The sequence below is a fragment of the Anomaloglossus baeobatrachus genome, chromosome 9 (assembly GCF_048569485.1).
Source record: "Anomaloglossus baeobatrachus isolate aAnoBae1 chromosome 9, aAnoBae1.hap1, whole genome shotgun sequence".
Lineage (NCBI taxonomy): Eukaryota > Metazoa > Chordata > Amphibia > Anura > Aromobatidae > Anomaloglossus > Anomaloglossus baeobatrachus.
The window spans coordinates 144577863-144699758 of NC_134361.1; the positions used below are offsets into that span (position 1 = coordinate 144577863).

A 121896-nucleotide genomic window follows, 5' to 3' on the forward strand; every position below is an offset into this window, starting at 1 on the left:
TGAATGCAGATGTGGGATATTACTCCTGTGAGTTCAAAGCAACAATATACAAACAAAAATTCCATCATAGGTAGAAGAGCGCCCAACTCATCCACTGTTCTGCTATTCCTCTTATGCTGAGAACGCTTTCATTCTTCCTAGGGAAGTGCCCTAAACCTGTGAAGAATCGTGATGTGGTCACCTTACGCTCCTGGCTGGTATTGCCCGATTGTTACATGATCATCAATTTCTCTGTCAAGCATAGCGTAAGTCTGACACCAGTGCTGTCTGCAGGACCTTTATTAGAGAGATGGGACTCTATGATTTGCCAGAGCTGTGGGAAACTGCTGACTTATTTTGCTGTTTATTCAAGACTTATTCTAAAGTTTCTAGCTATTTAAAAACCCGAAAGTGATAAATTTTAATGACTGATGTTTTATACACTCGCCGGAGTAACACGCCAAACCAGTGTTAAAACTGGAAACTTTTTTTACATTGATTTTCTGGCGTACATGCACTTATAAAATCACTGCTACATTGAATAACGCTGGTAAATTCTAAAGCCATACATGTACAGTGCCTAAAAGTAGTATTCAACCCCCTGCAGATTTAGCAGGTTTGATAAGATGCAAATAAGTTAGAGCCTGCAAACTTCAAACAAGAGCAGGATTTATTAACAGATGCATAAATCTTACAAACCAACAAGTTATGTTGCTCAGTTAAATTTTAATAAATTTTCAACATAAAAGTGTGGGTCAATTATTATTCAACCCCTAGGTTTAATATTTTGTGGAATAACCCTTGTTTGCAATTACAGCTAATAATCGTCTTTTATAAGACCTGATCAGGCCGGCACAGGTCTCTGGAGTTATCTTGGCCCACTCCTCCATGCAGATCTTGTCCAAGTTATCTACGTTCTTTGGGTGTCGCATGTGGACTTTAATCTTGAGCTCCTTCCATAAGTTTTCAATTGGGTTAAGGTCAGGAGACTGACTAGGCCACTGGAACACCTTGATTTTTTTTCCCTCTTGAACCAGGCCTTGGTTTTCTTGGCTGTGTGCTTTGGGTCGTTGTCTTGTTGGAAGATGAAATGACGACCCATCTTAAGATCCTTGATGGAGAAGCGGAGGTTCTTGGCCAAAATCTCCAGGTAGGCCGTGCTATCCATCTTCCCATGGATGCGGACCAGATGGCCAGGCCCCTTGGCTGAGAAACAGCCACACAGCATGATGCTGCCACCACCATGCTTGACTGTAGGGATGGTATTCTTGGGGTCGTATGCAGTGCCATCCAGTCTCCAAACGTCACGTGTGTGGTTGGCACCAAAGATCTCGATCTTGGTCTCAGACCAGAGAACCTTGAACCAGTCTGTCTCAGAGTCCTCCAAGTGATCATGAGCAAACTGTAGACGAGCCTTGACATGACGCTTTGAAAGTAAAGGTACCTTACGGGCTCGTCTGGAACGGAGACCATTGCGGTGGAGTACGTTACTTATGGTATTGACTGAAACCAATGTCCCCACTGCCATGAGATCTTCCCGGAGCTCCTTCCTTGTTGTCCTTGGGTTAGCCTTGACTCTTCGGACAAGCCTGGCCTCGGCACGGGTAGAAACGTTCAAAGGCTGTCCAGGCCGTGTAAGGCTAACAGTAGTTCCATAAGCCTTCCACTTCCGGATGATGCTCCCAACAGTGGAGACAGGTAGGCCCAATTCCTTGGAAAGGGTTTTGTACCCCTTGCCAGCCTTGTGACCCTCCACGATCTTGTCTCTGATGGCCTTGGAATGCTCCTTTGTCTTTCCCATGTTGACAAAGTGTGAGTGCTGTTCACAAGTTTGGGGAGGGTCTTAATTAGTCAGAAAAGGCTGGAAAAAGAGATAATTAATCCAAACATGTGAAGCTCATTGTTCTTTGTGCCTGAAATACTTCTTAATACTTTAGGGGAACCAAACAGAATTCTGGTGGTTTGAGGGGTTGAATAATAAATGACCCTCTGAATAAACTTTTCACCATTTTAAAAAAAAAAAAAAAAAGAAATAACATTCTTTTTTGCTGCAGTGCATTTCAGACTTCCAGGCTGATCTACAGTCCAAATGTCACAATGCCAAGTTAATTCCGAATGTGTAAACCTGCTAAATCTGCAGGGGGTTGAATACTACTTGTAGGCACTGTATGTAGACTTTACCACTAGCGATTATTCACACAACTCTTTTTTTTTTTTCTGAATTCTGTTCACTTAAGAAACTTCTCAAAATCTGAATGTAAACTGGCCGTGTTGTAGTCAATGGCCCCTTCAAAGGATCAATTTCAAAGTAAACATTTAAAGCTGAGGAAGGAGAGCGCAAATAGGGTCTTACCAAATATTAAAATGAAAGTATACTACTGTACACTCACCTAGTGTGGTTGTGAAGGTCACAACCACCTCAGAAAGCACATAGATAATGGCGGCTGCCACAGCTCCATGTGGAGATATCTTCAATGCTGGAGAGTAGAAGGGGTTAATGCCGCACTGTCGCCGAAAGGATGGTAAATGTTGATTTAATTGTTTAATTCCATAGGTCAACGCATTTCAAGGTATAAGACCTATTCTTCAGGATCACAAAAATAAAGAAAAATCAACATTTTGTGGTCCTGAAGAGGTCTTGTACCTTGAAACGCGTTGACCTATGGAATAATACAATTATTTACCATCCTTTTGGCGACAGTGCGGCATTAACCCCTTCTACTCTCCAGCATTGAAAGTAAACATTTAGACAGTCATCAGTTTCTGATTTACAAAAAAATAAATAAATGGAAAAAAATAAAATCACAACATGAACACTTGGTTTCTTAACTCAGGATCCAAATTGTCAACTGATGTCTGTGAAGAACAAAACAATTGGGTCTGTTAAGTGGATCGCCCTAAATCGTTCGGTTTTGATCCTTTTTACTTGATTATTTTTTTTTAGAATAAAATCCTTCCTTTAGGTATTTCCAGGGAAGGAAACAATAGAAAAGAACATTTAAATAAAAACAGATCTTACTAAATGGCACCTTTTAAGATTGCGATATAAATTGTGCATTAGGTCTTAATCCCTGAATGTCTGTTGCAGATGTTTCCACCCCGACGAGACCTGATCCGGGCTGTGTCCTTTCTTGCGGGATACCTTATTAAAGTCGATGGTCCTACAAGCTGTACCCTCACATACCTAGCACAGGTAGATCCCAGAGGTAAGGTTCAAACCCAAATCGCATCTAATTAAGATTTCCATTCATTGATTGCAAGCAGAGATATTGAAAAGCATGCAAGATTGACACATGGATTATTAGAAAATAGGATATATCTTTAATAAAAAAAAATTCAGATACTAAATAATTGTAGACCACGGCACACATCTAATCTACATGCTTCATTTCCATACATTTATTTCTAAAGTCCCCATCCATTAATTGTTCATAGCGTAACCAATCTATGAACAGAAGAGGTTACAATGTGCCGATCGGTGTCTGATCCCTGGACCTGCGCTGATCAACAGAATGATCATTTCTATTGCCGTTACAAAATGACGTGGCAGGTCTGATGCACGACTGCAGCACCATTCAATCTCTTATAGGGGTCTAATCGCACAGGAGATCACTGAAGACCATAAATCACAAGGCTCCCAAGTTCCCTGTTTAATATAGGTTAGAGTTTGTGCACTGCTGCTCCATTCTAAGCCTGTGGACCTGACGGAGATGGCTGTGCACTATACTTGTCTATTTCCTAGCCCAATAGAGCAGCAGTGCACATACTCACCCGCTACTTTAGGCCTCTTTCACACGTATGTGCCTCCGGTACGTGTTTGGCAGTTTTCTCACGTACCGGAGACACGTACACACATAGACCTATGTATTCCTATGGTTTTGGACACACGTAAGTATTTTCGCACGGAACGTGTGTCCGTTCCGTGTTTCTCACGGCAACATGTCCGTTTCCTCTCCGGCATCACGGGTGTCATACGGAACGCAAACGTGTCACACGTAATGCAAACGGACTACACGGATGTGTTCCATGTGACACGCACCGGAGAAAAGACATGTGTCTGTGAGAAAAAAAAATAAACCTTTACTCACCTTCCCCTGCCCTGCTGTCTCTGTCGCTGCTGTCACTTGCTGCCGACCGCCGCTCATTATGCTCATTGAATATTCACTTCACTGCGGCCGGAAGCAGCAGCGGGGAGTCGGCAGGATCAGAGACCGAAGATCAGCACCACGGACAGCGACGCCAGGGACAGGTGAGCAGAAAGTTCCCGTTCTCCGTGTGTTTTCACGGATAACACACGGAGAACACATGGCACACAGAGGGCAATACGCACCTTTGACACGTCCGTAAAAAAGTGCGTGATTTTCACGAACGTGTAAAAGAGGCCTTAATAATACGGGGGACATGACCCCATAGTTCTAGCGACTGGGGAGGGTCCATTCTATCTGGTAATTTGTCAGAACCTCAATACACCTTATAAGTTGAGTAGTCATTACATATGTACACTAGGTCAGCTTGTTTTCTATATTTTGCCTTTTAGGTTCCTTACCAAAGTGGGTTGTAAATAAATCCTCCCAGTATCTGGCACCGAAGGTGAGAAAACTTGGGTCTGGTGATTTGTATATTACTAGGCTGCTATGAGGTGTAATACAGTCACATTGTAGCAGCTCTACCATGGCTGTAATATCAGACCCTCCTTAGATTAAAGCGTTATCATCTCCAAGATCCTATCCTAATATGTAGTAGGTGTAGCAATAATAATATTAGCAAATACCTCCAATTAGAAATGTGGTATAGTTCTCCTGATATGGCTATATCTCTTACTTCATGTGCAGGACACTGCAGCTTAGGTATCCATAGTTACATTCACTCGTATAGTAAGTTAGTTGCTTGTGGTCACAACCATGGATACCTAAGCTGCAATGCCCTGCACATGAGGTCATGAGGTAAGAGACATGGTTGTATAAGGTGCACTATACTACATTTCAAATTGGAGGCATTTGCTGTTGTTGTTCTAATAATTTTTTTTTAATCATTTACTACTGCTGTACACCTACAGCACTATATATTGGCATAGGTTCTTGGAGATGGGAATATCCCTTTAATAGAGCAAGACCAATTCTGTATTACAGCTGTTTAAAAGCAAAGCAGCCTTCTTCATGCAGGGTTTTTTTTTGTTTTTTTTTTTAAAAACACTTAACCCCCCCAAACAATACCTTTGCAAATGTGTTTTTTGTTTTTTTTTTAATGGACCCCCCCCCCCCCCCCCCAAGACTGAGCAAGACTATGGGAAAAGTGCTAAAAATATACATAGCATGAAAGTATTTGATACACATTCATCTGGCTTTTCTGCTCGGTATTGATGTGGTGGTCTCTTGTCACCTCCATATGTAAATGTAGTTGACATCACTGAAATTTCTGAATGTTTTGTCTAGTTGGCCTGTCCTCCTTTGTCTGCTACATTTGATCCTTGACTACTCTACCCTTCTGTTGACCCTTGTTAATCCAGATTCTGCGGAAATTGCACAAGGCATGCTTACAATATCCAGCCTGGAAGAAGAAGAACAAACCAGAATTTAAGCCATGGCTAAACCCAGAACAGAACACATTACCTCGAATATCCCTTGATGAGCTATCCTTGCAGAGAGCAGAGTCCCTGGAACATGTGGATGAGAGTCAGGTGTGCGAGGATAAAGACGACCGAGGAGACAGTGAGGAGGAAGAAGGGAAGAAGGCTAAACGATGATAAACACACTGACGTGAGTGCAGCAAGTGTCTAAACTGTGACAAGGTGCGACACAGAATGATAAATTGTTTACAGATCTCTTCCTATTCCTGAAATGCAGCACCCAGCACACAACCACTGCTTTATTATCCTAAAGAAAAGCCTTACATCAGACTTTAAGCTACTCCAGAACCATGGAAGTTTTTAATGTCAATTTTGGTTTACTCTCCAATTTCACTAGACGAGGTGGCTGTTTTGGATTGAAGACAAGTGGGAAGAGCCAAAATGTGTACGACTGCCGATCTGGACAACTGGTCTGAATGGATCCAGGACGTGATTTCATCTCCTTGCAATAGACCATCCTGAGGGCAGACTGTTGTGTCTTCCAACTTGTCAAGGAACTCAACCTTGTTATTATTAAAACCTTTCAGGATCTCTGTGGAAAGTCGTCAGCAGCAGCTCTGTGCCTGAACTCCTGATACCGTTTATTATCACCTCAATTTTTATATTTAGTTTTAACAGGTTTCTTCTTGGAAACAGATTAATCTGCTGTCAATGTGTAGGTTTGGTCAGCGAGTTTTTCTGCTACTTATGAACATGGCAGAAGACTAGCTCTAAGAAGATTGCCTCATGGGATATACTTAAAGGGAACCAGCCATGTGAAAAAACGCTAGTACCCTGCAGATATGAGGTTAATCTGCAATAGCATTTTGAACCTGCCCGCACTTAGAGCTTCACTGCCGGGAGGAAATGAACTTTCTTTCGCTTCATTGGGGTACACAGGAAATCATGGGTGTATGCTGCTGCTACTAGGCAATAAAAAAGTTAGCTCCTCAAGTTAGTCAGTTTTACCTTAGTGTCAGTAGGAGGCAGAAACAGGTCTGGCTTCAGACTCAGTTCCACCTAAACTTGTAGTGTATTAATCTTTTTACTTTGTCTTTCAGATATGGCACGTGACTACAGACAAGAAAGTGTAAATTCCCATCTTAGACACAGCGAGAACAGTGTGGTCTGATCCTTATCATACCCTCTCTGTTCTGAGCAGCAGGTCCCTGACCCCCACTAATAGATCGAAAGTATGTCTGGGTGGCCTAGACTGTGCTGCTACCCATCCGCAGCCCTATCTTCCAGTTTAGCGAGACGGTGCTGGGAGGAGGGGGGATTGTGTAGGTAAGACGGATCTATCCCCAGAGACTCCTTTCTGGGACTTTGGAGCTTTTACCCACTCTGAAGCAGGCTTTGGGACTATATCTGGAAAGGTACTATCCTCACTCCCCCCCCACCCCCGTACATGGTATGTGGAGATCTATGCAGGGCAGTGGGAGACCCCTACTGGTTCTGACCTGGGATTTTGTTCCTCCCAGCCCTGTGCTTCGGTTATCCTCTCCACCCTGCTCCTTCCTGTCTGTCAGGATGTTAGAGCAGATGGTCTTTGGAGGTTTGCAATGCAATGGTTCCTATCTGTCTCGTCTAATAATCTAGACCCCGGTTCTGCAGAGTGCTTGTTCATTCACTCCACGCTCCGAGCCGGCCTCCTGCATGTGTGATACTTGCTTGTCTTTCTAATCTTGCCCACCGCACCGGTCAATCACTCGCAGCCCTTCTTCCTCTCGGCCTATCCCCTCACTCCTTGCAGCCAGCCTATTACAGCTGAGCAAACTGCTCACGTGAGTCTACAGTCTCTGTGACTCATCGCCATTTTCCTGCACTTACAGAGGTGTGGTCTCCACTTTCACTATGCTCCTATTGCCATCCTGAGTCAAGAGCTCCAGATCTCTTCTACAACTTCAGAAACCTGGGTAGGCTCTGCCCTCATGGCACACAAGCCCACCAGCACTCCTTGGCCGGGTCATCTCTCTACCTCCAGCACCCCCTATGCCTAACCCCAGGTAAACCCGTTCATGCACGTCTCCACGTTACAGGAGAAACAAGCAAAGTGTAATCAAAAGCTGTCCTCTAACCAAAGCTTGGCCCTTTGTCCCAGCTGCAGTACCTCCACAATGCATTCCCCTCAGTAACACCCCGATAACCCGGATATGAGCTCGTCCTCTCTCTCCGTGTGGGCTGCTGTTCTGTGGCAGTCTGTGTCTGATCAACCTAAGGTGTTACAATCTCTGGTTTCAGCCTCAGAACATTTGCATAACCAGTCAAACGCCTCCCTTGCGCCGACTGGTCCCTGGGTCAGTCACCCTTTAATTCAGTCCAGCGTGGAAGATCTTATGCTAGATCCAAAAAATGGACGCATTCCAGCTCCTCTTTCGGATCTCTGTCTTCCAGGATGGTCTGAGTCTCGCTTTCCTCGCCACTAAAGCCCCAGGCTGTGCAGTGCTCCAAGTCAGGCTCTGACCTTGACTCCAAACTAGTTTCAAGACATGATGAACAGACATGCTAGCTGCTAACCAAACACTCCATATCAAAGAGGAGTCATAGGCATCAGCAGAACCAACAATTCCTTCAGAAAGTCAGAATTCCTCTCTCTGGTGTATTCTAATCAAAGTTTGATGCGATCTTTTCAAAGGAATGGGATCATCTGGAAATAGAAGGCACTGATTTGATATTCTGTATCGCTTTCCCTCCAATCTTCTCAACAATTGGGTGGACACTGCAGTCTCTTGGCTAGCTACCAACATGATCCTTTCACTCCCGGTCCGTGCATCTCTTATGGATGCCACAGATCAGCACATTGAATTCCTGGACAAGGCCGCCTTTGAGGCTGCTGGCGCTTCTCTCTGCCTGTTTTCTTTACTCCATGTTGGTTCTTAAAAGGGACCCTGTCACCACTTTTTTGGCCTATAACCTGCGGCCACCACCACTAGGCTCTTATATACAGCATTCTAACATGCTGTATATAAAAGCCCGGGCCGGGAGTATACAATAAAAAACACTTTATAATACTTACCTAATGGTCGCATGGTGGGCCTAATGGGCATCTCCGGTGCCGGCGCTTCCCCATTCGGCCATCTTCGTCCTCTTTCTGAAGCCTGTGTGCATGACGCGGCTGCGTTATACACACTCGCCGGTCCTGCGCAGGCGCACTACAATGCTTTGATCTGCCCTGCTCAGGACAGATCAAAGTGCACCTTCTCAGGACCTGAATGGCGGCGCGTGTGTATGACGTCGGACCAGTCATGCACCGCGGCTAGAGTAGGAGATCAAAGATGGCCAAAAGATGCGGCGCCGGGAACCGGATAACTGAGACGCCCATTAGGCCCACCGCGCGACCATTAGGTAAGTATTATAGTGTTTTTTTTATATTATACTCCTGGCCTGGGCTCTTTTATATACACCATTCTAACATGCTGTATATAAGAGCCCAGGCCGGGAGTATAATATAAAAAAAACCCCACTTTATAATACTTACCTAATGGTCGCACGGTGGGCCTAATGGGCGTCTCAGTTATCCGGTTCCCAGCGCCGCATCTTTTGGCCATCTTTAATCTCCTACTCTAGCCGCGGTGCATGACTGGTCCGACATCATACACACTCGCCGCCATTCAGGTCCTGAGAAGGCGCACTTTGATCTGCCCTGAGCAGGGCAGATCAAAGTATTGTAGTGCGCCATCGCAGGACCGGCGAGTGTGTATAACGTAGCTGCGTCATGCACACAGGCTTTAGAAAGAGGACTAAGATGGCCGAATGGGGAAGCGCCCATTAGGCCCACAATGCGACCATTAGATAAGTATAATAAAGTGTTTGTTATACTCCCGGCCCGGGCTCTTATATACAGGATGTTAGAATGCTATATATAAGAGCCCGGTGGTGGTGGCCGCAGCCTTTAGGCCAAAAAAGTGGTGACAGGTTCCCTTTAAGTCAGTCTCTGCCTGGGCAAAGCTCCTTTGGCATGAGATTCTCTCTGGCGCTCCTCCTCATGAACTGGCGTACCTGGCAGACCAGATTTTCTACCCTGGGGAATAACTTCTATCCACATGCCTTGATGCAGCAATATGCTCTGCAATATATTTCAGCAACTTTGTAGTTATATGCAAAGTCTTATGGCTTAAAGCCTGAAACGCTGACGCAGCTAAGAAGTCTCTCGACAGTCTCTCCTTCCATGGTTCACACCTGTTAAGTGTGATTACATAAAATAATTTCTGATGCTACTGCCGGAAAAACTACCTTTCTTCCTCAGCTAAAGCCAAGCGGTCCCTAACGAAGAGACGTACAGTCCACTTTCGTTCTTTTCCTGCTTTCCAGGATTTGTTCTCTGATGCCTCGCTCTCTGCATACTCAGCTTAACCCCTTCACGACCTTGGACGGATCTATCCGTCATGGAGCGTATCACGTTAAGCCCCGCCCCCTGCCGCGGGCAGGCGGCGGTCGGCACACACATCAGCTGTTTTCAACAGTTGACATGTGTGCCTGCATGTTGCGAGTGGAATCGCTTCCACTCGCAATATTTAACCCCTTAAATCTCGCTGCCAAAGTCTGGCAGCAAGATCTATATGCGTGCGGCCATGATTTTTACTTACCACCGCCCCCACCGGAAGTCACGTGCGTGATCATGTGACTTTCGGTGGTTGCCATGGTAGCACAGGGTCATGTGATGACACCTGCAGCTATGAAGTTTCACTTTCGTTTTCACCCGGCCCGGAGCCAAATGAAACAGGAAGTGACTGTATCTGCTGTTTACAGCTGTGTAGCTGTGATCAGCAGATAGATCAGAGCGATTGCATTGCTGATCGCTATAGCCCCCTAGGGGGACTAGTAAAATAAAAAAAAGTAAAAGAAAAGTTTTAAAAAATAAAAAAAAAACAAAACCCAAGTTCAAATCACCCCCCTTACACCCGATTGAAAATTAAAGGGTTAAAAAATAAATAAATATACACATTTGGTATCGCCGCTTTCAGAAATGCCCGATCTATCAAAATATAAAATCAATTAATCTGATTGGTAAACGGCGTAGTGGCAAAAAAATTCCAAACGCCAAAATTATGTTTTTTGGTCGCCGCATGTTTTACGCAAAATGCAATAACAGGCGATCAAAACGTAGCATCTGCGCAAAAATGGTACCATTAAAAATGTCAGCTCGAGACGCAAAAAATAAGCCATCACTGAGCCATAAATCCCGAAAAATGAGAACGCTACGCGTTTTGGAATATATCGCAAAACTTGTGCCACTTTTATTGGACAAACTTGAATTTTTTTTAACCCCTTAGATACAAGTAAACCTATACATGTTTGGTGTCTACAAACTCGCACCGACCTGAGGCATCACATAGATACATCAGTTTTACCATATAGTGAACACAATGAATAAAACATCCCAAAAACTATTGTGCGATCACTTTTTTTTGCAGTTTTTCCACACTTGAATTTTTTTTGCTGTTTTCCAGTACACAGCAAACTGGAAAACATGGTTTCATTTAAATGTACAACTCGTCCCGAAAAAAAACAAGCCCTCATATGGCAAGATTGACAGAAAAGAAGGGAATTTTGTTTACTTACCGTAAATTCCTTTTCTTCTAGCTCCAATTGGGAGACCCAGACAATTGGGGTGTATAAGCTATGCCTCCGGAGGCCGCACAAAGTATTACACTAAGTGTAAAGCCCCTCCCCTTCTGCCTATACACCCCCCGTGCTCCCACGGGCTCCTCAGTTTTGGTGCAAAAGCAAGAAGGAGGAAAAAATTATAAATTGGTTTAAAGTAAATTCAATCCGAAGGAATATCGGAGAACTGAAACCATTCAACATGAACAACATGTGTACACAAAAAAACAGGGGCGGGTGCTGGGTCTCCCAATTGGAGCTAGAAGAAAAGGAATTTACGGTAAGTAAACAAAATTCCCTTCTTCTTTGTCGCTCCATTGGGAGACCCAGACAATTGGGACGTCCAAAAGCAGTCCCTGGGTGGGTAAATAATACCTCATAATAGAGCCGTAACGGCTCCGTCCTACAGGTGGGCAACCGCCGCCTGAAGGACTCGCCTACCTAGGCTGGCATCCGCCGAAGCATAGGTATGCACCTGATAGTGTTTCGTGAAAGTGTGCAGGCTCGACCAGGTAGCCGCCTGACACACCTGCTGAGCCGTAGCCTGGTGCCTCAAAGCCCAGGACGCACCCACGGCTCTGGTAGAATGGGCGTTCAGCCCTGAGGGAACCGGAAGCCCAGCAGAACGGTAAGCTTCGAGAATTGGTTCCTTGATCCACCGAGCCAGGGTTGATTTGGAAGCCTGTGACCCTTTACGCTGGCCAGCGACAAGGACAAAGAGTGCATCCGAGCGGCGCAGGGGCGCTGTACGAGAAATGTAGAGTCTGAGTGCTCTCACCAGATCTAACAAGTGCAAATCCTTTTCACATTGGTGAATTGGATGAGGGCAAAAAGAGGGTAAGGAGATATCCTGATTGAGATGAAAAGGGGATACCACCTTAGGGAGAAATTCCGGAACCGGACGCAGAACCACCTTGTCCTGGTGAAACACCAGGAAAGGGGCTTTGCATGACAATGCTGCTAGCTCAGACACTCTCCGAAGTGAAGTGACTGCTACTAGGAAAACCACTTTCTGCGAAAGGCGTGCGAGAGAAATATCCCTCATTGGCTCGAACGGTGGTTTCTGAAGAACCATCAGCACCCTGTTCAGATCCCAGGGTTCCAACGGACGTTTGTAAGGAGGGACGATGTGACAAACCCCCTGCAGGAACGTGCGTACCTGTGGAAGTCTGGCCAAGCGCTTCTGAAAAAACACAGAGAGCGCAGAGACTTGTCCCTTAAGGGAGCCAAGCGACAAACCCTTTTCCAATCCGGACTGAAGAAAGGACAGAAAAGTGGGCAAGGCAAATGGCCAGGGAGAAAAACCCTGATCAGAGCACCACGACAGGAATATTTTCCACGTCCTGTGGTAGATCTTGGCGGACGTTGGTTTCCTAGCCTGTCTCATAGTGGCAATGACGTCTTGAGATAATCCTGAAGACGCTAAGATCCAGGACTCAATGGCCACACAGTCAGGTTGAGGGCCGCAGAATTCAGATGGAAAAACGGCCCTTGAGACAGCAAGTCTGGTCGGTCTGGTAGTGCCCACGGTTGGCCGACCGTGAGATGCCACAGATCCGGGTACCACGACCTCCTCGGCCAGTCTGGAGCGTCGAGGATGGCGCGGCGGCAGTCGGCCCTGATCTTGCGTAACACTCTGGGCAACAGTGCCAGCGGAGGAAACACATAAGGGAGTTGAAACTGCGACCAATCCTGAACTAAGGCGTCTGCCGCCAGAGCTCTGTGATCGTGAGAACGTGCCATGAATGCCGTGACCTTGTTGTTGTGCCGGGACGCCATTAGGTCGACGTCCGGCATCCCCCAGCGGCAACAGATCTCCTGAAACACGTCCGGGTGAAGAGACCATTCCCCTGCGTCCATGCCCTGGCGACTGAGAAAATCTGCTTCCCAGTTTTCCACGCCCGGAATGTGAACTGCGGAGATGGTGGAGGCCGTGGCTTCCACCCACATCAAAATCCGCCGGACTTCCTGGAAGGCTTGCCGACTGCGTGTTCCTCCTTGGTGGTTGATGTAAGCCACCGCTGTGGAGTTGTCCGACTGAATTCGGATCTGCTTGCCTTCCAGCCACTGCTGGAACGCTTTTAGGGCCAGATACACTGCCCTGATCTCCAGAACATTGATCTGAAGTGATGACTCTTGCCGAGTCCACGTACCCTGAGCCCTGTGGTGGAGAAAAACTGCTCCCCACCCTGACAGACTCGCGTCCGTCGTGACCACCGCCCAGGATGGGGGTAGGAAGGATTTCCCCTTCGATAATGAAGTGGGATGAAGCCACCACCGAAGGGAAGCTTTGGTTGCCTGAGAGAGGGAGACGCTCCTGTCGAGGGACGTCGGCTTCCTGTCCCATTTGCGTAGGATGTCCCATTGAAGAGGACGCAGGTGAAACTGCGCGAAAGGGACTGCCTCCATTGCTGCCACCATCTTCCCCAGGAAGTGCATGAGGCGCCTCAAGGGGTGTGACTGACCCTGAAGGAGAGATTGCACCCCCGTCTGTAGTGAACGCTGCTTGTTCAGCGGAAGCTTCACTATCGCTGAGAGGGTATGAAACTCCATGCCAAGATATGTCAGCGATTGGGCCGGTGTCAGATTTGACTTTGGAAAATTGATGATCCACCCGAAACTCTGGAGAATCTCCAGAGTAGCGGTGAGGCTGTGCTGGCATGCCTCTTGAGAGGGAGCCTTGACCAGCAGATCGTCTAAGTAAGGGATCACCGAGTGACCCTGAGAGTGGAGGACCGCCACTACTGCCGCCATGACCTTGGTGAAAACCCGTGGGGCTGTCGCCAGGCCGAACGGCAGTGCCACGAACTGAAGGTGTTCGTCTCCTATGGCGAAGCGCAGGAAGCGCTGATGCTCTGGAGCAATCGGTACGTGGAGATAAGCATCTTTGATATCGATCGATGCAAGGAAATCTCCTTGGGACATTGAGGCGATGACGGAGCGGAGGGATTCCATCCGGAACCGCCTGGTCTTCACGTGTTTGTTGAGCAGTTGTAGGTCCAGGACAGGACGGAAAGACCCGTCCTTCTTTGGAACCACAAACAGGTTGGAGTATAAACCGTGACCCTGTTGCTGAAGAGGAACAGGGACCACCACTCCTTCTGCCTTCAGAGTGCCCAGCGCCTGCAGAAGAGCATCGGCTCGCTCGGGAGGCGGAGATGTTCTGAAAAATCGAGTCGGAGGACGAGAGCTGAACTCTATCCTGTAACCGTGAGACAGGATGTCTCTCACCCAACGGTCTTTTACCTGTGGCAGCCAAATGTCGGAAAAGCGGGAGAGCCTGCCACCGACCGAGGATGCGGTGTGAGGAGGCCGTAAGTCATGAGGAAGCCGCCTTGGTAGCGGCACCTCCAGCGGTCTTTTTAGGGCGTGACTTAGACCGCCATGGATCAGAGTTCCTCTGATCCTTCTGAGGCCTTTTGTACGAGAATTGGGACCTGCCCGCACCCCGAAAGGACCGAAACCTCGACTGTCCCCTCCTCTGTTGGGGTAATTTTGGTTTGGCCTGGGGTAAGGATGTTTCCTTTCCCTTGGATTGTTTGATGATCTCATCCAGCCTCTCACCAAACAAACGGTCGCCAGAAAATGGCAAACCGGTTAAGGACTTTTTGGAAGCCGAATCTGCCTTCCATTCCCGTAGCCACAAGGCCCTGCGTATTGCCACCGAATTGTCGGCTGCAACCGCCGTACGGCTCGCAGAGTCCAGGACAGCATTAATAGCGTAGGACGCAAATGCCGACGTTTGAGAAGTTATGGACGCCACTTGCGGCGCATATAACTGAATAGGATAACTGAAGTGAGCACTAATATATATATTATGAGTGCAAGCCAAAAATTACATACTATATACGGATAAGGCTGCACATCAAACTTAGATAATAGTATAATGCCTCAAGCATATGGACAAATATTGGAATATACAATGAAAAATGCTACTTGCTAATTTGAACATGTGAATAATGAATTGCATACCTGCCATGAATATTAGGAAAAAGGAGATATTTAGCAATCGCATTGATCAATGTAACTGAGCCCCAAGGCCTCGTCAAGGCATATCTCTATATTGGGGTCCCTAGCTCTGTGACCCTAACTGTGTGTCATCTCATTGCAATTAAAAACTGCTATGGGTGGAGAGGGGTAACTAAGGACTTTCTTATATAGGAGATGGAAAAAACATGGCCGAAAGGGGCGGAGCTGTGTTCACATTCAGAAAAAAACTACATATAACTGAATAGGATAACTGAAGTGAGCACTAATATATAGATTATGAGTGCAAGCCAAAAATTACATACTATATACGGATAAGGCTGCACATCAAACTTAGATAATAGTATAATGCCTCAAGCATATGGACAAATATTGGAATATACAATGAAAAATGCTACTTGCTAATTTGAACATGTGAATAATGAATTGCATACCTGCCATGAATATTAGGAAAAAGGAGATATTTAGCAATCGCATTGATCAATGTAACTGAGCCCCAAGGCCTCGTCAAGGCATATCTCTATATTGGGGTCCCTAGCTCTGTGACCCTAACTGTGTATCTGCGGCGCAGACGTACGTGTGAGTGCGTCAATTTGCGCTTGACCCGCTGAGATAGCTTGGAGTGCCCATACGGCTGCGAATGCTGGAGCAAAAGACGCGCCGATAGCTTCATAGATGGATTTCAACCAGAGCTCCATCTGTCTGTCAGTGGCATCCTTGAGCGAAGCCCCATCTTCAACTGCAACTAAGGATCTAGCCGCCAGTCTGGAGATTGGAGGATCCACCTTGGGACACTGAGTCCAGCCCTTGACCACGTCAGGGGGGGGGAAGGGATAACGTGTATCCTTAAGGCGCTTGGAAAAACGCTTATCTGGACAAACTCGGTGTTTCTGGACTGCCTCTCTGAAATCGGAGTGATCCAGAAACATACTTGTTGTACGCTTGGGGAACCTGAAATGGAATTTCTCCTGCTGAGAGGCTGACTCCTCCGCTGGAGGAGCCGAGGGAGAAATATCCAACATTTGATGTATGGACGCGATAAGATCATTCACTATGGCGTCACCATCAGGAGTATCAAGGTTGAGAGCGGCCTCAGGATCAGAATCCTGATCAGCTACCTCCGCTTCATCATACAGAGAGTCATCCCTCTGAGACCCTGAACAATGTGATGAGGTCGAGGGGATTTCCCAGCGAGCTCGCTTAGGCGGTCTGGGGCTGCGGTCCGTGTTAGAGACCTCACCCTGGGATCTATGAGACACCCCGGGGGAACATTGTTGTTCCAACTGAGGGGAACCAGGGGGCAGTGATTCCACAGTGCCCATGGTCTGAGATACCGGTCTGGACTGCAAAGCTTCTAGAATCTTAGCCATAGTCTCAGAAAGTCTGTCAGTAAAAACTGCAAACTCCGTCCCTGTCACCTGGACAGTGTTAGCTGGTTGTTCCCCCTGGGCCCCCCTTAGCAGAGGCTCCGGCTGAGTAAGTGCCACAGGGGCCGAGCAGTGCACACAATGAGGGTCAGTGGAACCTGCCGGTAGCGAGGTTGTACATGCGGCGCAGGCAGCATAGTAAGCCTGTGTTTTGGCACCCCTGCTTCTTGTGGGCGCCATGCTGTTGTCTCCTTTGAGCAACACAACAGGGTATATAGCCAGAAATCAACTGTGCACCATACAGTGTAAAGTATAGCCTGTAAACATATAATCTATAATTACACTTCTGCACAAGTGGGGCCAGCACCTCAGGTGCTGCTTACCGCCCGCTTAAAGCGGTTGTGTGGCCACCAGAATCCCTGCCTGGGTCCCCCAGAGCTTGTCTCCCCTCTGCAGCGTCCGAGGAGCTGACAGGAATGGCTGCCGGCGTCCTGAGGAGAGGAGGGAGCCGTGGGCGTGACCCAGAAAGTGCGGGAACTGGTGCCCCACTGTGCACAGTGAGGGGGGTGGAGTATGCAAAGCATGCTCCAGCCCTCAGTGCTGCCGTGCTGTACAGCGTCCCGCCCTTCCCCTGACTGGCAGGCCTGGGGGCGGGAAGAAAAAGAGACTAGGCCCAAAAGCCGGGGACTCGAGTTATAAGCGCGGCCGCCGTATAAGCGCGGTCTGCGCGGACGTCCCCGGCGCACTAACAGTCCCAGCCGCGCCGCAGTGATAACAATGGCAGCGGCGGTCAGCGCGGTAGTCCCCATACACTAACACACTCAGCGATGCTGCAGTGTGTAATGGCACAAACGCGGTCAGCGCCGCGGTCCCCGGTGCACTAGCACACCCAGCAATGCTGGAGTGTCGCTGTGCGCAGTCCCCACGGGGACACAGAGTACCTCAAAGTAGCAGGGCCATGTCTCTGAACGATACTCGGCTCCTATCCAGCAGAGTCGTCAGGAGCTGTGGATGGAGCACGGTCTCAGTGCCTGGAGACCGATTAGGATCCCACTTCACCCAGAGCCCTAAGGGGGATGGGGAAGGAAAACAGCATGTGGGCTCCAGCCTCCGTACCCGCAATGGATACCTCAACCTTAACAACACCGCCGACAAGAGTGGGGTGAGAAGGGAGCATGCTGGGGGCCCTGTTAAGGGCCCTCTTTTCTTCCATCCGACATAGTCAGCAGCTGCTGCTGACTAATCTGTGGAGCTATGCGTGCATGTCTGCCTCCTTCGCACAAAGCAAAAAACTGAGGAGCCCGTGGGAGCACGGGGGGTGTATAGGCAGAAGGGGAGGGGCTTTACACTTTTAGTGTAATACTTTGTGCGGCCTCCGGAGGCATAGCCTATACACCCCAATTGTGTGGGTCTCCCAATGGAGCGACAAAGAAATATAAAAAAGTTACGGCTCTTGGAAGAAAAGGAGCAAAAAACAAAAACGCAAAAACGGAAAGTGCCCGGGGGCTGAAGGGGTTAATAAGCATGCTCGGCAAGACTGTTGCTGCAATAGAAGCCGTTCCCTTTGCGCAGCTTCACAGCCACCCCCTACTGCCATCTCCTTTTTCTCACATTGAAACAAGATTATGTCCTCTCTGGACTGCCCCTTCATCCTTTCCCTGTGGGTGACCCTATGACCCTGTAGCAATCAGCTCCGACACGCCTTAGTTCTCCCGTGGTCTCAATTCAATCTACCATACCATTTTCAGTCGTCTCTGCCCATGATCTCCACAGGTAGCCAAGATCACCAAGTCAGAAGGACTACTGGTCATTCTCGTGGCACCAGACTGACCCAGGAGAGCGTGGTTATGCAGTTATCAACCTTCACGTGGACATCCCATGGAAGCTTCTTGACTGTCCAGATCTCCTTGTCCCAGGGTCTCCTCTTCCACCAAAATTCACAGTCTATTTAATGACATCGCTTTTTGAAGCTGCAGTCCTAAGAGACACAGATTTTTCACACCAGGTCATCCAGACAATGATCAATGCGAGAGAGAAAACCCTCCTCTTGTGTTTATTACTGAACTTGGAAAGTTTTTTTTTTTTTTTTTTTTCTTGCTGCTGCGAATCTAGCCAAATCTTCCCCCCCAGTCCTCCTTCTCCCTTTAGTCGTGCCGGTCTTTTTTTGCAGACATTAGTCTCTGGTCTGTCCCTTAGCTCTCTCAGGGGACAGATTTCGGCTCTTTACATCCCGTTTCAAAAGAATCTTGCTTCGTAGGAAAGTCCTGCAGAGAGCGCTTGCCATGACCTCGAGCTGATGCAAGAATCTTCTTTTTTTTAGCCCACCCTTGGGACTACTTTTAGAATTCCCATGGTCTTGTGTGTCCCCCAATGAAGTGAAGAGGATTTTAGGTACTCAACGTAAAATCCATTTCTTGTAGCTTTCATGTGGGTGACAGCACCCGCCCTTGTATAAAGTTTAGTTGTTTTCAACTGTTCTCAGCTTTGTTGCTTCTCCTACCGATTTCTCACTGATTAGCTTTGTGCCAGTCTGTGGGCATAGCATGTTGAGGAGAAGCTAACTTTATTGCCTAGTGTCAGCAGTATACACCCATGGTCTTCTATATCCACCAATGAAGGCTCTGAAAAAGGGATTTTATGGCATGTACCCAAAATACTCTTAATTCCTCCTTGCGACGTCTGGCTTGTAGTGATAGGGGTGGTACCAGCGCAGGTTGTAGTGAGCGTCATCTAACTGCAATCCCCACACTGACTAACAGACTGTTCCAAGATGCAGCTCTAATGGAGAGCCAGCAGTCAATCAGTTACAGCCACTGCTCATTATACACTGAACCTGCGCTGGACCACCCCCTGACTGGAAGCCAAAAGCTGCTGGGAGGAATAAAGTTAATTTCCTCCAGGCACTGGGGTTCTAGTTGCGCGCCCTTGTTAGATTCAGAATACTATTAACCTGCAGATTAACTTCATGTCTGCAGGTTTATTTTTTTTTTTCATATGACAGGTTGCCTTCAAGATTCAGCCATTTGACGTTTCATTTTAGGTGTAAAGCATAAGTGGAAATACATGCTTAGTTATAAACTCCAATTCTCACTTTCTAGAAGTGCCTAAATGTGGATAGTGTTTATATTTGAATTATTGTTAATCATTTTTAGCTTTTTATATTACGATTTAGAGTTGTTAACCAATTGAAAAAGCCTTTTTCAGAGAATTTTATAAGAGGTGTTTCAAATTCATTGTTATAATTGACAATTGGCATAAAAGTGATATCCTACCTCCCAGTGTGTTCATTGTGAAATACATTTTCATAGGATGTCATACAAAGTGGTAAAAGTATTTTATTTGGCAATACATTAATAACATGAGATCAGACATTGTAGGAAGCCATTACTTATATTCCAAGCTAACATTAAATATCTTTTTATAAGAAGTCTCAGTAGATGACGCACTATTAAAGGTGCAGGAGGTGACTGAAAACTATATAGCATTTTATCAGTTACAATGTGTCATTATCAAATAGTGCCTTAAATCGCAGAAGGTAATAAAAATGTGGCATCACTCCAGCACCGGATCAGAAGCCAGGTCTCCGCAATGATGAGCTTCTCTCTGGCAATCGCTCTTGGTGACGGCATTGATGTGGCTAGCAGAAGCCAATGGTAACATGCTAGTGAACGGTTCTTTCTTTCTGTCTCTGATAATCTGGAAGGACAAACACAATAATTAAGTATATTCCCTATTGCTTAAAAAGAGCCAGTATATTTTGCTGTGCAATAATTGCATTCACTGATTTATGGTGATAAACATCCTAATGCTTGTTCTTGACCCTAACGCTCATGCACACTGCCATTTTATCAAGCTGTAATATAGCACCATAGGAATGAACAGGCTCAAATTCAGCCTCTGATTATTTGCTGAGATGATCAACTTTGGATTATAGGACTGTTCCATATGCCATCATATGGGGAATAATGCTTCCTCAGAGCCTATTTAGGCAAACCAATAATCGTCCATTGGAACGTTTTCCAAAATGCTTGTTTGTCAAATTAGATGATTTTTAGGCTATGTCCGCACTTTACGTCGAGGTAGTTGCAGTTCTAAACGCATCCTCTGGCAGAAATTGTCTGTCAAATTTGGTTTTGACCACAAAAACGCTTCTGTTTTTTACCGTGTTTTGGCCGCGTTTTTAGCACGTTTTACATGCTTTTTCATTGCCTAAAGTCAGATGCGTTTTGATTACAAATACACTACTAAATAAAGTTTAAACATTCAAACACTGAAAAAAAAGGAAAAAAATGATAAATATGATTAAAATCAAACACAAAAGCTAATTTAATTAAAATAACTTTTCTAATATTTATGTACAAAATAACGTTAAATTATTGATTTTCTTTAATTTAATTGTCGGACTGAGTGTGTGTGTAAAGGGACATATCATGCCCTTATGTCAAAAAAGCATGCTTTCAGCATCAAAAGAAGGGAATTTTGTTACTTACCGTAAATTCCTTTTCTTCTAGCTCTTATTGGGAGACCCAGACGATTGGGGTATAGCTACTGCCCTCTGGAGGCCACACAAAGCACCACACTAAAAGTGCAAGGCCCCTCCCCCTCTGGCTATACCCCCCCGTGGTATCACGGGTTCTCCAGTTTTAGTGCCAAAGCAAGAAGGAGGAAGCCAATAACTGGTTTAAACAAATTAACTCCGAATAACATCGGAGAACTGAAAAACCGTTCAACATGAACAACATGTGTACCCGCAAACAACAAAAAAACATCCCGAAGGACAACAGGGCGGGTGCTGGGTCTCCCAATAAGAGCTAGAAGAAAAGGAATTTACGGTAAGTAACAAAATTCCCTTCTTCTTCAGCGCTCTATTGGGAGACCCAGACGATTGGGACGTCCAAAAGCTGTCCCTGGGTGGGTAAATAAATACCTCATGTTAGAGCTGCAAAACAGCCCTCCCCTACGGGGGTGTCACTGCCGCCTGCAGGACTCTTCTACCTAAGCTGGCATCCGCCGAAGCATAGGTATGCACCTGATAATGCTTGGTGAAAGTGTGCAGACTGGACCAGGTAGCTGCCTGGCACACCTGTTGAGCCGAAGCCTGGTGACGTAATGCCCAGGACGCACCCACGGCTCTGGTGGAGTGGGCTTTTAGCCCCGAAGGAACCGGAAGCCCCGCAGAACGGTAGGCCTCTAGAATTGGTTCTTTGATCCATCGAGCCAGGGTGGCTTTAGAAGCCTGCAACCCCTTGCGCGGACCAGCGACAAGGACGAAAAGTGCATCGGCACGGCGTATGGGCGCCGTGCGGGAAATGTAGATTCTGAGTGCTCTCACCAGATCTAGCAAACGTAAGGCCTTTTCATACCGGTGAACCGGATGAGGGCAAAAAGAAGGCAAGGAAATATCCTGATTAAGATGAAAAGAGGATACGACCTTAGGGAGAAACTCCGGAATGGGGCGCAGCACAACCTTGTCCTGGTGGAACACCAGGAAGGGAGCCTTAGATGACAGAGCTGCCAGCTCAGACACTCGCCGAAGCGATGTGATTGCAACAAGAAACGCCACTTTCTGCGACAGCCGAGAAAAGGAAACTTCCTTCAGAGGCTCGAAGGGCGGCTTCTGGAGAGCAACTAGTACCCTGTTCAGATCCCATGGATCTAACGGTCGCTTGTACGGGGGCACAATATGACAGACCCCCTGCAGGAACGTGCGCACCTTAGGAAGACGTGCTAGACGCTTCTGAAAAAACACGGATAGTGCCGAAACTTGCCCTTTAAGGGAACTGAGCGACAAGCCCTTTTCTAACCCCGATTGCAGGAAGGAAAGAAACTTGGGCAATGCAAATGGCCAGGGAGACACTCCCTGAGCAGAGCACCAGGACAAGAAAATCTTCCACGTTCTGTGGTAGATCTTAGCCGAATTCGACTTTCTAGCTTGTCTCATTGTGGCAATGACTCCCTGAGATAATCCAGCAGATGCTAGGATCCAGGACTCAATGGCCACACAGTCAGGTTCAGGGCCGCAGAATTCTGATGGAAAAACGGCCCTTGGGACAGTAAGTCTGGTCGGTCTGGCAGTGACCACGGTCGACCGATCGTGAGATGCCACAGATCCGGATACCACGACCTCCTCGGCCAGTCTGGAGCGACGAGTATGACGCGGCTGCACTCGGATCTGATCTTGCGTAGCACTCTGGGCAAGAGCGCCAGAGGCGGAAACACGTATGGGAGCTGAAACTGCGACCAATCTTGAACCAAGGCGTCTGCCGCCAGAGCTCTTTGATCGCGCGACCTCGCCATGAATGCCGGGACCTTGTTGTTGTGCCGGGATGCCATTAGGTCGACGTCCGGCACTCCCCAGCGGCGACAGATTTCCTGAAACACGTCCGGGTGAAGGGACCATTCCCCTGCGTCCATGCCCTGGCGACTGAGGAAGTCTGCTTCCCAGTTTTCTACGCCTGGGATGTGAACCGCGGATATGGTGGATGCTCTGTCCTCCACCCACATTAGAATGCGCCGGACTTCTTGGAAGGCTTGCCGACTGCGCGTCCCTCCTTGGTGGTTGATGTATGCCACCGCTGTGGAGTTGTCCGATTGGATTCGGATCTGCTTTCCTTCCAGCCACTGTTGGAAGGCCAGTAGAGCAAGATACACTGCTCTGATCTCCAGAACATTGATCTGAAGGGTGGACTCCTGCGGAGTCCACGTCCCCTGAGCCCTGTGGTGGAGAAATACTGCTCCCCACCCTGACAGACTCGCATCTGTCGTGACTACTGCCCAGGATGGGGGCAGGAAGGATCTTCCCTGAGACAATGATGTGGGAAGGAGCCACCATTGTAGAGAGTCTTTGGCCGTCTGGGAAAGCGAGACTTTCCTGTCCAGGGACGTTGACTTCCCGTCCCATTGGCGGAGAATGTCCCATTGAAGTGGGCGCAGATGAAACTGCGCAAAGGGAACTGCTTCCATGGCTGCCACCATCTTCCCTAGGAAATGCATGAGGCGCCGCAAGGGATGCAACTGGCCCTGCAGGAGAGATTGCACCCCTGTCTGTAGTGACCGCTGCTTGTCCAGCGGAAGCTTCACTATCGCTGCTAGAGTATGAAACTCCATGCCAAGATACGTTAGTGACTGAGTCGGTGATAGGATCGACTTTGGAAAGTTGATGATCCATCCGAAAGACTGTAGAGTCTCCAGCGTAGCATTCAGACTGAGTTGGCATGCCCCCTGAGAGGGAGCTTTGACCAATAAGTCGTCTAGGTAAGGAATCACCGAGTGACCCTGAGAGTGCAAGACTGCTACCACCGCCGCCATGACCTTGGTGAAGACCCGTGGGGCTGTCGCCAGACCAAATGGAAGAGCTACGAACTGAAAATGGTCGTCTCCTATCACAAAACGTAGAAAACGTTGATGTTCTGTAGCAATTGGCACGTGGAGATAAGCATCCTTGATGTCTATTGAGGCAAGGAAGTCTCCTCTGGACATTGAGGCAATGACAGAGCGGAGGGTTTCCATCCGGAACCTCCTGGCGTGCACATGTTTGTTGAGCCGTTTTAGGTCCAGAACAGGACGGAACGAGCCGTCCTTTTTTGGAACCACAAAGAGATTGGAGTAAAACCCTTGCCCTTGTTCCTGAGGAGGGACTGGGATAACCACTCCTTCCGCTTTTAGGGAATCCACCGCCTGCAGCAGAGCATCTGCTCGGTCTGGCCGTGGGGAGGTTCTGAAGAACCGAGCTGGAGGACGAGAATTGAACTCGATTCTGTACCCGCGAGACAAAATGTCCGTCACCCACCGGTCTTTGACCTGTGACATCCAAATGCCGGAAAAGCGGGAGAGCCTGCCCCCGACCGGCGATGCGGAGGGGGGGGGCTGGAAGTCATGAGGTAGCCGCTTTGGAAGCGGTACCTCCATTTGCTTTCTTGGGGCGTGTGTGAGTCCGCCACGAATCTGAGTTTCTTTGCGTCCTCTGAGTCCCTTTGGACGAGGTAAATGGTGTCTTGCCCGAACCTCGAAAGGACTGAAACCTCTGCTGCCACTTTTTCTGCTGAGGTTTGGGTGTTCTGGGTTGTGGTAAAGAGGAGTCTTTACCCTTGGACTGTTTAATGATGTCAGCCAATGGCTCGCCAAACAGTCTCTCTCTAGACAAAGGCAAACTGGTTAAACATTTTTTGGAACCAGCATCTGCTTTCCAGTCCTTTAACCACAAGGCTCTGCGCAAAACAACCGAATTGGCGGACGCCATTGAGGTGCGACTGGTAGATTCTAGGACCGCATTGATAGCGTAAGACGCAAACGCCGACATCTGCGTGGTAAGGTGCGCCACTTGCGGCACTGCTGGATGCATGATAGCATCCACTTTTGCTAAGCCAGCTGAAATAGCCTGGAGTGCCCATACGGCTGCGAATGCCGGAGCAAACGACGCGCCTATAGCTTCATAGACAGATTTTAACCAAAGGTCCATCTGTCTGTCATTGGCATCTTTAAGTGAAGCGCCATCCTCCACTGCAACTATGGATCTAGCTGCAAGTTTGGAAATCGGGGGGTCTACCTTTGGACACTGTGTCCAGCGCTTGACCACCTCAGGGGGGAAAGGGAAACGCGTATCTTTAGATCGTTTAGAGAAACGCCTTTCTGGGTGAGCGTCGTGCTTCTGGATTGATTCTCTGAAGTCAGAGTGATCTAACAAAGCACTCAATTTACGCTTGGGATAAAGGAAACGAAACTTTTCCTGCTCCGCAGCCGCCTCTTCTGCTGAAGGGGCTGGGGGAGAAATATCCAACAGCCTATTGATGGCTGAGATAAGGTCGTCTACCATGGCATCCCCATCCGGGGTATCCAGGTTGAGAGGGGTTCCAGGAGTGGATTCCTGATCACTCTCATCAGACACATCACAGGGAGACTGATTGCGCTGAGACCCTGAGCAGTGTGAAGACGTCGAGGGTCTTTCCCAGCGAGCTCGCTTAGGGTGGCTGGGGCCATCATCTGAGTCATAATCCTCGGCCTGTGAAGCCGGGGACCCCCCTGTGGGCTGGATACATTCCAAGTAAGGGGGACCTGAGGACAGAGGCCTCGCCGTGCCCAGAGACTGAGCCCCATGCATAGATTGCAAGGTCTCAAGGATTTTTGCCATAGATACAGACATATTATCTGCAAAAACTGCAAAGTCCGTCCCTGTCACCGGGGCAGAACTTACAAGCGTCTCAGCCTGGGTCGCCACCTCTCCTGACTCCAGCTGGCGAAGCAGCACCGGGTCGGAGCATTGCACACAATGGGGGTCATCAGAGCCTGCTGGTAGATTAGCCCCACATGCAGCACACGCAGTATACACAGCCCTTTTTGCCTTGGCCGCCTTGCGTTTTGAGGATGACATGTTGCTGCTTCCACAGAGCGATCTGGGATATGCAGCCAGAAGCGCACCTCACAGTGCAAGAAATACAATATCTATATAACTGTATCCAGTACACTGATACACAGTGAGGCACTAGAGGGACCAGCACAGAAAAATCGCTTACCGCCCGCTTAAAAAGCGGGTGTGTGGTCGCCAGATAGCCCCTAGTCCAGGTCTCCCAGAGCCTTGCGTCCTTCCTCCAGCCAGGCATGCATGTAATGGCTGCCGGCGTCTCGAGAGAGGAAGGGGGGCGGGCCCTGGGCGTTCCTGGCCAAGAGCGGGAAGCCTGCTTCCCTCTGTGCATAGTGTGAGGGCTGGAGCATGTAAATCAGGCTCCAGCCCTCGTCGCTGCTTGCGAACAGCGTCTCTCCCCTACCCTGAATGACAGGGTGGGGGCGGGAACGAAACGGAGCTGCCGGCGTCCTAGGCCCAAAAAGCCGGGGACTAAAGTTATAACCGCCGCCGCCGTAAAAGCGCGGACGGCGGATCCCCGGCGCACCACAAGTCACAGCAGCGCCGCCCGGTCCAGAGGGGGTCGGCGCTGCGTTCCCAAACACAAACAATCCCCCAGTAATCTGTAGGGACACCAACTCCACGTTGCGGTCCCCGGCGCACTATAACACCCAGCCAGCCCGGAGTGTGTCTGTGCCTGCCGGGGACACAGAGTACCTGTAAGATGCAGGGCCCTGTCCCTGATCGTACTCCTGCTCCGAATCCATCAGGTTCTAATGGGTCTGTGGATGGAGCCCGGCATCAGAGCTGAGAGGCCGGCAGGATCCCACTTCCACAGAGCCCTACAAGGGGATGTGGAAGGAAAACAGCATGTCAGGCTCCAGCCCTGTACCAGCAATAGGTACCTCAACCTTACAACACCATCCAGGGGTGAGAAGGGAGCATGCTGGGGACACTATATGTGTCCTCTTTTCTTCCATCCGAAACAGTCAGCAGCTACTGCTGACTAAAATCTGTGGAGCTATGCATGGAATGTCTGACCTCCTTCGCACACAAAGCTAAAACTGGAGAACCCGTGATACCACGGGGGGGTATAGCCAGAGGGGGAGGGGCCTTGCACTTTTAGTGTGGTGCTTTGTGTGGCCTCCAGAGGGCAGTAGCTATACCCCAATCGTCTGGGTCTCCCAATAGAGCGCTGAAGAAAAGCATGTAAAACGCTAGAATTTTGATGTAGACTGTTTTGAAACTTCTCATTGACTCTTCGCAAAACGCTGCCAAAATGCTAAAAACAATTGACATGCTGCTTCTTTAAACGCAAAGATTTTGACAAATTTTCTGCAACTGATACGCTGCGTTTTTAACAGCATTGTGCGCACAAGAAAGCCTCATTTCCCATAGACTTTGCTTGAAAATCAAAATGCATGCATTTTGGCATTAAAACGCTGGAGTTCAAAACGCTGCAGAAACGCATGAAAAAACGCAACGTGGGCACATAGCCTTAAGCAAGCTGAAAAGTCATCCTCCTGGGCTGCACACAGTCCCATGTAAATATATTAGCGTACTGCTGAGAACCTGTTATTCTATCCAACAATCAAATTGACAATAGTCCAGAGTGTGTGATATATACTGTATAATGAAAAATACTTTAAGCTTTAGCGCATCCTGCTTATTTTCTTAACATTTCTCTGCAGTGTTTCAGCTGGAGCATAGAGGGGTGGGAAGACAGGTATGGATGGACTTAGGTTGGACACTGTAGGCTTTCTAGAGGTTGTGTTTTTAGGTAGTAATGCGGTCTGGATTATTGTGCATATTATCACAGACTCCATTGTAAGCAATGTGTATCACAGGGGAGGGTTTCTATAAATTTATCTTACTCACTTATATAGCACCATTAATTCTAGAGCACTTTACACACATCACTTCCCCCATCGGGGCTCACAATCTGAGTTCCCTATCAGTATGTCTTTGAAGTGTCCTCCTGGAACCTGGAGAAAACCCATGCAAACATGGGGAGAAAATACAAACTCCTTGCAGATGTTGTGAGATATGAACCCAGGACCCCAGTGCTGCAAAGCAACAGTACTAAATATTTCTAGACCTAACTATGTTGGTGCTAGGAGACATTTCATGGAAGGCCAAATTTCGTTTAAGGCCATGTGCACATGTTGCCTTTTAAACTGCACTTTGTCTGACAAAATGCATGTGTTTTGCCTTCCCAGCAAAGTCTATGAGAAATCAGATATTCCATTCGCATGTTGCTTTTTTTTAGGCAGCGTTTTGTTTCACAAATATTTGTCAAAATTGTTGCCTAATAAAAAAAAAAAAAGTAGCATTTGGGCACGTTTTGACACCCATTGAAATTAATGAGGTGTGTCAAAACGCAACCAAAATGTTAGCTCTGCGTTTGCACTACATTTTGGATGCATTTTTTGGCAACAAAAACGCAGGTCACCAACTTTTCTCCATGTGTCATACTCACCGATCACTGGCGCCGTGCAGCTGTTATACTGCTCCTGCAGGCTCTCCTGCTTCTGAAAGTGCCGGTCGCTCATTAGGCTCATTTCATATTCACTTCACCTGCTCATTAGGCTCATTTCATATTCACTGCTTCCCCCGCTGCCTATGATTGGTTGCAGTCAGACTCACTCCCACGCTGAGTGAGAGGTGACTGACTGCAGTCAATCATAGCTGCCGGTGGGCGGGTCCATCATATAGTAAAATTAAATAAAAACTACGTGTGATCCCCCTCAATTATGATACCCAGCCAAGATAAAGCCTCACTGCTGGGAGCTGGTATTCTCAGACTGAGGAGACCCATGTTATTTGGAGCTCCCCAGCCTAAAAATTTCAGCCAGCAGCCTCCCAGAATTGTCGCAACCATTAGATGAGACAGTCCCGGGACTTTACCCGGCTCATTCAGATTGCTCTGGTGCAGTGGCAATCTGGGTAATGAGGAGTTAATGGCAGCCCATAGCTGCCACTAAGTCCTAGTTTAGTGATGGCAGGTGTCTGAGACACCACCTCATCACTAATCTGTAAGTGAAAGTAAAACACAACCACCGAAAAATCCTTTATCTAGTATATAAAGCTTTGTGTGTGTGCCCCCGCTAAAGGCATTCACACCATCGCATTTACAATCACGAAATTTTGCACAGACTCCTCATGTGACTCAGGGAACGTCATAGACTATGTTTTGAGGGGAAAATTTAACCCCGCACTTTATAGTTACTCTCCAAAAAGCCTGCCTCCATTAAAGTCAATGGAGCTGGGAGCTACAGGTTATTATTAGCAACTCTGATTGGTTGCTATAGGAACACAGGACATTCATAGTATAAGAAGCGTATGTGTGAGGTAATATGTCGGTGGGGAGATGGGGAAACAGACACGGGGAAAGAGAGACAGCTAGACAGTTACTATCCCAGGCAACACCGGGTACTACAGCTACTTTGAAATAAAAGAAAAGCCATCCTCTTTTCACCACTTTATTAACCTTAACACAACCCTCCAGGTCCGACGTAATCCCCACTAGGTCCCACGACTTTTCCAGCACTGCTACATCTGACACAGCGAGCGCCATAGAACAAGCCTGCCTGCTGTGAGCTACACGGAGCAACTGAAGTGAGTCACGATATCAGCGGTGACGTCACTCAGGTTAGCCTCTGCTACAACTGGAGTCCTTCACCTGTGACCGCAAATCAGGCAGTGACACAGAGACAGAGCCGCGCAATGAAAATTAATTCGGGTGAACCTCTGACGTCACAACTGCGGACCCCGCACTACTGCCTTAGTTCATTCTCATGGCGCGGCTCTGTCCAGTCATGCTCTATGGTGCTCACTGACAAGACAGGGATGTAGCAGAGTTGAATCGCAGTGGGACCTCGTGTGGATTACTTCGGACCTGCAGGGTGTGTTGGGGTTAATAAAGTGTTGAAAGAGGGTGTTTTTTGTATTTTATTCCAAATAAAGGATTTTTCGGTGTTTATTTACTTTCACTTATAGATTAGTGATGGGGCCGGGACCACAAACGACTCCATCACTAATCTAGGACTTAGTGGCTGCTTTGGGCTGCCATTAAGTCCTTATTACACCGATTGCTCTTCCCGTTGCCCTGGTGCGTTGGCAGAGTCCAGCACCAGAATTGGCGCATCTTTTGGATGCGCCACTTCTGGGGCAGCTGTGGGCTGCTATTGTTGGGCTGGAAAGGGCCAAATAACGATGGCCCTTCCCACCCTAATAATAATATTCCTCAGTTGCTGCACCATGGCTGGTTTTAAAAAAAAAAAAGAGGGGGGACCCCACGTCTTTTTTTTTTTTTTTTTTATATTATAAAAAAAATTTAAAAAAAAGTGTGGGATCCCCTCTATTTTTCATAATAAGACAAGGTACAGCTGAGGGTTGCAGCCTGCAGCTGCTCCTGTGCTGGACATAAATAAAAAAAAACAAACAAACCTGTCCAATCTAGCTATCCCTTTCTATCAAGCTATTCTGTTATATCTATTCTATATAATTTTTTTCTAGTTATCTATCAATTATCCTATTATTTTATTCTTTAACCCCTTCACGACCATGGATGGATATATCCGTCATGGAGCGTGTCCCGTTAAGCCCCGCCCCCTGAAGCGGGAAGGCGGCGTTACGGGTGGAATCGCATTCCACCCGTAACATTAAAGTCTTGCAGCAAGATGTATATACGCGCTGTGAAGATTTTCACTTACCGCTGCCCCCACCGGAAGTCACGTGAGTGATCACGTGACTTTCAGTGGTTGCCATCGTAGCACAGGGTCATGTGATGACGCCTGCAGCTATGACGTTTCACTTTCGTTTTCACCCGACCCGAAGCAGAGTGAAACAGGAAGTGACTGTATCTACTGTTTACAGCTGTATAGCTGTGATCAGCAGATAGATAAGAGCGATGATTGCTGATCGCTATAGCCCCCTAGGGGGGACTAGTAAAATAAAACAAAAACCCTTAAGGCTATGTGCGCACTAGAAAAGTGATTTATCTCGAACATTTCTTGAGAAACCTCTGGGAGTTGAAGATTACCGCACCTGCGGTAAAAAAACACCAAATCCGCGGGAAAAACGCATGCGTTTTTGCCGTGGTTTTTCCGCAGGTTGGTGCCTGCGGTTTTTTTATGCTGTAACTACTGCAATAAATAATATAGATAATAGATAGATAAATGATAGACAGATAATGGATAGAGGGAAAGATGGATAGATAATAGATAAATGAGAAAGACCTATATAATGTCCCACCCCTCTGCATATTCTAACCTGGCACCCTTTAGTGACTTTCATGTGGCACTAAAGGGCCTTGTATTTAGCCATAAAATAAATAAAATAATTTAAAAAAAAAAAAAAACACACGTGAGGTCCCCCCATCTTTTGTAGCCAGCTAGGGTAAAGCAGACGGCTGCAGCCTGCAGACCACAGCTGCAGCTTCACCTTGGCTGGTAATCCAAAACAGAGGGCACCCCACGCTGTCATTTTACAATAAATAAATAATTTAAAACAAAAAACGTGGGGTCCCCCCCAAATTGGATCGCCAGCCAAGGTAAAGCAGACAGCTGTGGTCTGATATTCTCAGACTAGGGGGGTCCACTGTTATTGAACACTCCCCAGTCTAAAAATAGCAGGCCGCAGCCGCCCCAGAAGTGGCGCATCCATTAGACGTGCCAATCCTGGCGCTTCGCCCCAACTCATCCCATTGCCCTGGTGCTTTGGCAAACGAGGTAATATATGGGGTTGATGCCAGATGTGTAATGTCACCTGGCATCAAGCCCTGGGGTTCGTGATGTCACGCGTCTATCAGATACCAGACATCACCAACCCAGTCAGTAGGAAATAAAAAATAGACAACAAAAAAGTTTTATTTGAAAAAACACTCCCCACATTCCCTCTTTTACCAATTTATTGAAAAGAACAATCAATTCCACGTCCGGCGTAATCCAATAAGGGGGGGGGGTCCACGGCGATCCATACCATAGTCACTGTCCCATTCAATGAAGAACAGAATGTTCCCCATTGGCTGGGAGAGCAATGCAGTGACCTGAGCTACCATCAATAGCCCAGGTCACTGTAGGGGATGACGGGCGCTGCTGTCAGGAGGATAGATGAGATCAATACCTGCTGTGATGATCTCCTGTAGTCCTGCCATCAGCGCTGTCACTGCCTTCTATGCCCGCTGCGTTGTCAGCAGTATCGCGAGAGCCCGTGACGTCACCGCTAGTGACAGTCTCGGGCCGCTCGCGAGACGGGCATAGACAGCAGTGACGTCAGAAGGCAGGAGATCGTCACATCAGGTAATGATCTGATCTCACCTCCTGACAGCAGCGCCCGTCATCCCCGCGGCTGCACGCACTGCTGTGTGAGTTTCTGCCTGCGCTGCAGCGTGACAATCTGCTGACACTGCGGGCAGACACTGACCCACTGCAGGGCAGGCAGCGGCGGGGCTGCAGCGGGACACAGACTGCACGGGCACCCGCCGGACGTCACACGGAAGTGCTTCTGTGCGGCGTCCAGGGAGTGTGACGTCTGTGTTTACTCTGCTCCACTTCCTCTTCTGTCATGATGACATCACTTCCTGAAAAACCGCAGGCAGCGATGTACATTACCGCATGTAAATCGCGGCTATACCGGGGGTATACCGCACATCATTTGCTACCTGCGGTATACCCCCGGAATTTCGCAATTACATTACAGTGAATGGAGTGAAATTCCGGGGGTATTCCGCAGGTAACTGCGGAAAATAATGGACATGCTCATTTTCTCAAGAAAGTTTCTTGAGAAAAATCCGCAGCGTGCGCACAGCTATTTTTGTTCCCATAGGTTTTGCTGGGAAATGTCTGCAGAAAGATTTCAAACCTTTCTCAAAAAATTTCCGCAGCAAATCCACGGGTAAATCCGCGGGTAAAACGGCCTAGTGCGCACATAGCCTTAAAGTTCAAATCACCTCCCTTTCCCCCCATGGAAAATTAAAGAGTTAAAAAATAAATAAATATACACATATTTGGTATCGCCGTGTTCAGAAATGCCCGATCTATCAAAATATAAAATCAATTACTCTGACTGGTAAACTGCGTAGTGGCAAAAAAAATTCCAAATGCCAAAATTACGTTTTTTGGTAGCCGCAAGTTTTACGCAAAATGCAATAACAGGCGATCAAATCGCAGCATCTGCTCAAAAATGGTACCATTAGAAACGTCAGCTCGAGACACAAAAAATAAGCAGTCACTGAGCCATAGATCCCAAAAAATGAGAACTCTACGGGTTTCGGAAAATGGCGCAAAACGTACGCCACTTTTATTGGACAAGCTTGTGAATTTTTTTTAACCCCTTAGATACAAGTAAACTTATACATGTTTGGTGTCTACAAACTCGCACCGACCTCAGGCATCACAACACATCAGTTTTACCATATAGTGAACATAGTGAATAAAACATCCCAAAAACTATTGTGCCATCACACTTTTTTTGCAGTTTTTCCACACTTGGAATTTTTTTCCAGTACACCACATGGTAAAACTTATGGTTTCATTTAAAAGTACAACTTGTCCCGTAAAAAACAAGCCCTCATATGGCAAGATTGACGGAAAAGAAGGGAATTTTGTTTACTTAACGTAAATTCCTTTTCTTCTAGCTCCTATAGGGAGACCCAGACAATTGGGGTGTATAGCTACTGCCTCCGGAGGCCACACAAAGTATTACACTTTAAAAAGTGTAACCCCTCCCCTCTGCCTATACACCCTCCCGTGCATCACGGGCCCATCAGTTTTGGTGCCAAAGCAGGAAGGAGGGAAAACTTATAAATTGGTCTAAGGTAAATTCAATCCGAAGGATGTTCGGAGAACTGAAACCATGAACCAAAAGAACAATTCAACATGAACAACATGTGTACACAAAAGAACAACAGCCCGAAGGGAACAGGGGCGGGTGCTGGGTCTCCCAATAGGAGCTAGAAGAAAAGGAATTTACGGTAAGTAAACAAAATTCCCTTCTTCTTTGTCGCTCCATTGGGAGACCCAGACAATTGGGACGTCCAAAAGCAGTCCATGGGTGGGTAAAAGAATACCTCGATAAAAAGAGCCGTAAAACGGCCCCCTCTTACAGGTGGGCAACCGCCGCCTGAAGGACTCGCCTACCTAGGCTGGCATCTGCCGAAGCATAGGCATGCACCTGATAGTGTTTCGTGAAGGTGTGCAGACTCGACCAGGTAGCCGCCTGACACACCTGCTGAGCCGTAGCCTGGTGCCGCAATGCCCAGGATGCACCTACGGCTCTGGTAGAATGGGCTTTCAGCCCTGAAGGAATCGGAAGCCCAGAAGAACGATAGGCTTCAAAAATCGGTTCCTTGATCCACCGAGCCAAGGTAGACTTGGAAGCCTGCGACCCCTTACGCTGGCCAGCGACAAGGACAAAGAGCGCATCAGAACGGCGCAGGGGCGCCGTGCGAGACACGTAGAACCGAAGTGCTCTCACCAGATCTAACAAGTGCAAATCCTTTTCACATTGGTGAACTGGATGAGGGCAAAATGAAGGTAAGGAGATATCCTGATTGAGATGAAAAGTGGACACCACCTTAGGGAGAAAGTCCGGGACCGGACGCAGAACCACCTTATCCTGCTGAAATACCAGGTAAGGGCCTTTGCATGACAGCGCTGCAAGCTCTGACACTCTGCGGAGTGAAGTAACCGCCACTAGAAATGCCACCTTCTGCGAAAGACGTGATAGAGAGACATCCCGCAGCGGCTCAAAAGGTGGTTTTTGAAGAGCCCGTAGAACCATGTTGAGATCCCAGGGTTCCAGCGGACGCTTGTAAGGTGGGACTATGTGGCAAACTCCCTGCAGGAACGTGCGGACCTGCGGAAGCCTGGCTAGACGCTTTTGAAAAAACACGGAAAGCGCCGAGACTTGACCCTTGAGAGAGCCGAGGGACAAACCCTTGTCCAATCCCGATTGAAGGAAGGAAAGAAACCTGGGTAAGGCAAACGGCCAGTGGATAAACCCCCTCTCAGAGCACCAGGCTAAGAAGATCCTCCAAGTTCTGTGATAGATCTTGGCTGACGTTGGCTTCCTGGCCTGTCTCATAGTGGCAATGACATCTTGAGACAACCCTGAGGACGCTAAGAGCCAGGACTCAATGGCCACACAGTCAGGTTGAGGGCCGCAGAATTCAGATGGAAAAATGGCCCTTGAGATAGCAAGTCTGGTCGGTCTGGGAGCGCCCACGGTTGCCCCACCGTGAGATGCCACAGATCCGGGTACCACGACCGCCTCGGCCAATCTGGAGCGACGAGGATGGCGTGGCGGCAGTCGGACCTGATCTTGCGCAACACTCTGGGCAGCATTGCCAGAGGAGGGAATACATAAGGCAGTTGAAACTGCGACCAATCCTGAACTAAGGCGTCCGCCGCCAGAGCTCTGTGGTCCTGAGACCGTGCCATGAATGCCGGGACCTTGTTGTTGTGCCGAGACGCCATGAGATCGACGTCCGGCGTTCCCCAGCGGCAACAGATCTCTTGAAACACGTCCGGGTGGAGAGACCATTCCCCCGCGTCCATGCCCTGGCGACTGAGGAAGTCTGCTTCCCAGTTTTCTACGCCCGGAATGTGAACCGCGGAGATGGTGGAGGCTGTGGCCTCCGCCCACAGCAGAATCCGCCGGACTTCTTGGAAGGCTTGACGACTGCGCGTGCCGCCCTGGTGGTTGATGTACGCAACCGCCGTGGCGTTGTCCGACTGTATGCGGATCTGCCTGCCCTCGAGCCACCGATGGAACGCCTTGAGGGCTAGATACACTGCCCTGATCTCCAGAACATTGATCTGAAGGGAGGACTCTGTCGGAGTCCAGGTTCCCTGAGCCTTGTGGTGGAGAAAAACCGCTCCCCATCCTGACAGGCTCGCGTCCGTCGTGACCACAGCCCAGGATGGGGGCAGAAAGGATTTTCCTTTCGACAGAGAAGTGGGGAGAAGCCACCACTGAAGAGAGGTCTTGGCTTCCAGAGACAGAGAGACGTTCCTGTCCAAGGACGTCGGCCTCTTGTCCCATTTGCGGAGAATGTCCCATTGGAGTGGACGCAGATGAAATTGCGCAAATGGAACTGCCTCCATTGCTGCCACCATCTTCCCCAGGAAGTGCATGAGGCGCCTCAAGGGGTGCGACTGTGCCTGAAGAAGGGATTGTACCCCTGTCTGCAGCGACCGCTGTTTGTCCAGCGGCAGCTTGACCATCGCTGAGAGAGTATGAAACTCCATTCCGAGGTACGTCAGTGACTGGGTCGGAGACAATTTTGACTTTGGAAAATTGATGATCCACCCGAACCTCTGGAGAGTCTCCAGAGCAACGGTCAGACTGTGTTGACAAGCCACCCGTGAGGGTGCCTTGACTAGGAGATCGTCTAGGTAAGGGATCACCGAGTGGCCCTGAGAGTGAAGGATCGCTACGACGGATGCCATGACCTTGGTGAAGACCCGTGGGGCTGTCGCCAGGCCGAAAGGCAGTGCCACAAACTGTAGGTGTTCGTCCCCGATGGCGAAACGCAGGAAGCGTTGATGCTCTTGAGCGATCGGCACATGGAGATAGGCATCATTGATGTCGATTGATGCTAGGAAGTCTCCTTGGGACATCGAAGCGATGACAGATCGGAGGGATTCCATGCGAAACCTCCTGGTTGTCACATGTCTGTTGAGCAATTTTAGGTCCAAAACGGGACGGAATGAGCCATCCTTTTTTGGCACCACGAACAGATTGGAGTAAAAACCGCGACCGCGTTCCTGAAGGGGAACGGGGATCACCACTCCTTCTGTTTTCAGAGTGTCCACCGCCTGAAAAAGCGCAACGGTCCGCTCGGGGGGCGGAGATGTTCTGAAAAAACGAGTCGGAGGACGAGAGCTGAACTCTATCCTGTAACCGTGAGACAGAATGTCCCTCACCCATCGGTCTTGGACATGTGGCCACCAGGCGTCGCAAAAGCGGGAGAGCCTGCCACCGACCGAGGATGCGGTTTGAGGCGGCCAAAAGTCATGAGGAGGCCGCCTTGGAGACGGTGCCTCCAGCGGTCTTTGGAGGACGTGACTTAGACCGCCATGCAGAAGAGTTCCTCTGGCTCTTCTGTGGTCTGTTGGACGAGGAGGGTTGGGATCTGGCTGAGGGCCGAAAGGACCGAAACCTCGCTTGAACTTTCCGTTGCTGAGGTCGGTTTGGTTTGGGTTGGGGTAAGGACGAGTCCTTTCCCTTGGATTGCTTAATAATTTCATCCAATCGCCCGCCAAACAGTCGGTCGCCAGAAAAAGGCAAACCGGTCAAGAACTTTTTGGAAGCAGAGTCTGCCTTCCATTTGCGTAGCCACATGGCCCTGCGGACTGCCACAGAATTGGCGGATGCTACCCCTGTACGGCTAGCCGAGTCCAGGACAGCATTCATGGCGTAGGATGCAAATACTGACGCCTGAGAAGTCAAAGATGTTACTTGTGGCGCAGCGGTACGGGTGACTGCATTAATCTCAGACAGACAAGCTGAGATAGCCTGGAGTGCCCACACTGCTGCAAAGGTTGGGGCAAAAGACGCGCCTATGGCTTCATAGATGGATTTTAGTAGGAGCTCTATCTGCCTGTCCGTGGCATCCTTGAGCGATGCACCGTCAGCCACTGCTACTACGGATCTAGCCGCCAGTCTAGAGACTGGAGCATCCACCTTGGGACACTGAGCCCAACCCTTAACCACGTCAGCGGGGAAGGGGTAACGTGTGTCATTAAGGCGTTTAGTAAAGCGCTTGTCCGGGAAAGCCCTGTGCTTCTGGACAGCATCTCTAAAGTTAGAGTGATCGAAGAAAGCACTCCGTGTACGTTTAGGAAACCTAAACTGGTGTTTCTCCTGTTGTGAAGCCGAATCCTCTGTAGGCGGAGTTGGGGGAGACAGGTCTAGCACCTGGTTGATGGACGCTATAAGATCATTTACTATGGCGTCCCCTTCAGGTGTATCCAGATTGAGAGCAACGTCAGGATCAGAGTCCTGAGCTGCGACCTCCGCCTCCTCCTCTAGAGAATCCTCAAGCTGAGACCCTGAGCAGCGTGAGGAAGTCGGGGAAGAATCTAAGCGAGCCCGCTTAGCTGGTCTGGGACTGCGGTCCGTGCCGGAGTCCTGCACGAAATAACTAGAGGCCACACCAGGAACACGCTTAGTCGCAGACCGAGAGGGGCCTGGGGGTGATCCCGCAGTGCCCGGGGCCTGTGTAAGGGCCGGTCTGGACTGCAAAACCTCTAGAAACTTAACAGACCATTTATCCATAGACTGAGTCATGGAATGAGAAAGCGACTCAGAGAGTTTGTCAGCTAAAACAGCAAACTCTGTCCCTGCCATCTGGACAGGGGGGGCCGGTGGTTCTACCTGGGCCGAGGGACCCCCTAGTGCCTCAGGCTCCGGCTGAGCGAGTGCCACAGGGGCCGAGCATTGCTCACAGTGAGGGTAGGTGGAACCTGCAGGTAACATAGCCGCACAAGAGGTACAGGTAGCAAAATAACCCTGTGCCTTGGCCCCCTTGCTCCTTGTGAACGACATGCTGTTGTCTCCCAGGAGCGTGATCACTGAGGGTATATAGCCACAAGTTAACAATACAGCTGAACCGGAAAGTATACAAATATAATGTATCTATATACAGGTCAGCACCCCAGGGGGACCAGCACCGGTAACCGGTGTGGCTTACCAATCGCTCCAGCGGTGTGTGGCCACCAGATTCCCTGCCTCGGGTCTCCCAGAGCTGCAGCCAGAAGTCCTCCACCGGCAGGATGTGTTAAAACATGGCTGTCGGCATTCACAGGGGAGGAGGGAGCCGTGGGCGGACTTACAAAAGTGCGGGAATCTGGTGCCCCATAGGGAATAGTGAGGGGGGAGGAGGACAGCTATGTGTGCTCCAGCCCTCACTGTCGGCGTCAGCCCGACCGTCCCGCCCTTGCCCCTGACTGGCAGGCCCGTGGGCGGGCGTTTAATGTACTAGGCCGCAAAAGCCAGGGACTAAAGTAGAAACCGCGGCCGACAAGCAGGCATGGTCGGCGCGGTAGTCCCGGACAAAAAACAAACACTGCAGGCGCTGCAGCGTCTGAGGCCCAGGTGCTCCATGCACCGTCCCAAAGGGGACACAGAGTACCTGTAGTTGCAGGGCCTTGTCCCTGACGATACTCAGTCTCCTGTCCGGCAGATACCACCAGGGGCTGCGGAGGGAGCCCGGTCCCAGTGTCTGGATGACCGGTTAGGATCCCACTTCACCCAGAGCCCCTAAGGGATGGGGAAGGAAAGCGGCATGTGGCTCCAGCCTCTGTACCCGCAATGGGTACCTCAACCTTAACAACACCGCCGACTCAGTGGGGTGAGAAGGGAGCATGCCGGGGGCCCTGTTAGGGGCCCTCTTTTCTTCCATCCGAAATAGTCAGCAGCTGCTGCTGACTAAAATGTGGAGCATTGTGTGCATGTGTGCCTCCTTCAACACAAAGCTAAAAACTGATGGGCCCGTGATGCACGGGAGGGTGTATAGGCAGAGGGGAGGGGTTACACTTTTTAAAGTGTAATACTTTGTGTGGCCTCCGGAGGCAGTAGCTATACACCCCAATTGTCTGGGTCTCCCAATGGAGCGACAAAGAAATAAAAAAGTTACGGCTCTCGGAAGAAGGGGAGCAAAAAACCAAAAACGGAAAGTGCCCCGGGGCTGAAGGGGTTAAAGAAAACGCACTGACAAAAACGCATTGAAAATACATGCAGTTTCACAGTGGGTTTTTTTCACACGCAGTGTTTACAGTTGTCAAGTCTGCCAGAGGGTGCATTTTTTTCATCAAATCAAGAACGCAGCGTGTGCACATACCTTAACCCCTTCAGCACCAGGGCATTTTGCGTTTTTCAGTGTTTTTTTCCCTCTTTCTTCAGAGAGCCGTAACTTTTTTTTTTTTCCGTCAATCTTGCCATATGAGGGCTTGTTTTTTGCGGGACGAGTTGTACTTTTAAATGGAAGCTTAAGTTATACCATATAGTGTACTGGAAAACGGCAAAAAAATTCCAAGTGCGGAAAAATTGCAAAAAAGTGATCGCACAATAGTTTTTGGGATATTTTATTCACTGTGTTCCCTATATGGTAAAACCGATGTGTCAGTGTGATGCCTCAGGTCGGTGAGAGTTTGTAGACACCAAACATGTATAGGTTTACTTGTATCTAAGGGGTTAAAAAAAAAATCTGAAGTTTGTCCAATAAAAGTGGCGCATGTTTTGCGCCATTTTCTGAAACCTGTAGCGTTCTCATTTTTTGGGATCTATGGCTCAGTGATGACTTATGTTTTGCGTCTTAAGCTGACGTTTCTAAATGGTACCATTTTTTCACAGATGCTACATTTGATCGCAAAACTTGCGGCGACCAAAAAACGTAATTTTGGAGTTTGGAATTTTTTTGCCGCTACGCCATTTACTGATCAGATTGATTTTATATTTTGATCGGGCATTTCTGAACGCGGCGATACCAAATGTGTATAGCTTTATTTTTTTAACCCTTTAATTTTCAATGGGGTGAAAGGGGGGGTGATTTGAAATTTTAGGTTTTTTTTTTTTAATTTTTATTTTACTAGTCCCCCTAGGGGGCTGTATAGATCAGCAATCTGATCGCTCTGTCATATCTCCAGATCACAGCTATAGAGCTAAGATCTGCAGATATGCTGCTTTACTTTCAATGCTGGTTGTATACCGGCATTGAGAGTAAATGACTCGTTAGCTACAGGCGTCATCACATGACTCTCTGCTACCATGGCAACCACCGGAAGTCACGTGATCATGTCACGTGACTGCCGATAGGGGTGGGGTAAGTCAGAATAATGGCGGCGCGCATATACATCTTGCTGCTAGATTTTGGCAGCGAGATGTAAGGGGTTAATAGTCGCGGGTGGAAGCGATTCCACCCGCGACTAGCAGGCACACATGTCAGCTGTTGAAAACAGCTGATATGTGCGCAGATCGCCGCCGCCTGCCCATGGCAGGGATTAACCGCACACGATCCATGACTACCCAGTACATTATGGATCATTCCGTTTGTATATGCTCATGAGTTTATAAAATAGGAAATCAAAGTCTTACGTACATAGAATTCTACTCAAATATTATAGCAGTGCAAATGTCAGTATCTGAAGAAAACTGCACAATTCTACAAAATCCCCCATAAATAAACAGAACAGTTGACTTGACCCAGCGTTCTGAAGCGGGGAAAACGGACACAGGTACATGCGTCACTGCTGATGACAATTAGAATGGTAGCATGTCTCTGTGGGAGTTCTAACATGCTAAGAGGGCAGAATGAGCGCAGGAACTAACGCCCTTGCGACTAATCTCCCCGCTCATTAGGATATCATAGCGGGTCTTTAGAAATACTTTTTCTAAAGATCTCTTTATCTATGCTATTGTACACAGGGATGGTTAAGCAGGGATTAGCAATATACATCCAGAACTGCTCGTGGTTCTGGGTGCATATTGCACCTGACAGGTTCCCTTTAAAGTCGTATTTAGGAATATTAATTGAATAGGCTTGGTTACACAATGCGGCCATAAATCTCACAGGAAAGGACCATCACTCCTTTTTGCAATGTACCAGAAAATTGCACCATTTGTGACAGCTAACGGAGGAAATTTAGAGAAGGACGGGAATTTTCTAGCATCGTCACTGCAGAGTAGGTCTAAAAAGAGAGCAGTCATGTGTTAGGAATATGTGCTACTGCTCAAGCAAAAGAAACAAGAACATTTATCTATCCTGGAAAATAGCACAGCTGCGCTGACAATGCTGCGCGGTCCCCATCCTCAGCCATGATTTAACGGGGTATTCAGACTACAGACACTTGGGGTATATCTTACTATCTAAAAGAGGAGGACCTAAAACATGAAAGAAGGAAACGACACGAAGTGGTGATCGCCCTCACATACATGTTGAGGACCAGAGAGAAAACCATTCCACAGGCCGAAAGATGTATGCAGGGCAATTCCCAGTAGCACTGGTTATTAGGGGGTCCCTGTGACAGCCTGTGCAAAGGTGAAAAGTTGTCATCTTTGTACACTCTTCATTATATTCAGACTGCAATAGTTCACAATTTTAGGATAGGAGGAGCATTATAGAAGATTTAGAGTATAGGTATGTTTACCTCATTCAGATTTATGGAAAAAATATCTAGTTTCTACAACAAATCTGCCTCATTTAAACATTATTTAAGGGAATAGTTTTTGCCATCCACAATTGGGGACACATTCCTTTTTTCACCTAATAATTTTTTTTTTTATTTAAGCATTGTAGATAATTGTTATTTTTGTCCTTACATGCATGCTGATGCTTGGTGGGCAGGTGTGACCCCCATCGATGGGCTCCGGATGTAAGTGAGATGCAGAGCGCAGCAGCACTGCTCACTGTGTAGTGGCCGTAGAGGAGTACTGCAGCTCATGTCCATCACAGTGAGCGCGGGGGGTGTTCAGACTCTGTACTGCTGCTGGTGGTGCTCGCAGCCCCCGCCGCTCTCTGAGGTGCCGGACCCCCACTACTTCCATATTGAGGACTTATCCTAGATATAGCTCACCAATACCTCTCAATTCAGACAACCTCAATGCCATAACCATTTTAACAAACCATTTTCTGGCAATGCATTTCCTTTTAATCAAGTTATGTTAAACCTTTTTTTTCTAGATTTTTTTTCGGGGTGATAATAATTATAATAAAAAAAATGTATTAGTGAGTTTATGAGGGAGTGATTTAGCACAACGAGACAGGACTACGGCATTACTTCTAAATTGTGATTGTGAACTGGGTAAAGGTGAAGCTTGATTTTTGGCACCGCCTGATTCACCTGGTGCAGTGTCTGCCTCCTAGTGGCAGCAGCCTATATCTGCAATCTCTCTCTGAATGACATGACAGTGAAAAAGTCCAATAATCAGTCCATGCATGCAGTGGTCTGTATGGACAGATGAATGAGCACAATCCATTACCTTTGCCAGATACTTACTGTATGGGAAGTATCGCACTTGCATATAGATTTCTCTAGCCGTCTTCAATATCTCCACTGCCTAAAGGAGAAGCACAAGAACAGTGATGGCGGAGTCTTAAGTAGCTCCATACAGCACATATCAGAGAGATTATTATAACAAGCTCCAATTACAGTCAGTCTACAGCCCTCATTATACTAGAAGTGTAATATTGCGAGGAGTACATCAGGGCGTAATTATAACATCAATAACCTGCCTTGTTCTACAGAACCTTGGCTCACCAGTAAGGTGTGTTACTGTCGGAGGTGATGAAAGATGGCGCTTTAGTGGAAGCCATCTATATATACAATTGCCTTATTCTGTCTGTCTGTCTGTCTGTCTTGCTCCAAAATTGTGTCGTGACAGTGTCGTTACAGTGACAACTGTCGGATTGGCTGCTAGGCTCGGCCTGGCCCACCACCGCATGGATTGGCCCTCCGCACGCATCGCCCGCTCCCGCTCGCCTCAGCCTGGCCCCGCCCCCCCGCATGGATTGGCCTCTCGCCACGGCCCTCCGCACGCATCGCCCGCTCCCGCTCGCCTCGGCCTGGCCCCGCCCCCCGCATGGATTGGCCGCTTGCCACGGCCCTCCGCACACATCACCTGCTCCAGCGTACACCGGCTCCCGGTACACATGTGCAGGGAGCCGGCATATGCTGATGCCTCGCCCGCTCGGCCCCACCCCCGGCGTACATAACTTTGCGATGCTGGGATCGTGACTGAGCCGGTGTACGCTGGTAACCATGACACACATCAGGTAACTATAGGAAGCGCTTCCCTTAGTTACCCGATGTGTATCATGGTTACCAGCGTACACCGGCTCCCGGTACACATGTGCAGGGAGCCGGCATACGCTGACGCCTCGCCCGCTCGTCCCCGGCACACGTTGGCACGCTCGGCCCCGCCCCCGGCGGCCCCAGCATGGAGGATGGAGCATGATGGGGGGGTGTGCAGCATGGAGGATGGAGCACGATGGGGGGTGTGCAGCATCGGGGATGGAGCACGATGGGGGGTGCGCAGCATGGCGGATGGAGTACGATGGGAGGTGTGCAGCATGGAGCACGATGGGGGGTGCGCAGCATGAGGGATGGCGCAGGATGGGGGGTGCGCAGCATGGAGCACGATGGGGGGTGCGCAGCATGGAGCACGATGGGGGGTGCGCAGCATGGAGCACGATGGGGGTGTGCAGCATGGAGGATGGAGCACGATGGGGGGTGCGCAGCATGAGGGATGGAGCACGATGGGGGGTGCGCAGCATGGAGTATGGAGCACGATAGGGGGTGCGCAGCATGGGGGATGGAGCACGATGGGGGTGCGCAGCATGGGGGATGGAGCACGATGGGGGGTGCGCAGCATGGGGGATGGAGCACGATGGGGGGTGCGCAGCATTGAAGGATGGAGCACGATGGGGAGTGCGCAGCATGGAGCACGATGGGGGGTGTGCAGCATGGAGGATGGAGCACGATGGGGGGGGTGTGCAGCATGGGGGATGGAGCACGATGGGGGTGCACACCTCCCCCAAAAACACACACACCGCCATACGCGCACCGCACAACACACCACACACACTGGGAACCACAAACACCGCCCTACACAGACACCCACACACAGACAACGCCGCACACACACAACACCCAACACACAAATGTACGCACATACCGCGCAACACACACACCTTGCACAAAACATACCTTCCCCCAAAACACACACGCACCACACACACAAACCGCGCAACACACAGCGCAACACACACACACAGCGCAACATACACAACGCAACACACAAACACCGCTCTCACCCCCCCACACCCAGACAACACCCGGAACACTTACAGCGCCCTACACAAACACTGCCAACTACACACAACATCTATATATATATATATATATATATATATATATATATATATATATATATATATATATATATATATATATATATAACAAAAATCATACATACAACTACACAATACGTAAAATCTAGAATACCTGATGCGTTAGAATCGGGCCACCTTCTAGTTTATCATAACTGCAGATTAGTACAAGGACAGTAAAAAGAGCGCTCCACAGCTGCAACACTCCCCTCCTGTACAACAGCTTTTATGCAGAGCCGAATCTAACCTGTATCTGAGGCAAAATGAGAACTGGAGCAAAACTGATTATTTTGTAATGAAAGTCACAGTGGGCACAGAAAGTATTCAGACCCCTTTACATTTTTCACTTTGTTTCATTGCAGCCATTTGGTAAATTAAATAAAGTTCATTATTTTTTCTCATTAATGTACACTGCACCCCATCTTGACAGAAAAAAAAAAAAAAGAAATGGAGAACTTTTTGCAAATTTATTAAACAAGAAAAACTAAAATATGACATGGTCATAAGTATTCAGACCCTTTGCTCAGTATGGAGTAAAAGCACCCTCCCTTTTGAGCTAGTACAGCCATGAGTCTTCTTGAGAATGATGCAACAAGTTTTTCACACCTGGATTTGGGGATCCTCTGCCATTCTTCCTTGCAGATCCTCTCCGGTTCCGTCAGGTTGGATGGTGAATGTTGGTGGACAGCCATTTTCAGGTCTCTCCAGAGATGCTCATTTGAGTTTAGGTCGGGGCTCTGGCTGGGCCAGTCAAGAATGGTCACAGTTGTTCTGAAGCCATTCCTTTGTTATGTTAGCTGTGTGCTTACAATCATTGTCTTGTTGGAAGGTGAACCTTTGGCCAAGTCTGAGGTCCAGAGCATTCTGGAAGAGGTTTTCTTCCAGAATATCTCTGTACTTGGCCGAATTCATCTTTCCTTCAATTGTAACCAGTCGTCCTGTCCCTGCAGCTGAAAAATACCCCCATAGCATTATTCTGCCACCACCATGTTTCACTGTTGGGATTGTATTGGGCAGGTGATGAGCTGTGCCTGGTTTTCTCCACACATACCGCTTAGAATTATTACCAAAAAGTTCTATCTTCGTCTCATCAGACCAGAGACTCTTATTTCTCATAGTCTGGGAGTCCTTCATGTGTTATTTGCAACCTCTATGCGGGCTTTCATATGTCTTGCACTGAGGAGAGACTTCCATCAGGCCACTCTGCTATAGAGGCCCAACTGGTGGAGGGCTGTAGTCATAGTTGACTTTATGGAACTTTCTCCCATCTCCCTACTGCATCTCTGGAGCTCAGCCACAGTGATCTTGGGGTTCTTCTTTACCTCTCTCACCAAGGCTCTTCTCCCACGATTGCTCAGTTTGGCTGGATGTCCAGGTCTAGGTAGAGTTCTGGTTGTCCCAAACTTCTTCTATTTAAGGATAATGGAGGACACTGTGCTGTTCAAACCTTGAGTACTGCAGAAATTCTTTTGTAACCTTGGGCAGATCTGTGCCTTGCCACAATTCTGTCTCGGAGCTCCTTGGGCAGTTCCTTTGTCCTCATGATTGTCATTTGGTCTGACATGCACTGTGAGGTCTTAAGGTGGTGTCACACACAGCGACAACGACGTCGCTGCTACGTCACCATTTTCTGTGACGTTGCAGCGACGTCCCGTCGCTGTCGCTGTGTGTGACATCCAGCAACGAGCTGGCCCCTGCTGTGAGGTCGCCGCTCGTTGCTGAATGGCCAGCTTCATTTTTTGGTCGTCGCTCTCCCGCTGTGACGCACAGATCGCTGTGTGTGACAGCGAGAGAGCGACGAAATGAAGCGAGCAGGGAGCAGGAGCCGGCATCTGACAGCTGCGGTAAGCTGTAACCAAGGTAAACATCGGGTAACCAAGGTGGTTACCCGATATTTATCTTCGTTACCAGCCTCCGCCGCCCTCACGCTGCCAGCGCCGGCTCCTGCTCTCTGCACATGTAGCTGCAGTACACATCGTGTAATTAACCCGATGTGTACTGTAGCTAGGAGAGCAGGGAGCCAGCGCTCAGTGTGCGCGGCTCCCTGCTCTCTGCACATGTTGCAGAACAGCGACGCGTGTCGTTATGATCGCTGCTTCGGCTGCTGTGTTTGACAGCTAAGCAGCGATCATAACAGCGACTTACAAGGTCGCTGCTACGTCACTGAAAATGGTGACGTAACAGCGACGTCGTTGTCGCTGTCGTTTAGTGTGACCCCAGCTTTATATAGACAGGGGTGTGCCTTTCCAAATTATGTCCTATCAGTTTAATTAAACACAGCTGGACTCCAATGAAGGAGAAGAACCATCTCAAGGAGGATCTCAAGGAAATGGACAGCATGTGGCTAAGGCTGGCTTCACATCAGCGTTTTTTTTTGCCTTCAGACAAAAAAACGCAAACTGCATGTTACTGGATCCGTTTTTTTTTGGAGGACAACGCATGCCACCGCAAGTAACCTGAACGTTTAACTGGATCCGTCTACCGGATCCAGCATGAAAACGGACCGTTCACTTGCGTTTGCATGCTGTTTTTTTTTTTTTCTTAGTTTTGACGGATCCGTTTTTACTATGTCATCTGCCATTCAGCTCTGCTACATGGCCGCTGACAGCAGACACAGACAGAGCCATGTAGCAGAGCTGAATGCCCGCTGACAGCAGACAGAGCCGCGCGATCAGAATGAAGTCGGATGAACTTCACCCGACTTCATTGACATCCCGCGGCTGTGTGTGTCATGGCCTGATTTTCTGTCACCAGTGAAGGTCTCTCACCGGTGACCGCAAATCCCATGAGTGACAGAAGTGATCTCCGCTGTCAGCGGTGCCGTCACTGAGGTTACCCACGGCCACAACTGCAGTCCTCCCGCTAAGATCTGTGGCCGCAGGTAACCTCAGTGACGGCACCGCTGATAGCGCGACTCACTTCAGTCGCTGCGGGGAGCTCACAGAGAGTGGTCGTGGTCTGTGACCGCTCTCTGTCAGCTTCTGATGTAGCAGAGCTGAAAGCGTCGTCGTGGGACCTCGGTGGATTACGTCGGACATGGAAGGGTAATTGGGGACTTTAATAAAGTGGTGAAAGAGGTTGTTGTTTTTCGTCATTTATTACAAATAAAAGGATTTTTTGGTGTAGGTCTTCATTTTCTTTAACCCCTTAAGGACGAAGCCAGTTTTGTCCTTAATGCCCAGGCCATTTTTTGCAATTCTGACCAGTGTCACTTTATGAGGTCATAACTCTGGAACGCTTCAACGGATCCCGGTGATTCTGACATTGTTTTTTCGTGACATATTGTACTTCATGATAGTTATAAATTTAGAACGATATTTTTTGCTTTTATTTGTGAAAAAATCGGAAATTTGATGAAAATTTTGAAAATTTTGCAATTTTCAAACTTTTAATTTTTATGCCCTTAACCCAGAGAGTTATGTCACACAAAACAGTTAATAAATAACATTTCCCACATGTCTACTTTACATTAGCGCAATTTCTGAAACAAAATGTTTTGGGGTTAGGAAGTTAGAAGGGGTCAAAGTTCATCTGCAATTTCCCATTTTTTCAACAAAATTCACAAAACCATTTTTTTAGGGACCACATCACATTTGAAGTGACTTTGAGAGGCCTAAGTGACAGAAAATACCTAAAAGTGACACCATACTCAAAACAGCACCCCTCAAAGTACTCAAAACCACATCCAAGAAGTTTATTAACCCTTCAGGTGCTTCACAGGAACTAAAGCAAAGTGGAATGAAAAAAAGCAAAAAATAAAATTTTACCTAAAATGTTGCTCTACCCCAAATTTATTCACTTTTAGAAGAAATAACACAACAAAATGAACCCCAAAACTTGTTCCCCACTTTCTTATGAGCGCGCCAATACCCCACATGTGGTCAGAAACCTTTGTTTGGACAAATGGGAGGGCTCGGAACAGAAGGAGCAATATTTGAATTTTGGAAAGCAAATTTGGCTGAAATAGATTGCGGGCACCATGTTGCATTTACATGTCCGCTAAGGTACCTAAACAGCAGAAACCCCTCACAAGTGACACCATTTTGGAAACTAGACCCCTTAAGGCTTCTATCTAGGGGTATAGTGAGCATTTTGGATCCACAAGTACTTCACAGATTTTGATAACGTTACGTTGTCACATTGAAAATTTTCATTTTTTTCTCAAAAATGTTGCTTTAGCATCAATTTTTTCACTTTTTCAAGAGGTAATTCCAAAAATTTGACCCCAACGTTTGTTACCCACTTTTTTATGAGCGCGGTGATACCTCACTTGTGGTCTGAAACCTTTGTTTGGAGAAATGGGAGGGCTTGGAACGGAAGGAGCAATATTTGAATTTTGGAAAGGAAATTTGGCTGAAAAAGATTGCAGGCACCATGTCGCATTTGGAGGACCCCTAAGGTACGTAAACAGCAAAAAAACACCACAAGTGACCCCATATTGGAAACTAGGCCCCTCAAGGAATTTATCTTGATGTTTGGTGAGTACCCTGAACCCCCAGGTGCTTTACAGAAGTTTATAACGTTGAGCCATGAAAATAAAAAAATAAAATTTTACCACAAAATTGTTACTTCAACCAGGTAGCTTTTTTTTTCACAAGGGTAACAGGAAATAAATCACCATGAAATTTATTGCGCAATTTCTCCTGAGTTTGTTGATATCTTGTATGTGGTGGAAATCAACTGTTTGGGCACACTACAGGGCTCAGAAGAGAAGGAGTGCAGTTTGACTGCAAAATTGGCTGGAATCAATAGCGGACGCCATGTTGCATTAGGAGAGCCCCTGAGGTGCCTAAGCAGTGGAGGTCCCCCACAAGTGACCCCATTCTGGAAATAAGACCCCTCAAGGCTTTAATCTAGGTGTATATTGAGCATTTTGAATCCACGAATACTTCACAGAATTTGATAAGCTTAGGTTGCCATATTGAAATTTTCATTTTTTTCACAAAAATGTTGATTTAGCGACACATTTTTCACTTTTTCAAGAGGCAACAACAAAACGTGTACCCCACAGGTTGTTATCTAATTTCTTGTGAGCGCAGGGATACCACACATGTGGCCAAAAACCTTTGTTTGGATAAATGGGAGGGCTTGGAATGGAAGGAGCACCATTTGAATTTTGGAAAAGTTGAAGTAAATTGCGCGCACCATGTCACATTAGCAGGGCCCCTTGGGTACCTATACATCAGAAACCCCCCACAAGTGACCTCATTTTGGAAACTGGACCCCTCAAGGATTTTATTCAGGAGTATAGTAAGCATTTTGAATCCACAGGTACTTCACAAAAATGTTGCTGTAGCAACAAATTTCTCACTGTTAAGGGGGCTTTACACGCTGCGACATCGCTAATGCGGAGTCGTTAGGGTCACGGAATTGGTGACGCACATCCGGCCGCATTAGCGATGTTGCTGCGTGTGACACCGATGAGCGATTTTGCATCGTTGCAAAAACGTGCAAAATCGCTCATCGGTGACATGGGGGTCCATTCTCGATTATCGTTACTGCAGCAGTAACGATGTAGTTCGTCGCTCCTGCGGCAGCACACATCGCTATGTGTGACGCCGCAGGAACGAGGAACCTCTCCTTACCTGCCTCCCGGCCGCTATGAGGAAGGAAGAAGGTGGGCGGGATGTTCCGGCCACTCATCTCCGCCCCTCCGCTTCTATTGGGCGGCCGCTCAGTGACGTCACTGTGATGCCACACGGACCGCCCCCTTAGAAAGGAGGCGGTTCGCCGGTCACAGCGACGTCGCCGGGCAGGTAAGTATGTGTGATGCGTCTGCGCGATGTTGTGCGGCACTGGCAGCGATTTGCCCGTGTCGCACAACAGATGGGGGCGGGTACCCACACTAGCGATATCGGGACCGATATCGCAGCGTGTAAAGTAGCCTTTAGGCTATGTGGCCATGATCCAGCGACACGGCGTCTAGTACACAGTGTCAGCCTCCTGCAGAAATGTGAGTGTTGTCCACGGGAGAACGCAGCTGCCCATGCCCACGATTTGGGTTCAGGCTGCTGTGGACTTTAGTTTTATTCTACCTGCAAAGAACACTCATCTCCGCAGCATAAATTGACATGCTGAGGCTCGGGAAGCTGCGCCACAGGTCGGTTTATGCTGCGGAGAAAAGAAACACAGTGGGCACGGGATTTCTAAAAATCCTGCCACTGTGCTTCTACTGCACAACGCAGCGTTATGGACGCAGGGAAAACACTCTGCGCCCAAAACGCTGCAAACCCTGATTGTGGGCACACAGCGTAAAATGCTACAGTGGATGAATGGATAGATGTCAAACATATATAACGTCCCACCCCCCTGCATATTCTAAGCTGGCGCCCTTTAGTGCCTTTCATGTGACACTAAAGGATGCCTAGCCTTGTATTTAGCCCAAAAAAAAAAAAAAAAAATTAAAATAAATGACGTGGGGTCCCCCCTATTTTTGATAGCCAGCTAGGGTAAAGCAGACAGCTGTAGCCTGCAAACCACAGCTGACAGCTTCATCTTGTCTGGTGATCAATTTGGAGGGCTCCCCAAGCTGTTTTTTTTTTTTTAATTATTTATAAATAAATAATTAAAAAAAACAAACAAACGTGGGGTCCCCCCAAATTAGATCACCAGCCAAGGTGAAGCTGACAGCTGGGGTCTGGTATTTTCAGGATGGGAAGAGCCATGGTTATTGGACTCTTCCCAGCCTAAAAATAGCAGGCCGCAGCCGCCCCAGAAGTGGCGCATCCATTAGATGCGCCAATTCTGGCGCTTCGCCCCAGCTCATCCCGCGCCCTGGTGCGTTGGCTAACGGGGTAATGAATGGGGTTGATACCAGGTGTGTAATGTCACCTGGCATCAAGCCCAGCAATTAGTTATGTCACGGCGTCTATCAGATACCCGACATAACTAATTGACAGTAATAAGAAAAAAAATTGACAACAAAAAAAAATTTATTTGAAAAAACACTCCCCAAAACATTCCCTGATTGACCAATTTATTGAAAAGAAAAAAAAAAATCCACTATAATCCATTTGGATGTCCCACGTCGCCTCTGGACCTTCTAGAATATGGGGGACACGTTCAGGGAACGTATCCCCCATTTTCTAGGAGGGCAGACCCTCCATTTGAGGAGAGTGGGTGCAAAAAGCTGCACCCACCCTCCCCGGGTCACAGCTGCACAGTGCTGAGCAGCATCAGCAGCCAGCGTCCTGAACACAGGAAGCTGTCATCTGCTCGGCACATGTGACCGGCGTCTGCAGAGAAGGAGGAGGGGGCCGCGGGGGATCAGCGCTCCGGTATGTATGACACCGGGGGACACCGGGGGACACCAGGGGGGGGTAGGGGGGGACCCGGCAGGGCCTAGGGAGCAGGTTTCTGTCGTATGTGTTATGGCACATACGACAGAAACCATAGGAACACTGTAAATGCGGCCGGCGCGCTGCTGTGCTCTCCGATGCGCGCGGCCATCTTGGATTTTCGGGAGGGGGTTGGGGGTCGGGGGGGGGCACTTTGGGGATACCGAGGGGACCGGAGGGAACCGGGAAAAAGATTTATCTCCCATCTGGCATGTTTGATCATGCCAGATGGGAGATAAATGATTTTTTACCGGCGCGGTCATTTACTATAACTTGATGATCGGTATACGGTGTATACCGGTCATCAGGTGAGCGGGGACCGGAAAAACCGGCCCGAATCATGATCTCCAGGGTCTCAGCTACCCCCGGCAGCTGAGACCCCGGAAATTTTCTGACTCTGGGGGGCGCTAGACCCTTTTTTCCGACCGCCGTTTTAAAACGGCAGAAAGGAATAAGTACCCTTTTTTAGTGCCGTTTTAAAACGTAACGCAGTCGTAATGGGGTTAACTAGTAGGTTAATCACGGAAGGTATCTTGGGGAGACATCAGCCATGATTAACCTAGGACTTAGTGGCAGCTATGGGCTGCTGCCATTAACTCCATATTACCTCGATTGCCACCGCACCAGGGCAATTCGGGATGAGCCGGGTACAGTTCCGGGACGGTCACATCTAATGGATGCGGCAATTCTGGGCGGCTGCTGGCTGATATTGTTAGGCTGGGGGGCTCCCCATGACGTGGATCTCCCTGAGAATACCAGCCTTCATCCGTATGGCTTTACCCTGACTGGTATCAAAATGGGGGGAACCGCACGCCATTTTTGTTTAATTTATTTATTTGACTTCATGATATAGACTGGCCCACCGGCAGCTGTGATTGGTTGTAGTGAGACACTCATCGTGGGGGCGTGTCTGACTGCAACCAATCAGGCGCAGGTGGGTGGGGAAAGCAGGGAATACGAGATTGAATAATGAGCGGCCGGCTTTTTCAAAAGCGGAGAAGCCGCCAGAGCAGTGTGAACGCCGTGCAGCGCCAGTGATCGGGGATCGGTAAGTATGAGAGGGGGGGGGGGGGGGGAGGATAGACCGACATGGATAGAGAGAGAGACAGAGAGCGACTGACCGACAGAGAGAGAATAGAGACTTGAAAATAAAAAAAAAAAAAAAGAAAATAGTTAGCTAAACCAATAGTTAGATAATAAACAGATACAGAGATATATAGATCGAGAGAGAGAAAAATATAGATGGATGCATAGAAATATATATAGATAGGAAGTAAGCAAGATTATGGAAAGAAATATATACCGTATTTTTCGGACCATAAGACGCACTTTTTTCCCCCCAAATGTTGGGGGAAAGTTGGGGGTGCGTCTTATGGTCTGACTATAGGGCTGCGGCCGGGAACGAGGGTGCTGCGGTGGAGCGGGTCATCGGGGGCACGAGCAGGCAGCAGCAGCGCCTGCCGTGACCACGTGGGCTCGCTCATTACATATGCACGCCCATCCTCCCGCCCATCTCTCAGCGCTGAAGCCGGCACTGACAGGTGGGCGGGAGGATGAGCGGGGACGCGCGCATAGTAAAGAGCCGGTCCGCATGATCACCCCTGGCAATTACAGCCTTGAGTGATCATGTGCGGCTGTATTCATTGCCCCCCGCGCGTCATCATCAGCGTGGGGTGCAGTGAATCAGTGTACTCACCCGTCCCCGTGTGTGGAGCCATCCCCCTGCTGCACGCGATGTCTTCCTGTCTGGGCCGGTCAGCTGATCTGTGCTGGTCAGCTGATCGGCACAGACAGGAAGACATCGCGTGCTGCAGGGGAACGGCTCCACACAAACAGGTCATTGCCGCTGAGAGGAAGATGATCGGTGCTGGAGGGAGTGAGGAAAAGGTGAGTATAAACGTTTATTTTTTTTTTTCTCTGTGCTATAGGATACAGGCCATATACCAGGATGGTATATGAGCACGATGGGGGCATATAGCAGGATGGGAGTATATGAGCAGGATGGATGGGGGGTATATGAACAGGATGGGGGTATATGAACAGGATGGGGGTATATGAGCAGGATTGATGGGGGGTATATGAACAGGATGGGGGCATATAGCAGGATGGGAGTATATGAGCAGAATGGATGGGGGGTATATGAACAGGATGGGGGTATATGAACAGGATGGGGGTATATGAACAGGATGGGGGTATATGAGCAGGATGGATTGGAGTATATGAGCAGGATGGATGGGAGTATATGAGCAGGATGGATGGAGGGTATATGAACAGGATGGGGGCTATATGAACAGGATGGGGGTATATGAACAGGATGGGAGTATATGAGCACGATGGGGGCATATAGCAGGATGGGAGTATATGAGCAGGATGGATGGGGGTATATGAACAGGATGGGGCTATATGAACAGGATGGGGGTATATGAACAGGATGGGGGTATATGAACAGGATGGGGGTATATGAACAGGATGGGGGTATATGAACAGGATGGGGGTATATGAACAGGATGGGGGTATATGAACAGGATGGGGGTATATGAACAGGATGGGGGTATATGAGCAGGATGGGGGTATATGAGCAGAATGGGGGTATATGAACAGAATGGGGGTATATGAACAGGATGGGGGTATATGAACAGGATGGGGGTATATGAACAGGATGGGGGTATATGAGCAGGATGGGGGTATATGAGCAGGATGGGGGTATATGAGCAGGATGGATGGGGGAAATATCAATAGGATGGATGGGGGGTATATCAATAGGATGGGGGTATATGAACAGGATGAGGGAATATGAGCAGGATGCTGGTATATGAGCAGGATGGGGGTTTATAGCAGGATCATATACAAGGCAGGAGGATCATTACCAGGATGGAGTACCTTAGTAGAGAATTTGGGGACATTACCCCCATAACAGTGTCAGCAGCAGATCCTCGCCCCATAACAGTGTGTCATGACCACATTTTTTTGCTTAAAATTTTATTTTCCTATTTTCCTCCTCTAAAACCAGGGTGCGTCTTATAGTCCAAAAAATACGGTATAGATCGGTAGATAGATAGGTTGATTTATAATTTTAAAGAAATTTAAAACAAAAATGGAAAGTTTGATAGATTGCTAGAGATAGAGGAATATTGATAGATATAGTGTTACTTATAAATATAGATATATAGAAAATTATATACATACATATTGTCCTATCTGCGTTATTTTCCTGTGATAATGCTGTTCTGAATTGCTTGGACCATTATATTTTAATGAATTTATGAATAAAAAGAAAGAAAATTTTTTTTAACAGCATCCTGGATTGCTCACGTTATTGCTGGATTCTGCCTTGTTGTTGAGATATATATATATATATATATATATATATATATATATATATATATATATATATATATATATATATATATATATATATATATATATATATATATATATATATATATATATATATATATATATATATATATACACACACACACACACACACACACACACACACACACACACACACACACATTAAAGGGAACCTGTCAGCAGAAATTTCCCCTAAAACCTAACAGATTCCCCCTCTGCAGCTCCTGGGCTGCATTCTAGAAAGGTCCCTGTTATTATTGGGCCCCCTTTCTGACCAAAAAAAAGAGTTTATAAAGTTGTACCTTTTTGGCTTCGGATTCTATAAATCAGACACGGGGGCGGGCAGCCTGATGGCCGTTATTCTGCCCCCTGTCCTGTATGCCGCCCCCATCGCTGATTTCCATACTTCTGGACGCCGCCCACTGCTCCAGCCATCCCCGCGCATGCCCAGTGCCAGTCTCACGGGACTGAGCACTGTGACTGCTGGTGACGTGTGCGCAGGCAAGTGATTATGGGCGGGACTGTGACTGTTATCAGCAAATACCCGCCCATAATCTCGTGAGCGCGCAAACCTCTCCAGCGTCACACTGTGCTCAGTGTAGATGCTAGACTGTATGGGCTGCTTCCAGGAATGACGTCCCTTTGTCACGTGATAGGGGCGTGTTCAAAATACTATCACGTGACAAAGGGATGTCATACCTGGAAGCAGCCCATACAGTCTAGCATCTACACTGAGCACAGTGTGACGCTGGAGAGGTTTGCGCGCTCACGAGATTATGGGCGGGTACTTGCTGATAACAGTCACAGTCCCGCCCATAATCACTTGCCTGCGCACACGTCACCAGCAGTCACAGTGCTCAGTCCCGTGAGACTGGCACTGGGCATGCGCGGGGATGGCTGGAGCAGTGGGCGGCGTCCAGAAGTATGGAAATCAGCGATGGGGGCGGCATACAGGACAGGGGGCAGAATAACGGCCATCAGGCTGCCCGCCCCCGTGTCTGATTTATAGAATCCGAAGCCAAAAAGGTACCTCTTTATAAACTCTTTTTTTTGGTCAGAAAGGGGGCCCAATAATAACAGGGACCTTTCTAGAATGCAGCCCAGGAGCTGCAGAGGGGGAATCTGTGAGGTTTTAGGGGAAATTTCTGCTGACAGGTTCCCTTTAACACTTCTATTTTGAAAGTTATATATTTATTAATAAATATATATTATAGATTTTATGTTTAAATAAAGAATTTGAAAGAAAACTATGTGCTTCAGACCATGTTTTCAACAGCAAAAACGATCATTCCAGCCGCAAACAACCGCAAGTGAGAAAACAGGATCCGGCGCCCATTGAAATACATTGCAGCTAGTGCTGCAATGTACAGGATCCGGTGAGCTGCAGTTTTTGGACGGAGGCAAAAAACGCAACATGTTGCATTTTTGAAACATGTAAAAAAAACTGCAACTCACCGGATCCAGACACTGCCGCATGCAAACGCTTGTTGCTGCTAGTCCATTGACATTGCATTGAGCAGACAACGGATCCGGCAACATGCGTTTTGCGTTTTTCTGCTGACCGGCAGAAAAACGCTGATGTGAAGTCAGCCTCAAATATAAGTGTCTGAATACTTACGACCATGTGATTTCAGTTTTTCTTATTTAATAAATTTGCAAAAATGTCTACATTTCTGTTAAGATGGGAAACAGAGTGTACATTAACCCCTTCACCCCCGGCCACTAAAACACCCTAATGACCGGGCCATTTTTTGCAATTCTGACCAGTGTCACTTTGACAGGTTATAACTCTGGAATGCTTCAACGGATCCTGGGGATTCTGAGATTGTTTTTTCGTGACATATTGTACTTCATGTCAGTGGTAAATTTAGGCCGATATTTTTTGCGTTTATTTGTGAAAATTTAGGAAATTTTGCGAAAATTATGAAAATTTCACAATTTTCAAACTTTGAAAATGTATGCCCATAAATCTGAGAGATATGTCACACAAAATAGTTAATAAACTTTCCCACTTGTCTACTTTCCATCAGCGCAATTTTCGAAACAAATTTTTTCTCCGTTAGGAAGTTAGAAGGGGTCAAAGGTCATCAGCAATTTCTCATTTTTCCAACAAAATTTACAAAATAATTTTTTTTAGGGACCACATCACATTTGAAGTGACTTTCAGAGGCCAAGGTGACAGAAAATACCCAAAAGTGACCCCATTCTAAAATCTGCACCCCTCACACTGCTCAAAACCACATCCAAGAAGTTTATTAACCCTTTAGGTGCTTCACAGGAACCAAAGCAATGTGGAAGGAAAAAATGAAAATTTTACTTTAACACAAAAATGTTACTTTAGCCATAAAATTTTCATTTTTACAAGGGAGAAAAGAGAAAGTGCACCCTACAATTTACTGTGCATTTTCTCCCGAGTCCGCTGATACCCCATATGTGGTAAAAATCAATTGTTTGTGCGCATGGCAGAGGTCGAAAGGAAAGGAGCGCCATTTGAATTTTTGAACGCAAAATTAGCTGCACTCATTAGTGGACGCCATGTCGGGTTTGAAGACCCCCTGAGTTGCCTAAACAATGGAGCTACCCCACAAGTGACCCCATTTTGGAAACTAGAGCCCTCAAATAATTTTTCTAGATGTTTGGTGAGCACTTTGAACACCTGGGGGCTTCACAGAACTTTATATCGTTGAGCCGTGAAAAGAAAAATTTTTTTTTTACCACAAAACGGTTGCTTCAATTAGGTAGCTTTTTTTTTCACAAGGGTATCAGGGAAAAATGCACCATAAAATGTATTGTGCATTTTCTCCTGAGTACGCAGATACCTCATATGTGGTGGAAATCAAATGTTTGGACACACGGCAGGGCTCGGAAGGCAAGGAGCACCATTTGAATTTTTGAACGCAAAATTAGCTGCACTCATTAGTGGACGCCATGTCGGGTTTGAAGACCCCCTTAGGTGCCTAAACAATGGAGCTACCCCACAAGTGACCCCATTTTGGAAACTAGAGCCCTCAAATAATTTTTCTAGATGTTTGGTGAGCACTTTGAACACCTGGGGGCTTCACAGAACTTTATATCGTTGAGCCGTGAAAAGAAAAAATGTTTTTTTTTACCACAAAACGGTTGCTTCAACTAGGTAGCTTTTTTTCCCACAAGGGTATCAGGAAAAAATTCACCATGAAATTTATAGTGCATTTTTTCCTGAGTACGGCGATACCTCATATGTGGTGGAAAGTAATTGTTTGGGTGCATGGCGGGGCTCAGAAGAGAAGGAACGCCATTTGACAGCAAAATTGGTTGGAATCATTAGCGGACGCCATGTCACGTTTGGAGACCCCCTATGGTGCCTAAACAGTGGAGCTCCCCCACAAGTGACCCCATTTTGGAAACTAGACCCCTCAAGGAGTTTATCTAGATGTTTAGCGAGCCCCAAGGGGCTCCACAGAAGTTGATAATGTTGATCCAGGAATACAATTTTATTTTTCACCACAAAACTGTCACTCGAACCAGGTAGCTTCTTTTCCCACAAGGGTATCAGATAAAATGCACCATAAAACGTATTGTGCAATTTCTCCTGAGTACGCAGATACCTCATATGTGGTGGAAAGTAATTGTTTGGGCGCATGGCGGGGCTCAGAAGAGAAGGAACGCCATTTGACAGCAAAATTGATTGGAATCATTAGTGGACGCCATGTCACATTTGGAGACCCCCTATGGTGCCTAAACAGTGGATCTCCCCCACAAATTACCCCAATTTTGGAACTAGACCCCCTCAAGGAATTTATCTAGATATTTGGTGAGCCCCTTGTACCCCCAGGGGCTCCACAGAAGTTGATAACGTTGAACCGTGAAAATATTTTTTTTTTTAACCACAAATTTTTTGCATCAATCAGGTAGTTTTTTTTTTTTACAACGGTATCAGGAAAACCTGCGCCATAGAACGTATTGTGCAATTTTTCCTGAGTACGTAGATATCTCATATGTGGTGGAAAGTAATTGTTTGGGCAAATGGCAGGGCTCAGAAGAGAAGGAACGCCATTTCACTTTTCAAACTCACAGACGCGGTGCACTGATCGACTGCTGCAGGACGCACATTCGGATGAGATACAGAAAGCGTCGGGGATACGGAAAAAAAGTCACGCCAAAAATTGAGCAGGGATGCCGATCCGTTATCCGCATCCCTGATCAGCGCTCGGCGGGACGCACGGACGGATGCGATACAAAAAGCGTCGGGGATACGGAAAAAAAAAGTCACGCCAAAAATTGAGCAGGGATGCCGATCCGTTATCTGCATCCCTGATCAGCGCTCGGCGGGACGCACGGATGGATGAGGTGTAAAAATGGACAGGATACAGGAAAAAAAAAAAGTTATACTCACTGACCAGAAGAGCTGCAGAGGAACAGCTTTACAGGAGCAGCAGGCAGGACGTTGGGTAGATCAGCAGAATGCCCAGGAAGGACCCAGCGATGGAGGCAGAGGTGATCGGGCCAGTTAAGACCTCGGACGAGCCGGTGAAGACAGGTAAGAGGACGTCGGGGGAGAGCAGAGGGGTAGGGGGAGAGCAGAGGGGGAAAGGGGAGGAGAGCAGAGGGAGAGGGGGGGAGAGCAGAAGGGGAGCGGGGGAGAGCAGAGGGAGAGACCGGAGAGGGAGCTGCAGAAGCAGAATAGAGATAATGGGGGAGGCAGTCAGATCGCGGGGGGAGCAGAGGAGCAGATCGGGATGTCGGGGGGGGCAGATCGGGGCGTGGGGGGGGCAGATCGCAGGGGGGCACGGGCAGGGGCCATCACGGGAACGCGCACGGGGCACCACGGGAGCGCGCACGGGCTGCAAGGTGAGCACAGTACTCACGTGCAGCAGGAGCGGTGACCTCAGATACGGCGGCGGCAGCAGCGGTGACGTGGTACCACAAGTACCAGCCACTGCACGCTGCAGACATGTTGGGGGAGGGCTCGCAGGCCAGCACAGGCCTGGGGAGGGCGGCCACCGGCAGATCAGACCGCCCCACTGCACACTGATTGGAGTGATTGCGCGTCATAGCACGATCGCTCCAATCAGTGCTGCAGGGGCTGGGGGCGACATTTTAGAGCTCCGGCTATGATTTGTTGAAGCTGCTAGAGCAGATCATAGCCGGATCTCACAGTATCGCAGTAATTCTGGCATTATTTTTGCCGAAATTAGTGCGAACGATGTGGTTGGCGGTTCAGATTTGAACAGCCAATCACATCGATCGTCGATAGGGGGTGGCGATGCCACCCCCCCTGGGGTCAAGCAAAGGTCCCCTGCTGTAAGAAACAGCAGGGGGCATCATTTGAAAGCTGTTGCTATGGCCACGGCAATCAAATGACGTTTAGGCCGTAAAATTACGTCACTGGTCGTTAAGTCACGTTAAAATAGGACGTAATTTTACTGCCCACGGTCGTGAAGGGGTTAAGGAGAAAAAAAATGAACTTTTTTGAATTTACCAAATGGCTGCAATGAAAAAAAAAAAGTGAAAAATGTAAAAGGGGTCTGAATACTTTCCGGACCCACTGAACCTGCTGCACACACATCATATATGTATGTCACTTGCACATAATGTACATGCTGCACACACATCATACACGTACATTACTTACAATGCACCTGGCTTCTCCACACTAACTGTAATAATAACCAGGCCTGATGTGTTTTTGGCCTCGCTCACATATTGAATCAAGCCACATCCCCAACTTGCAGTGGATATAGAGACAAATGTACCAAAACAGTGTTTTCTCTTCATGTTGCAGCACTGCTCATCATTGTGAGGATTATTACTTTCTGGCAGGGAGGGGACCGCCTCCTCCTGGGCCCTTGTAGGCACTATGATACAGTAGTATTATGCTGAGTTCCAGCAGTTCCCCTCTCTCTATTCTGCGCTTCCAGGTCTCTCCCCTTCTCTGCTCCATCCTCATTCCTCTTCTCATACAATCTCCTCCTGCAGAAATAAGGATCCTCTGCTGCCAGTCATCTCATGGTGACGGGACCAGCTGAATTCTCTCCTGCACGGTCACTGTTATGGTCTTGTAATGCCGACACTGGCACAGACTGTACAGGGCGGCTCACCTGCAGTACATTCACATCACAACCAGTAAGACTGGCCAGGTCCTGCTGGTGCTGACACCTCACAAACTACAGACCGTCTGAGGCAAATAGTGCTTTTAAAACTCTATGAAGAAAGGAAGGAAAGCAGCTAGGGACATTGTGCTGGAAAGTCTCCAGACACAATAGTTAGGGCACATGCACACTTACAGTATTTTCAGCAGAAAATGTCAATGAGAGCCCAGGCCCTTATAGTTCTCCACAGAACCTTATGAACTTCCATCTGCTAGGTCAGTAAGGGAAAATCTTAATTTACTGAAGAAAGATTTTACCCATTAATTGAGGATTTTGAGACTGAATAGTATAGGAGGAGAAAGAAGCAGATTTCTCTAAGATCTATGCCAAAGTTTCTTATTTTTACAAGTGCAATTAATTTTGAAAGAAAAAATAAATCAAAACGTTTAGTCTAAGTATGAGGTTAAATGCCGGTACCTTGCTGTGTTCAATATCCTGGAAGTCCACATTGTTGACAGTCAGCACCTGGTCTCCTTCCTGGAGGCCAGCACGATGAGCGTCCGAGTCCGGGATGACCTACAAAACAAGGATCACATCTGTTTCCACTGTGTTTATAGTCTTGGACGTGACAAGTGACGGACTCCTGCCCAGCTCCAGAACAGGAATACCTGGTGTTACGTAAGTGGCTTCTGTTTCCACTGAAACGCTCCTAGAAATGCTGAAGCCATAACAGTGATAATATTAAAACAAGTTATTTCCAAGCAGTTTAAAAAGACGCTGTCAGCACAGGAGGACTTTTCAAACCAAGCACAGGCGTCTGATGCATCATGGCCGATTCAAACGTATAAGTGCACCTTCCTCCCTCATTGTTTTCCTGCCATCTTAACCCCTTAAGGACGAAGCCAGTTTTGTACTTAATGACCAGGCCATTTTTTGCAATTCTGACCAGTGTCACTTTATGAGGTCATAACTCTGGAACGCTTCAACGGATCCCGGTGATTCTGACATTGTTTTTTCGTGACATATTGTACTTCATGATAGTTATAAATTTAGAACGATATTTTTTGCTTTTATTTGTGAAAAAATCGGAAATTTGATGAAAATTTTGAAAATTTTGCAATTTTCAAACTTTTAATTTTTATGCCCTTAACCCAGAGAGTTATGTCACACAAAACAGTTAATAAATAACATTTCCCACATGTCTACTTTACATTAGCGCAATTTCTGAAACAAAATGTTTTGGGGTTAGGAAGTTAGAAGGGGTCAAAGTTCATCAGCAATTTCCCATTTTTTCAACAAAATTCACAAAACCATTTTTTTAGGGACCACATCACATTTGAAGTGACTTTGAGAGGCCTAAGTGACAGAAAATACCTAAAAGTGACACCATTCTCAAAACAGCACGCCTCAAAGTACTCAAAACCACATCCAAGAAGTTTATTAACCCTTCAGGTGCTTCACAGGAACTAAAGCAAAGTGGAATGAAAAAAAGCAAAAAATAAAATTTTACCTAAAATGTTGCTCTACCCCAAATTTGTTCACTTTTAGAAGAAATAACACAACAAAATGAACCCCAAAACTTGTTACCCACTTTCTTATGAACGCGCCGATACCCCACATGTGGTCAGAAACCTTTGTTTGGACAAATGGGAGGGCTCGGAACAGAAGGAGCAATATTTGAATTTTGGAAAGCAAATTTGGCTGAAATAGATTGCGGGCACCATGTTGCATTTACATGTCCGCCAAGGTACCTAAACAGCAGAAACCCCTTACAAGTGACACCATTTTGGAAACTAGACCCCTTAAGGCTTCTATCTAGGGGTATAGTGAGCATTTTGGATCCACAGGTACTTCACAGATTTTGATAACGTTACGTTGTCACATTGAAAATTTTCATTTTTTTCTCAAAAATGTTGCTTTAGCATCAATTTTTTCACTTTTTCAAGAGGTAATTCCAAAAATGTGACCCCAATGTTTGTTACCCACTTTTTTATGAGCGCGGTGATACCTCACTTGTGGTCTGAAACCTTTGTTTGGAGAAATGGGAGGGCTTGGAACGGAAGGAGCAATATTTGAATTTTGGAAAGGAAATTTGGCTGAAAAAGATTGCGGGCACCATGTCGCATTTGGAGGACCCCTAAGGTACGTAAACAGCAAAAAAACACCACAAGTGACCCCATATTGGAAACTAGGCCCCTCAAGGAATTTATCTTGATGTTTGGTGAGTACCCTGAACCCCCAGGTGCTTTACAGAAGTTTATAACGTTGAGCCATGAAAATAAAAAAATAAAATTTTACCACAAAATTGTTACTTCAACCAGGTAGCTTTTTTTTTCACAAGGGTAACAGGAAAAAAATCACCATGAAATTTATTGCGCAATTTCTCCTGAGTTTGTTGATATCTTGTATGTGGTGGAAATCAACTGTTTGGGCACACTACAGGGCTCAGAAGAGAAGGAGTGCAATTTGACTGCAAAATTGGCTGGAATCAATAGCGGACGCCATGTTGCATTAGGAGAACCCCTGAGGTGCCTAAGCAGTGGAGGTCCCCCACAAGTGACCCCATTCTGGAAATAAGACCCCTCAAGGCTTTAATCTAGGTGTATATTGAGCATTTTGAATCCACGAATACTTCACAGAATTTGATAAGCTTAGGTTGCCATATTGAAATTTTCATTTTTTTCACAAAAATGTTGATTTAGCGACACATTTTTCACTTTTTCAAGAGGCAACAACAAAACGTGTACCCCACAGGTTGTTATCTAATTTCTTGTGAGCGCAGGGATACCACACATGTGGCCAAAAACCTTTGTTTGGATAAATGGGAGGGCTTGGAATGGAAGGAGCACCATTTGAATTTTGGAAAAGTTGAAGTAAATTGCGCGCACCATGTCACATTAGCAGGGCCCCTTGGGCACCTATACATCAGAAACCCCCCACAAGTGACCTCATTTTGGAAACTGGACCCCTCAAGGATTTTATTCAGGAGTATAGTAAACATTTTTAATCCACAGGTACTTCACAAAACTGTTGCTGTATCAAAAAATTTCTCACTGTTAAGGGGGCTTTACACGCTGCGACATCGCTAATGCGGAGTCGTTAGGGTCACGGAATTGGTGACGCACATCCGGCCGCATTAGCGATGTTGCTGCGTGTGACACCGATGAGCGATTTTGCATCGTTGCAAAAACGTGCAAAATCGCTCATCGGTGACATGGGGGTCCATTCTCGATTATCGTTACTGCAGCAGTAACGATGTAGTTCGTCGCTCCTGCGGCAGCACACATCGCTATGTGTGACGCCGCAGGAACGAGGAAGCTCCCCTTACCTGCCTTTCATGTGACACTAAAGGATGCCTAGCCTTGTATTTAGCCCCAAAAAAAAAAAAAAAGAATTAAAATAAATGACGTGGGGTCCCCCCTATTTTTGATAGCCAGCTAGGGTAAAGCAGACAGCTGTAGCCTGCAAACCACAGCTGACAGCTTCATCTTGTCTGGTGATCAATTTGGAGGGCTCCCCAAGCTGTTTTTTTTTTTTTAATTATTTATAAATAAATAATTAAAAAAAAAAAACAAACGTGGGGTCCCCCCAAATTAGATCACCAGCCAAGGTGAAGCTGACAGCTGGGGTCTGGTATTCTCAGGATGGGAAGAGCCACGGTTATTGGACTCTTCCCAGCCTAAAAATAGCAGGCCGCAGCCGCCCCAGAAGTGGCGCATCCATTAGATGCGCCAATTCTGGCGCTTCGCCCCAGCTCATCCCGCGCCCTGGTGCGTTGGCTAACGGGGTAATGAATGGGGTTGATACCAGGTGTGTAATGTCACCTGGCATCAAGCCCAGCAATTAGTTATGTCACGGCGTCTATCAGATACCCGACATAACTAATTGACAGTAATAAAAAAAAAATTGACAACAAAAAAAAATTTATTTGAAAAAACACTCCCCAAAACATTCCCTGATTGACCAATTTATTGAAAAGAAAAAAAAAAAATCCACAATAATCCATTTGGATGTCCCACGTCGCCTCTGGACCTTCTAGAATATGGGGGACACGTTCAGGGAACGTATCCCCCATTTTCTAGGAGGGCAGACCCTCCATTTGAGGAGAGTGGGTGCAAAGAATCTGCACCCACCCTCCCTGGGTCACAGCTGCAGAGTGCGAGCAGCCAGCGTCCTGAACACAGGAAGCTGACAGCCGCGCTCTGCTCATGTGACCGGAGTCTGCAGAGAAGGAGCCGGAGGAGGGGGCCGCGGGGGATCAGGGCTCCGACAGGTATGTATGACACCGGGGGACACCGGGGGACACCAGGGGGGGGTAGGGGGGGACCCGGCAGGGCCTGGGGAGCAGGTTTCTGTCGTATGTGTTATGGCACATACGACAGAAACCATAGGAACAGTGGAAATGCGGCCGGCGCGCTGCTGTGATCGCCGGTGCGCGCGGCCATCTTGGATTTTCGGGAGGGGGTTGGGGGTCGGGGGGGGCACTTTGGGGACACCGGGGGACCGGAGGGAACCGGGAAAAAGATTTATCTCCCATCTGGCATGTTTGATCATGCCAGATGGGAGATAAATCATTTTTTACCGGCGCGGTCATTTACTATAACTTGATGATCGGTATACGGTGTATACCGGTCATCAGGTGAGCGGGGACCGGAAAAACCGGCCCGAATCATGATCTCCAGGGTCTCAGCTACCCCCGGCAGCTGAGACCCCGGAAATTTTCTGACTCTGGGGGGCGCTAGACCCTTTTTTCCGACCGCCGTTAAAAAGCGGCGGATCGGAAAAAGTACCCTTATTTACCGCCGTTAAAAGGCGTATCGGCGGTCATAAAGGGGTTAAACCTACTCCCTCCTTGATTGACAGCTCTGGCTTCATAGAGTGAAAACAAGCAGGTGTGATGGTGCACTTGGCCCCGCCATGATCCTGTGCTTTACATACAGTCAAATACTGTGGAGGGAAAAAGCGTTTGCCCCCTCCTGATTCCTTATTCTGTTGTCACACTTAAATGTTTCAGATCACCAAACAAATTTAACCCTTTCACGACCGTCCAATTTTGCGCTTTCCGTTTTTTTTTCGCCATTTTTCTTCCAAGAGACGGAACTTTTTTATTTTTCCGTCAATCTTGCCATGTGAGGGCTCGTTTTTTGCAGAACGAGCTGTAATTTTAAATGAACTCATGGTTTTACCATATATTGTACTGGAAATCGGCAAAAACATTCCAAATGCGGAAAAATTGAAAAAAAACCCCCTGGAATTGCACTAAGGTTTTTGAGATATTTTATTCATTGTGTTCACTATATGGTAAAATTAATGTGTCAGTGTGATGCCTGAGGTCGGTGCAAGTTCGTAGACACCAAACATGAATAGGTTAAAAATCAGAAGTTTGTCCAAAAAAGTGGCGTACGTTTTTGCGCCATTTTCCGTGACCCGTAGTGTTCTCATTTTTCGGGATCTATGGCTCACTGACTGCTTATTTTTGCGTCTTGAGCTGACATTTTTAACGGTACCATTTTTGCACAGATGCTACGTTTTCATCGCCTGTTATTGCATTTTGCACAAAATTTGAGGCAACCAAAAAAAATGTAATTTGGGCATTTAGAATTTTTTTTGACGCTATGCCGATTACTGATTAGATTAACTGATTTTATATTTTGATAGATCGGGCATTTCTGAATGCGGACATACCAATTGTGTGTATATTTTTTAATTTTTTTAACCTTTTAATTTTCAATGGGGCGAAAGGGGGTTGATTTGAACTTTTAGGTTATTCCCTTTGTTTTTAAATTTTTCAAAAAATGTTTTAAACTTTTTTTTTTTTAAATTTTACTATTACCGTTAGGGGGCTATAAGGATCAGCAGTCTGATCGATCATTCATTTCTCTTGATCAGAGCAGCACCGCTCAGACCGGGAGAAATGATTATCTCTTGTAACAGCCATTACTTGGCCGTTTCTTACAGGAGTTATCACTTGACCTTGTGCTACCATGATAACCACCGAATCCACGTGATCACGTCACATGACTTCCGATATCGGCCTGAGTGTACAGATTTACCGCGATTGCCTTTAACATGGCGCTGTCACATCTTGACAGCGCTATTTAAGGGGTCAAAAGGCATGGGCAGAACGTGATTCCACTCGTGCCTGGCAGACACACATGTCAGCTGTACAAATCAGCTGACATGTGCACTGACCGCCGCAGGTTGCTTACAGCAGCGCGCGGGGATTAACACTATGACCTCTAGGACGTGATATTACCGCCCGCAGTCATTGAGGGGTTAAATATTAGACAAAGATAATACAAGTAAACACAAAATGCAGTTTATAAAGTTTTTTCACACCACCGTAATAGACAATGTTGCATCTCATGATCACTTTTATAGACTCAGTATGATGCCACGCAGCACGGCGATCCCAATGCCATGCTTATAATGTACTACCGCCATACCTTTGAAATAAAGATCCCGAGCTGGGACGCCTTTCCACCTCTGATGTTAAAGCCAAGCTGTGGAAACAAAATGGACTCAGTAAAAAATATGTCTTGTGCTTTCTAGGAAAAGAATTGTTAGAGATCACGATCCAGACCCCCCGTATAAGAGAAAAGGACCACCAGCCTCTGACCTTGTATTTTTAAAGGGGTTTTCTCATCTTCTCAATCCCTTAAAGACGGAATAATTTTTTGTGTTTTCATTTTTTCCTTCCCTTGTTCCAAGAGCCATAAATTTAGGTCAGTGATTACAGTAATACCAAACTTGTACAGTTTTTTTTATATTTTGTGAAAATTATTCAGTATCTTGTAAAGAAAATGAATGTGAAGCCATTTTTTGAAGCCAATAACTTTGAGCTGTTTGATGGCTTTTTTTGTGCCCATAGCTAATTTTTTAATTTACATAATTTTTTTTAGTATTGCATGCACACTGGCAATGCCGTCATATATTCTCATGGGGTCAGAGAATGACAGCAGCATTTAAAACCGTTAAACTACAGTAACCAGAGTAAACTCAAGTCACAGCAGTTACAGGCAGATGCCGGTGATGGAACACCGCCGGCATCTGCCTGGTATGAAGCAGGCTAAGCTCCCCGTGACACACTACTCTTTTTTGGGACAAACATCTGAATTTGTTTTTCACCCCTTATGTAAAAGTGTACATGTTTGGTATCTACGAACTTATACCAACATGAGGCATCATACAGACACATCAGTTTTACCATATTCTGAACCTGGTGAATAAAGAAAAAAATCCAAAACATTTGTGCAATTGCACTTTTTTCACTATTTCTCCACATTTGTAATTTTCTCCTAATTTTCCAGTACACTATATGGTAAAAGTAATGGTTTCATTCAAAAGTACTACTTGTCCTGTAAAAAATAAGCCCTCATATGGCAATATTGCCAGAAAAATAAAAAAAAGTTATGGCTCTTGGAACAAGGGGAAAAAAAAATGAAAATCAAAAAAAAATGAAAAATCGCCCAGGGGTAGGGGTTAAGTGGCTCCTGGATTCTGCCAGCTTCACTCTCCCCAAACTTCTCTAGGGGCTTGTTCAAGCACGAATTGGAACCATCTTTGATTGCACTGCTCAGACTGGTCGCGTGTCTCCTGGCCAGAGTGGGACAGCGTCTATGAGGCTGTCATGGTTCGTTCTGGAGACCACACGGTCAGTTTGTGCATTGTGATCTCAGATCGGACAGATTACCATGGACGTCTGAAAGGAGCCCTTGTGCTGCAAAGACAAAACTACGGAGAGTGCACAGTTCGGACAAGCAACATACTATCATTACTGGCCCAAACTGTCAATAAGGGAAGCAAAGCACTCACGAAGAGAAGTTAGAACAAGCGCCTTTAAAATCTATTCATCTACAAGTCAAAGAAAAAAAACCCCAGCAGACAACCATCAAAAGCCGCCATAAATAACACTGTAGTTGTTGGCACTGGGGTCTTGTGTTCAAATCCCACTAAGGACAACATCTGCGAGGAGTTTCTACTCCCTGTATTTGTCGGGTTTCTCCCCATAGTCCAAAAAAAACAAAATTATGATTATATATATATATATATATATATATAAATATATATTGTTTAATCACTGTGTACAAACAAGGACTCAGACACAAACCTGTGCCCCCGGCGGCTTCTTCAGGAGTATGGAGCGAGGGAGAAAACGCGTCAGATTATTGTTGTAATCGGCGTTGTAGATGCGCTGTAACAAATAAACTAATTAACATCACATGGATATTTCAAGTTTTGGTACTAAAAGGTCTAGACACAATGGTTTTGCGATTTTGGCCATGTTGTAGTTTAACCACCATAACTTTTTGGGGCTACAAAAATTATGATTTTTTTTTTATCTACATTTACTGGACGTGTTTCTTCCTAATACAATTTTATAGGTTTGTTTTTTTTCTTTTACTAGAATAACAAATTTCTCTTTAAAGGTGTTAAAACCCATTCTGATTTTCAGTCAGTTTGTCTCACATGAGAGCTTTCTGGGTTTTCTTATCTTTCATTTTCTGTTGTGATCACACAGGTGGGATCTGTCACTAGTGGAGCACCCAGCAGCTGAGCCATAATGGGGGCACAGATTGATTGTGGTTGTCCACTGCATAGCCTCTGCTCATTAAGTGCTGTGCAAGTGACTAAAAAATCCCTGAGGCCGTATGCACACAACATTTATTAAACTCCGGTGACCCCGTTGAGGTTTACCAACAGAAAACTTTTCCAGAATCTTTCCTGACACGTCTTATGTAGTTTTCTTAATCCTGTCCTGTTGGTTTTGGACGCCGGTGATCTTTTGGAGTCTTCTCATGATTTTCTGACGTCTTTACCCAGTCGATTTTTTTCACTTCATACAATACAGTTGAAAACGCTAGTGGTTTTTTTTTTTTAAGCTCCAAACAACATCAGGGCGTGTTTTGAGCTCTCCCATTGACTTGTATTGTAAAATACAAAGTGGAAAATGGAAGACTGTCAGGTCATCTCTATTCACTACTTGGAATTTTTAAAACCTTGAAGTGGTTAAGAGACGTTCAAAAGGCTGAAGATGCGCACGAGGCGGTTTATCAGTATCTTCATTCTTTTGGCTGATTTCTCATTTTCAGGCGGTTTCTGCAGCAGAATCTGCCATATAACGACGTCTTTTGCACATAGCCTTCGTACTCTCCTCATGGTCTCTAGTAGGGCTGGTCGAACTCACAAAAAACCGTGACCGGCTAAATTTAAAAAAACCCCGATCTGCTCTGGAATCTGGTACCCATATAAGTCTAAGGGGACCAGAATACAGAGATTAAAAACGTTGGTGGAAGGGATAGGGGGGTAGGAGCGAGCGTGGCATACTCACCGAGGCTGTGTCATGGCAGCACACTCCTTCCGGGTCACGCTTTCCCTTCCGGAGCCAACAATTGAATATTCACTGCTTTGCCCGCCCACCGGCACATGTAATTGGTTGCAGTTAGACGCGTCCCCAGCTGACTAAAACCAATCACAGGCGCCAGGACAGCCGGTGGGTGGGTGGGGAAAGCAGTTCAAGTGTCAGCGGGTCAGTATGGAGGTATAAAAATAAATAAAACAATCGGCACAAGGTCCCCCATATTCTGATGCCAGCACAGATAAAGCCCGCGGCTGTAGCCACCTGCTGTCGGGCTGTATCTGTGCATCAAAATAAGCCCAGAGAGGGACTTGCATCACATCACCCGGCAGCGGCACACTCTTCTGACAGGACGTGCAGGTACATAGAAACACATGCTGCCGACTCGCTCATGTCAGGAGACTGTGCGGCTATGCCGGGTGATGTGATGCGAGACTCGTGTGATTCTGGCAGGACATCACCCAGCAAGGACCTGCCGCTCTCCAAACATGAGCGTGCAGGTACATAGAAACACATGTGGCTGACCCACTCCTGTTAGGAGAGTGTGTGGCTGTGCCGGGTGATGCGACGCAAGTCCCTCGCAAGTGTGATTGCGGCCTAAGAGAAACCACATGCGGCTTTTTTTTTTAATTATGTAAATAAAAAAAATAATTAAACGATGTGCGGTTTCCCCAATTTTGATACCCAGCCAAGATAAAACTAGCTTGGGGCTGGTATTCTCAGCCCACAGCCGCCCAGTATTGCAGCATCCATTAGATGTGACAATCCCGATGCTTTACCGTCTCTTTCCGTTGCCCTGGTGCGGTGATAATCGGGGTAATAGCAGGGGTTAATAACAGCGCACAGCTGCTACTAAACCCTAGGTTGTGATGGCACAGGCATTTATGAGATACCTGCATCACAACCTGTACATGAAAGTAAATAAGTAGAAACACAGAGAAACAATCCTTTATTTATAATAAAATACAAAAACACTCCCTCCTTCACCACTTTTTTAACCCCAAACACACCCATCCAGGTCGGGCAAAATCCACACGAGATCCCACACCGCTTCCAGTTCTGCTACATCTCACAACAAGCGATTATAGAACAAGACCGCCAGCTGTGAGTGCAGACGATGACTGAGCCGCGATGAGCGATGACTGCAGGAAGACACTGACACAGGCTGGAAGCGCGTCTGACTGCAACCAATCACAGACGACAGGGCGGCCGGTGGGCGGGGAAAGCACGGAAAGCTGTGTGTATGCGATGAGCCTAATGTGCAGAACAGGAAGTAAATGTGCGACCTGGAAGCAGTTTGCCGCCATGACACAGAGTCTCCATAAGTATGAAATGCTCGCTTAATTATTTTTCCTTTAATTTCCCCAGTGCCGAATCCGGATCGTAAACCCGGAATGCCGGACATCTTTGAAACGGTGTGGATCCGGACTATAACAGTCCGGGTCCACTCAGTCCTAGTCTCTAGCCTTATTTAATAACGGAATTAAGCCCGGGACAGAAATATACCATGCTGCAGGACAATGCGCCATGTTTCTCTTGTGGCCATGCTGAGCTCTCTGAATGTGGGGGTCACTTTTCCCTCCCACACACAGTGACGGCTTTTTCTGGACTACCTTGTATACATGTAGAGCTGCCAATCACTGTGTGTGGGTGAGAGAAGCAGAAATCACAGGCTTCTCCCCGGGTCCTGACAGATTTCTAGCTCTCACATCATATAAACCTATATATAAATCCATGGATACAAATCACATCCTTAGATTTTTTGGGTCTAAAAAATTCTACAAAGCCTGTACATGGCATAGACATTCATATCTGTCACCGCTGCTAAGAGGAGCAAAAGTCTGAGACAGCAGTGACACGTACTTTCAGGGGTTTTCCAGCTTCAGAAATTTCCTGTCACCTGGCTACAGTTTGTTTTTAATAATAAACTTTCTCAGCTTTACTCACCCTCCCTGGGTCCAGTGCTCACTCTCCACCACTATTTGTGGTGTCATTGTCTGCAGCACTGACATGTCGCCAGTGCTGCAGCCAATCACTGAGTTTAGCGACAATGACCAAGTTGATGGCAAGAGCAGCTAAGCTCACATCACCGCTGCAGACAATGACAGGAGCAGCGGTGGAGACTCTGCACTGGACCAAGAGAGGGGGAGTATACACTTTTTTTTCCCCTTAAAATGCAGTCAGGAAAAGGGGTTTTCTAAAACTGCTTTACAGGGATTATCCACTTAATTTTTAAAGTGAACCCGACCAGGTGATACATGCTTAGAGATCCAGGGACCGGCAGCAGCGCACACCTACCTCTCTTTTAATGGCTTCATAAGGGCCCTTTGTGGCCATAACGTTGCCATTTTTCTGTCTTAACCCCTTCAGCCCCAGGGCATTTTGCGTTTTTCCGTTTTGTTTTTTTCCTCTCTTTCTTCCGAGAGCCGTAACTTTTTTTGCCATATGAGGGCTTGTTTTTTGCAGGACGAGTTGTACTTTTAAATGAAACCATAAGTTTTACCATATAGTATACTGGAAAACGGCAAAAAAATTCCAAGTGCGGAAAAATTGCAAAAAAAGTGCGATCGCACAATAGTTTTTGGGATATTTTATTCACCGTGTTCACTATATGGTCAACCTGATGTGTCATTGTGATGCCTGAGGTCAGTGCGAGTTTTTAGATACCAAACCTGAATAGGTTTACTTGTATTTAAGGGGTTAAAAAAAATTCACAAGCTTGTCCAAAAAAAGTGGCGCACGTTTCGCGCCATTTTCCAAAACCCATAGCGTTATCATTTTTTGGGATCTGAGGCTTAGTGATGGCTTATTTTTTGCGTCTCGAGCTGATCTTTTTAACGGTACAATTTTTGCGCAGATGCTACGTTTTGATCGCCTGTTATTGCATTTTGCGTAAAATTTGAGGCGACCAAAAAAACGTAATTTTAGCGTTTGGAATTTTTTTGCTGCTACGCTGTTTACTGATCAGATTAATTGATTTTATATTTTGATAGATCGGGCATTTCTGAACGCAGTGATACCAAATATGTGTATATTTTTTTAACCCTTTAATTTTCAATGGGGTGAAAGGGGGTGATTTGAACTTAGGTTTTTTTATATTTTTTAAAACTTTTTTTAACTTTTTTTTTATTTTACTAGTCCCCCTAGGGGCCTATAGAGATCAGCAATCCGATCGCTCTGCCCTATCTGCAGATCACAGCTACAGAGCTGAGAACTGCAGATTTGGTGCTTTACTTTCAATGCCGCCTGTATTCCGGCATTGAGAGGAAGTGAGTCATGTTAGCTACAGGCATCATCACATGACCCTGTGCTACCATGGCAACCACCGAAAGTCACGTGATCATGTCACGTGATTTCCGATGGGGCAGGGTAAGTCACTGTCATGGCGGCGCGCATATACATCTCTCTGCCAGATTTTGGCATCGAGATGTAAGGGGTTAATGGTCGCGGGTGGAAGCGATTCCACCCGCGACTAGCAGGCATACATGTCAGCTGTTGAAAACAGCTGATATGTGCGCGGATCGCCGCCGCCTGCCCACAGCAGGGAGTGGGGATTAATCTCACACGATCCATGACGTACCCAGTACGTCATGGGTCGTTAAGGGGTTAATAAAGTTACAACCCTGTGGGGAATTGCACCGAGTGTGTACGAGAGTCATCTACCCTTAGGGTATGCGCTTATGATCAGGCATCCTCGCGTTCTGGACACAGCGTGTTTTCTCTTGGGGAGATGCTAATGCCCTGTACGTGAGAACGCGCTGTTCATGCCCACAATAAAGGGTTCTGGGAGCAGCGGATTTTTGCTCTTCTCCACAAGAATAAATTGACACGTTCGAATAGGAAAGTCGCACCACAGGTCAGTTTACGGAGCATCTAAAAAGGAGCACAGTGAGTCGATTTCTATAAATCCCATCCACTGTGCTTGTACTGTACAGCGCAGCGCCCAGAACGCTACTAACACCGAAGGTGGGCGCGGGCCCTTACGACGAAGACACTGGTAGTGGGCGCGGGCCCTTACGACGTAGACACTGGTGGTGGCCGCAGGCCCTTACACTAAGGCTACATTCACACGACCATTCCTTTTTTGCGGTCTGCAAAAAACGGTCCTGTTTTTTCACGGATGCATCCATGTGGCATCCGTTCCGTATACGTGCCGTGTGTCATCCGTGTGCCTTTCTTTTTTTGCGGACCACAAAAAAAGGAAGCAGCTAGATAAATATATAGATGGATAGATATAGATAGAGGGATAGAGAGATCGAGGGATGGATGGTTGAATGAATGGAGGGATAGATAGAGGGATATAGATAGATGAGAGACATATATAATGTCCCACCCCCCAGCATTTTGTAATCTTGCACCCATTAGTGGCTTTAATGTGACACTAAAGGATGCTTAGCCTTCTAATTAGCCAAAAAATAATAAAAAAAAAAACAACACGTGGGGTCCCCCCTATCTTTTGTAGCCAGCTCGGGTAAAGCAGAAGGCTGCAGCCTGCAGACCACAGCTGGCAGCTTCACCTTGGCTGGTAATCCAAAACAGAGGGCGCCCCACACTTATTTTAAATTAAATAAAACTTTTAAAACAAAAATCCCCCCCAAATTGGATTACCAGCTAAGGTAAAGCGGACAGCTGTGGTCTGGTGTCCTCAGACTGGGAGGTCCGCAGTTCTTGGCCCCTCCCCAGCCTAAAAATAGCAGGCCGCAGGCACCCCAGAAGTGGTGGATCCATTAGATGCGCCAATCCTGGTGCTTTTCCCCAGCTCATCGAGATGCCCTGGTGCGGTGGCAAACAAGGTAATATATGGGGTTGATACCAGCTGTGTAATTTCACGTGGCATCAAGCCCTGGGGTTACTGATGTCACGGTATCTATCAGATACCCGACATCCCTAACCCAGTCAGTAATAAAAAAAAAAAAATTGATGAGAAATTTTTATTTTAAAACACACTCCCCAGGGTCATTCCATGGTAACTTTCTTTACAAGCCAAAAACTGAATTAATAATGGCTACAGACTGTTCTTTGAAGGCAGGCACGAAAATGAGTGAATGTATATTGTACATTGAACTATTCTCAATAGATTTCAACACAGTTTGATTTTTCAGCAATAGAAATTAAATACAAAATACAATGTTATTACTTGGTAACTTACGTTACTTTGTGAAACGTAAGTTACCAAGTAATAACATTGTATTTTGTATTGAGAATAGTTCAATGTACAATATACATTCACTCATTTTCGTGCCTGCCTTCAAGAACAGTCTGTAGCCATTCTTAACTCAGTTTTTGGCTTGTGAATGTAAGGCAAGTTACCATGGAATGACTCCCCAACACATTCCCTTTTTCACCAATTTATTGGAAAGAAAAATCAAATCCGGGTCCGGCATAATACATAAGGGGGTCCCACGACGATCTATACCATAGTCACTGTCCCAGTCAATGAAGAACAGAATGTTCCCCATTGGCTGGGAGAGCAGTGCAGTGACCTGAGCTAACATCATGAGGTCAGGCAAGGTCACTGCAGGGGGTGATCACCGTGACTTCAGGTTAGCTCAGATCATTACATGCGGTGATCTCTGCACTCCTGACGTCAGCACTCATCACTGAGTTCAATGACCGCCGCATTCACAAGCGAAGTATTGCGAGCGGCCCGTGATGTCACCGCTAGTCACAGTCTCGGGCCACCCGCGAGAGGGGATGTGAGAACGCGACGGGCATAAAAGTCAGTGAAAAGCGCTGACATCAGGAGTGCAGGTAATGAACTTTACTAACCGCCTGACAGCAACGCTCATCATCCCTGCGGCTGCTCGCACTGCAGGGCGGGCACATGCTGACACACTGCAGGGCGGGCACATGCTGACACACTGCAGGGCGGGCACATGCTGACACACTGCAGGGCGGGCACATGCTGACACACTGCAGGGCGGGCACATGCTGACACACTGCAGGGCGGGCACATGCTGACACACTGCAGTGCGAGCAGCTGCGGGGCTGGCAGGGAGCGGGACACAGACTGCAAGGGCACCTGACGGAGGTCACACGGAAGTGCTTCCGTGAGGCTTCCAGGGATTTTGCGGGCACATTGACTTGTATTGAGTCACGGTTCGTTATTATGGAACAGAATAGGACATGTTCCATAATAACGGAGCGGACATACGGCATCCGATGTATTTTTTTGTAGGATTGGATGCATATGGAAGTGCTACCATGTGCCATCCGATCCTACACAAAAGACATTGAAAAGATGGTCCTCTCCGTGGGTCCGCAAAAAAACAGGAACTGACCAGGACAGACGGAACGGTCATGTGAATGAGCATTTAACGTGTGAGATCCCCAATGAATTTGGGAAGCCATTTACAGAATATCACTGATTAGATCTGGAGGATTTCACCCCACTGTGGGCACCTAATCTCCACTGTGGATTTAACCAGATTCAAGTTAGTCTGCAGTTAGACTTTAGCTATTAGATATTCATTAATCTATGGTGCACCAACTGTTTTAAAACCAACTGATCATACATAATTTTTTTTTTGATCAAGGTGCCTGGTCCACAAGTGCTCAAAATGAGTGTCTCAAGGTTCTGTATGAATTTGAAATTCTGAGCTATATAATGCTATATGCGCGTAATCAAACGTACTCAATCGTACATAATTTTGATTTGAAAAGAGGTACCCTGGACCACAAGTACTCAAAATGAACATCTTAATGTCCTGAATAATATTTGCTAAAAAATGATCACGTCTATGTGTAGTTCAGAAATTATTCACGTAAATCAGTGTTACATAATGCTATATACACGCATAATCAAACGTACTCAATCGTCCATACGTTTAATTTGAAAAGAGGTACCCTGGACCACAAGTACTCAAAATGAACATCTCAATGTCCTGAATAATATTTGTAAAAAAAATAATCAACTCTATGTGTAGTTCAGAAGTTATTCACATAAATCGCTTATATATGTTAACGGAAACTTGGAAGAATTTCACCAGTAAGAGCGACGTCACACGCGACGATATATCGGGCGATATGTCGTCGGGGATCACGGATTCCGTGACGCACATCCGGCATCGTTTGAGATATCGTAGCGTGTGACAGCTACGAACGACTGAACAAGCAAAAATACTTATCTTTGCTCGTTGACACGTCGTTCATTTTCATAAAGTCGTTCCGCCTTCTGCGCGCAAAACGTTCGTCATTCCCGAGGCAGCACACATCGCTCCGTGTGACACCCCTGAAACGACGAATACAGCTTACCTTAGTCCCGCCGGCAATGCGGAAGGAAGGAGGTGGGCGGGATGTTACGTCCCGCATATCTCCGCCCTTCCGCTTCTATTGGGCGGCTGCTGTGTGACGTTGCTGTGACGCCGAACGTCCCTCCCCCTTCAGGAAGAGAATGTTCGCCGCCCACAGCAAGGTCGTTCGGGAGGTAAGCACGTGTGACGGGGGTTACCGACTTTGTGCGCCACGGGCAACAAATTGCCCGTGACGCACAAACGACAGGGGCGGGTGCTTTAGATAAAGAGAAAAAAATTGAAACCAGCACTCACCATATTATGCTGTGCAACACTCTGATGTTTTTTATTTCAAAAAACGTGGATACATGCTGCGGCGTTACAGGGAGGGAAAACAGAAGGTCAGCACATAAAGACGACAGCTGTTTCGCCCCTAGCGGTGGGGCTTCTACAGGTCTTTTTTTTTTTTCTTCTCTTTATCTAAAGTCTTATGTGTTGAACTTTAGAAATAAGCACCCCAAAGCTGCAACTCTGTCTTTATCCTTCCTGAGGTTCCCACATAGTCGCAGATATTGAAAGCGTATGTAGCGCTGATTGCGACCGACTGCTGTGAGCAACTTGGCAGGTTATCTTGTTGCAGTAGTGCCCTGTTTCCTTCTAACATTTACGACAGGGGCGGGTTGCGATCGCTCATGCGATCGCACGATATATCGTCCCGTGTAACGCCGCTAAAACTTGCTAGATCCATCATGAAAATGTACTTCATGGCCATAATGTCGTGAAGTTCATATAGTAACACAATTTATTTACAGATTCCGTATAAACTTCAAATTCTGTTACTTAATTGTATACATGTATATTCACATATAGTTCATCAATCTTAATTTCAATACGAATCAATGTACCTTGAACCACAAGTAGTCAAATGAAACATGTTCAAGTCCTGAACATAATCTGAAATTAAAAATCAGAACGATACTGAAGTTGGTTTCTTATTTGTCAGTTTCTTATTCAATTTAGTATTTTCATTTTTTTACATGTTTAACAACAAAAATAACACATGACAATAATAAAATACAATGCACTGAGGTGCCCTAATATAAATACGCTTAAAATCAGCTGCAAAAATTATAACACTGGCAAAAAAATGGGCATCAAAGTGCGCACCGAAGTATGTTAGTGAAAGAGTTAAATGGCTTTGGGCCACTGATCTAACACCATAAATGCATATCTAGTGATTCCCCTAATCAAACTCAAGTGACTCCAGCCTGGCCCAAAGGGGTTCTGGAAATCAGAACTGGCATCATATTGGGCAAAACCCCAGTTTTCACGGATTTGAATAAGTAACTGGTGTTTTTGAGGGGTTAAATGGCTTTGGGCCACTGATCTCACACATTTACATACCTAGTGATGCCACACATGAAATTCAGATCACTCCAGCCTGGCCCAAACAGGTTCTGGGTATCAGAACTGGCATCAAAGTGGGCAAAACCTCAGTTTTCACAGATTTGAATAAGTAACTGGTGTTTTTGAAGGGTTAAATGACTTTGGGCTACTGACCTCACACCACATTTACATACCTAGTGATGCCACACATCAATATCAGATCACTCCAGCCTGGCCAAAGGGGTTCTGGGCATCAGAACTGGCATCATATTCAAATCTGTGAAAATTGGGGTTTTGCCCAATATGATGCCAGTTCTGATGCCCAGAACCCCTTTGGTCAGGCTGGAGTGATCTGATATTGATGTGTGGCATCACTAGCTATGTAAATGTGGTGTGAGGTCAGTAGCCCAAAGCCATTTAACCCTTCAAAAACACCAGTTACTTATTCAAATCTGTGAAAACGGGGATTTTGACCACTTTTATGCCAGTTCTGATGCTCAGAACCTGTTTGGGCCAGGCTGGAGTGATCTGAATTTGATGTGAGGCATCACTAGGTATGTAAATGTGGTGTGAGATCAGTGGCACAAAGCCATTTAACCCCTCAAATACACCAGTTACTATTCAAATCTGTGAAAATTGGGGTTTTGCCCAAAAAGTAACTGGTGTATTTGAGGGGTTAAATGGCTTTGTGCCACTGATCTCACACCACATTTATATACCTAGTGATGCCCCACATCAAGTTCATGTCACTCCAGCCTTGCCCAAATGGGTTCTGGGCAGGACCCGCTCCAGGTTTTTGTGGGCCCTGGGCGAAAGTGTCTCAGTGGGCCCCATCCCCACATAGACATGCACAGATACATATGTGTTCAAGCAGCCGGGCTGCTCGGATCCGGATCCGCGATGGCTCGAGGGGTTTCCGGACCCGGGGTTCGTGCAGCTACTCGAAAAATAAAGAGGGCTATTTCCAGGGGGTTGTGTGTAGAGTTCGTGACGCCACCCGTGGTATGTGGTAATTTGGAGTACCACCACTGCAGCTGGGAGTACCCGGGGGCGATGGAGTGGGCAGCCAGGTGTTAGACCCCTCCACGGGTAGGGGGATTCCCCGGGCCTAGGTGATGGTGTTCGGGGGGTGCCGTGGAGTGCAAAGTGGGTCACTTGCATACTCACTAAGTCCAATCAGCTGACACCGACAACTGGATAAACCAAAGTTCTGGACACTGCTGCCGCTTAGGGGGAGCCAGTTCTGGTCCCGTCCCTGATGGTGTTGCCTGGTGATCCGTGAGCTGGCAGTATTTAACTTCTTTGTTGGTCCCGGTTGTGTAGAACTAATTGGGTCCCGCTGCCCACTCTGGCTGAGTGAGGGAGCTTGCTCTCAGGGTTCACGCTTGGGATTTCCTGGACCGTTTTAGTGGAAAGTCCTATCCCCCTCGTTGCGCTAGTACCCCCGATTCTCGAGCGGGTGGAGAGCGGATCTTGAAGGCTCTGTCCTCGTCGGGTCAATTGTCAGGTTGCCTGAAGCTACTCCCTATGGGGAGATAAGGTATGCAACACCAGTGACTATGTAAGGGGAATACATGGAATAGCAGAAACTGCTGTGTGAATACTGACTTGAAAAATCCAATAGCTACATGTAAGAGTGAAAATGTGAAAAATGGAATCTGCATTACTGCCATGAACATATGAATAAAGAGAAATTTAGCTACTGAATTGATCAATGCAATAGAGCCCCAACACTACGCCAAAGTATTTCTCTACGTTGGGGTCCCTAGCTTGTGTGTGTCCTCTCATGCAGTTAAAAAACTTACTGTGTATGGGAAGCTGAGACCCAGGCTATATATGCGTATGATATGGATTGGCAATAGGTGTGTGGGGAGGGTTCACAAACGAAAAACTACTAACAATAAGGAATAACGTTTGGAACACCATTCTAAGTCTGAACTGGGTGCAAAAACCTAAAAAAACATCACTATGGGGAGATAAGGTATGCAACATCAGTGACTATGTAAGGGGAATACATGAAATAGCAGAAACTGCTGTGTGAATACTGACTTGAAAAATCCAATAGCTACATGTAAGAGTGAAAATGTGAAAAATGGAATCTGCATTACTGCCATGAACATATGAATAAAGAGAAATTTAGCTACTGAATTGATCAATGCAATAGAGCCCCAACACTACGCCAAAGTATTTCTCTACGTTGGGGTCCCTAGCTTGTGTGTGTCCTCTCATGCAGTTAAAAAACTTACCGTGTATGGGAAGCTGAGACCCAGGCTATATATGCGTATGATATGGATTGGCATATCATACGCATATATAGCCTGGGTCTCAGCTTCCCATACACGGTAAGTTTTTTAACTGCATGAGAGGACACACACAAGCTAGGGACCCCAACGTAGAGAAATACTTTGGCGTAGTGTTGGGGCTCTATTGCATTGATCAATTCAGTAGCTAAATTTCTCTTGATTCAAATGTTCATGGCAGTAATGCAGATTCCATTTTTCACATTTTCACTCTTACATGTAGCTATTGGATTTTTCAAGTCAGTATTCACACAGCAGTTTCTGCTATTTCATGTATTCCCCTTACATAGTCACTGGTGTTGCATACCTTATCTCCCCATAGTGATGTTTTTTTAGGTTTTTGCACCCAGTTCAGACTTAGAATGGTGTTCCAAACGTTATTCCTTATTGTTAGTAGTTTTTCGTTTGTGAACCCTCCCCACACACCTATTGCCAATCCATATCATACGCATAAATAGCCTGGGTCTCAGCTTCCCATACACGGTAAGTTTTTTAACTGCATGAGAGGACACACACAAGCTAGGGACCCCAACGTAGAGAAATACTTTGGCGTAGTGTTGGGGCTCTATTGCATTGATCAATTCAGTAGCTAAATTTCTCTTTATTCATATGTTCATGGCAGTAATGCAGATTCCATTTTTCACATTTTCACTCTTACATGTAGCTATTGGATTTTTCAAGTCAGTATTCACACAGCAGTTTCTGCTATTTCATGTATTCCCCTTACATAGTCACTGGTGTTGCATACCTTATCTCCCCATAGTGACGTTTTTTTTAGGTTTTTGCACCCAGTTCAGACTTAGAATGGTGTTCCAAACGTTATTCCTTATTGAAGCTACTCCCTGACCTAGGGTCCACGTACCCAGTTGTGCCCTGGTCCCAGCCCGGTGATGGTGCAAGGCCACCGGCTGTCCTCCTCGACAGTTCCGTGCCCCTTACTACGATCCCCTGCGACCGGGGGTCCAGCTCCTTCTAGGCCCAGACCACCGTCTGCCACCTAGGTCTCAACTCCTGAGCCCTGCTCTTGACCTCCTCTCTCTTTCATTTCCAAACTCTTTCACTCTACTCCTGACACTTCTGACCTCCCCTAACCAACCCCCCAAGTGGGCGACCCTATTCCACTCAGGCCGTCCACTGGTGTGTCTGGTGGGTGTGGGTGCAGAGTGTTCCTAGGATTTTGATTAAATGTTGTAGGCAACACCATTTAGTTAGGGACCCTAAACCAAGGAAGATTTGAATATTTCACGGAAGGGCAGATTGTACAATACCCTGTGATGACCTGATAGTCCAGGGGCGTCACACATACACATACAGGCCTACGTACACATAAATATTTAAAGAGAAATTTACAAAAACACATATAAATAGACAGAAATCTAGACACAGTCACATACACTGACATACACAGATACAGATTATACATACACACACAGACACATTAGAGATATTTCTAATATTGGGAAGCCGGCAACACCCTCATTCACATCTCCCACTTGTCTCCATCCAGCTCCTCCTGGGAATGTGTCTGTGCCACGCTGATTGGTGGCCGTCACTAACAGACATGGCCGCACAAGGAGCACACTGACACTGCTATATATACACACACATCACAAGAGAGGCTGGGGACATACACATTACTAGGGGGCATACATATTACTGAGGAAAGGGGTATACAGCAATGGAGGGGCATACAGCTCCAGAGTAGGGCATACAGCTCTAGAAGGGGGAAGTGGCTCTGGGGTGGGAGGGAGAAACAGCTCTGGGGTGGGGGGGTGACATACAACTCTGGGGGGTATACAGCACTGGGGTGGGGGGGCACATACAACTCTGGGGGTATTAGTAGTATGCAGCCCCCATATTCCTCCACATAGTGTTATGAAGCCCCCATAGTCCTCCATATTGTATTATGTAGCCCCCATGTAGTATTATGCAGCCCCCATATTGCACTATGCAGCCCCCATATTGCACTATGCAGCCCCCATATTGCACTATGCAGCCCCCATATGGTAATATGCAGCTCCCCTATGGAACTATACAGCCTCCATATGGCACTATGCAACCCCCATATGGCACTATGCAACCCCCATATAGCACTATGCAACCCCCATATAACATTAAGCAGCCCCCATTTAGCACAGTGCAGACCCAGATAGCATTAGCCACCTTTATGTAGTATACAGCCCGCATATAGGACAATGCAGACCCAGATAGCATTAGGCATCCTCATGTTGTATACAGCCCGCATATAGCACAATGTAGACCCAGATAGCATTAGGCATCCTCATGTAGTATAAAGCCCCCATATAGCACAGTGCCGACCCAGATAGCATTAGGCATCCTCATGCAGTATAAAGCCCGCATATAGCACAATGCAAAGCCAGATAGCATTAGGCACCCTCATATACACTGTGTGCAGAATTATCAGGCAAGTTAGTATTTTGATCACATGATACTTTTTATACATGTTGTCCTGCTCCAAGCTGTATAGGCTTGAGAGCCAACTACCAATTAAGTAAATCAGGTAATGTGCATCTCTGTAAAGAGGAGAGGTATGGCGTAATGACATCAACACCCTATATAAGGTGTGGTTAATTATTATTAGGCAACTTCCTTTCCTTTGGCAAAATGGGTCAGAAGAGAGATTTGACGGGCTCTGAAAAGTCCAAGATTGTGAGATGTCTTGCAGAGGGATGCAGCAGTCTTGAAATTGCCAAACATTTGAAGCGTGATCAACGAACAATCAGGCGTTTCATGGCAAATAGCCAACAGGGTCTCAAGAAGCATATTGGGCAAAAAAGGTGCAAAGTAAAGGGTGCTTTACACGCGGCGACATCGCTAGCGATCTCGTTAGCGATGTAACACGCCAGATCGCACATGCGGTCTGCAGAGGTCGCACATAGGTTACATTCTGTAGCGAGATCGCACTTGCGATCTCGGCAGATCGCATGTGCGATCTGGCGTGTTACATCGCTAACGAGATCGCTAGCGATGTCAAAACGTGTAAAGTACCTTTAACTGCCCATGAATTGAGGAATATCAAGCGCGAAACTGCCAAGATGCCATTTGCCACCAGTTTGGCCATATTTCAGAGCTGCAACATTACTGGAGTATCAAAAAGCACAAGGTGTGCCATACTCAGGGACAAGCCCAAGGTAAGGAAGGCTGAAAAACAACCACCTTTGAACAAGAAACATAAGATAAAATGTCAAGACTGGGCCAAGAAATATCTTAAGACTGATTTTTCAAAGGTTTTATGTACTGAGAAAATGAGAGTGACTCTTGATGGGCCAGATGGATGGGCCACAGGCTGGATCAGTAAAGGGCAGAGGGCTCCACTCCGACTCAGACGCTAGCAAGGTGGAGGTGTGGTAGTGGTATGGGCTGGTATCATCAAAGATGAACTTGTGGGACCTTTTCGGGTTGAGGATGGAGTGAAGCTCAACTCCCAGAACTACTACTACTAGTTTCTGGAAGACAACTTCTTCAAGCAGTGGTACAGGAAGAAGTCAGTATCGTTCAAGAAAAACATGATTTCATGCAGGACAATGCTCCATCACATGCATCCAACTACTCCACAGCGTGGCTGGCCAGTAAAGGTCTAAAAGATGAAAAAATAATGACATGGCCTCCTTGTTCACCTGATCTGAACCCCATAGAGAACCTGTGGTCCCTCATAAAATGTGAGATCTACAGGGAGGGAAAACAATACACCTCTTGGAACAGTGTCTGGAGGCTGTTGCGGCTGCTGCATGCAATGTTGATCGTAAACAGATCAAGCAACTGACAGAATCTATGGATGGTAGGATGTTGTGTGTCATCATAAAGAAAGGTGGCTATATTGGTCACTAATTTTTTTGAGTTTTGTTTTTGCTTGTCAGAAATGTATATTTCTATATTTTGTGCAGTTATATTGCTTTACCTGGTGAAAATAAACAAGTGAGATGGTAATATATTTGGTTTTTATTAAGTTGCCTAATAATTCTGCACAGTAATAGTTACCTGCACAAACAGATATCCTCCTAAGATAGCCAAATCTAAAAATCCCCACTCCAACTTCCAAAAATATTAAGCTTTGATATTTATGAGTCTTTTTGGGTTGATTGAGAACATAGTTGTTGATCAATAATAAAAAAAAATCCTCTAAAATACAACTTGCCTAATAATTCTGCACACGATGTAGTGTACAGCCCCCATAGTTGTCTGGCCACAGTAATTAACACATACTCACTTTTCCTTGTTCCCCCGCTGCTCAGGTCTCCTCAGCAAGTCCACTGCTGTCGCTCTGACCTCTCAGCAGGCGCCCAGTGTTGACATCACCGCGCTCTGCTGCTGAGCTGTCAAAGAGCTGAAAGACACAGTGGGAGAATAAGAGATAGGGAGCACGCCCCTCTGTAACATTATATCCCTCCAGCCTGTACCATATTGTAATCAGGCTCCAGCAATAGCTATTGTCCTTGATCTGTTGGGAGGTTGCATGGATATTGTTCTCCTCTGCAGGGGGCTTCCCTAATACACAATCTCTAGAGACTGTGTTCTAGAAACTTCTTTCTAACTAGGAGCTACAAGTAGCAAATGTTAAAGGGGTGGGTCTGATCACGTCTGCCGATCAAGGGGGTGGATCTAAGGAGAGGTGGGAGATTCAGCCACATGTTTTTAGTTTAGTTGATGCTTTGCTGGCTGAAGGGCAGGTCCTGGTGCCTGTGTATGGACTATGGGACATTGAAGATTAGCTGCCACGTGGGATTGTGATGTCTTATCCATGCTACCGGATTTAAGGAACTCATCTAAGGACTGTTGCATTTTCCTTGGCGTCGGATTGCTAGCTGGTGCTCCCGGATCGGTTTTCTTTGTGTGGACTCATTGTGGACTCTAAAGAACCATTTGGATATTGGATATTTTATGCTCCCTGCCTCAATAAAACTTGTTGGATTGTTCATCGGCCTGCTGTCTCTGCCTGCTCTGTCGCATACCCAGTCACAAACTGGTGGCAGTAGAGGGATCAGAGCAGAAGGAATGGAGGACAATGGCCCATCAACATCTGGATCCAGAACCTCAGAGTACAAGAACTGGACTTTGTTGAGCCTACAAACAAAGGCCCATGAAGAGGAGTCTGTTACAAAGGACTCTCCAAGGAGTCCAATTAAGGCTTTAGAAGACGCTAGTCTGCAAGATGGCACTGAGAAAGTATTTCAACAGCAAGAGGAGAAAAGACAGGAGCTAGCTGGAGGTAAATACCCCAAAAAGTCAGTGGGTTTTGTGGTATGAGGAGGAGATGGCACTGCTGGGAGATGAGGCCACTAAAGAAGATAAGAGAGGCTATTCGCAGAGCTCAAGAGAGGGCATCATTGCTGGATAGGAGGCTCATTGTGGAAGCAGCTAGAACCTCTAGACAGACTGTACCCACAGCACCCACCATGAGGGAATTCCCCAGAGTATCACGCAAAGACTTTAAGCCATTTAATGAGGCTGCAGATGACATTGAGAGCTTCTTCCAGGACTTTGACCATCAGTGGCGGTTGATGGAAGCCCCGGAAAGGGAGAGAGTCCTACATCTGGTGGGACTCTTAGCGGGTGGAGATGCTGAAGCTTATAGAGTTATAGATCATCGGTGGAACTGCGATTATGGAACCATTAAAGAAACATTATGCCGTGACCCCAGATACATACAGGGCTCAGTTCCATACTTTAGCCTGTGATGGGGAAGGAAATTTCAAAATGTATGCCCACAGACTCAAACAAGCATGCCATCGCTGGCTGGAGGGAGAGGGGGGCCTTAACTTGGGAGATATTCTTCCAGGTCATTCTAAAAGAACTGTGCCAAGTGCCCTACTGAGATCTGGGAAAAGGTGCGTGAGAGGAGACCAGAGACAGTGGAACAAGCTGCTGCTCTAGCTGATGATGTTCTCACCATCAAACCCAGTGGAAAAAACTACTAGTCGGTGAGAAAATACGTAATTACTTACCGGTAATGTGTTTTTTCTGAACCCATGACGGCACCACGAGAGAGGGGATCCGCCCTTCAAGGACAGGAAACCTCCAGAATAAAAAGGGGCGGCACCTCTCCCCGCATCAGTTGATTACCGAGCATGACAGGACCTCAGAAACAAGCAACACCGTTAAAAACATATCCCGCCACCATAACCGCCCAGTGGAGAGGAGTGAAAAGGGAAGCAAACTAGCAACCCCCAAGTGCAGGGAGGGAATGTAAGGGTGCCGTCATGGGTTCAGAAAAAACACATTACCGGTAAGTAATTACGTATTTTTCCAGCACCCATGACGGCACCACGAGAGAATTACAGAGAGGAAGACCTAGGGAGGGACAACAGTTTGCAGAACCCGCCTCCCAAAGGTGATGTCGGTGAACGACAAATCAAGACGATAGTGCTTAAAAAAGGTGGACGGAGAAGACCAGGTTGCCGCCTTACATATCTGCTCGATGGAGACCTCCGATCTCTCCGCCCAGGAAGATGCCATCGCCCGCGTGGAGTGTGCTTTCAAACCAGGAGGTACGTCTTCCCCCCCGGCAGCGTAGGCAACCGAGATGGCATCCCTGATCCACCTCGCCAAAGTGGATTTAGAAGCCTTAAGCCCCTTCCTACAGCCCTGGAAGACTACAAACAGAGACTTATCCTTTCTCCCCTCCGCGGTGACCAACAGATACCTTTGAAGACAACGCCTAACATCCAGGCAGTGCCATCCCATCTCCTCTGGAGTAGAAGGGTTGGCATAAAAAGAGGGGAGCACTATTTCCTGTGATCGATGGAAGTGGGAATGCACTTTCGGCAAATAGGCAGGGTCAGTACGTAAAACTACACGGTCCTCAAAAAACTGGGTATACGGAGGAGAAACGGATAAGGCCTGAAGGTCACCAACCCTACGGGCAGAAGTGAGGGCTACCAGGAGAATCGTCTTAAGGGACAGATGCTTGAGAGAGATAGAATCCAAGGGCTCAAACGGGGGCCGTGTTAAAGCTGAAAGGACCAAGTTAAGGTCCCAGGACGGAAGAGGCATGGTGCCCCTAGGCTTAGCCCTAGCACAAGACCTAACGAACCTAGAGATCCAGGGATCTCCAGCCAGGGCATGGTTAAACAAGGCGCTCAGTGCGGAGATTTGCACCTTAAGGGTACTAACGGATAGACCCAGTTCCCAACCTTTCTGGAGAAATTCCAGGACAACCGGGACGGAGGGTGGTTTAGTAGGATCCGCCCCCGACGAGGACAGGAATTTCGCCCAAATACGCCCATAAATGCGAGTAGTGACAGGTTTTCTGCACTGCATCAAGGTGGAGATCAGACCCTGAGAAAACCCCTTAGTGTCTAACAACGACCTCTCAAGAGCCACGCCGTCAGGTGCAACCTGGTGTGCTGTGGGTGGAAGGCTGGCCCCTGGGATAGGAGATCCGGAAGGTCTGGGAGAACCCATGGATCGGTGACAGACAGACTCGTCAGCCAATAAAACCAAGGTCTCTTTGGCCAAAAGGGAGCTATGAGAATCACGACTGCTTGATCCTCCCGTATCTTCCCGAGTACTGCAGGGAGGAGGATGAGCGGAGGGAAGGCATATGCGAGGCGGAAGTCCCACTTGAGCAACAGTGCGTCCACCGAGTGAGGATGATCCCGTGGATCCAGGGAACAGAACCGGGGAACCTTCCTGTTGGCCCGAGTTGCAAAGAGGTCTATCTCGGGAACCCCCCACATCCCCGTGATCCTGTCGAAAACGGACTGACTTAGAGACCATTCGCCCTGGTGAAACTGCGTGCGACTGAGAAAGTCCGCCAAATCGTTCTCCTTTCCTCGGATGTGTACCGCCGACAGGGAACCCAGATGAGCCTCTGCCTGAGACATGATCCTGCTTGCGACGGACATGAGGTGTCTGGAGCGAGTACCCCCCTGGTGGTTGAGATAAGCTACCGTCGCTTGGTTGTCCGACAGAACTTTTACATGCTGACCCCTCAACCAAGGCATGAAACGACCTAACGCCTTTTCTACTGCCAGCAATTCCCTTGTATTCGAGGAATTTTGAGCTTCGTCTCCAGACCATCGTCCCTGAATGAAATGAGCGTCCAGATGTGCCCCCCAACCGTAGAGACTGGCGTCGGTGGTTACCACCATGGGCTCCGGCGCCCTCCAAGGCACCCCTCTGCCCAAGTGGCCTGGGTCCAGCCACCAATAGAGGGACTGCAAAGTGCGAGGTTCGAGAACGATGAGACCGTCCAGACAGCCCCCGTGAGCCGTCTGATGCTGTAAGATATTCCACTGCAGGACTCTGGTGTGTGCCTGAGCCCATCTGACGGCCGGGATGGTCGCAGTCATGGAGCCCAGGAGGGACATCGCCCCTCGGAGAGTCAGACGCCGGTGCCTCAGGGTCCGGTCTATCTGGGTCCGAAGGGCTTCCACTTTGGAAGGAGGCAACCGACAGAGTTGAGTGTCGGAGTCCCAAGTGAGTCCCAGAAACAGCTGAACCTTTAACGGAATTAATCTGGACTTTTCCATGTTGATCAACCAGCCCAGCTCCCGCATGGAAACTTGTACCTGCCGGAGAAGGGCCGCGCAATGAAGAGCCGAGGCACCCACGATCAAGAAGTCGTCCAGATAAGGAATCAGAAGGACCTCTCTCTGACGCAGATACGCCGACATCTCTGCTATTATCTTCGTAAAAATCCTCGGGGCGATGGCCAGACCGAAGGGGAGGGCGTTGTATTGGAAATGGCAGACCCGACCGTCCATGGGGAGGGCTATCCTGAGGAAGCATTGGAAGAGAGAGTGAATTGGGACATGATAATATGCATCTCGTAAGTCTATGACCGCCATGTGACAGTGGGGATACAGATATTTCACTATGGAGCGTACGGACTCCATCTTGAAGCTGTCTATTCGAAGGAACTGGTTGAGGGCTTTCAGGTTGATGATTGTGCGATAGGAACCATCGGGCTTCCCAACTAGAAAGAGGGTGGAATAGAACCCTTCTCCCTGTTCCCTTGAGGGAACTTCCACCAGAACCCTCTTGGAGAGGAGGTGACGGACCTCTGTTTCCAATGCCAGCTGTTCCGCCGGGGAACGACGCAGAGGGGTAATCACGAACCGGTGAGGAGGCGGCCGAAGGAAGGGGAGCCGGAGGCCGGAGCGCACAAGGGCCAGTATCCATGCACTGGAGGAAATCCTTTCCCAGGCCGGAAGGAACTGGGAGAGCCTCCCTCCGACCTGGGAAAGCGAGTCACTTGGACGACTTATTCTGATCCTTTGAGGGGCCCTTGAACATGAACCCCTTTCCCTGAGTCTTTCTATCGGACCAGGTATTTCGATCCCGCGGTCGGGTGGGGCGGCGAACAGGCTTCCTCCGAAAGGACCGCCGTGAAGGAGGAAATGACGGAAAGGGAAAACCGCCCTTCTTGTCGCTAGCCTTTTCTAGGATGTCATCCAGCACCGGCCCGAACAGAAATTCACCTTGACAAGGGATATTGCAGAGTTTAGACTTAGTCTGCAGATCTCCTGGCCAGCATTTCAGCCAGAGAGCCCTTCTAGCCGCATTGGAGAGGGATGCTGACTTTGCAGCCAACTTAGTGGAGTCCGCCGAGGCATCCGCCAGGAAGGCCGCTGCTCCCCGCAATTTGGAGAGGGAGGACGCAATCTCCTCCTTAGGTGCTCGGGATCTAAACTGGTCTTCCAGTTCGTCAATCCATATAGTCAGGGATCTCGCCGTACAGGTAGCCGCAATGGCGGGTCGCAGTCCTCCGGCAGCAGCTTCCCAGGTATTTTTCAGGAAGTGATCAGCTTTCTTATCTAATGGGTCTTTCAGGGAGCCCATGTCTTCAAATGGCAAGGCAAACTTTTTGGACGCCTTAGCGACAGCCACATCCAATTTTGGCGCCTTATCCCATGTGGAGCAGGAGGCCTCCTCAAACGGGTATTTTCTCTTAAAGGCGCCAGGAATGGAATGCTTCTTATCCGGTCTCCTCCATTCCCGGGCAGTTAAGGCTTGAATTTTATCCACCACCGGGAAGGAGCGTCGCTTCTTCTGTTCCATGCCCCCAAACATTCTATCCTGGATGGACTTTTCAGGTTTCTCATCCGTGAGGCCCATGGTGGTCCTCACCGCCTTAACTAACTTCTTCATATTATCGAGCGGGAAGCACTGGCGACCCCCTGAGTCACTATCAGAGGAGGAGCGGGAAGCAGAACCAGAGGAAACACATTCCCCATCAGATTGATCAGAGTCCTCGAGGACCGGCGAAGGAGCCTGAGAACCCCCAGCACTGTGTGCTCCAGATAGTGAACGGAGGGAGTCCCTGAGCTCTTCCCGTATGAGGGACCTGAGGTCGGAGGTAAATCCTGGCTGTTCCTCCGACAAAGTCTGCTGAATGCAGCCTTTGCACAATCTCTTAGTCCAAGAACCAGCAAGTTCTTTATTGCACAAGGCACATTCCTTATGTCTGGATTTAGACAAACACTTCTTAGGTTTACTGCGCTCCTAGGAAAAAACAGACAATATGACCGCCATTAAAAGCGGAACATCTGAGGTGCACTCACCCACCGATGCCCAGAGGCTATACCGGTTCAGCAGGGGCCTCATCTGACTTCCGTCCTTTAGAAGGCTGTTTCCTGTCAGGAGAGTCAGGTTCCTTTCGTTTGGAGGACCGGTCATCAGTCCCCCCACGCTTGCCCCCTGAGCCAGCGACACTGTCCTCCTTTCCCCCCTTCTGCTGCCGCTTTAGGGAGGCTGTATCATGGTCAGAAGGAGGCTTTGGAGAGGAGGGAGGTGAAGGAGACGCTGCCGACTGTTTGTCCGTCATGGCCACAGAGCACAGGCACTCTAGTGAGGATTGCCGCTTTAATTTTCAAAGACCTGCAGGTGACTCCGCCCCACTTCCGGCGGACGTCCCATCCGGCTCCACAGGCCGCATGTGGAACAAACGCGCGCCTGCGCACAGCCCGGATATCTCCTCCACAACATGGCGGTCCTCGGAAGTGCATCTACACCTGTCCACGAGGACCGCAGATCGCAGCAGCCGCCCCCCGCCCCCCCCATCGTGGCCGGCACCTGCCCGGACACTGCGTCCTCCAGAGGCATCGCGGATACAAACACTGACAGCTCCGCAGCCCACAGGACGCCGGTAAGGAGAGGAGGGGGGGAGGCAGGGAAGGAGCCCGTGCGCAGATCTAACCCCCGTGGGTATGCTGCGACGGGAGAGCCCTGCGGACAGTTTTCCCCAGGAGGATTCACATACCTGTCCCGCAGGCTCCTGGCGCTCCCCTCGGGCGCGCTGCACGCAGTCTGGACCCCCATGGGTCTGATGCGGCCTCTCCGACACCGCGGTCGACCGCAGCAGGACCCGTGCCGCTGCCAGAGCCGGCCGACCGGGCGCCGGACTTGAATCTTCGGCCCCTCAGGACCTTCTGGAATCGATTAGAAATCCGGAGGCTCCCTGTTCAAGGACAGGAAACCAACTGATGCGGGGAGAGGTGCCGCCCCTTTTTATTCTGGAGGTTTCCTGTCCTTGAAGGGCGGATCCCCTCTCTCGTGGTGCCGTCATGGGTGCTGGAAAAAAAGCTATTAGCTCCCCAACACTGATGACCCCTTCTCCTTCGGCCTCCCATGTTCACTGTCCCACTAGACTTCCAACGCATGGCTGACCCCGTGTGAATGTGCCTCCCATTATTCCTTCCTCCTCTTTGGGAGTACGACATGGAGAAAGAATAGAACGCAGATGTTATTGATGTGGGCAGCCTGGTCATCTGCAAGCTCAATGTTCAGGTGTTCGGAGGCAGAACAGTTACAGACCCCCCTTTGCCTGTCCATTATCTACAGACACCCTTAACAGAATAGCTGGATTTACTCCCTGATGATTTGCCAAGTGACTCTGATATGTTGGCGTCCCTAACAGGAGTCTATAGGGTGCGAGCCACAGTCACCCGTTCTTCTGATCTTCAGCATAAACATCTACAGGTCATGCTGGATGGCCAAAAAGTTGTTGGCTTTCGTGACACTGGGGCTTTTCTCACTATAGCCGATCCCTAAGTAATTCATCCAGAAGCAATTCAAAAGGGACCAGGAATTGCCATTGAATTAGCTGGAGGTACTCAGAGATACCTTCCAAGAGCGAGTGTAACCATGGATTATGGCTTTAGGGCAAAATAATGCATGATCGGTGTGATGAGCGGCCTTCCTGCAGACGTTATTCTAGGAAACTATGTGGGGAATCTTCAATGCTACTTTGTCGGTGCGGTAACCCGAAGTCAAGCCAAGAAAGCAGCAGATGTGGATGCATTCAGCCCGTCAATGGAAATAAGGCCACCAGAACTGCCGTCACAGCCGGTGAGTGATTCTTTTTGTGGAGATCATATGAATGTCACTTGGGATAAGGTTCAGTTTAGACAAGAGGTTGAGACTGACCCCATCCTAGCTAGCTTTAGAGCTCGGGCTGAAATAGGTCAGTTAGGGGAAAACGGGGAAAAATTATCAGAGAAAATGGACTTCTATATCGGGTTACCAATGCTGACTCCCTAGATAAACCCTGGACTTATAGCAAACAGCTGATTGTTCCCCAGAAATACAGAGTTTTCCTATTACATCTCCTGGAAGGTCTTCCTAGCTCCTCTGCCTCCTAGGAAACACACCTGCAGCCTGGGGGAGGAGGAGTGTCAGAGCGAGGAGAAATGTCTCCTCCGCTCCAACACAGCTTTGATCTGCCGGCGCGACTGCACCAACAGATCAAAGCGGCAGGATCAGGCAACAGCACGCGTGCCAGCAGAATGGGCTCTGCGTGCCCCTGGTGGCACGCGTACCATAGGTTCGCCATCACTGACCTAGGGCAAGGAGTAGGAGGAGGGAAACTACGTCCTGAACCTGCCAAAATCCAGGCTATTAAAGATTGGCCTGTACCACAAACCAAGAAACAATTTATGCTTTTTTGGGCACTGCCAGTTATTACCGAAAATTCGTTTCTCATTTCAGCACTGTGGCCAAGCCCCTTACAGACCTCGCCAGGAAAACGATGCCCCTAGTGGTGACCTAGACTCCAGCCTGTGATGAGGCTTTTAACCGGCTGAAGGACGCCTTGATCTGTGACCAGGGTGGATAAAAATACACCTCGGTTACTTACCGGTAGCCGGTTTTTCCAGAACCCATGACAGCACCACGTGAGAGAGGGATCCGCCCAGCGAGGACAGGAAACCATTCTGAAATAAAAGGGCAGTACCTCTCCCCTTCGTCAGTTGATTACCGAGAATTGAGAGGACCTCCAACAAACGTTAGAACTTAACTCTATCACCAACAACTATAACACACACGCACATGCACACCCAGAATAGTGCACACTAAGGGTGAAAAGGGAGGGATTATATGGGTGCTGTCATGGGTTCTGGAAAAACCGGCTACCGGTAAGTAACCGAGGTGTTTTCCCCTCACCCATGACAGCACCACGTGAGAGATTTCCAGAGAATAACGTATTAGGGAGGGACCAACGTCTCAAGCACCCCTCTACAAACGAGAGATCAGCTGAGGAGGATAGATCCAACCGATAGTGACGGAAGAAAAAGGAGAATGTGAAGACCAGGTAGCGGTCCTACAAATCCGGTCAATAGATACCTGCGTTTTCTCAGCCCCGGAGGGCGACACCGCACCGGTGGAAAGGGCCCTTAAGCCCTCAGGGAAGGCAGTCCCACTAGATGAGTAGGCTAAGCAATGGCCTCCCTAATCCACCTAGAGATAGTGCAGTTTCACACCCACAGACCTTTCCTACTACAGAGAGGGCTATGAAAAAGGACTGTTTTCCCCACACTATGTGTCACTGAGATGCAGGGCCCTATGAACCTCCAACGTATGAATCTGTTTTACCCCTGTATTTGTAGGATGGCCGCAAAAGGAGGGAGGATTATACCCTGCGTGCTATGGAATCGAGAGGCGACCATTGGGAGAAAGGGTCCTATTAACACCTGACCCGGCCTATCATTGAACAACTGAGCGTAGGGCCGTACTACCGATAAGGCGTGTAAGCACTAATTCTGCGGGCGAACGCCAAGGCCCAGAGCAAAATAGTTTCCAATGTCAGGGAGATTTTTTTTTTTTTTGGCAATAGGTTCAAAGGGAGGACTCGTGAGGCCGTCCAACCCTAATTTGATCCCCCGGTGGAACTGTCAGGCATGAACTCACAAACCCAATAACCTTGAACCCACCGATCTGCTGCCAGTTTTCCAATGTATAAGGTTCCCAGGGCAGAACAGGAACCCCTAGAGTGTACACTGAGAATCCTAGAGCAACCCCGTCTGCAAGAATGCCAATTTGCATGGAATAGGAACTCATACCCAAGGGACCATTTGCAAAGAAGGAGAACTTTTGCCACCCTCTCCCATAGAGTGTAGTGTTAACCGGTTTATGGCTCTTCCGCAAGGAAGAGACCAGGTCAGAGGAGAACCCTTGCGCATCAGCAACAACCTCTCAAGCTCTAAGCTGTGAAATGAAAAAAAAAAACATTTCCTGCACGAGGAACACAGGTAACTGCACTAACAGGTCCGGAATCCCCGGCACAACCCCAGGATCCGGGACAGACAATGTCCTCAGGAGAGAGAGCCATGGCCCCTTGGGCCAGAAGGGGGCGAGGGGAAGGACTCTCGCCCGAGCTTCCCAGAGCTCTTGGAGAACCATTGAGAGCATGACAACAGGGGGAAGGGCATAGGCAATTCCGAAGGTCCATGGAATGGAAGTGCATTCACCGCGAGGGCTGGACTGCTGGGAACATGGAACTTGTCTATATGCCAGTTTAGCCTGGAGGAAACAGGTATCTCCGTGGTATGCTCCACAGAGCCACTACCGTTGAAAGATCCGCGGATTCAGGGATCATTCCCCTTGCCGCGGTTGATGGCGCCTGAGGTAAGCTGCCAACTATAGGAATGGCCCATCGGGATTCAACCCCACAAGCTCACACATCCAAGGCCACAAGCTTACCACGAGACCATGGAACGAACATTGGCATTTAGAATCCTGTGAAGTGTAGAGCCGAGGGGGATTCTGTCCCAGTAAGACCGTAAGATGCCAGAATGAGGGATGGGGATCGTGCCCCCCTCCTCCCCAGCGTTTCAGGAAGGAGACGGTAGACTGAGTGACCGACAGCAACCGAACGAGCTGACCCTGGAGGGGGGGGGCAAAGGGATTTGGGTGCTCGTTCTTCGGACCTTAGCGGGATATCTGCACCTTGAGGCGAGCATCCCCAGCCGTACCGGCTGGCATCAGCAGTGACCACCTTCAGATGCCGAGGTAGCCAGGAACCCCACAGACAGGTTGCCTATGGACGTCCACCAAAGCAGGGAAGTCTTGACTGGCAAGGAGAGAATGACGTCTCCTTCAAACATCTTCCTAAGGGCTTTTTTTTTTTGTTTTGTTTGGCAGACAGGATTTGCCATTGGAGAGCCCTGGAGTGGAACAGGCCCCATGGAGCCGCCGGTAAGCACAATATCATAGTGCCCCGCATGAATATAGCGTGTCTCAGAGACATGATGGCATGGCAGAGTGCCCCCAGGGCCTAATCTGACACCTTGAGTATCTACTCTGCTGGAACAAAAGGGATAACCTTTGGAAGGGCTGCTTGGCGTCGGATACGGTCTCCAACGCATCTTCCAGCTGTTTACCAAAAGGAGCAGAGCGACATATGGCCCTGAACATAATTCATGCTTGGTTTGCAGGCATATGGGACAGACCTTCAACCATAATGCCATTCTGGCCAGATTAGACAATCCTGCACAACGGGCTCCCAGCCTGATAGCATCGGCTGACGACTGCAAGAATGCCGCTGCCCCCTGCAGCAGTGGTAAGGTTAGAAAAGATATACTCCCGAGGAGTTTTATCCTTCAGCTGATCTACAATAGTTTGTAGCCAGATCCTAAAAATCACGGGCCGTGCAGGGATTTGGCAATAGCCGGCTTCAGAATTCCTGCTGAAGTTTCCCACAAGTGCGTGCATACAGGAGCGTACATATGGGACCTGGAGAGTGAGTGCCTTAACTGACAGTAACAAGCCCCCACTGTTAGTGACAGGTGTTAAGACAGAGCTGTCACCGTGTACATGTCAATGTGTAGGCATGGACCCCAACTTACGCTGTATGTCATAGGGGTGTTGTTGCCAACCGTGGAGGCTGCCGCTGCTGATTTGCCACAAAGGAAGGGGCTCCTACAAACCATAGAGCAATACATTGTGAGGATTAGCTCTAGTAGGCATAGGCAAGGTCACAGGACGACACAGTATCTTCATAAAAAATTCCAGCCGTTTATGAAAAACTTGTCATAAACGGCAAACATTAACATAACAGGCCTCTCCTGGCTTAAGGCAAAAACATAGCACAACCACATACCGTGGGCCTCCAGTCCAATACGGTCTCTATTGGAAGTGTGGCGCCTGTACACACTGGCTCCTGCCAGGGAACAACACTTGCTGTGGCTCCTTCCAAGAACCCAGAGACACTCTGCAGACTCCCGTCTGTCTCTCCACTCAAGGAGAGCTTTGGTCCAGTAGCCACAGCACTAACCAGCCTGGCTTGCACACTACTTCCAGTCTAAACCCAGACTAAATTCCAGAGCCCCGTGGTCAGCCTCCACACAGGCTGATACACCCAGAGCTCCCAGCTCTGCTCTCACACTCTGCAGAACACACACTGAGTCTCCTAATCAGACCAGACACACCCACAGGTGCAGGACTGTGATTCTCCACACCTGCACAGCACACTGGGCTTATTAAAGGGAACCTGGCCCTTAGTTGCAGAAAGAAGCCTTTGTGGAACTACAAGTCCCATAGCAACCTCTTCAGGTTAATATCGCAGCGACCTTCTCCACTGCGACATATAGCGACCATTTACCATAATGGTGGTCGCTACCTCACAACATATACACATTTGTAACTCGCATGCAGCAATCCATAGATCGAAGCAGAGACATTTGCCAACTATGCCCCACACAACGGGTCTCCGACACACGGCCCGCAGGCCATATCGGCTCTCTGCACAGGGGACACTCCGTATGGATTTTAGGAGCCACCTAATGATGCAGATGACATGATCACTCACCCACCACAGGAGATCAAGGGTACCGGTCCTGGAGGCTTTGTCGGAACATCCACAGGTCCTGCAGAAGTCATGGAGCCACAAGAGGATTTGCCCTTCTGGCTATTGAGGCCGCGCAGGTCTGTTTCACTTAGAACGGTGACTGTTCATACGGCTATGCTGCCGGTGCTCCAGAGAGTGCTGCTGCCTTTCTCAAGCCTGGGATGTAGGCACGAGCACCCGTGCTGCTCCTCCACCTTCCGGTCCCATAAGGGCCCCCCCCCCCCCGTTTCAATGCGCCCAGCGGTGTCCAGACGCCGGCGTCTGCACTGAAACACCGCCGCTGCTGCTGCATGGGCGCCGCCATCTTCTTCAGGAGACGTCACGCAAGCACGCCTCCTGTACCCTGCATGCCTTGCGCACGTCCCAGAGTGCGCCACATTCGGAAGTCCTAGGCAGCAGGGGAGCGCAAGGGGGGAGGATGGAGCGGCGGTCCGGAAACCCTGATGGGCCCTGCCGCACACCCCCGCACGGACACCAGGTTCCCTAAGGGCTGGTGGACGGCGCTTCCAGCCCCGAAGAACGGCACCGCAGGACTCACCCTGCTTTTCCAGACACTGGACGGGGCTGGGTAAATACAGCTTCTGTACTTCAAACTTCTTACTTCAACCGCCGTATTCCAGAACAAGGTCTCCCATCAAGGACAGGAAACCAACTGACGAAGGGGAGAGGTACTGCCCTTTTATTTCAGAATGGTTTCCTGTCCTCGCTGGGCGGATCCCTCTCTCACGTGGTGCTGTCATGGGTGAGGGGAAAATCAGTTTTTTTAAAAAAAATTAAAAAAAAAACAAAACGGATTTTTTATTTAAATCGGATTTTTTTCAATAAACTGCTTTTTGAGGAAAATATTTTACCATCCAAAGGTTCTTCCATCATGAGATAAAGCTGAGTTGTTTAACTCAGTAGAAAAAAAGGCTGTATATGTGTAACATTCACAATGCCATGCTCTTCCAGAGGTTTCTGTAGGATTAGTGGGCAGTTTCTCTCCTATATTATCACAGACGCTCGCTTTACTTACGCAGTTCTCAAAACTGAATTTGACTCCGCAGAGGTCCCAGCCTCTTTTTCACGGCAAAAATATTACTGGAACCACCATAGATAGGTTTGTGATAAGAACTAGCAGATTAGAAAAAGAGTTGATTGATGAAAAAATTGCCCAGTTTATTTATGCAACGAACTCTTCTTTCCGTCTGACTGAGAACCCACATTTCATTAATATGGTTCAGTCACTGAGACCAGGATACAGTCCACCCAGCAGAGCTGATGTTGCAGGGAAACTGCTGGATCAAGTGTATGACAGAGAAATGGAGCAATGTGCAACAGCTCTGGAGGGTAAAATTGTTAACCTAAGTATTGATGGGTGGAGTAATGTCCACAATGATCCTATTGTATGTGCTTGTATAACAACAGAAGAAGGTAAAGTCTTCCTTGCACAAACAACTGATACGTCAGGAAATGCACACACAGCAGAATACTTACAAGAAGTGGCAGTAAAAGCTATAACGACATGTGAACAAAAATTCAAATGTCTAGTACGCAGTTTGGTCACTGACAATGCTGCAAACGTATCCAAGATGAGAAGAGATTTAGAAGAGCAGGGAGGGAATACAAAGCTGCTAATAACATATGGTTGCAGTGCTCATTTGCTGCACCTCTTAGCCAAAGACTTAAGTGTTCCAGAAATAAAGGCTAATGTTGTTGAAATTGCTAAATACTTCCGTAATAATCATTTTGCTGCAGCAGCTCTGAAAAGGATGGGTGGAACCAAGCTAACGCTCCCACAAGATGTTAGATGGAACTCTGTGGTGGACTGTTTTGAGCAGTATATCAAAAACTGGCCTATTCTGATGACACTTTGTGAAGAAAATCGAGATAAAATACATGGCACTGTCACGGCCAAAATCCTCAACATTGGGCTTAAGAGAAATGTTGAACATATGCTGAGCTTCCTGAAACCCATCTCTCAAGCTTTAAACAAAATACAGAAAAATAGCTGTTTTATTGCGGATGCTGTTGAAATTTGGAAGAAACTGAGTGAACACTTAAAAACAGAACTACACATGGACAGAATTAAATTACAAGCAGTAAACAAACGAATGGGACAAGCACTGACTCCAGCTCATTTTTTGGCAAATATTGTCAATATCCAATATCAGGGTCAAAACCTAAGTGCTGAGGAAGAGGAGTTAGTTATGACATGGGTATCCAGCAATCATCCATCTTTAATGCCAACTATAATAAACTTCAGAGCTAACGGGGAACCATTCAAGAAATATATGTTTGCTGAAGATATTTTAAGGAAGGTCACTCCAGTAAACTGGTGGAAGTCACTTAAGCGCTTGGATTTAGAGACTGTTCAAGTAATGATTTCACTTTCAACAGCAGTAGCTTCTTCTGCAGGCGTTGAAAGAATATTCTCTTCCTTTGGACTCATTCATTCTAAATTGAGAAACCGGTTGGGACCCAATAAAGCAGGAAAGCTTGTTTTTCTTTTCCAGATTATGAATAGGAACAAAGAAGAAGATGATGATGAAGATGACGACAAGTGAGCTACAGAGGACAGCAGGGACAGTAGTATTTAAGTTTTTCATGTGTCGGCTGGGCTGACAGTCTAAGTTTCTCAAAATATATATATATTTTGTTTAGCCAAATTAGTTAACAAACATGGATGTTTGTTTAAGCAAATAACTTATGCTGTAATGTTGTTATTGTTTCAGTTGAATAAATCTATTTAAATTGTTATTAAAGGTCAGGATTATTTTTCTCCTTCCTAAGTACAACAGAACAGTGGTGTCCAAATATGAATGATTAACCCATTAAACTGGGGAGAAAAAAGTAATATAAAAAGTGATTCTAAAAATCTTCATCTACTTGCATGTTAAAGTAGCAAGAACTAGTTTAGGTAGAAACTTTGATTTAAATCACTGATTTAAATCAAGCCTTACTGACTAGTGATTTAAATCGTGATTTAAATTGTGATTTAAATCAGTTAGATTTAAATCAAATCCACCCTGTCTGTGACCCTGTTCTGGCTGCTCCAGACTACAAGAGGAGATTCATTGTGCAGACAGATGCCTTTTCTTATGGATTGGGAGCTGTATTCAGCCATGTGAATGATTGCCTACCTCAGCAGGAAGCTGCTGGACCGAGAAGGGGCCTATGCAAATGTTTAGAAGGAATGCCTGGCTGTAGTATGGGCCCTTAGGAAACTAAGGCCATATCTGTATGGACGAAAATTCACTGTGGTTACTGATCACAAGCCCCTCACCTGGCTGAACAGAGTCTCTGGAGACAATGGACGCTTACTACGATGGAGTCTGGCTCTTCAACCCTATAACTCTACCATACAATATTGTAAGAGGCAGCAAACAACAAAATGCAGACGGATTGTCCAGGCAGGAGGAGCCCTAAGTCAGGTCCGCCTTGTTTACCTGTACTTGACAGGCAACCTGTTGAGGTCACTAGTCCGTACACAAATTGAGGGGGGAAAGGGTTGTAACATTATATCCCCCCAGCCTGTACCATATTGTAATCAGGCTCCAGCAGTAGCTATTGTCATTGATCTGGTGGAGGGTTGCACGTATATTGTTCTCCCACCTAGCCAGAATCCTACTCAACACTGATGAGGGGCAATAACCCGAAACAGCAGTTTGTGGATGGATACCTGGCCTTGGTATTTCCCTTGTCATATCTTTAAACTTGTCAAAGAGTTGGATATTGACTAAAAAGGCCACTTAATATGGTGGTCTCCTTAAAAAGAGCCACTCCTTGGCCAAGTCCTTACCGGAGGGATATCTGGCTATTTTCTGTGTCGAGATTCCTAACAGAGGCTCCACGGACCTTTTTTGATTTACATTTTTAGTTTAGTTGATGCTTTGCTGGCTGAAGGGCCAAGGATCTGTGTTCAGGGCAGGTCCTGGTGCCTGTGTATGGACTATGGGACATTGAAGATTAGCTGCTACGTGGGATTGTGTTGTCTCATCCATGCTATCGGATTTAAGGAACTCATTTACGGACTGTTGTTGTATTTTCATTGGCGTCGGATTGCTGGCTGGTGCTCCCGGATCTGTTTTCTTTGTGTGGACTCATTGTGGATTCTAAAGAACCATTTGGATATTGGATATTTTATGCTTCCTGCCTCAATTAAACTTGTTGGATTGTTCATCGGCCTGGTGTCTCTGCCTGCTCTCTCAAATACCCTTTCACATGCTCCATCTTATCATTCATTGCTTTCAATTGTATCGGCAACTGCGATGCCGATACAATTTAGGCTATGTGCGCACAGTGCGTTTTTCGGGTGCGTTTTTGGCCTCAAAACTGCATGACTTTGCTTCCCCAGCAAAGTCTATGAGTTTTCAATTTTGCTGTCCGCACACAACTGTTTTTTTAAGCTGCGTTTTTGAGCTTGAGAAAAAAAAATGGACATGTCAATTTTTTCCTGCGTTTTTCTGCGTTTTCCCCCCCATGCAATGCACTGGAAAAATGCAGCAAAACGCAGCCAAAAACGCACCAAATCGCGGTAAAAACGCATGCGTTTTGACGCGTTTTTTGACGCAGGTGAGTTTTTGTGCGTTTTAAGCGGCCAAAAACGCACAAAAACGCAGTGTGCGAACTTAGCCTTAAAGTGCATTCCTCGGCAAGGGGGAGGCCGGTCACAGCGCGGGCACCGGGCCCCCCTGAATAGTTGTGACTTGTCCTGCCACTGCGAGTGGGCCCCCCTGGCAGCCCAGGGCCCCGGCACTTGACCGGGTTTGCCGGGTGCTGACGCCAGCCCTGTTTCTGGGCATCAGAACTGGCATCAAAAACAAGTAACTCCAGTCTGTCTTAAATGAGTGGGTTATTGTGAAAATTTTAACTTGTGCAGATTTGTACAAAATTATAAAGGGGATTTGGATGCACCAAAGTGAATGAGAATCCTAAAGGTTTGTATTTATGGTGAGATATCAGTGGCCCAAAGCCATTTAAGGCTACTTTCACACATCAGTTTTTTTCCATCAGGTACAATCCAGAAAAATACGGGTAAAACGGATCCGGTACCGCATCCGGTTTATCCCCATAGATTTGCATTGTTACCGGATTGTACCTGATGGCTTTGCGCTGCATCCGTTTTTTTTCCGGATGCGGCAAAATTAATGCGGCGGCCGGATAGAGCGTTTGATGTAACGTTTTTCGGCCCCTTAAAAAAACGCATTGTGCCGGATCCGGCGCAATGCGGCGTGGTCTCCAATGATTGTCTATGGATGCCGGATCCGGCGCGATGCGGTTTAAACCGGATGCGGCCGTCGCTTCCGGTTTTGTAAACAGAGCATGCGCACATTTTTTTTTTTCTTCACAAAACATATATAAAGCCCTTCAGAAGATTGTACACACTTCCTGCCATTCTGTCCTGCTTTCAAGTCGTGCTGTCCTCCAGTCCACTGATCCGGTGAAGTCCAGCAGTCCTTTGCAGCAGTCCAGTCCAGCGCAGTCCAGCAGTCGGGTCCGGTCGAGTACAGAAGTCCAGTCCGGTACAGCGGTCGTGTCCGTCCCTGCGGCCAGGTCCAGTGGTCCAGGGCAGAGGTAATGTCCACAGTAATGTCCAGAGTTACTGTTCTGAGGTCCGTTCATCCTACTTACAGGGCTTGGTTTTTTCCAGGTGCAGTGCAGCGGTCCGGTCCAGTGCAGCAGTCTGGTCAATTTGTCTACTCCAGCGGTCCAGTCAATTTGTCTAGTCCAGCGGTCCGGTCTCAGTCCTGTCCAGCGGTCGTGTCCGTTACTGCGGTCGAGTCCAGAGGTCACACCGTGAATCGGCAAGTTTTTTTTTTTTTTTTTTTTTTTTTAAAAGTTCTGTTATGTAATTTTATTTTAATAAAGAGCTGTCTGGCTCCAACCTTGTTAAATTTATTTTGAAAAAAATTAAACAAAAAAAAAAAATTAAATGTATACAAAACCTTCGCATGCGTTGTCTATTACCTTTACATTTTTTGGTTGTGTATTTGTACAACATTAAATTGGTGTTAAATGATAAAGTGCGCTTTTAAGGTTGTGCAGTCGTTAGGATACGTATATAATCGTGTTTATTTCTTTCAGAAATTTGCACGGTCAAAAACTAAAAGCTATGTCTTCTTCTGGGAGCCCTCCTGTTCACAAACAACTGAGGTTTTTTTTTTGTGGTTTTGTGATTTTTTTAAAAAAAAAAATTTAAAAAAAAAAATTAAATTTTTTCTCAGGTAGCAGAAACATCACCGGTGCTTCCAGAAGGGGACGAAAGGGGTGGAGAAATCCACGGAGCGGGCGGTCAGATTGTAAGTTTCATGTTACAGGAATTACTTATCACAGCACACCCAACACATAAAAGCACCTAAATGTTCTTTTTTTGTTTTTCACTAAAGGCTTCCACTTCTAGGGCTCACAATACCGTCTCAGGGTCGGCGTCGAAGTGGCGGAGGTCATAGCGTAAGTAAATTATATATATATATATATATATATATATATATATATATATATATATATATATATATATATATAATTTTGGTTTAATGTCTACTTTCTGTGAATTTCAGTCTAAATCTTTTTTTTTTTCTTTTTTCTTGGAACAGGATTCACAGCGTGCTCCCGAATCTGACGGTGAGGAGGCCGGATGTATCAACATCGACCTCCTCATCCATGAAGTTCGAGAGAGGGAGCCGCTGTGGAACATGGGTGACCGCCGCCACGCTGATACCATCGTAACACGTCGACTCTGGGACGAGGTATGCCACGCAGCGGTAGAAGGTTGGGAGGAGCTCAATTCTCGGGCCCAGAAGAAAGCGTGCAAGTATTCACAGTTCAGTAGGTTATGCTGCAGGATTTAATATGTTGTATACTAACCACTTTGTGCTTTCCACTTTCAGGTGACAAACTTCAGAAGCGGTGGCGGTCTATCAGGGATCGCTTCAAGAAGGAGTTGAATCTAGAGATGCAGGCCCCGAGTGGATCCGGAAGATGCAGATCCAAATACAGATATTTTAGAACGTTGTCGTTCCTCCGGACAACTATGGTGTGCAGAAGATAAATTTTCCCCACAATATGTACAAAGTATAATTGTTGATATGTGTGACCTTTTTTGTCTTTTTTTTAGTCAGGGCCAATGATAGCAATTAAATTAATAATTTTTTTTTTTTTCCTTTTTGTAACAGCACCGTCTGCAGCACTCAGGAGCCTGCATCGAACCCGTCTGGAGCAATCCCAGCACAGTCCGCCACTGGGGAACTGTCTTGCTAAATTCTACTAAAAAGGGGGCTGAAAGCCCATACTTACGAAGCGCTCACTGATATCCTAATCAGGCACGAATACTAATATTCTTTATAGCAAGATACTATTTATTTTAATAGCACATGAATATAATCAATGGTACACAGGCATTAGAACTATAGTCATAGAATCTTATACAATAACAGAAATATGCATCAATATTACCGTTATGTTGTAGCAATCCTTCTCATCGGAGGGACTCGATTTAATGATAAGTAAACAACAACTCGGCCTCTTGCATCACAGGAACAGTGCGTACGTACACTTCAATATCCTGGAAGGTTTCCCTAACATTAAGCGGGTCCGGTGTATTTTTATAGGAAAATTTGTAGGTTGTGTTTAAATGGTCACCAGCATGTGACAGCTGAGTCATGTTCATGTAACTTGACCACAAACTGCTGTGGGCACCAGCAGCTTCCTGCACATTTACTTGTACATCCTGCCAGTTGACAACTGACCGACCACAGTTGACCATAGTGTTAGTGAAATATTGCAATGAGCCGTAAATTTCATATGCAAGCTTCCTTAAACCTGTCTTTAAGCCAACCACAAGTTTCCGGTAAGTGGAACTGTAAATGTTACTTCCTCATTATCTTAAAATCTGTTTGACATGTATTCTTTGGTCATCATAGTGAAATTGGTTATCCAGAGGACATCTCTTTGATACTGAATTATTGATAGGTCAAATAATATCTGGGATCACTCCTATCTTTTGATGATCCCTATCTAAATCACATTCAGTCTTCAGTCATATCACATTGGTATCACAGGAACACATGCACAGACCCCACCCATCTGCACCTTCCCTTTCATCTGGTACCTCGGTCCCATCCACCTGCGCTGGAGCATCCGGTGAGACTTCATTACCTGAAGCTGCTGGTGACGAGTTAGCTTTTCCCCTACCCCACCCCTCTGACACTGCTGCCCTCAGTAGAACACCTTTGGGTTCTGGGCATCAGCGTCATAGGGGTCAGGATAGGAGCTATGCGCCCGAGTTCTTGCATCTAAATGCAGCCTTCCAGAACGCCATTAAATTGTTAGCTGAAAAGCGAGTGCTGGTTTTAGCCTCATGAAGACCTCTATGGAGAAAAATACGCACGAATTGTGCACGCTTCTGGACAGGCTGCATTTAGATGCAAGTAAATCGCCAAATCATTGTTTTTTTCAAGCCGTACTCGAGCGCATGGAAAAGCTGTTTCCTGACCAGAAGATGCATGTAATGCAAGCCACACAGCAGGCCCTGGCGCAGGTTTGCTCCCAACCACCTCCACCCACCCCTTCCAGCACCTGCCCCCCTCCAGCCATTGTCCCTCCTCACCCTCCTGCCCAGTAACAGCCTCCTGCCCAGTAACAGCCTCCTGCCCAGTAACAGCTCCCAACCACATCTGCCCCTACACTCCCTACCCACTACCACCTCTCGCCTTCCACACCCATCATGACCCCAACACAAGCCTCTAATTCACCCGCCACCTCTTCTGTCTCCCAATCCCTCCACTCCACCCCACAATCCTTAACACATCCCATCCCATCTCCTGTTTTCCCTCTTGGTTTCTCCACCACACCTTCACCTTCTGTTACTTCCCCACCACCACAACCACCAACACCACTTTCCACCCTCCATACTCCCATTGTGCATGTGTTCCCATCTGACAGCCCCTCCAGTACTATCTCCACCCCAAGCCCAAGATATACGAATTTATAATTTTTTTTAGATGTATGTAATAAAAAATAAAACATTTTGGTTGAAATTATTTATTTGTTCTTGTTTTTTTTTTTTGGGTAATCAGATTTTTCAAGTTCGGTTAATAATAAGGTATAATACAAAAACGTAACATGTTATAATTATAAGGTGTAAAAATTACCAAATTTTTAAGATATACAAACAGTTTCAAATTATCGAGGTTAAAGGGGTGGTTCACCCATATTTTTTTATTGTCTAAATCGATATTATATTGAGAAACAATGTTTCTCTCAAATACCTTGTGTTGTCAATAGTGCCTGTGAGAGGCGCTATTGCAGACCGCTTCTCCCCGTCCAGTGACGTACCCGTCCAATGCTGCCTCGTCACATCCGTGCAGCCGGCTACATTCTTCCAGACTCTGAGCTGTGAGCAGTGTTTCACTGCTGTCACAGCCCATTTGCTCCCCCCTCCTCTTCCCTCCTAGCACAGCACAGCACGGCGCGTCTCCTGCTCCCCCCTCCTCGCAGAACGCTGCAAGCAAGAGACGCGCTTAGAGGGAGGAGGAGCAGGGAGCAGATGGGCTCAGAATGTAGCCGGCTGCACGGATGTGACGAAACAGCATTGGACGGGTACGTCACTGGACGGGGAGCAGCGGTCTGCAATAGCGAATCTCACAGGCACTATTGACAACACAAGGTATTTGAGAGAAACATTGTTTCTCAATATAATATCGATCTAGACAAAAAATATGGGTGAACCACCCCTTTAACAACATACATGAATCTTTTAACAAGAATTTTATTTTTAATAAAACTACAGACAAATCTTATACTATTTGATCTTGCCAATCTACTCTACCTTTTGGGGACACAAAATATTCTGCATATTTGTCACGGATTGTTGAACAGGCAACACTACTCCTAAAACCCGGACTGGTGTAGTAAGAGCAGGTGGATTCCAAACTCTGGTCATCAAAGGACAAAGGTTCCTTTGTTAAAACAAAATTATGTAGGACCACACATGCTTTGACTATCTCATCAACAGTTTCAATGTTTAAATTAATCGCTGTTAACAACACTCGCCATTTGCTGGTTAGTATCCCAAAGGAGCATTCCACCATTCTTCTGGCTCTGCATAATCGATAATTATATATTTTTTGGGTTTGCGTCAAGCCACGGCTTGCATATGGCTTTAGAAGATGTGATGATAGTTGAAAGGCTTCGTCGGCCACAAAAACAAACGGCATTGGTGGATCAGATGTGCCAGGAAGAGGTCTTGCAGGAGGGAAATCAAAAGTTTTACCATATAATCGCCGCCCCATTGTGGACATTTTAAATACCTGAGAGTCATTTGATCTCCCATATGCGCCAATGTCCACTGAGATAAATTTGTACTCCGCATCCGTTATTGCCATTAGGACAATTGAGAAAAACTTTTTATAGTTGTAGCATTCCGAACCCGAAGCTGCAGGTTTCACAATTCTTATATGCTTGCCGTCCACTGAGCCCAGGCAATTTGGAAACTGACAAATGTTGTAGTATTGTTCGGCAATCGCAAGCCATCTGTCCCTGGTGGGCTGTGGGATGAAATCCTCCTGTAGACAATTCCACAAGGCTCGGCAAGTCTCTCTAATGATTCCAGAGATGGTGGAAATACCGAGTCTAAACTGGTAATGGAGTGATGACAGAGACTCTCCTGTTGCAAGGAATCTGTAAAGGAAAGACAATAATTAAAAATAAATAATAGCAACCACATTACAGTTAAAAGTCAAGTTATTAACAGGAGGATACAATTTAACCAAAAAAGCTTACCTAAGCGTACCCAGCAAACGCTCATCGGGTGTTATTGAGTACCGGCAGTAGGTGTCAGTCTTCCGTATGTGGTCTGCAACAAGGCCAACGAGGAAGTCAAAATTATTCACTGCCATCCGGACATAGTTTGTAAATTTTTCATGGTTTCCACGAAGCTCCATATAGTGTTGAAAACACCCCACGGGTCAGTCTCTGGGCAGTCACTGGATGAATCCAAAATCGACGATGTCGTTGACGCCTCAGACGATGACACCCAAGCGATTGGCCTCAAATGCAAAATCAGCCGATATCTTTGTGATCTTTTCCAGAACACCTTCCATGTTTTCTGCTTGCCTCTCTCTTCATTCTGTCAAATATGCTTCAAACCACTGTATATATACCGTATTTCACCATTAGCCAATCAAAATACGGAACTCGTTAATTGTTTGTTTAGTGTTTAAAAACCGGATCCGTCAAAAAAACGGACAAAACGGATCCACCGAATCAGTTTTTTACCGGATCCATTATGCCGGATCCATTAAAAAACGGATCCGGTGGATCCAGTTTTTACAAAAAAACCCGGATCCGTTGGATACGAAAAAAAAGGACTGTGCCTGAATACAGAAAACTGATGTGTGAAAGTAGCCTTAGGCTGCTTTCACACATCCGGATTTTTGCTCTGCGGCACAATACGGCGTTCTGCAGAAAAACCGCCACCGGCTTTTGTAACGCCGGTGGCGGTTTTTTTTGCATAGACTTACATTAGTGCCGTATTGTGCCGCAGGGGCTTGCGTTCGGTCCGGTTTTGGCCGCATGCGGCAGATTTAGCCGATGCGGCGGCCGGATCGAACGTCCCCTGCAACGTTTTTTGCTCCGGCAAAAAACACCGCATCGCGCCGCATCCGGCCGCTGCGGCGCATTTTTCAATGCATACCTATGGAGGCCGGATGCGGCGCGATGCGGAAAAAACCGCATCCAGTCGCCGCATGCGTTTTTTTCCACTGCGCATGCTCAGTAGCATGCCGCAACCGGAAAAAACCGGACGGGCCGCATGTAAAAACTTATGCAAAGGATGCGGTGTTTTCGCCGCATCCGTTGCATAGTTTTCACAGCCGGATTGAGCCGCAGTGCTCAAACCGGATGTGTGAAAGTAGCCCTACCCCTCAAAAACACCAGTTACTTATTCAAATCTGTGAAAACTGGGGTTTTGCCCAATATGATGCCAGTTCTGATGCCCAGAACCCCTTTGGACCAGGCTGGAGTCACTTGAGTTTGATTAGGGGCATCACTAGATATGCATTTATGGTGTCAGATCAGTGACCCAAAGCCATTTAACCCTTTCACTAACATACTTCGGTGCCCACTTTGATGCCCATTTTTTGCCAGTGTTATAATTTTTGCAGCTGATTTTAAGCGTATTTATATTAGGGCACCTCAGTGCATTGTATTTTATTATTGTCATGTGTTATTTTTGTTGTTAAACATGTAAAAAAATGAAAATACTAAATTGCCGAATAAGAAACTGACAAATAAGAAACCAACTTCAGTATCGTTCTGATTTTTAATTTCAGATTATGTTCAGGACTTGAACATGTTTCATTTGGTGACCAGAAAAATGCCCACAGGAAAATTGCCCACACGGAAAATTGCCAATTGCAGCATCAGAAAGTTTCAGATCTATGATATTAGAGGTGCAAGGTGAGGATGTTCACATGATATGTGAAAAATGTCCACAGAAAATTGCCAACAGACATGAATGCTCACTAGGATTGGGGACCATGTAAACCAGAATGGGAACATATATACCAGGAAGGGGGCATATATACCAGGATGGAGACAACGTGGACCATACATACCAGGATGAGGACCTTATATACCAGCATTGGGACATATATACCAGGATGAGGACATATTCACCAGGATGATAGGCATATATACCAGGAGGGGGGGGGGAGGCAGTTCATAAGTCTTGGTAGAAGTCAGAACGCTAAGGGCCCATACATGTGAAAAACATGTGTGAGTGGTCGGAGCAGGTCCAAATTTCACACTGGGGCCCATTGGACTCTAGTTACACCACTTCAAAAACACAGGGCCGCCACTAGGAATTTCAGGATCCCATACTGGCAAAATTTCTGGGCACCCTTGAGACTCCGCATAGGTTGCAGCCCAGCTCTGCCTCCACCCCTCAAACCTTCCACACTCCTGACGCCATGCTTGGAAAAACGTGTGTGTGCATAAATATATAATCTAATATATAAAGCTATATGTATCTATGTGTGTATGTCCGCTAAAGGAATCCGCACCGTCACATTTACAATCACGAAATTTTCCAGATGCCTCATGTGAGTCAGGGACTGTCAGACTATGTTTTTATGAGAAAATTTAACCCCACGCTTTAGTATTTCACCAAAAATCCTGCCTCCATTAAAGTCAACGGAGCTGGGAGCTACAGGTCATTAATAGGAACTGTGATTGGTTGCTATAGGAACAAAGGACATTCTTAGTATAAGAAGCTTATGTGTGAGATAATATGATATCGGAGGGGAGACAGAGACAGGGAAAGAGAGACAGAGACAGGGAAAGAGAGACAGAGACAGGGAAAGAGAGACAGAGACAGGGAAAGAGAGACAGAGACAGGGAAAGAGAGACAGAGACAGGGAAAGAGAGACAGAGACAGGGAAAGAGAGACAGAGACAGGGAAAGAGAGACAGAGACAGGGAAAGAGAGACAGAGACAGGGAAAGAGAGACAGAGACAGGGAAAGAGAGACAGAGACAGGGAAAGAGAGAGAGACAGGGAAAGAGAGAGAGACAGGGAGACAGAGACAGGGAAAGAGAGACAGAGACAGGGAAAGAGAGACAGAGACAGGGAAAGAGAGACAGAGACAGGGAAAGAGAGACAGAGACAGGGAAAGAGAGACAGAGACAGGGAAAGAGAGACAGAGAAAGAGAGACAGAGACAGGGAAAGAGAGACAGAGACAGGGAAAGAGAGACAGAGACAGGGAAAGAGAGAGAGTGAGGCTGGGAGAGAGACAGGGAGACAGCTACCAACCCAGGCAATAAATAAATATAAATATATATATATATATATATATATATATATATATATATATACACACACACACACACACACACACACACACACACACACACTGTAGATACATAAATACATACACACAAACACACAAATACACACGGCCAAAAGTGTTAGCACCCTTGAATTTGTTCCAGAATAAGAAGTGTTTCCCTAAAAAAATTACTTTACAGACATCACCGGGGGGCGGGGGTGGGCGCACAGACATCACTAGGGGGGCGCACAGACATCACTAGGGGGGGCATGGACATCACTGGGTGGCACGGTCAGCAATTGCAGAGTACAGACATCACTAGGGGGGCAAACAACACTGGTGGTGATAAACCGCACTGGGGGGGGGGCTGCACAGACAGAGCCCTGGGGGGAGGGGGCCACACGCAGCCCTGGGGGGAGGGGGCCACACGCAGCCCTGGGGGGAGGGGGCCACACGCAGCCCTGGGGGGAGGGGGCCACACGCAGCCCTGGGGGGAGGGGGCCACACGCAGCCCTGGGGGGAGGGGGCCACACGCAGCCCTGGGGGGGGGCCATACGCAGCACTGGAGGCCTACACACAGCATTGGGGGGGGCTGTACAGAGCATTGGGGGGCTGACCTCACTGGAGAGCAGGCACACAACAGAGGGGAGACTCCAGGCACACAGCTAAACCCGCTCACACAGTCCCAACCACATTTGTATGTAAGCACCGGAGCACTGCGGCCCCCGGGAATCTGCCCGGGGGGCACAGAAAAAGTCATTGCAGGCCCGTGGTTCCAACCCCTCAGCTAAAGCAAGGCAGGGGCGCCCCCGCACCCATACCCGGTGGTGTTCAGCTCACCGAGTGCCTACCTTCCCCCGCCGTGTCCTCGCCACCTCTGCGTTGCCCGCAGCACTGTGATGAGGTGCAGAGTGATGACCTCATCACATTGGGCAGCGGGATGACGCGCCGCCTCCCTGCTCTGCTCCATGCGCCTTGTTTCTGGCCTTGATTTAGCAGTGTGTGTGTGCAGTGGCTGAAACAGCTGAGACCCTTTGCTACGGCTGTGACTGGGGCCCGGTGAAGAGGGGAGGCCTGGCCTGCCCAGGGCTTAACAAAGCTAAGTAATTACCCCTGGCCTGTCCAGGCCCCCTCTCTTCATCGGGTCCCCTACAGCAGTCACAGTAGTAATCCCCTGATGGCGGCCCTGCAAAAACATATCATACATTTCCAGCACAAACACAAGGTCGTACAAGCGACAGAGTCTCACCTTTCTGCTGTGCCTTTGGGGATTTCAGGACCAACTATCTCTGTCAGCAGCACCCTGCTTTTGGTGGGCTCCCACTGGGATTATAATGTATTAGATGTGACCTGCAGTCCCATGTAACTCAACAGATAATACAGTATTAGGCTATGTGCGCACGTTGCGTAAATACATGCAGTTACGCTGCGCTTTGCAGCGCAGCGTAACTGCATGCGTCCTGCGTCCCCTGCACAGTCTATGGAGATTGTGCAGGGGCCGTGCGCACGTGGCGTTTAAGAGCGCAGCGCTTCGGCTACTGCCGAAGCGCTGCGTAAAGAGAAGTGACATGTCACTTCTTTCCTGCGCTTTGTCGGCAGCTCCTGCTCTGTCTATGGGAGGAGCTGCAGGCAGAGCGCATGGAATCGGCGCTCACTACGGACATTTCTGCAGCGATCTAAAGCGCACATGTGCTCTTCAGATCGCTGCAGAAATTTCTGCAGTGACTGTACGCAACGTGCACACATAGCCATACTTTTGTGAGTACAGATAGTAGTGATTGCTCCTCTGGATCACACTGCTGCTGGTTCTGCATGTGCTGCTGTTTTAGGCTGGTGGGAGGAGTAAGGCTACTTTCACACTAGCGTTCAGCGCAATCTGCCGCTATGGAGAATAGCGCAGTCTGTTAACGCACTGTGCTATTCTCCATAGACTTGTATGGACAACGCACTGTAACGCAAGTGTCTGCGTTCCATCCGCTGGACGACGCTGCGTCGTTATTTTGACGCTGCGTCGAGCGGAGGAAGCGCTACATGTAGCGTTTTTTGGGTCGTTAAAATAACGCACCTCTGTTGGAATCCACCAAGGTGTCTAATGATTGTCTATGGTGGCGGATTCCGCCGCTATGCGCTAAGCGGCGGAATCCGCTGACGGATACCGTCACGTTCTACTGAGCATGCTCAGCATGTCTATCAGAACGATCAAAATCGTTTAAAATCACTCCTGGTCTCTCTCCCCCCTCTCTCATACTCACCGATCACGGGCGCGACGCTGCACAGTTGTCAGAAAGCTCCGGCGGCTTTTCCTCTTTTGAAAATTCCGGCCGCTCATTATTTCATCTAGTATTCACTGCTTCCCTCGCCCACCGGTGCCTATGATTGGTTGCAGTCAGACCCGCCCCCATGCTGAGTGACAGCTGTCTCACTGCAACCAATCACAGCCGCTGGTGGGAGGTCTATATCGTGCAGTACAATAAATAATTTAAAAAAACGGCATGCGGTCCCCCCTAATTTTGATACCAGCCAAGGTAAAGTCACACATCTGAAGAATGTAATCTCAGGATGGGGAGCCCCACGTTATGGGGAGAGCCCCAGCCTAACAATATCATCCAGCAGCCGCCCGGAATTGCCGCATCCGTTAGATGCGACAGTCCCGGGACTCTACCCGGCACATCCCAAATTGCCCTGGTGCGGTGGCAAATCGAGGTAATAAGGAGTTAATGGCAGCAGCCCATAGCTGCCACTAAGGGTATGTGCACACGTTGCGTACTAGCCCAGCACTAAAAGGTGCGCTTCAGAGCGCAGCTGAAAAGCTCCGTTCTGAAGCGCATGGTGCCGGCGAGAACGTGCGCTCTGCCTGCAGCTCCTCCCATAGACAGAGCAGGAGCTGCCGGCAAAGCGCACGGAAGAAGTGACATGTCACTTCTTTTTGCGCAGCGCTTCGGCAGTAGCCGAAGCGCTGCGCTCTAAAACGCCACGTGCGCACGGCCCCTGCACAATCTCCATAGACTGTGCAGGGGCCGCAGGACGCATGCAGTTACGCTGCGCTACAAAGCGCAGCGTAACTGCATGAATTTACGCAACGTGCGCACATAGCCTTAGTCCTAGGTTAATCATGGCAGGTGTCTATGAGACAACCAGAATGATTAACCTGTAAGTGAAAGTAAATAAACACATACACCTGAAAAAATACTTTATTTGGAATAAAAAAATGAAAACCACCCTCTTTGACCACTTTTTTAATCCCCAAATACCCCTCCAGGTCCGGCGTAATCCACACGAGGTCCCGCAACGCATCCAGCTCTGCTACATGAAGCTGACAGGAGCGGCCGTAGAACACTGCCGCTCTCTGTCAGCTCGTCGAGACAGCAACTGAAGTGAGTCACGCTGTCAGCGGGGATGTCACTGAGGTAATGTGTGCGGTGATGATGAGTGCGGTAGTGCCTGCGTGTGTGCGGTGATGATGATGAGTGCAGTAGTGCCGGGGTGTGTACAGTGATGATGATAAGTGCGGTAGTGCCGGAGTGTGTGCGGTGATGATCGGTGCGGTAGTGTCGGGGTGTGTGCAGTGATGATGGGGGGCTCTCTCTTGGCTTAATGCAACGTGTTATTTCACAGGAATCTGTTGCCTTTATATCACACTATTTACAACGCATCCGTGACATGCGTCACACAACGCATTGTGACGGATGCCGTTCAATGCAAGTATAAAGTATCCTAAGGCAGAATCAGTGAGATGAGAGCAGACTGTATCTATCGCTGATAATAACAGACTGTTGCTACAAACCACAGTTCTTCAGCATTTTTGCAGTTTTGCACTAGGTCAACTGTATATCACAAGTTGATCACCTATCACGTGAACATCCTCACCTTGCACCTCAAATATCATAGATCTGAAACATTGTGATGCTGCAATTGGCGATTTTCTATGTGGGCAATTTTCAGGGAACCGTTTCATTTCACTACTTGTGGTTCAAGGTACGTTGATTCGTATTGAAATTAACCCTTTCACGACCGGCCGATTTTTCGCTTTCCGTTTTTTTTTTTCGCCATTCTTTTTCTGAGAGACGTAACTTTTTTATTTTTCAGTCAATATGGTCATGTGAGGGCTCATTTTTTGCGGAACGAGCTGTACTTTTAAATGAAACCATCAGTTTTACCATATTGTGTACTAGAAAATGGCAAAAAAATTCCAAATGCTGAAAAATTGCAAAAAAAGTGCGATAGCACTATGGTTTTTGAGATATTTTATTCACTGTGTTCACTATATGGTAAAACTGATGTGTGGGTGTGATGCCTCAGGTCAGTGCGAGTTCGTAGACACCAAACATGTATAGGTTTACTTTTATATAAGGGGTTAAAAAAAAATCGGAAGTTTGTCCGAAAAAAGTGGCGCACGTTTTATGCCATATTCCGTGACCCGTAGCGTTCTCATTTTTCGGGATCTTAGGCTCAATGACGGCTTATTTTTTGCGTCTCGAGCTGACGTTTTTAACGGTACCATTTTTGCGCAGATGCTACGTTTTGATCGCCTCTTATTGCATTTTGCGCAAAAGTTGTGGCGACAAAAAAACGTCGTTTTGGCGTTTGGAATTTTTTTGCCGCTACGCCGTTTACTGATCAGATTAATTGATTTTATATTTTGATAGATCGGGCGTTTCTGAACGCGGCGATACCAAATGTGTGTATATTTTTTATTTTTTTAACCCTTTAATTTTTAATGGGGCGAATGGGGGGTGATTTGAACTTTTAGGTTTTTTTGTTTTTTTTTAATTTTTTAAAACTTATTTTTTTACTTTTTTTTTTTATTTTACTAGTCCCCCTAGGGGGCTATTGCGATCAGCATTCCGATCGCTCTGCAGTATCTGCTGATCACAGCTGGAAGGCTGTAAACAGCAGATACGCTGTCTTTCTCTTTTGCTGTGCCCCGGGCACAGCGAAAGTGAAACCAATTCATGTGTAGTACAGGAGTCATCACATGACCCTGTACTACCATGACAACTATCGGGAGTCACGTGATCGCGTCACGTGACTTCCGGTTTCGGCGGTAAGTAAAACTTTACCGCGATTGCGCTTATAATGGCGCTGTCATGTATTGACAGCGCCATTATAAGGGGTTAATCGGCACGAGCAGATAACGATTCTGCTCGTGCCTAGCAGGCACACATCTCAGCTGTGAAAATCAGCTGAGATGTGTGCCGATCGCGGCATGCTGCCGCCGGAGGACCGCGGGCAGTAAGATTATGTCATTTAGGACGTAATTTTACGGCCCGCGGTCGTTAAGGGGTTAAGATTGATGAACTATATATGAATATACATGTAAACAACTAAGTAACAGAATTTGAAGTTCATACGGAATCTGTAAATAAATTATGTGTTACTATATGAACTTCATGACATTATGGCCATGAAGTACATTTTCATGATAGATCTAGCAAGTTTTAGCGGCGTTACACGGGACGATATATCGTGCAATCGCACCCGCCCCTGTCGTTTGTGCGGCACGGGCAATTTGTTGCCCGTGGCGCGCAAAGTCGGAAACCCCCGTCACACGTACTTGCCTCCCGAACGACCTCGCTGTGGGCGTCGAACATTCTCTTCCTGAAGGGGGAGGGACGTTCGGCATCACAGTGACGTCACACAGCGGCTGCCCAATAGAAGCCGGAGGGGCGGAGATGAGCGAGACGTAATATCCCGCCCACCTCCTTCCTTCCGCATTGCCGGTGGGACGCAGGTAAGCTGTGTTCGTCGTTCCAGGGGTGTCACACGGAGCGATGTGTGCTGCCTCGGGAATGACGAACTTTTTGAGCGCAGAAGGCGGAACGACTTTATGAAAATGAACGACGTGTCAACGAGCAACGAGAAGATGAGTATTTTTGCTCGCTCACAGTCGTTAGTAGCCGTCACACGCTACGATATCTCAAACAATACCGGATGTGCGTCACGGAATCCGTGACCCCGACGACATCGCTGATATATCATAGCGTGTGACGCCGCTCTTACTGGTGAAACTCTTCCAAGTTTCTGTTAACATATATAAGCGATTTATGTGAATAAACATCTGACCTACACATAGAGTTGATTATTTTTCTGTCAAGTATTATTCAGGACATGGAGATGTTCATTTTGAGCACTTGTGGTCCAGGGAACCTCTTTTCAAATTAAACGTATGGACGATTGAGTACGTTTGATTTCGCGCGTATAGCATTATATAGCTCAGAATTTCAAATTCATACAGAACCTTGAGACACTCATTTTGAGCACTTGTGGACCAGGCACCTTGATCAAAATAAAAATTATGTATGTTCAGTTGGTCTTAAAACAGTTGGTGCAGCATAGATGAATGACTATCTAATAGCTAACGTCTAACTGCAGACTAACTTGAATCTGGTGTGGATTTATCCACACAAACCTACAGGAAAGTGACCGAATCTCCATCACCATCCAGCACTGGGCCATTACCTCCTGGAGGGGGATCCATGCCGGAGGGCTCTCGTATGGCGGCAGGAAGACCACGGGGTAGGGGTACTCCTCATAGGCCGCGCGCCCCTCCATCCGTGGGGCAGGATGTGCAGCACTCACAGTGACGTCACACCCCGCCGCAATCACTCGGGACAGATCGGCCGTCCGTCCACTCAGCTCTCCCAACTTCCGGTGGAGTCGACCGTTTCCGCCGGGTCCCGATGCTGATAGCTCCGCCTCCTCCTTGCCTTACAGGTGGCCGGGCTGCTGCAGAGCTCCGCATGGACGGCCACAGGGTGGCGCTGTAATAATAACAACTGCACGAGGTTTAGTCCAAGTGTCTTGTCTTCTGAATAACATGAGAGAAGCAGTAATGGCTGTACTCGTGTGTCACCTCAGCGCGGGCTCCCTAATGTGTATGTCCGCACGTCCCTCACCTCAGCCCAGGAGCGGCCTTATCTCTAGGGCTGTGTTCACACTCAGGTATTATTCTCAGTTTTTGGAGCAGACAGTCTCCAAATCTGCACATTTTGATTGGACTTTTTGCTCCATCTCCTGTCCCCACATACACTGTGCTGTGTTCAAGTTTTCAGAGGTTTTTTTCTTCCCGCTTCAGGTTTCCAAAGAGGCGAAAAGGTTCTGAAAGATGTGAGGCCATTCTGCAGGTAGTGGCCATTGTTTTCACTGCATTTTTCTAGTGAATGCTTTTTTTCACTGATCTGTGGAGCAAGGCCGCCACCTGCTGGCCCTCCATCTAACTTCATATACATATAATCTTTGTACTCATCTTTTGTATGTTTTTAAAATTCGACTGATTATCAATAAAATGTATATATTTGTAATGAATTGCTTTTTGAACAGAATGTTCTTTAGTTTGTATTCTATTCTCTGTATATGGCTTTCTCCATATACCAAATATGGCATGAATGACTTAATCGTGTATGTTGTGTGTTCTAAGTATTCTCTGTATCTCTGTCTGCCTCTGTGTGTCTCTGCCTCTGTGTGTCTCTCTCTGTGTCTCTGTGTGTGTCTGTCTCTGTGTATCTGTGTCTCTGCCTCTGTATCTGTGTGTCTGTCTCTGTATCTGTCTGTGTGTCTCTGTGTCTCTCTATGTCTCTGTGTTTGTCTGTGTCTCTCTGTGTGTCTCTGTGTGTATGTGTGCCTCTGTCTATGTCTGTGTCTCTGTGTGTCTCTGTCTCTTTCTCTGTGCCTCTATGTTTCTGTATCAGTCTGTGTGTTTTTGTGTGTCTCTGTATAAGTCTATGTGTCTGTCTCTGTATCAATCTGTGTGTGTCTCTGTGTGTGTCTCTGTCTCTGTGATTCTATGTCTCTGTGTGTGTGTCTGTCTGTATCAGTTTCTGTGTGTGTCTCTGTTTGAGTTTGTCTCTGTGTCTCTATCATACTATGTGTCTCTGTCCCTGTGTGTCTGTGTGTCTATCTCTGTGTATCTCTGTGTCTCTCTATATCAGTTTATGTGTGTCTCTGTCTCTATATCAATCTGTGTGTGTCTGTGTGTGTGTCTCTGTCTCTACCGACATCATATTATCTGACACATTACCTGTCTTATACTAAGAATGTCCATCGTTGCCTATAGCAACAAGTCAGAGCTCCTATTAAAGGAGTTGTCCGACGTAAACTCACAAAAAAAATGTAAGCTAATCTTTGCTATATTGTCATATAAAACATCCCTACATTATTTATTTATTTTTTTCTAACTTTTGTTCCTCTTGAATCCCTTTATTCTCTGCAGCTCTTTGTTTACATGCAGCTCAACCAAACATGAACTCTTCCTGTGCCAAACCTCACAGTCAGAGCTGGCACCACCCAGCCTCACTGTCGAGCCCCACCCCCTGCACACACATTCCCTGTCAGTATTCTGCCCAGCACATGACAGATAAATGAATACTATGTAATGAAAATTATATATAGCCCCTAATGTGAGTCTATAGGATATATACTCATATACGTATACACACATACACCCACCCACAAACACCTAGAGTTATATAATATACTAGCTGTACTACCCGGCTTCGCCCGGGTTAATAACTGCTGTTAACAAAATAGAATGTATTAACAAAAATGTATTCTGCACACAAAAAACACAAAACAAATAGATATAAATGTAATTATAATGTCTGTCTCCCCCTCTGTATATATCTCTCTGTCTCTTTCTCCGTCTGTCTCAATCTTTTTCCCTGTCTGTCTATCTATCTCACTTTCCCTGTCTGTCTCTTTCCCTCGTTCTCTTTCCCTGTGTCTGTCTCTTTACCTGTCTGTTTCTTTCCCTCTCTTTCCCTGTCTGTCTGTTTCCCTGTGTCGGTCTCTGTCTCTTTTTCTGTGTCTGTCTCTTAACCTGTCTCTCTCTTTCCCTGTCTGTCTCTTTCCCTGTCAGTCTGTCTCTTTGTCTGTGTCTGTCTCTTTGTGTCTGCCTCTTTCCCTGTCTGTGTCTGTCTCTTTCCCTGGCTGCATTGTGACATGCCAACATTCCATATAAGGGCGTGGCTGCACATTCTTCTGAAGTTCTGGCTGCACTGTGGCTCCCAGCTCCATTCGCTGTAATGGAGGCAGGTTTTTTGGCGAATAACTGTAAAGCGCGGGGTTAAAATTTCCCCTTAAAAAATAGCATATGATGCTCTTGGGGTCCAGACGTGTGAGTGTGCAAAAGTTTGTGGCTGTAGCTGCGACGGTGCAGATGCCAATCCCAGACACACACACACACACACACC

At 47.3% G+C, this 121896-nt stretch overlaps 2 protein-coding genes across 7 annotated transcripts in view; one reads left to right on the forward strand and one right to left on the reverse strand.

Annotated features, from left to right (window-relative positions):
- The window catches only part of LOC142250577 (START domain-containing protein 10-like), a 42483-nt gene extending 35651 nt beyond the window's left edge, over positions 1 to 6832 (forward strand). Inside the window, exons 2-7 of one of the 3 annotated variants that reach the window (XM_075322760.1) lie at positions 1 to 27; positions 142 to 245; positions 3068 to 3185; positions 4517 to 4569; positions 5486 to 5767; positions 5943 to 6832. The exon at positions 1 to 27 is cut by the window's left edge and continues 121 nt beyond it. In XM_075322760.1, the coding sequence (XP_075178875.1) occupies positions 1 to 27; positions 142 to 245; positions 3068 to 3185; positions 4517 to 4569; positions 5486 to 5722 (539 nt within the window). In that variant the 3' untranslated portion in view covers positions 5723 to 5767; positions 5943 to 6832. Of the gene's footprint in view, positions 28 to 141; positions 246 to 3067; positions 3186 to 4516; positions 4570 to 5485 lie in introns of all 3 variants that reach the window. The other 2 variants (XM_075322761.1, XM_075322759.1) reach the window with 2 other exon arrangements.
- A 13029-nt stretch (positions 6833 to 19861) lies between these two features.
- On the reverse strand, positions 19862 to 119853 carry PDZD11 (PDZ domain containing 11). Of its 4 annotated transcripts, XM_075324004.1 has the most exons (6): positions 119168 to 119393; positions 69650 to 69733; positions 67986 to 68042; positions 62017 to 62115; positions 42883 to 42943; positions 19862 to 20238 (listed from the first exon to the last, which is right to left on the reverse strand). In XM_075324004.1, exons 1-6 carry the CDS (start codon positions 119258 to 119260, stop codon positions 20204 to 20206), a joined length of 429 nt encoding a protein of 142 aa, XP_075180119.1. In that variant the 5' UTR covers positions 119261 to 119393; the 3' UTR covers positions 19862 to 20203. The 4 variants fall into 4 exon arrangements, with proteins under 4 accessions (XP_075180119.1, XP_075180120.1, XP_075180117.1 ...); XM_075324005.1 differs by lacking the exon at positions 69650 to 69733 and having other exon boundaries at positions 119168 to 119395; XM_075324002.1 differs by lacking the exons at positions 19862 to 20238; positions 42883 to 42943; positions 62017 to 62115; positions 67986 to 68042; positions 69650 to 69733 and adding exons at positions 108575 to 109560; positions 109663 to 109735 and having other exon boundaries at positions 119168 to 119853.
- Between the last annotated feature and the right edge of the window lie 2043 nt (positions 119854 to 121896).

Bases quoted from the DNA above. Each gene is read 5' to 3' on its own strand.
- PDZD11 (XM_075324002.1), bottom strand. The intron at 109,561-109,662 runs GTAAGCTTTTTT...TTTCCTTTACAG, and splicing joins CGTTTGCTGGGTACGCTTAG to ATTCCTTGCAACAGGAGAGT.